At 38.7% G+C, this 111,468-nt stretch overlaps 4 protein-coding genes across 5 annotated transcripts; 3 read left to right on the top strand and 1 right to left on the bottom strand.

Moving 5' to 3' along the window:
* Positions 1 to 25,177: 25,177 nt before the first annotated feature.
* LOC137239449 (NHL repeat-containing protein 2) lies at positions 25,178 to 99,128 on the bottom strand. The gene is made up of 5 exons (XM_067764762.1): positions 98,554 to 99,128; positions 95,045 to 96,252; positions 90,509 to 91,669; positions 90,299 to 90,444; positions 25,178 to 25,329 (listed from the first exon to the last, which is right to left on the bottom strand). Exons 1-3 carry the CDS (start codon positions 98,735 to 98,737, stop codon positions 90,878 to 90,880), a joined length of 2,184 nt encoding a protein of 727 aa, XP_067620863.1. The 5' UTR covers positions 98,738 to 99,128; the 3' UTR covers positions 25,178 to 25,329; positions 90,299 to 90,444; positions 90,509 to 90,877.
* On the top strand, positions 40,524 to 67,260 carry Scp1 (Sarcoplasmic calcium-binding protein 1). Its single transcript, XM_067764755.1, has 6 exons — positions 40,524 to 40,633; positions 41,060 to 41,171; positions 60,555 to 60,715; positions 60,790 to 60,870; positions 63,056 to 63,208; positions 66,425 to 67,260. The coding sequence occupies exons 2-6, from the start codon at positions 41,120 to 41,122 to the stop codon at positions 66,539 to 66,541; spliced, it is 564 nt and encodes a 187-aa protein (XP_067620856.1). The 5' UTR covers positions 40,524 to 40,633; positions 41,060 to 41,119; the 3' UTR covers positions 66,542 to 67,260.
* On the top strand, positions 81,445 to 84,114 carry LOC137242036 (gamma-interferon-inducible lysosomal thiol reductase). Of its 2 annotated transcripts, XM_067769400.1 has the most exons (4): positions 81,445 to 81,486; positions 81,769 to 81,907; positions 81,967 to 82,314; positions 83,525 to 84,114. In XM_067769400.1, the coding sequence occupies exons 2-4, from the start codon at positions 81,806 to 81,808 to the stop codon at positions 83,768 to 83,770; spliced, it is 696 nt and encodes a 231-aa protein (XP_067625501.1). In that variant the 5' UTR covers positions 81,445 to 81,486; positions 81,769 to 81,805; the 3' UTR covers positions 83,771 to 84,114. The 2 variants fall into 2 exon arrangements, with proteins under 2 accessions (XP_067625501.1, XP_067625500.1); XM_067769399.1 differs by having other exon boundaries at positions 81,457 to 81,907.
* Positions 99,129 to 102,254: 3,126 nt separating the features above from the next.
* Positions 102,255 to 111,267, top strand: Mulk (acylglycerol kinase-like protein Mulk). Its single transcript, XM_067764752.1, has 3 exons — positions 102,255 to 102,413; positions 102,611 to 102,734; positions 110,172 to 111,267. Exons 1-3 carry the CDS (start codon positions 102,316 to 102,318, stop codon positions 111,228 to 111,230), a joined length of 1,281 nt encoding a protein of 426 aa, XP_067620853.1. The 5' UTR covers positions 102,255 to 102,315; the 3' UTR covers positions 111,231 to 111,267.
* Positions 111,268 to 111,468: the final 201 nt, after the last annotated feature.

Below are 111,468 nucleotides of genomic sequence, written 5' to 3'. Positions count from 1 at the left end.
GTCACGCCCCGTTTTTATACACAGTCGACCGTCTGTCCTTGCTCCTGGCCGCTAACACGATAACTTGAGCAAAAATCGATATATCTTTACTAAACTTAGTTCACGTACTTATCTGAACTCACTTTATCGAAATCCGATTATGACCACGCCTACTTTTTCGATATCGAAAATTTCGAAAAATTAAAAAAATTCCATAATTCTATACAAAATATTGGTTTATTGACGCAAAATATAACTTTAGAAAAAACTGTGTAAAATGGGTGTGACACCTGCTGCCATATTAAGTAGAAGAAAATGAAAAAGTTCTACAGGGCGAAATCAAGCCCTTGGAATCATGGAATACTGTTCGTGGTATCTATCTTCTATCTATATCTATATCTATAAATCTTATAAAATAAAGTCGCTAAATGCCATGTATGCACATAACTTCACACAGAATGCTCCGATTTTAAAACGGTTTTTTGCATTTGAAAGCTTAGCTACGTGAGATGGTACAGTTAATATAATTTGAAGATATATATTATAGGGGCGTGGCAAATTGCCAAAATGTAGTAAAAATCATAAAATTTTTGTTTACACAGCTATAACTCATAAACGGATGGATGGATTTAAAAAATTCTACTTTTCAATAAAACTTTGAAATATTTACCTTCGATCTGCATCAAAAAAAAATACTTGATTCCTTTCTTATATCAGCCAAATTGTTTAAACAAAAGTAACATTTTTATCAAAAAATGCATATGTGTGTTTGTTCGCTGTGAACTGCCCGCGCGAATTGCTTTTGAGTGAGGCTTGATGCGACACATACATACGTACATACATACATATATAGCATTCGCTGCGTTATTTAACTTCGGGCGTAGGTTTATAGGTATGTATGGATGCACAGTAGTACATAGTATAAAACTAAGTCGCTTTTTCTGTCTCTATGTCCCTTTGAATGCTTAAACCTTTAAAAATACGCAACGGATTTTGATGCGATTTTTTTTAATAGATAAAGAGTGATTGAAGAGGAAGTAACGGATGAACATATTTGGCTGAAAATTGTTGGAGGGGTAGCTTAGAACAAGGAGACACACATAGGATAATTTTTATCCCGTTCTGGCTAGGGTCTTGAGATCAAAACGCGGACCTGGGTAATGCTGGGATATGTTTGTACAATATGGTTATCAAATGGAAGCTGTTAATGAGTACTTTGATACGGGGTATTTTTCGTACCCGCGGGTAACTAGGGTCTCGATATATAAGCGAAAACGTGGACGCGGGTACCCCTAGAATGTGTTTATAGAATATGGATAACAAATGAAAGCTGTTGAGTGCTTTAGTATAGGGTAATTTGCATACCCCTGGGTGACTAGGGTCTCGAGATATAGCCCAAAACGTGGTCCGTGTACCCCTAGGCAGAGTTTATACAATATGGATATCAAATGATAGCTGTTGCTGAGAGCTTTAAAGTAATTTTCATTGTAATATTCGATTTAGTCGCATCAACCTGGCAATACTGATAAATATGCATGCGAAGCCGAAATAAAGATATGAATTAATAATACCCGCATACCTATTTACATACGTACTATTCGATTTGCGTGCAATTTGGTATATAAATTTGCATATATTAGTATTTACGATCCTTTTTTCCGGGAAGTAGACAAGATACGGACTGGGATTGAGACTCGGAGCGGGACTGGGGCTCGGAATGGGACTGGAACAAAATAGATACCACCCTCGTGGACTGGCAATAAATGATGAAGAAGAATGAGAAGAACTTGAGACAAGAGAAAAGACGAAGGAGAAGGAGACTGAGAAAGAGATAGTGTGAGAGGAAGATAGAGATAGATGAAGTGAAAAAGACGGAGGGAGGAGTGAATAAAAGGATTATGAAAAAGTGAAGAGCGGGGAGGGGAGAGTTAGACGGAAAAAGCTTATTAAAATTTATGCAGATAGACCAAATTTAGGGCAGAACAATGTCTGCCGGGTCTGCTTGTTACATATATAAATAAATTAGAGGTACCCGACAGATGATGTTCTGGGTCACCCTCTTAAAATACTCATGAACACCTTTCATTTGATACCCATATCGTACAAACACATCTAGAGTCACCCCTGGTCCACCTTTATGGCGATATCTCGAAAAGGCGTCCACCTATAGAACTACGGCACACTCCCTTCTAAAATACTCTTTAATACCTTCTATTTGATACCCATGTCATACAAACACATTCCAAGGTTACCCTAGGTTCATTTTCCTACGTGTTGATTTTCCCTTATTTTGTCTCCAAAGCTCTCAGGTGAGTATGTAATGTTCGGCTACACCCGAACTTATCCTTCCTTACTTGTTTTATTTCCGATGTTTTAGGAAAAAACTTCTATTACTTAACTGAAAGTATGCAAATCAAACTCGAAAACATTTCCGAAAAGTTCGAGTATGAAAATTTCGAATTTTTCATTGACTTCTCTGAATTGTTGTCTGTATGTAATTTTCAAGCCCAATGAGTTAAAGTCAAATAAAGTACAACTTATAGGTCTCTAGAAATACGCATTTAATTAGGTCGAACTGGCCGGTCAATAAAGACCTCACCTAGACTGAATGTGTCAATAGTGTTACCAGAGTTTGATGATGACCAAACAGAAAACACCAAATTAGGTACCAGAGCTTATGTTATAGAATAACTTCACCCTATTGGCAAATACTAGAAGTTTTCTAGGATCTAGCTTAATTGCTGCATCGAGAGATTTTAACTCTGCCGCCACTAGTAGCCGCATCCTTCAGATATATAGTCTGGCCTGAGAAAAATTTCTCCAATATTTATTTGCATTCCAGGACACATTTTGATGAATTACTGAGTGAGACTATAGCCTTAATCGCCGCCTGACTGTCTGTCCATATATATTGTAAAGAATTTTGGGAAATTCCGTTTATTTGAAACCTTCTAACGTTCGTATCGCTAAACTGTTGAATAAATCACTCCAATATTCAGTATTGCAACTGGTCTTTATTTAGATGACTGTGGGAGTAGTACTTCACAATTATACTTCACAACCAATATCGTGTTTAAATCAAAACTTATTAGTCATTCCTCAGCTTGCGTTGCTTTTATACTCTCTGTTGCCTCGTCAGCATATTTCTCCAAAGGTCTAGACGTTTCACCTTCTAGAATCTCCTGCTTGGTTACCAGCGATATACATGTATATTTGTAGTTTATGCGTTTCTCATAGTTGTTGTTGTTGTTGTAGCGATAAGGTTGCTCCCCGAAGGCTGTGGGGAGTGTTATCGATGTGATGGTCCTTTGCCGGATACAGATCCGGTACGCTCCGGTAACACAGCTCCATTAAGGTGCTAGCCCGACCATCACGGGAACGATTTAAAATAAAAATAAATGTAAGGCGCGATAACCTCCGAAGAGATCTAAGGCCGAGCTTCTCTTCCAATTTGCGTCGTGCTCCTCTTGATTTTCCCTACAAATTGGCCGGACGGGACCTACATGTTTTATGCCGACTCCGAACGGCATCTGCAAGGCAGATGAGTTTTCACTGAGAGCTTTTCATGGCAGAAATGCACCCGGAGCGCTTGCCAAACACTGCCGAGGGGCGACCCCGCTTAGAAAAATTTTCTTCTAATTGAAAAACCTTATTTCTAAAATTTTGATGTTGCTTTGCCCGGGGTGTGAACCTGGGGCATACGGTGTGGTAGGCGGAGCAGCTACCATCACACCACGGTGGCCGCCAACGATTTATATGGCCACATTAAACCTTCAGGCCATCCCTCCCTCCCCACCCCCAAGTTCCATGAGGAGCTTGGGGTCGCCAGAGCCTCGTCTGTTAGTGAAACGGGACCGCTCGAAGGTGAGGTTGACAATTGGGTTTGGAGAAGCTATATATTGCGCTGGCTACCTGAAAAGGTTGCGCTACATAACCCCTTGAATCTGGTATTTGAGTCGCCTCTTACGACAGGCATACCTACCGCGGGTATATTCTAACCCCCTAACCCGCTGGGGGTCATATGCGTGTGCATGTGTGAGTAACTACTTCGGCTGATGACTACATCTGTGTGTGTGAGATAGCTCTTCGTCGCCTTCTACATAAATGTTGCTAGCTTTAATGTGTACACGTACATAAGAGTGGCTGTTTCATGTTTTTGTTGTTGCGTGATTATTTATTAACAGCTTAGTGATGACAATATTCGTCGCAATATATTGACGCCATCGTAGCTTAAAAAAGCTTTCTCCAGGATTTCTGGTAATTCTTCACGGCTAAAATTTATGAATTCACTTAGTTCTGGATCGACACATTAAACACCCCTTCAATAAATTTGTAACCATCGGTATACTAGGTGTATAGTGCGTTCTGCAATTTTCACACCCATGCGCCAAACCTCAGGCTTAATTGTGGCCTCCAGATTTTTATCGAAGCTCAAGCACGGGACCATGTAGTCTGTGTGCTGTTCGTTAGATGGAGCTAACCTGCTATGGCCATGCAGCCTGCACTAAAGCTTCCCCGACGCCCGAAGCTTTGTTGCAGTCGCTATACTTTCGGCCATTGCGTCTGCAAGTACTTTTTTGTGTGACTGTCCATCAAACTAGGACCCCATAGTAAAGTATGGGATTGACAATTACCGTAAATACCCAATGAGAGAGTTTGGGCGATAGGCACCGCGTGCATTTAAGCATCCCCTTCTACGCATACAGTGCCATGGGGGCTATAATTCCTAGCTGTTTTATGCTGTATTTTTCTTGTAAGACAACCCGTCCAATCTTCGACTTAGTCCAATTAGGGAGGACCTTATATTTCCTAGTAAACAATACCAGATCGAAGGATCAATCGCTGGGTGCTGTCCATGCTTAGTTGAAGAAAAATCAGTCTTAAGGTTGGAGGGACAACAGAGTCAATTGTGACCACTAGGGCATGTCCCCAAGCGATGTACTCTCTCCTCTCTTGTGGAACCTAGCCATAGGTGCCCTCGTTTAGTTGCTGAAATCGAATGGATTTGACACTGACTTAGTAATCTGCATCATAGGGATGAACGAAGAAACAATATAAAACCGCATGCAACAAGCCCTGCGCATCGTAGGAAGGTGGTGTTATACCAAAGGATTGTGTATCTATCCTAGAAAATAAAAATACCTAGGGATTACACTGGCCAGAACGTTGAATGTTCATCTAGATGCTACCTTAAACAAATCCACAAGAGCTTTCTTCGCCTGCACTTGAATCTATGGCAAAGCGTGGGAACTATCTACCAAAATAGTATACTAGACGTTTAATTCTGTTGTGGAGCCAACAGTCACCTATGTTTCCTTAGTTTGCTGGCCGAAGATCACGCAAAGAACAACAATAACAAAACTAAGCAAACTGCATCTACTACTTTGTAATACCATAACCGGTGCGATGAGAACGTCCCCTGCTGATGCGCGTGGTGCCATAGTAGGAATACCTCCCTTCGCTATTCTAATAGAGAAATACTCGCTGCACAAAGACTTCAAAATAACTCTGAATTAAAAAGTGGAAACATGGGAGAGCATGTGAAAGTAATAAGAAAATCCCGTATTGCGACTACGTGATGCTCAAAATCTCACGGAATTTTGAGGTCTCCATAATGAACAGAACTCTTTGGAAACAAGGAATCTATGACCCTGACTCAGAGGTCTAGTTCATGGATGGATCAAAATTTGATTACGGAAAACGGGAAGAGCTGGCGTCTATAGGTCGAACTTCAAGAAATCGATACCAATAGGATGTTACACGGCTATTTTTCAGGCAGAAATCCATGCAACAGAAGTTTGCGGCAGAGAATGCCTACTATGTCCTCGTGGATTATTTTCATCATGTCAGACAGCTTTACGTGCGTCGCAGGTTTACAGAATGACTTTAAATCTAGTAGATCTGAGCAGCTGATCTGATCTTGAGCAGCATTCCTTGGTTCAAAGCCCTTCTGTGGACTCACAAAGGCACTCATTAGGAAAACCATAAGTAACTTGGAAAAAAGCAGTTCAGGCAACACAGGATTGAATTCCCAGGGCAAAAGCAGTCCAAATAGTTTATACTCCCAGCAACGACAGTATCAACGCAACTCTTTAATCTAAACAGAGAGAGCCTACGAAGTCTGTCGGGTACTATACGAGACACTGTAGTCTACGATATCGCCTATAAAATAAGCATTGCTACAACAACAACATATAGCCTAAGTAAGTTAAATCTATCCTATACACAAATCTGTCGCTTTTGTGAGCTGGAGGATGAAACGTCGGTTCACACACTCTATGAATACGTCGCTCTGGCAAGTCAGAGGCTCTTAATATTATCGTGATATGAAGTAAAAAGCCTGAAGTGGTACTTTAAAAACCTCTACATGCAGTAAAGGCTGAAAGGTCAAGCACAATAGACCTAAATAAATGTGTAGTACTTGCCGCAGCGCAAAAGTGAAAATCGGGAAAAATATAGCCCAACTTCGCTGTTTTACAGGGTGCCAACATTTTTATACTCAGCTGAGCAGAGCTCACAGAGTATATTAATTTTGTTCGCATAACGGTACCACGTAACGGCATAAATTAATCGAGATAGATATAGACTTCTATATATCAAAATGATCTGGGCGAAAAAAGAAATCCATTTAGCCAAGTCCGTCCGTCCGTCCGTCCGTCCGTTCGTCTGTCCGTAAACACGATAATTGAGTAAATTTTGAGGTATCTTAATGAAATTTCGTATGTAAATTCCTGGGCACTCGTCTCAGATCGCTTTTTAAAATTAACGAAATCACAATATAACCACTCCCACTTTTTCGATGTCGAAAATTTCGAAAAACCGAAAAAGTGCGATAATTCATTGGATAAGGCGATGAAACTTGGTAGGTGGGTTGACCTCATGACGCAAAATAGAAAATTAGTAAAATTGGGGGAGAAATGTCCCCTATTCCCAAACCCCCCCCCCCCCCCCCCCCCCCCCCACTATGGCCCACTCCCTTCTAAAATACTCTTTAATACCTTCCATTTGATACCCATGTCATACAAACACATTCCAGTGTTACCCTGGGTTCATTTTCCTACATGGTGATTTTCCCTTATTTTGTCTACACAGCTCTCAGTTGAGTATGTAATGTTCGGTTACACCCGAACTTAGCCTTCCTTACTTGTTAGTACTTGCCGCAGTGCAAAAGTGAAAATCAGGAAAAATATATATATATAATATATATATATACAGTTCAAACCAAGCGGCATATTTTCAACGTTTTTTTCTATATACTACATCGTGATACGCTCTAATGTACTCGATTTTGTATACCAAATAGACATTTTAACCCAAAGTGCTAACCAACATGTGTCAACAAAAGCATGTCCTATTAAATTAAAATTACATATATACATTAGTCTAGGTATATAATATACTTAGTATATATCTATGCATATGTATAAATGTGTTTAGGTTTGGCCTATGTATGCATTTGCAAGCGACAATAAAACACAACAATAACGAAATGCCACTTAATAAACTTTTAAAACATTTAGATTATTTGTTACTTATAAAAATGTTTGCGTTTATTTAGCTTACATATATACTATGTAAATACGTACCCAGCGAAAAAAAAATTGCCTTATATAAGGCTTATTTCATATGGTCAAGAGGCTTAAGGAATCAGGAATTAATTATATAAGGAATATTAAGTCCCGGTTTTTCATTACAAGTTCAAGTCAGTTTGTCAGTTAAACTACGCTTAACTTTATTCTCCAGTTTTAACTGAAGTTTAAGCTGAGTTTAGGCGGCCGATCTGGCAGGGTTAAATTAAAGTTAAACTATCTATCAGTTATTTGCGTTCGTTCGAAATGGCGTCGATATACCCAACAAGCATTTGGGCTTGAGTACCATTAGAGTTCATGTTGATAACTAGACATGCTTTTAAAATCTCAACAGTTGTTTCGAAACAGTGGCTCAACTCGAGAATCATAGCCAACTCAGCAAAAGAAGGAATTTTGTATAAAACAAAAAATGATATAAATTATGTTGAAAAAATGTAATAACCAACTTGTGGTTCCCTAACTGGACTCGAATGTAAGATTCCATACTACAGTATTTTCACGAAAATAAAATAAAATATTGATATTAGAGAAAAATTGCAAAGTTTACAAACGGTGATGGTTACTAGGACATGTTTCTGCATTTCACTTCTTTATCAGCTAGCTTATCGGGAGCGGAGTATTGAACTCGAATCTCCATGCCAGTGTAAAAGCAGATGCCTTTAACCACTCAGCCATATGAATAAATAAAATAAGGCTCCTTAGGTTGAATATATCAACCTTATTATAATTGATTTTGATTGCATTACACTTTCATTAGCATTACACTATATTTTATCCCGTAAAATCCCAGTAGATCTAGTCTCAAGTTGAATGGCTGATCTGTATGACATTGGAATCGGCCGACCATCTGAAGATGGTAAGAAAAGCGCAAGGTCACGAACAATAGTTAGGTGGGCGCTGGCCCTTCATGCTAGTTCTGAATATAGCGGACTGATACGAGCGGAAACACGGCGAACTAAACTACCACCTCACACAGATATTGAGCGGGCACGGCGGTTTCAAGGAATATCTTTATAAGCGTAGGATAGAGGGGGATCCCTTCTATCCACACTGTCCCACCGAATTGGAAAACGCAGAACACGTCCTGTTTCACTGCCCTCGTTTTCACGGCGAAAGACTCTCTGTACCAGAGTTTTGGGAGAGGCACCTTACATTAGGAATTTAGTTCACCGAATGTGCAGAAAAATAGTTTGTTGGACTGCTGTGAGCAATATGGCCTTTCTAGTTATGACGCAATTGATGCATGCTGAGAGGGAGCGCAGAGAAATGCGAATGCGAAGCAGTGGCGACTAAATCACCTTTTTTCAGCGTGACGTTATGCCTAACGGCGGACCCACGGGGGTGGACACATGAACAAGATTAGCCTGGTTGCATTGGGCCACGTGATGGCAGTGCGCTACCCCATCGTCCAATAAAAAAAGGCCCTATCCCCAACTCTGAAGTGTACATCAGTCACGAAAATGTTATCTTCAAAAACTCATTTGCCAGATTTCAATTGGATTCGGCAAATGTATGGCAAAGATAAAAATCTGAAATAGGGCTGCTCAGACAGCGAGAAATATAGCATTTACATCTTTTATGGCTACCTTAAATAAATAAATGTAAGGCGCGATAACTACCGAAGAAATTTTAAGCCTAGGTTCTTTAAAGCGACAATAAGTGTATATTCACTTATTAAAACAAGTTTTATCGGCGGTCAAAATTTTCAAATGCAAAGAAAGAAAACCCAGTTTTCTTAAAAATGTTACGAAAATTTATCGACCAGAGTTAAGTCTAACGAGCCGAACCCGTGCGCATCTTGCGCAACAAATATAAAAGTCTCTTATCAAATATCAACAGAAATCAGCTGTTCTATCAATTAATTAAAACTTACAGCTTGCGCGAATGTTAGCAAACGGTAATGCAGTGCAAATATTCACAATAGTGCCATAGTACAAATAGATTTGGTTGTGTGCTCACAATCGTTAATTTTTAACAAATTATTTTAATAAAATATAGCTAAACAAAAGCATTACGACCAAAAGTGCCCAAAGCTCGCTAATAGCCCGAATCTCCATCTTTACAAGCAAAACTTTATTTATAGATTTGGATTGCAAATAAGAGCGAAAAAGGGACCCGTACATAAAAACAGCAATTAGCAATAATATATATGATGATTATTATGGCGGCCACCGTTGAGTGGTGATAGCGTGCTCTGCTTACCACACTGAAGATCCTGGGTTCACGCTCCGGGCAAAGCAACACCAAAGTTTTAGAAACAAGTTTTTTCAATTAGAAGAAAGTTTTTCTAAACGTGGTCGCCCCTAGGCAGTGATTGGGCAAGCACTCCCGAGTGTATTTCTGCCATGCAAAGCTTCTCAGTGAAAACTCATCTGCCTTGCAGATGCCGCTTGGATTCGGCATAAAACATGTAGGTCCAGTCCCGCCGATTTGTAGGAAAAATTTAAAAGGAGTACGACATAAATTGGAAGAGAACCTTGGCCTAAAATCTCTTCGGAGGTTATCGCGCCTTACATTTATTTATTTTTTATAAGTTTGGATAACATTATTTATTTTTTATTTTTATATACCTTAGGGATAAGGTATATTTGTAGGGTAAATAAGCCTAAAATAAGGCGTTATTCTCAGGCCCGGGTTTCAGTGCGAATTTAAACTCTAGTTAAGGTTGAATAGAGCTTAATCCTGCTACTTCGGTCACTTAAGCTGAGATGAGCAGCAAAATTTTATGTTATCGAACCAAGTGGCAAAATTAAACTCTTAGTCAACTTTATCTGGTGTTTAAACTCGCAATGAAAAACCTGGCCTAAGTATATTTACTTTATTCTTAACTTTATATGTCAGGAGTGAAACCAATAGTATTCCTTATTGCTTACAACAGCTTATGCCAGTTTTTACTGGGTATACTTAGAAATGTTTATGAATGTGCTAAAATCTGTTGAAGTAATTTGAAATAAATACCTCGAATTTGAGCAAACCTAAATTTTTTGAATAGTAAAATAGGCAACATTCTTTGCTAACAAATTTTTTTAGTTATTTTTTTTTTTGTTTGTTTTTGTTTTCTTTTTGATTTCCACTAGCAGATAATGGAAAGATCCTGTTATAAGTATGTACATTAGGGTGTGTCGATTTGTATAGACTAAAGTTAACCGATATCGCGCCATCGATTTTTCGATAGGATTTGGTCTCAGGAAAAAAAGTTCCACTACGCATACCCAAAAAAATAATTTTCGAGCCTGCGAAATTTCATTTTTTTTACTTTTTTTCGACTTTGATTTTTAAGGTTTTTTTCATGACCTACTAAAAAAATATATTTTTTCTTTTTAAAAACTGTTATCGACAACGTTTTTAGCAGACATTTTTGGCTCGGACAGAGTATACATGAAAATTTTACAATCAAATTAAAATTTTTTTAGTAGGTCATGAAAAACCCCTTAAAAATCAAAGTCGAAAAAAAAATAAAAAAAAATTTTATTTCGCAGGATGGAAAATTATTTTGTATTATTATTATTTATCGAAAAATCGATGGCGCGATATCGGTTAACTTTCGTCCATACAAATCGACCCACCCTAATGTACATACATAAATCTGTAAGCATTTATATACATATGTTTGTATATAAGCGTACATATTACGCATGCTCGTATTCGCACATGGCCCTACTAGATTTTCTAATAAAACATATCAACAATGGACGCTGTCTCAAAATATCAGGTCGGTACCCTTGATGCCCTTTTTAAAAAAGTCTGTGAGATCTGTGCTGTGCATCTTGCAGCAACATAATTTGGTACAAAAAAGTTTCCCATTTGTTTAAAGGAAAAGTGAATTGGAGAAAAAATTTCGCTCTAAATTATTTATTATTTTCGTTTTTAACTAAAAAGGCTTTGGAATCTTAAAGTATAGCCCTCTGCGCTTTCATTGACATCTCAGGCGATTTCGATAATACGACACATCAAGCTATCGAACAAGCTATGATGGGCAATAATATAAGCCCAAAGATCATTCGCTGGGTGCTATCAATGCTAAGGAGAGAAAACTCAATATTGAACTGGGCGGGACAACTGAGTCAATTGTGGCCACTAGGGCGTGCCCTCAAGGGGTGTACGCTCTCCTTTTTATAGACCCTAGTCATAGAAAACCTCCTTCAGTAACCGAAATCCAATGGATTTGATACTGACTTAGTAATCTGCATCTCAGGGACGCACGAGGAAATAATATCCAATCGCATGCAACAAGCCCTGCGCGTCATGGGAAAATGGTGTGATACCAAATAATTGTCTAACAATTCTTACAAAACTGCTCTAGTGCTTTCTACACGGTAAAGAAAACTATCCTCGCGATAACCATCCCTTGGTAGCATTAAAACTCGCTTTATAATGGAAGAAAAATGCCTAGTGTTACACTGGACAGAACGCTTACGTAGAATGCTCATCTAGACGCTACCTTAAACAGTTACCGAAGACCACGCAAAGAAGAGCAATAACAAAATTCAACAACAGCAAACTTCATCTACTGGTATGAGCACAACGGGTGCAATGGTAACGTTACCTGCTGATGCACTTAATGCCTTAGTGGGGAAACCTCTCTTCGCTATTCTAATGGAGAAAGAAGCTACACGTGCTGCACTAAGACTTTAAAATACACCCGAGCTAAACAGCGGAAACATGACCGGGCATATGAAAGCTGCTGCAATGGCTGCTACGCTCAGTATCTCATGGAAATTTGAGGTGTACTATGTGGACAAAACTCTGAGGTGATACCTTCGTGATATAGAGTAAAACGCTTGAAGAGGTACTTAAATACATTGAAAGCCTTCACATACAGTTTCATCCACAATATATCTAAATAAAGGTAGCAATACATTGAGGCCTCATTACAATAATAGTAACTTTATTTCTGAAGAAGGTGTTTCACATTCTCGTCGTACTACATTACTCCGGAGTTTTTTTTTTCTTTTGCTCCGGCTCTGAATATGAACAGAGCAGAGTCGTAGCACAAAAATGTGATAGCATTTCTTATGCTCTGCCACCAGCTACGTGATGTTTTAGAGCGGTGCAAACAGCAGAATCAAAACTCTAAATAAAATGCTATTTGTATTGAAGCGGGAGCAAAAAAAAATAAATGTATGCTTTTTCCTCTGTTGGGCATTGTTATGAAGAGCTTTGTCCTTTCTCGCGCTACTACTTATCTACAACAATTTGCAATGCAACGTGTGAACAGAGGTTAGTGTACCGATGCAACAACAATAGCAGCAAGAACAAGGAGCTACAACAACAACTTAAACATCAACAAATAAAACCATGAGTATAAAAATAACAACATCACACCTCATATCAGCTCCAACAGCAATGCTTTACAGAGCAAATAGCATACATTTTTTTACCCAGCTATACTTGGATAACGGTTGGTTGTATAGTAGGGCGGGTCGATTTAAAAATCGCTCATTGCTCTGTGAAAATCGTATTCTAGGGATCAAAATAAGAAACTTTGCCGAAGGAACTACACCTCTAAAACGAATTCTAATGCCCCCCCCCCCCCCTTTGGGTTGAACTTTTGGGTAGGGGCAATTTCAATTTTACCTCCTGTGTCTTGTGGTGGCTTAAAAAAAACAACACAAGCAATTTTCCGATCTGCAATTGTGTCACAGTGATACCTTCATTTTTTAAAACGGTTGAATAAAAAACCCACACAACTATGTTTACGACATGCAAATGCATCACAATGATGCCTTGGTTTTAAAAGGGGGTTGTAAAAACGCTAATTTCTAATAATTTTTTTTAATTTCTTTTCTATTACTAAGTTATATTAATTTTTTCATTTACATATGTTCTGACTAAAAAAATTTCTAAAGAGAAAAATAAACTCCAAAAAGAAAAAACATAGGCATTTCAAAGCGGGATTTTTCAAAATTTGCCCCTAAGACCCAAAGGGGGACATCAGAATTCGTTTTAGAGGTATGGTTCCTTCGGCAAAGTTTCTTATTTTGATCCCTAGAATATGATTTTCACAGAGCAATGGGCGATTTTTTTTCCTCCCCATAAATCGACCCGGCCTATTGTACAGGTATAAAGGAATCGAGATAGATATAGACTTCCATATATCAAAATCATCAGTGTCGAAAAAAAATTTTATTGAGCTATGTCCGTCCGTCCGTCCGTCTGTCCGTTAACACGATAACTTGAGTAAATATTGAGATATCTTCACCAAATTTGGTTAACGAGCTTATCTGGACCCAGAATAGATTGGTATTGAAAATGTGCGAAATCGGATAATAACCACGCCCACTTTTTATATATATGACATTTTGGAAAACACAAAAAACTTGATTATTTAGTAAATAATACACCTAGAATGTTGAAATTTGACGTGTGGACTAATATTGAGACTCTTGATAAAAATTTGAAAAAAAATTTAAAAATGGGCGTGGCACCGCCCACTTGTGATAAAATAAATTTTACAAATATTATTAATCATAAATCAAAAATCGTTAAATCTATCGTAACAAAATTCGGCAGAGAGGTTGCCTTTACTATAAGGAATGCTATGAAGAAAAATTAACGAAATCGGTTAAGGGCCACGCCCACTTTAATATAAAAGATTTTTAAAGGGTCGCGGATGAATAAAATAAGCAATAAAAAAAATAAATAAATGTAAGGCGAATTTCGTCGTGGTTGCGGCAAGCGGGTTTTTTAAAAAATACCAAAGGCAACGGCTTAAATAAATAACAACCGAGAACTAGACTTTAACTCAAGAGACTTCAAAACCAAACTGAATTCTTTTCTTTATTCAAATTAAAAGAAAGCGTAAATGTACAATGGTTAAAATGCTTACTAGTAATTAGCCTGAATTGTTTGTTTAAAACAATGGTGAAAATGCTTACTACTAATTAACCGGAATTGTTTATTTAAATGTTGCAATGATTATAATTTTGAATTGGACCGGAAGTTACTTTTATTTATTTTGTTATGCTTAATATGAATTTGTCGATATCGTCTTGTGCTGAGTCTGCACTTACATAAGTTGACGATTTATTGGTAATTGGGGGGTTATTGGCATTATACATAACTACTCCCCCTTTTAGATTAGGATTCTCCTGAATCCTACTATTTAGTTTTAATATTACTCGTTTATGCTTAATCATTGAAATTACGAAAATTGATATTATTAAAGAAATTATTACTGCAATACATACATATGAAATTTTACTATGGTAATATAAATTTACAATACTACTCAAATTTGATTTATTTATTTTTATTACATCGCTTAGCTTAATTTTTTGTGTAAAGTTATGACTTTTTTCATATTGATAGTAAACAATTTTTTCTTCGAAGATTTCTTCTGAATTAGAGAAATAGTAGTCATTAATTTTAATTGAACAATTTCTGTATTGTATTAGATTATTTTTGTTAAGAATAACTTCATTTTTTGAGCATGTTTGATTAATTAACAAATTTTGTGCATTTTTAACAAGAATTGTATCTAAATCTATTTCTATTATTTCTAGCTCTTTATTTTTAGAGAATTGACAGTTTGAGGTTAATGTACAATGTGAGCTTGTTTTCATTTTTTTCAATTGTTTATTTTCTTCAAATTTAAAAATTTGATTATCGTATTTAAAAATTTTTTCAATTTCACTATCTATTTCGTTATAATCTTTGTTAGGTATTGGTATGAGATATCTAATTTTAACATTTACAAAAGTAATGGGAATTTTTATACTAAGAACTAAATATGTGTTATTGAAATATGCTGTTCCGGATTGTAAATATTTTAATTTATTGTAATCAATATCATATCTAACTATCTCATCACTTGTTAATATGCTGGGATGCATAATATTATATCTGGATGCTACTACGCTATCTAGTATTTGCTCGATTCTAGCCTTTAACAATTGTATCTTTGTTAATTGTTCTAAATATAAACTTCGCTCATATTCCTCATCCATAATTTTTTGTATGGTATTAAATTCTTTCTCTAATATTATCCTGTCGCTATTAATAACATTATTTAACTGTTCTAATGCTATTTCGAAATAATTATTTACTTCTACCTGTTTATTGATTTTTTCTCCTGTCTGTAAGAGATGGTTTTTTATGTCCTGTCTATCTTCATCATCCATGGTGCCGAATATCCATTTCGATAGGCTACCAACGCCATTAACTAGACCCCGTTTGTGTCTCATGACTTTTGGTCGAAGTGTTAATAGTTTATTTCTCGTATCTATTATTTCTAAATGAAGTAATTCCTTGTACTTTGCTTTCATTAGCACTACATTGTCCGTTATTTTGTCTAAAATGTCCTCTATTTTGCTAATGTTAATCATCTGAAGAATTATTTCTGTGTCCTTAACTATTTCTTGGTCTCTCATTTGTATATCTGTGAATCCTGTTTCGTCCCTTATTTGTGTTACAGTAATTTGTCCGTTAATTTGGCATGTCCATTGTATTATCAATAAAAGTATCAGCATTATCTGAAAATTTAAGCGGTCTTTTAATATTGCATGGGTGTATGCCTTCTAAGTTCTTCTTTCTATATTTTGGCTGCTCCTTATGCCTCACTGCCTTGTAATTCTTTATAAATCCTTCTTTCCTGTTTTCGGTATAAACCTCCCTTTTTTTATTTAGTTTTTCTATAACTCTTTTTTTATTTTGCTCCATATTTTCTTTAATTTTTATTTTACTAACTTTTCCACTTTGTACATCTATGGGCGTACTTTTAATAGTAGAGTGATACCTATTATTGTAACTTCTAACAGCTCTTTGCATTATTTGCTTGATTGGCACATTTTTATTTGAAGAATATATAACTCTAAAAATTTCCGCGATAGAGTTATGCATTCTTTCTATATCTGCATTACCTGTATGACTGTTTGGTTTGGTTAGATGAATTTGGACTCCTTCTTGGTCTAAAAATTCTTTAAGATGTGTTGTCCTGAATTCATTATCCGCAATTATTTTGTTTGGTTTTCCTATTTTCGAAAAATGGTTTTCTAATTGTTCGATTATCGATATGTGGTTTCTGTCATTCAGGGAATACGCTGCCCCAAATTTAGAGAACTTGTATATTACCGTTAAAAAATGAAACCTTTTCATAACGTATGTATCTATGTGTATTATTTCATTTATGTCCGATGGTGTCTCGGTGTAATGAAATTGGTTTTTAATAGGACACCGGTCATATTTTACTCCTTTACATAAATCGCATTGATTGATTACTATTTGCACTAATTCCATTAGCTTTGGGTAATAGATTTTAATTCTTATTTTATTGTATGTTTCCCCTATGCCCGAATGCATGCTTTCCCTTACATGGTAAAGAGAAATTTGTTTTATTGCCTCGACTTCGGTTTCTATGTCTTGTGCCCTTATTGTACATTTTGTAAATTTTAATTGCCTATTATTAGAAAACAATTCTCTCAACTTTTGTTGAACTATGTTATAACTTGAGTCTGATAGCTCTGAGTATATACCTACATTGCCTTTTGTAATGTATTTCCGGAATATTTCGCCCATTACATCAAAATCACTTTCTGCTATGAAAATTATTGTTTTCCCATGCAAAAATTTTGCTTCTTCAACTTTATTGTTAGTCAAAATTATTTGCATTTTATACTTATTTACAATTTCTTCCTTAATAAAGAAATGGTCCTGCAAATTTTCTTCTGCTGAGTGCATTGTTGCTAACGTTTCATTATCTTCTATGTTATTTGCTTCATAGTGGCTTGACTGTAAATCAAAATCCAATCCACTACTTTCGTTAACATCTTTATCTACTTTTTTCTCTTCCGCATCATCTGCACTATTTTCCAATCTACTCAGAAAATCTGCTACCTGGTTTTCCTTTCCTTTCAAATATTCTATATTGAAATCATATTCTCCTAGTTTGAGAAGCCATCTCTGATGTCTAGGTGACATGTCCTTACCTTTGTATTTGGTGTGAAGGAATTTAATTGGTTGGTGATCTGTAAAAATTTTAAACTTTTTTCCGTAGAGATAAGGTCTCAAATAATTTACGCTCCAGAGAATAGCTAAGAATTCTTTATCTGTAGCAGAATAATTTTTCTCATGGTTATTCAGTGTTCTAGATATGAAGCACACAGGGTGTCCTTCTTGTGATAGGACAGCACCAATTGCATAATTAGATGCGTCAGTTGTTAGTGTGAATGGCTTGTCAAAATTAGGATACCTTAAAACTGGATGCGTACTTATTAATGTTTTTAATTTTTCAAATGCTTCTACGTAGGTTGGATCCTTTAAGTTAATTTTAACATTCTTTTTTAAATATTTTGTTATAGGCTGAGCTATCTTCGCGTAGTCCTTTATGAACTTGCGGTAATAACCTGTAACGCCTAAAAAACTTTTTATTTGTTTTTCTGTTCTGGGCAATTTTAATGATTCTATCACTTTAATTTTATCGGGATTTGGTTTTAATCCTTCCTCTGTTAATATATGGCCCAAGAACTCTGTCTCCTTCTTCATAAAGTTACATTTATCGATTTGGATCTTCAAATTTGCTTTTTCTAACACTTTGAATATTTCTATTATTGTTTTTACGTGCTCTTGAAGGGATGTACTAAATATTAAAATATCGTCAAGATACACTACACATGTTTTATTAATAAAGTCCCGTAATGTTTCGTTCATTAACCGTTGAAATGTAGCCGGTGCATTTTTTAGTCCGAATGGCATTCTTATAAATTCGTATAAGCCATGAGGTGTGGCGAATGCCGTCTTTTCCCTATCCTGTTCTCTAATTAGAATCTGGTGATACCCTTTGGCTAGATCAAGTGTTGTAAAGTATTGAGCTTTTCCTAGCTTATCCAAAATAGAGTCTATATTTGGTAGGGGGTATTTATCGTCTATTGTCACCTCATTCAATTTTCTGTAGTCTATAACTATCCTGTATTTTCTTTCTCCAGAATTATCCTTTTTTTTTGGTACAACAATTAATGGGCTAGAATATCGTGAGCTACTTTTTCTTATAATTCCTTGTTCTTCCATTTCTTTTATTTGTTTTCTCACCTCTGCCTCATGTTGTGGGGGATATCGATATAATTTGCTGTTAATCTGTCCGTCTGTCGTCGTCCTAATTTCATGTACAACCTTCGTCGTGCTTGTTAGTTGGTCACCTTCTTTAAAAAATAAGTTTTTAAACCTTTTTATTATTTTTTCAACCTCCTCTCTTTCTTCCTTGTTTAAGTGGTCAAGTCTTATTCTGCTCCAGTCAAACTTGTTTGCTTCTAACGTATGAATTTCAAGATTTTTATATGGGTTACTTTCAAAATAAGTAGTTTTTTCATTAAGTGTTATACATCCATCCACTAAATTGATTGTTGTGTTAAAACAATTGAGTAGATCGATGCCTATTATAAAATTATATTTTCTGCCTTTTAATGGAGTTACTTTCCACTTAACTCTTGCATAATTCGGAAGATTAAATTCCGTTGGGGCTTCCGTCAATACTTCATATTTAATTATATCATTTTTAGTTATTGTACTAAATTCGATTGGATTCTTCAGCAAAATTTTTTTAAAGTCGTTTATATCACTATCGATTAAACTTACACTTGCTCCAGTATCAATCAGAGCAAAATATTTCTTGTTCCGCAATGTAAGCGTTATGGTGGGAAGACAGTCCGAGCTGGTCCCTCGAAAAAATTTTGCTCCTCTTCATCTGGATTTTCATTAAATTGGGTCCTATAATATTCACAATTATTTAATTCTTCTTTTCTTTCTTCTTGGTTTGCCCGAGTTTTTTCTAAATTATCAATCTCCATCGGTTCCGCTCGGTCTTGCCTAGGTTGATTACCGCGATTTTGACCGGAATTTGGCCTAGGGTTTCCTACCTTTGGGTACCTCTGAAGTTGATCTGAACTACTTCTGTAGTTATTATTTTGGTAATAATTTTGAGGACTCTGCCTCCTTTGTAATGACACATTTTCCCTATTTTGGTATGACCCTTGCTGATTTTGTCTTACTTGTGCTGAGTTTCCTTGATTATTTCTAAAATTACCAAAGCTTCTCTCGCCTTGGTCTGTGTTTTTATTTGGAACTTGTGGCGTTTGGTTATAGTTTTTCTTCGGCCACTCTCTATACCTTTCTTCTCTTCTATATATTTTTCTATATTCAGGTCGGATACACTTATCCTCGAATCTTCTTTGATTCATTATGGATATAATTTGGCCTAATTCCCTACATTCATATATTTTGTCTAGCAACGTGCCCTGTGTCATCTCCTTGGTTGTGTTTACTAGGAGACTATCTATGTTAGTGAGATCTATTCCCTGTCCTCCCCTATAGTATACTATAAGCTCATCGGCTTTATACTTAATATTTTGAATTTCAACAGCCAGTTCACTTACCGAGTTCACCTTAAGGGCTGTTATCCGTTTATATATCTCGTGAGGCTCCGTGTCGGGCTTGAATCTCATCTTTAACACTTCTTTTATCAGTTGCCAGTCGTCTGGGCGAGGGATATTTATTACTACGTTTTTCGCTTCGCCCTGTATGGTCCGGTAGAAGATCATCCTCGTCGCCTCTTTCTTCTCGTTTTCGTTGTCTATTGTTGATAGCAGGTATTCTATGCTCGAGAAGAAAGAGTTTACCGATACATCGCCTCGCCCGGTGAAAATTGGAATCTGGGCGATGTTCTTCGACACCCGGTCCGTCCTCGTATGGTCCGCTCTGTGTTGCAGCTCCAGGTATGCTGCCCTCAGCGCCTCCAACTGTTGTTCCCGTCTGGCCAGTTCCTCGACCAGATCTACTGGTGCCATTTGAGCCTGATTTTCCGTCATATTCCTTCGTTCGTCGTGTTCTCTTTGCCTTCCTGAAGCCAATTTGTTGCCGCTTTGCTGCTGATTTGTGGGTGGTGGCTATATGTATTATATGCACACTGCACTACCACTTTTTGTTTTATTTTACTATTTAGCTGTGGGTGGTGGCTATATTTACTTATATGCACACTACACTACCACTTTTTTTTTTTAGTTGTGTTCTTTTGTGGGTGGTCACTATACGACTGTATGTCACTGCACTGCCACTTTTTAATTGTTCGTATCACGATCCTTTTATATATATATAAAGGATTACCGACTGCGCCAATTTCGTCGTGGTTGCGGCAAGCGGGTTTTTTAAAAAATACCAAAGGCAACGGCTTAAATAAATAACAACCGAGAACTAGACTTTAACTCAAGAGACTTCAAAACCAAACTGAATTCTTTTCTTTATTCAAATTAAAAGAAAGCGTAAATGTACAATGGTTAAAATGCTTACTAGTAATTAGCCTGAATTGTTTGTTTAAAACAATGGTGAAAATGCTTACTACTAATTAACCGGAATTGTTTATTTAAATGTTGCAATGATTATAATTTTGAATTGGACCGGAAGTTACTTTTATTTATTTTGTTATGCTTAATATGAATTTGTCGATATCGTCTTGTGCTGAGTCTGCACTTACATAAGTTGACGATTTATTGGTAATTGGGGGGTTATTGGCATTATACATAACTGGCGCGATAACCTCCGAAGAGATCTAAGGCCGAGCTTCTCTTCCAATTTGCGTCGTGCTCCTCTTGATTTTCCCTACAAATTGGCCGGACGGGACCTACATGTTTTATGCCGACTCCGAACGGCATCTGCAAGGCAGATGAGTTTTCACTGAGAGCTTTTCATGGCAGAAATACACCCGGAGGGCTTGCCAAACACTGCCGAGGGGCGACCCCGCTTAGAAAAATTTTCTTCTAATTGAAAAACCTTATTTCTAAAATTTTGATGTTGCTTTGCCCGGGGTGCGAACCCAGGGCATACGGTGTGATAGGCGGAGCACGCTACCATCACACCACGGTGGCCGCCGTGCTATATCTTTGCAAAAAAGAGCTTTATATCAATGGTATTCCATCTCCCAAGTGGATTTATAACAAAAAATAGGAAAAACTTCAAATTTTAAAAAATGGGCGTGGCACCGCCCCTTTTATGACTAAGCAGTTTTCTATGTTTCGGGAGCCATAACTCGAAGAAAAATTTGTTCAGAATAGAACCATATGTATATGTATTATTGCGCAACCTTGTAACACTATTAAGCACAAAAAACAATAGCCTTTCAAGTGTACAGCTGGGTATGTAATGTTCGGTTTCACCCGAACTTAGACTTCCTTACTTGTTTTCTCTCGCTTCACTACAAATAGCATTCCGTTTGGAGTTTTTATTCTGCTGTTTGCACCTCTCTAAAAGATCACGTAGCTCGTAGCAGAGCAGAATAAATGCTTTCACTTTTTTATGCTACGGCTCTGCTCTATGCTCTGTTCTTGTTCAGAGCCGTAGGAGTAGCAGAGCATTTTCGTTACTACTGTTCTGCTCTGGAGTAGCAAATACGAACACTGCTTTATTATATTAAAAATAAATGAGCTGCATAGTCGGAAAGTTTCCAAAAAGTTTTTGAAATGTTTTTTTGTAAGATTTTTGATATATAGTACATTTTTTTAAATTTCGCAGTGTGCAATTTTTTTTTATAAAAGTTGGTATTGTTGTTGTTGTAGCAGTATTTCGCCCCATCCAATAGGTGTGACCGATCACAAATTGTCGTCAATATCCTCTAACGGGAGTCCAAGGAAACTTGCTGTTTCAACAGGGATGGACCATAGTGAGAGGGGTGTTAGAAGCGTTGGTTCCACAATACAGTTGAAGAGATGGTTAGGGTTATGTGGGGACACGTTACAAGCCGGACATATGTTTTGTATGTCGGGGTTGATTCTGGATAGGTAAGAGTCTAACCTGTTACAGTATCCAGATCGAAGTTGAGCTAGAATGACTCGCGTTTCTCTAGGGAGCGTCTTCTGGAAGTTTAGGGTATTGTTCTTTGAGTACAGGATTCAGCGGGCAGTTCCTGGCATAGAGGTCCGACGCCTGTTTGTGGAGTTCACCTGCTTGTATTTTTTTGGCTTCATACGGCTGTGCTCTCAGGTGCCGTATTTCCTCATAATGCTTACGGAGATGACTTATTAAGCCCCTGGGCGGTGTTGGCTCATCAATCAGATGTCTGTTGGGATGCCCAGGTTTCTGGGTATTCAACAGGAACTTGGTTAGCATTTCGTTTCTCTCCCTGATGGGGTAGATGGTATTCTGCGGGCATAAGAAGACAACCCGTGGCGCTTCTGAGAGCAGTATTTTGGCAAGCATGTAGCCTCTTCCAGTGATTAGTCTTTAGGCGTGGCAACCATATCGGGGACGCGCAGCACGCAATCGGCTGGCCAATTGCTTTATAAGTGGTAATGAGCGTTTCTTTATCTTTTCCCCAAGTACTGCCAGCAACAGATTTGAGAATTTTATTACGGCTCTGGATTTTCGGTACAAAAGCGGCTGCATGCTCACCAAAATGTAGATCCTGATAAAACGTCACACCCAAGAATTTGGGGTGTAGGACAGACGGTAGCGTAGTGCCATCGACGTGGATGTTCAAAATGGTCGACATTTGGGACGTCCATGTTGTAAATAAGGTCGCGGAGGATTTAGTCGGTGATAGTACCGGGTTCCGCGAGGCGAAAAAACTGGAGAGATCAGGGAGGTATCCGTTTATTCTGTTGCAAAGCTCATCGATCTGTTGGCTTGGGTCTGTGGCCATTATTGTGCAGTAATCGGCGTAGGAAACGATAGTAACTCTGGTGGTGAAGGTAGCTTTGATATGTAGAAGTTAAACAAAAGTGGGGATAGGACACCCCTTGTCTAATTCTTCTTGGTTTTGATGTTTCGTTTCTAAACTGCGCCGATGCCTGCCGACCACCCAGATAATTTGCGGACCACCTTTTAAGACATGGGGGAAAGGCAGACCCTTCCAGGTCTTGCAGTAACTAGCCATGTTTGACCGTATCAAAAGCTTTTGATAGGTCTAGCGCAACGAGTAATGTGTACTGTACGATGACTCGTTAAGCCCCTGGGCGGTGTTGGCTCATCAATCAGATGTCTGTTGGGATGCCCAGGTTTCTGGGTATTCAACAGGAACTTGGTTAGCATTTCATTTTTCTGCCTGATGGGGTAGATGGTGTTCTGGGGACATAAGAAGACAACCCGTGGCGCTTCTGAGGGCAGTACTTTGGCAGTCGTGCTCCTCTTGATTTTCCCTACAAATTGGCCGGACGGGACCTACATTATTTTATGCCGACTCCGAACGGCATCTGCAAGGAAGATGAGTTTTCACTGAGAGCTTTTCATGGCAGAAATACACCCGGAGCGCTTGCCAAACACTGCCGAGGGGCGACCGCGCTTAGAAAAATTTTCTTCTAATTGAAAAACTTTATTTCTAAAATTTTTGATGTTGCTTTGCCCGGGGTTTGAACCCAGGGCATCCGGTGTGGTAGGCGGAGCACGCTACCATCACACCACGGTGGCCGCCAATATTGTGCACTAATTGGCGTAGGAAACGATAGTAACTCCTTCTGGTGGCGAAGGTAGCTTTGATATGTAGAAGTTAAACAAAAGTGGGGATAGGACACCACCCTGTGGCACCCCTTGTTTAACTCTTCTTGGTTTTGATGTTTCGTTTCTAAATTGCACCGGTGCCTGCCGAACACCCAGATAATTTGCGAAACACCTTTTAAGACATGGGGGAAAGGCATACTCTTCCAGGTCTTGCAGTAACGTGCCATGGTTGACCGTATCAAAAGCTTTTGATAGGTCTAGCGCAACGAGTACTGTGTACTGTACGATGACTCGTTAAGCCCCTGCGCGGTGTTAGCTAGGTTTCTGCGTATTCAACAGGAACTTGGTTAGCATTTCATTTCTCTCCCTGATGGGGTAGATGGTGTTCTGGGGACATAAGAAGACATCCCGTGGCGCTTCTGAGGGCAGTATTTTGGCAGGCCTGTAGTTTCTTCCAGTGAGTAGTCTTTAGGCTTGGCGACCACATCGGGGACGCGTAGCATACAATCGGCTGGCCAATGGCTTTGTAAGTGGTAATGAGCGTTTCCTTATCTTTTCCCAAGTACTGCCAGCAAGAGATTTGAGGATTTTATTACTGCTCTGGATTTTCGGTACAATTGCGGCTGTATGCTCACCAAAATGTAGATCCTGATCAAACGTCACACCCAAGATTTTGGGGTGTGGGACAGTCGGTAGCGTAGTACCATCGACGTGGATGTTCAAAATGGTTGACATTTGGGACGTCCATGTTGTAAATAAGGTCGCCGATGATTTATTCGGTGATAATGTCAGGTTTCGGGAGGTGAAAAAACTGGAGAGATCAGGGAAGTAGTCGTTTATTTTGTTGCAAAGCTCATCGATCTGTGGGCCGGGCCTGTTTGTTTTTGTAATCCCATTTAACCCCAAAAACTTGGTATTCGAAGGGTTGCTGTCAAGCTCGCAGCTCCTTCAGTAGTACTGAAATGGTTTTGCTTAGACAATTATAATTATATATTTTTATGTATGTATGTATATGATATAGAGCGTTTGCATGCCAATTATTTAACCTTAAAACGCATTCTAGCATAGACATTAGTGCCCATAATTTTACGTAGTAATGGCCATATTTTAAACTGTAGGTGCTGCTGTTACATTTTTGACTAAAACAAATTACAAGTACACTTATCTTTTATAATTACATGATTTTTATTTTTAAATTAAGTGAATTAGCTGCTCAATCCGACTGCCCATCCAACCAGACGACTAAGGAAAAGCCTCGAGACAATTAAACGTTGGCCAAAACAAAAAGAAATGATGATGAAGAAGTGGAGGAGATCTTTTGATGTTGGCATTGTTACATGACTTCTTGCTACAATAAAAATACATACACTTTCATGTAGTATATCTCATAAATAATTTTATATCCTTATATTATTTACAAAGTACACACAATTCATATGAATAATTTGTATATTTTAACCGTACTACTAAGTTACAAATGTACTTTTATGTTCATACAGCTATAAACACATACATACATGCATAATATGTACATTAGACTGCATTGGTCCCGAAAAGAAATAATAAAGTTGCAAAAGTCCGCCCCTAAATTTGAAGTTTATGTTGAGAGAATCTCAGAAAAATTAAATGTTTTTTTTTTTAAGTGTAAATATCTTTCATAGTATGGGGGAATCCTGAATGTAAGCGTAAGATGTAAGTGTAGGCGTAGTCTTTGTAAAAGGTATGCAAAGGTATGCAGCAACTCTCGGCAAACATGTCACCTTTTTATAAATTAAAGTCCCTGAGCATATCCAAAATTTTTGTGCATGCAAATTCTCAAACAGCTGTATACACTGCTGTTTTGTTGGAAATAAAGAGCCAGAGCAAATATGAGCGAATTCGTGATTTTTATTACTTTTATTTAAGGATTTTGTTGGTTCTAACAGTTTCCTATATTAAGGGAGTTCAGGATTTTGTGCAAATGGTCTAGCATCTTTGCATTACGTAGCATATTTATTACATTACACTAACAAAATACACGGCTATGCATTTGCTACGTCATTGGAAAAACGCAACATCAAAAACCGTAAGTGTCGGGAAAAATTTTTCAATGAAAAAGGTTGCTCGCCATCAGCAGCTTATATTTGCTATTGCAACGTTTCCAACGTCAAATACAAAAAATTCCTGTACTCCCTTATTATTTGCTTAGATTTTAATGAAGTAATAAAGTGCAAACAAAGAAGGAAAAAAATTGTAAAAATAAAGTAAAAAAAAATGGAAGAAAATATAATTTAAAAAATCGTAGAGATTATAATTTAAAAATGAAATAAAATAAAAATAAAGTAAAACGACATAACCTAAAATAGAATAAAGTAAAATAAAATAAAAAATTTAACAAAATGAAGTTTAAATTAATTCAATAAAATAAATTAAAGCAGCTCTCTATGCAACAAAATAAGTTAAAAGAAATTTGGCCCAATTATACACTTCATAAAAATACACATCGGTGAGCAAAACAAAACCGAAGAAACGAAAAACAAATTAGTAACAATAAACATGAGGCAGTTTTATCAACACATAAGACTCAAATTCGACGAAGAGACGTGCTATATTATAAAACAACACAACAAAAGTTTAAAAACACTTTCGAAGCAAAAAGAGAGACTCAAGTTCTTACTACGATGTAAGGAGTATGGCATTGTGCCCCACCCCCACACCTACAGGGCAAGACGAGAAAGCTCAAACATTGCTTTAAGTTAGAAGAATATTTCCTTTCGAAAATCGTCAATTTAGAAATTAAAGAAGCAAATATAAGCATCAAAATTATTACAAATACTATAACACAGGCAGATAAAATATTACGTAATAGACTGGGAGAAGCAGATTTTGAAAAAATATTGAAAAATCATAATAAATTTTCCAAAACAATTGCCGCTAATACTCAAAAGACACATGAGAACAAGCTGAAAACGCAAGTTTGGAAAATATTAGTAAATTTGGCATCAGATACAATGAGGAGTGGTTCATAAATAAAACTAGCATCGATGTACCACAAGAGTCACGCTTGTTACTGTCTCTTGGAAACAAGTTTGCACTGCCCGTATCAAGGAAGACTTTTTCCCCGATACATATCGTTGCCGATTTAGAACAAGGTATACAAGAAATTGACGATGAAAGAGAAAAAGATATGGCTAGGAGTAATCTCGCTGCAAAAATTAACACATACCAAAACAAACTCAGAAACAGTGCAAAGCAAAAATTTTTACTAAAGATATACGCCGACACCCAAAAATTCATTAGCCAACACAAACATGACATAGTAGTAACAAAGGCAGACAAAGGCAACAAAACTGTATTAATGTATAAAAAAGACTATGAACAGAAAATGGGGCAATTGCTAAATGACAAGCGAACGTACAAAACTATAAGAAGTGATCCCACCCAAAAGTTACTGCGGAAAAATAATTTAATTATAAATGACCTGTTTAAACAGAAAAAAATCAGCGTAAAAGAGAAATACAAATTGACATCATCAGCCGCCAACGCACCGAGATTGTACGGACTTCCTAAGACACATAAACAAAACTTACCTCTTAGACCGATTTCCTCGTCCACGAACGTACCTTGTTTCAGTTTATCTAAATATATTGGAAATATTTTAAAAAATATAGTATCGGAAGATTACAACCTAAAAAGCTCTTTCCAACTTAGAAATCAAATAGAGAACATTCAAATTCTAGACGACGAAATGCTAATCTCTTTTGATGTTATATCCTTATTCACCAACATTCCAATACACCTAGCCATACGCACCATCATACAAAAATGGAATAAATTAGAAGAGCATACAAATATTGAAAGAAAGCAATTCCAGAAGATTCTTGAATTTTGTCTTCAGGACAACAACTATTTTACATACAATAAAACTTTTTACCATCAAATTTATGGTATGCCCATGGGTAACCCATTATCCCCAACGATAGCTGATATCGTACTTGACAAAATTTTGGACGACAGCTTAGCTGAATTGAAAGGCAAAAACATACATGTAAAATACATAAAAAAATATGTAGAAGACATATTTGCAATAGTAAAGATAAAGGACGTGGAAGACATATTGAATACTCTAAACACGCAGCATACCAAACTACAGTTTACGAAAGAAGAAGAGGACAATGGCAAGATTGCCTTCCTAGACGTAGAGATACATCGGAGAAATAGAAAGATTGCATTGAATTGGCATGCAAAAACTATTGCATCGGGTAGAATAATAAACTACCACTCAAACCATCCATGGAAACAAAAAACAAATACTGCAATTAGCCTAATTCGGAAAATGAAGATTCTAAGCGACAATGAATTTACAGCAGAAAATGATGAAAAAATAAGAAATATTCTTTTCAAAAATAGCTACCCGACTGCTCTCATAAAACGGTTCATGGAAACGACAGTAAATAATATTAAAAGTTCGAATAACAATGAAAATACACAGCAAGAGAATTCAACAACAAGAAAATATATTGGCGTTACATACGTACCAGGGTTGACAAACAATCACACACTAAAAAGAATTGTAGAAAAGGAAAACATAAGTTATGCTCTCAAACCACATAGCACGCTAAACAAAATATTTACGAAAACTAAAGATAGAATTCAAAAAGAAGATCAGAATAATGTGGTATATGAAATAAAGTGCAAAGGCAATTAAAATGATGAATGCAACAAGAGCTACGTTGGCACTACAAAAAGAGCGTTGGGTATAAGACTACATGAACATGAAATGGACGCCAAAAATAAAAAGGATACAACAGCACTTGCAAAACACCTGACAAGCACTAATCACACAGCTGATTTCACCAACGCTAAAATATTGGACATAGAGCGAAAAGAAAAACGACGACTAAGGAAACCTTACGTATACAACAACAGCTGAGAAACGTCATAAACTTCAAAGAAGATATAAACAACACAAATAGTGCATATACTGCGGTTATAAAATAAAATTAATAAACTTGACTCAAAATGGAAAAGACCTGTGATATATTTTTAAATTAATGTTTAATGTACTGGTGTTAGAAATGTTATATGTATTAATGTTTTTGTGATGTTAGAATAGCATGTACAAAGTAAGGAGAAACTTACGGATTTATCTATATATTTTTGCAAATACCATTACATGGTGTTGACTCAATGAAAAAATATTATATTGAGAGAAAATTATTAAGTGTGTTTATAACTAATTGCTATTTTCATGTTTATTGTTAATAAAAACAGAATACTCTGAGGATGGCACTGTCGCGTCGAAACGCGTAGGTATGAAAAAACAATAAATTTTGTTTTATTACCAAACAACGGCCGAAGCAGCTCTCTATGCAACAAAATTAAATTAAATTTAATCGATTTATGATCGATGAGTTATTCGTTTGTTTTAGAAAATTTTTGGATTTTTTATCGAAAAATTATCAATATGTTATAGATTTGTTATTGGATTGTCACTAATTTCTTGTCGGAGCGTTATTGAAAAGTTATCGATTTGTAATCAAAATATTATCGATTACTTATAGATTTGTTTTCGGATTGTTACTAATTTTTTATCGGCGTTTTATGGAAAAGTTATCGATTTCTTATCAAAGTTTTACCAGTTTATCAATTTCGTTATCAAAAAATTATCGATTTGTTATCGAAAGTTATCGATTTCTTATCGGAGTATTACCAGTTTGTTGTCGGATGTCATAGATTTGTTAATGACGAGTCATCGGCTTGTTATGATACAGATAACTATAAAACTTTAATATAAAATCGATGGAAAATGTGTAATCCTTCTATGACATGCGGATAAGAAACCAATAAGAATCCGATGACAATAACTAGCCGTTTACAAATCGATGAGTCGACACGATAGCTATTAATGTAAAGCAAAGTCGTTTTGACGGGGTGTCAAGCCGTGTACTAATATTTCCGAATGTCAAACTCGCCAGCCCTTAGCAAATATATCCAAATCGTTATTTCAGTATACCTTAATTAAGACCTTACTAGGCCCAGTCTTAATATGCTATCAAATATGAGCTTTCTTAATAATTAAGAATTGAGCTTTTTTCCTTTCTGAATGTGTATCCCTCGCCGCGTAGTTGCCTCCCTATCTTGGGTAGGTATTCCCTCGGTGCAGCCTCGATGTGGGTTGTGCATGCTTATATTACGGGCGGCATCTACTCGCCCCTTCACTGGGGGTTCACAGGGTGCATGAGGCCTTTTAAGCCAAACCCTCCTCGCCAGCCGCTCTTGGTCAGGGGCTGCTTATTTGAGTATTCGCAGCTAACCTAATAAGCCGTCCACTGTTTGCCGGTAGTGACCCCCTTGGCCTGAGCTCAGCCAGGGTCGGACCTCTAAAACTTTTTTTTGACTCAGTCTATTGTACACACGTACTCGTATGTATGACATGCACTCAGTTAACAGCAAAATCAAAAGTACTTATTATACTCAGCTCGGCATATAAAAATTCACTAAATATAAATATACTTAAAATAAAAAGGGATTTGTACATAAATATATATATGTATGCATATATTTTTATATACTTTCGAAATATGCATGTGTGTGTTATTAAGTGCATAATATGGCGCATACTTATAAAGGTTAGCATTGGTAAAGGCAGGGATGCACCTTAACGTTAAGCTAATCGTTTATCAAAAAATTTCCACCGTTTCCGTTGAAACACTTCGAAATATTATCGATAAAGAAATTATCAAGATAAATTGTATCTCGTTTTTAACCGAAACGAAAAGCTTTCGTTAACGTTAAAAACGTTAACAAAAACGTGATACTTTATGTTTGAATTGTGCTGGCAATGCTATAGCCATGGTGAAGCCATGGTGGTAACAACGAGCGCACATACACACACAAATTCCATATAATTTGTTTGTGTAATTCGTTGGTGGTAATGTCAAAAACACTCTGAGAAATGTTCGTACTGTCAAAATTCATGAGAAAAGTTGCAATCAGCTTGGCTAATGCTTTCACCTTTAATGACTCCGCCATCAATCAGCTTTGCCAGCATAGTTTGAAATTAATAATCAACATAAACGATTTGATTCCGTTTTGATACGGCAGAAAACGAAACGAAATCATTTCGTTAATTTCACGTTCTTAACGTTAATAAACGAAACGAAATGACCTTGTTTCGTTTATTAACGTTAATTATCGTAACGAAATGATATCGGTTCGTTGGTTAAGCATGCCTGGGTAAAGGTGACCAACAAGGCCTACAGTTTTTAGTTGAGCTCAATAATAAGTCAAACAAGGCTACAAGATTATGTACACGGAATGCCTTATTTTTTGGCTAAATGAGTTTCCTGCTTTCTGACAGAGCTGTCACTTTCAGAAAGCTGGCTCCAATATAAACTGTTTCTTCCCTTTGCATATTTAACTTAATATTAACCAGAGCAAGACAGAACTGATACTTTTCAGCAACAGAGCCAAGATATCTCAATTTCAACTACCTTCCTCGACATCGAAATAGACAGCTATCTAAACAGGAAAGTTGATATAGAAAAAAGCGTAGATACGGACCCTCCTGATTCGGGAAGAAATTAAGCCCAAGCCCGGTCCTAGGAGGGGGTGTTTCTTTAAAATAACCTACTTAAAACGGTCATACTGTTTTCAGTATGTCATATCGTTCGGGATGTTCAGGGCTAGATCCCAATATTCGTCAACTCCGAAACTTTGATAACACTTTTGTGGCTCCCGCAGTTCACGTTTTAGCGTCCCCCCGCCACCTTTTAGCTGCAGCGCTGCTCAGCAGTCCACATCAACTGCCCTCCAACTCACACGGCCGCTCCAACCCATCACCTGCGTAGCTTGAATAGAAACAATGCCGAGCACAAGCCCAAGCCCCCGTCTCGCCACTCGTTATCCGGAACATGCACTCGCGTAAGAGGGAGTTATCAACTCTTGGTCTCAACGTACTCCATATGCCAGCTAATGGCTTGATCATTGCCACCTAATTATTTCAAGAGCCCAAACTAACACCTAGATGGGAACTCCGAACTTGCAATGGCTACAAACATACATAGAAAATATCGCGTTAGGGGTAATGGTTGAGGCCTCGCTTTTATCACCCCTCATATCGTGCAATACAGTCTATTTCAACCAGGCATGCTTAACCAACGAACCGATATCATTTCGTTACGATAATCAACGTTAATAAACGAAACGAAATGACTTTGTTTCGTTTATTAACGTTAATTATCGTAACGAAATGATATCGGTTCGTTGGTTAAGCATGCCTGATTTCAACCCAACATCAGCCACACGGACAGAACTTTACAAAGTGAAGGCATAACTGTCCGGCAAACCAACCAACTTTCAGCTGCCCGCTTTGCACACAAGGAAGATATGTAAGAAAAAGCATCAGGTTTCTCAAACTGGAAAATATGTATATATCTCAATCAGAGGCGAAATATTAAGAGTCGTCAAAAATGAATAGAGAAAAAAGCTGAGGAGAAATGTATGAATGGGGAGTGCTTGAGCTACTAGCAAATAGGAATAAGGACCGAAAATCATACAAACAAATTCGACGAAAGGTTGAAAGGCCGTTGCGAACTCCTAAAAGAACGGAAACGGCGACCTGAAAACCGATTTCCGGAGAAAATACAGATTATAAATTTTACCCGATACCAAGAAGGACGTTCAGCATAAATTTTTTCCTCTCGGGGACTCCTGTTCACGAGTTTTTTGTAGCCCTGCTTATTACTCAAATCAAATTTTATTTGCAAAGTTAAGGACCCAACTTTCTATGAGTCATTGACTTAATCTTTCAACTCAGCAAAGCTTTTCTATGCCAAAGGTTTCTTGCCAGGCTATTGCTAAAAGACGACCACTCTCCTTAAGTAATACGTGGTTTTGGATTTGTTTGTTGTTTGTATGTATGTACATATATTAGGGTGGGTCAAATTTATTGTTGAAAAGGCACATCCAGTTTTTGAATCTATGGGTCATACTGAGTAATATTGCCCATGTGACCATAGGTCTGAAATGAATTTCGAGACTCCCTAATTTTGTTAGAAAATATTTTTTTTTTAGAAATTTTTATTATTCACCCCTATTCTGCATTTCGATTACGTTCCCGTTCTACGCTCCGCTTTAATCGAAGTTTGGTATTCTGCATTACGACGGAATCGTAAAGAGAAGAGGAAGAGCAAATGATTTTTCGAAATCAGCTGTTGGTACGGAATGTGTGAACATTGGAACAAAATAAATTAATGAAAATTTGTAAAAAACACTGAAAAACGTTTATATTTTATTATCCACGCCATTTTGTACAAAAAAAGCAATAGAATATATTGCCGCAGTGTTATATTTTTTTGAGTGAAGTGTTTTCATAATTATAAGTGTGTTTTTGTCGTTCTTTTGGCCAATTCCCTGCCGTGGCCACCAAGTTTTGTTAAAACGGATTCCTGCACGAATATAGTTGACATTTTCTGAATTTTAATGATGCTAATTTCATTGCACTGGCCTAAAATACTTTATAAAGGTTTATTATTCTTTCCGCAAGGATTGTTTACGTTTTCGCTTCACCTTCCTCTACGCCGGCAGCTTGCTTTGGCATATAATTGGACCCAACGAACAGACACAAATTATAGCTGTCTATTATAATGGAATCAATAGCCACGGCTTTATTTATGGAGTTGGAAAGTAACGCATACGAAAATTGCCAGGCGAGAATGGAAAGGCAAATATTACGAGATTTGTGTAATCCATTTGAGATGAGTGACGAATTGTAAGAAATTGAACTTAAAAGTGGTAAAGTTTAATGACTTATGTTCTTATTTAGGTTCAAAAAAACTTTCGACTTAACAAGGATGCTTTGAAGTATGTGTTAGATACTTTTGCGGGGCAAATACGTCCAAGGACTTCGACATCGACATGTTGTTTTTGACCTGGAAACATAAAAAACAATCATCATCAAGCCTTCTACGTTTCTTAACAAGTTTTACATACATTTTTGTTAAAATTCTGTTATAAATTAATAAAAAAATAAAAATAAAATATTTTTCCGCCAACTAATTTGCAACTTAGAAAAACGGAACTACGATCGAAATGCAGAATACAAAAAATCGAACGATTCGAAGTTGGATCGAAAGAGATTGGAACACAGAATACCAAAATTGCCAAATCGAAAAAATTCCAATCCAAGTCGAAATGCAGAATAGGGCTGATTATTTTTGTTAGAAAATATTTTGGGCTATTTAAAAATTGAATTTGCAATATGGAAAAGTAAAATATTCGTCGCTATAGGGCGCTTTCCTACTATTTTTCGAATCTTATCGCTTCTTTTTGGGGAAAATCGACGAATTTGTTGCAAAAGTCGACGAATATTTTACTTTTCCATATTGCAAATTCAATTTTTAATTAGCCCAAAAGATTTTCTAACAAAAATATAATGAAAATTTCTAAAAAAAAATATTTTCTAACAAAATTAGGGAGGCTCGAAATACATTTCAGACATGGTCCCATGGACAATATTACTCAGTATGACCCATAGATGCAGAAACTGGATGTGCGCCTGAAGTTTTTTCCACCCCATACAATTTGACCCGCACTAACTTATATGTATGTATATATATATATTTCTGCGCTTGTTTGTGTACCTACATTTGCCCAGACCAGCCCAGACCAGGTGCTTCCGTAGAGATATGCGAGCATTTGTTACTTTAATTTTGTTAATATGAATTTTCTTTTCTTTGATCGCTAGCGACTGCCAAAATAAACACTGCCGGCTTTAAAACAAATATATATCTACATAAGTTTATTTACTGTTAGACCGCGATCCACTTGGTTAATAAGTGGCTCTTATAAAGTAATCAAAATGAAAATTATTTACACAGTCTAATTAAAACATTCATTCTCAGAAAGCATGGACTTTTATCGTCATACAATTCTAGGACGCTGTATGTATGAATGTATGCTCAAACCATGGTATAAGAATATATACGGTAACTATGAGGCTATTATAACATAAAGGGAGGAAGGTCGTTTTGATGCTAATTTCGACAAATTCATGAAGCCAATCGACTTCGCCGAGACCCAAAAGATGGTAATCTATAGCAACGATCCCAAGTTATAAAACAGATGTCTGATCAGAGTAAAGAGGGTTCACAAATTCCTCAAATCACAAGCTGTCTAGTGAATACCCATATCAACTTAACTCACTTGAAGCAAATAATATTCCAGCAATATCTCCAGAAGAGGTTTTTACATATTTAACGTGTTTGAAGGAATCTTATAAATACAGTCTTGACCTAATTCGCAAATGTTTTCTCAAAAAATGCGCTGAAAACATTTATTAGCTCCTAACTGATTTATTCAACATGTCCCTAAAACATGGTATTTTTCCTGCTGCTTGGAAGCAATCTTTTCTAATCTACCTTCACAAAAACCGCAGTAGGTCATGTGTACAAAATTATCGAGGAATTGCAAAATTGTCTGCCATCCCAAATGTATTTGAAGCGGTTGTTACTAATCAGCTAACATTTTCCATTTCTACATTGATTGCAGACTCCCAACATGGATTCTGTAAAGGCAAATCTACCATTACCAACCTACTAGAAATCACAGCTCATGTTTCTAATGGATCTAGAGAAAATCTTCACACTGATGTTATTTACACTGATTTCAGTAAAGCATTTGACAAAGTTTCCCACTCCTTGCTTATCCACAAGCTGGATCGACTTCGCTTCCAACCTGGTCTCACCCAGTGGATATCTTCGTATCTCTGCGGAGAACGCAACAAGTAATTTTTAATAATACTCTTTCAGATGTCATCAATGTTCCCTCTGGCGTCCCACAAGGCAGTCATCTCGGTCGAATTCTGCTCTTGCTATTTATTAATGATATCTGTACCACAATAAAATATTCCAAAATTTTAATGTATGCTGATGATGTAAAACTTTTTAGGTCCTATGCGTCTATTGAAGAACGTACCTTGTTTCAGGCGGATTTAAACTGCTTAGTTGCTTGGTGCAACACGAATTCAATGCCGCTGAATACCAATAAATGTAAATTCATGTGCCTCTCTCGGAGATCTTTGCCAGCAGCCTCTTACGTAAAAGATAATTTTTGTCTTGTATCAGTAAATTGTTTTGTTGACTTGGGAGTCACGATGGATGCTAAACTTAGCTTCAGCCTTCATATTATGACTTCTGCCAATAAGGCTAGAGGTGGTCTATCATTCGCGAAGAGATGGTCTAAAGAATTTATTGACCCTTATGTAACCAAAGCCCTTTTTACCACATTAGTTGGACCGATACTGGAATACGGATCAATAGTCTGGAATCCGCGATATCAAGTTCACGCAGATAGGCTCGAGTCAATACAGAAGCAATTTTTACTTTTTTCTTTAAGGAATTTTCATTGGGTCTCTGCGTATAATCTTACGCCTTATACTAGTCGGTTAAAGCGTATCAATTTTCCAACTCTCGCTAGTCGTAGAGATATTCTAGGTGTATTATTTATGGCTAAACCACTGAATGGACTAATTTCAAGCCCCTTTCTTTTGAACGAAGTAAACTTCAATATCCCATCACGAGCGTCAAGACATTACAACCCTCTTCTTTTGAGGCAGTGCAGAACTAATTTCGAATTAAATGAACATTTCGGTGTTTGTGTCATGATTTTAACTCTCATTCGAATTCATTTGATATAACGGATTCCCTTTTTACTATAAAGAAAACTGTCCTATCCTATCTTAACTCGAAACAAAAATAAAAAAATAAATCTTTATATGCTAAAAGCGTTAACTTATTTAAAATTTCATATACATATGTATAATTTTCAGCTGTTATGTTCAGCTGATGATTTTTATTCTGTAGCTGAGCAGTTTTAGATCTCGACGCTTAACAAACCTCCGCCAATCAACAACTCGGCAAAAACAAAATCTGTGCGTCATGCGGAAGCGCCCCTCGTGTCGGTGCGGGCTTTGGAGGGTATTAATCCGTTGGGTTTATAATAAAAAAAAATAAAAGAAAGCAGTACCTTCTGAGATGCTATAGACGTAATCATCCCAGCAGGCTGCACATAAGACTGGCAGGTCGACAGACATTGCATCATATCAGCTGACCATAGAAATTCAAAGTGCGAACGAGTGCGGATAGCTGGTGCTATGCGCATTTTTGAACAAAGAGGAAGCTCTTGACAACACGACCCAGTGTGAATCGAGTGCTTGAGAGAAGAGAGGTACAACGGCCAAATCCAAACTATGAACGAGGATCGCCGGAACTTCAAATGGAGATGGCAGATGGAGGATATATCCACAAGGGTGCGTGCATTCACCACTGCTGTGAAGCCTGGTAGTAGATAGGCTCTCATAGAACGGAATGCGCTGCCAGGGGTATGCAGACAAGAGCACCCTTTACTGCAAACGGTATCGAGGCTGACAAGGGAATGGTAGATACATGTAGAGCTCAGCTCTAACAAAAGGGCCGTTTTTAGTTTTCATAGAAGAGGAACACTGGAAGGGATGAGGCCAATCGTATTAGATGGAGCACAGTTGGAGCATGTGAACGAGGTGAAGTACTAAGGAAGCACGTGCACACCATATCCAAGGCTACAATAGCAATAATGGTGTGATGTCGCATTGCAGGAAAATCATGGGGATGCAGCCCCAAGATCCTCAGATGGATCCAGAGTGTCGGTCAGCGCCGATAGGATTTGTTTGCATGACCCTACCAGCTTTGAACTAGTGTATGGTGCAGCTATCGCCTTAATATCTATAAGGTAACGTATATTCAGATAGGAAATATGTTTGCTCCTTAATAAAAATAATATTTCTCAAATATTCACCGCAGAAAAATTACAATGTAGAATGCTCCGCATGCTGTTGACCTATACCAGCGGAAAACAACAAAGTATTCGCGCTGATCGTTTCCGTTTCCCATTTAAGTAAAACCATAAAGTCTACCGCAGGCACACTCACACATGTAAGTAATTGCATGTATGTATGTACATATATGTATGTGCCATGATGAGGGTTATTGGGCGAATAATATAAGTACTCATAAAATATGAATTTTTGGCAGGTGGTTTTATGATTTTTTTTTTGTAATTTTTTAGGGCTCATGAATCCAATGCAAAACGCGTTGAATAAAAACGCGTAAATATGTATGCATCTGTGTATGTAAAGCATTCAGAACGAAGAAAAAATATACTACATAACAGCCAAAAGCCAACAGTCAACCTTCATAAATCAGTCTGTTACTTAACAGTGGGGGTAAACAAGAAATTGGGCAAATGTTAAATTGAACAAATGCATACATACATACATACAAGTACGTATGCATACAAATACCCAGGCGTATGTAGGCAACTACTTGTAGATCTATTTATCTCTGTAAAATAGTAGGGAAACATACGTAAAGAAAATCTATGCAAAATTTTATATAGTTTTGTTTATTTTTTCTTTGATTTTTGTTTCTGTTTTGTAAATATTAAATTTTTTTTTTAATTTTTATCTACTGGCCGGCTGGCCTACTGCAGTAGTACATACAAAATGTTTTGCTCAAGCAAACGAGCATCATACAACAACAACACAGCAACACACACGACCCTGAATCTGCGAATCAAGAGCTACATTTGCCACAATAGCTTGCCACGAACATCGATGTAGATTAGGGTGGAGCGACGCTTTAGCGACCCCAAGTTCCTCTTGGAACTAGGGGTGGGGAGGGCGGGATGGCTTAGAAGGTTTAATGTGGTCATATAAATCGTTCCCGAGATGGTCGGGCTAGTACTTTAATGGTGCTTTGATACCAGAACATACCAGATCTATATCCGGCAAAGGACCACCAACATCGATACATTTTGCGGGAAACCAAATTCAGACATAGTGGCATGTAGGCAGCTCCTTTTCGTGCTGTCGAAGGCGGCTTTAAAATCGACGAAGAGGTGATGTGTGTCAATTATTTTTTCGCGGGGTTATTCCAAGATTTGGCGCATTGTGAAAATCTGGTCGATGGTAGATTTACCAGGTCTGAAGCCGCACTGATAACGTCCAATCAGCCGATTCACGGTGGGCTTCAATCTTTCGCTCAATACACTTCAGATATTACGAAGGCTGATTCCGCGATAGCTGGTGCAGTTTGCAGTATTCCCCTTCTTGTGGACTGGACAAAGAACACTTAGATCCTCTCTCTCTCTGTCTCGCAGGGTATGTGAACCGGCGTTTCATGCTCCAGCTCACAAAAGCGGTAGATTTGTATATCCGACTTGGTGTGGAAGAGAAGCTCGGCCTAAATTCTCTTCGGAAGCTATGAGTTATGAGGTATGAGTTTTCAGTGAGAGCTTTTCATGGCACAAATACACTCGGAGCGCTTGCCAAACACTGGCGAGGGGCGACCCCGCTTAGAAAAATTTTCTTCTAATTGAAAAACCTTATTTCTAAAATTTTGATGTTGCTTTGCCCGGGGTGCGAACCCAGGGCATACGGTGTGGCAGGCGGAGCACGCTACCATCACACCACGGCGGCCGCCGCACTGGACCATAGAACACTACTAAAGCACCCTGCTTGGCTAGGTAGTATGCCTGTTCATTACTTTCATGTCCCTGATGCCCGCGAATCCATCCAAACAAAGCCTCGTTTTTGGCTCCCAGATCATTTAGGACTTCAATGCATTCATCCGCCAGTTTAGAATTAATTTTGTAAGATTGCAAGGCACATAAACTACCTGGCTATCTGACATAATAGCTGTGTTTTTTTTACATCTATAGACGTTTACGCTTAAACTTTATATAGACTGCTAAGCGTCAAACTTTAAATACTCCTCTGAAATTGCTGCGCATAAAATTAGTACTACTAAATTTCAATACGCATTATACTCAGATGTAACTGAAATATGTGTCTATGTATCACCTCAACAGATGGTGTGTGCCTATTATTCATCGCAACCCATTCAGCTATGTATATGTTATACACTATGGCCACCAGAGGTTTGTGTCTGCGCTTTTCGGTACAACATGTTGTATAGGTAGTTGCCGCTAGATGGGTCTCCTAAGCATTATCTAAGCGAGGATAAGCGTTTTTTTGTAAGCGCAAACGTAAACGTATACGCGAGTAAAAAAACACGGCTAATGAGGATACTCCTCGAGAAAAAGCTTCCCATTGGTATCGATTTCTTAAAGCTCCGTAAACCATACTTCTGTGTCATGGTCAGTATATAAATTCCCTATTTCCCAAAGAGTTAATATGAAGCCGACGAAGCTCTTTTCAAAAAGCTCGGAACTATTTGTTTTTAGTAAAGTTACCTCTGTTGTAGGTTAACTTCAAACCCTAGGCGAGATGTAACTTAAAAAAATTTGTTTCCAGACGTACACCTGTAGATTACACATCTAATTTCACGAGTACTTAGCATTTACGCTTTTTTTTTTTTTGTACTTCGATCCACCCTAATTTAGCGCCTCTATATTAAAATGTAACAATTGGCCTGTAATAGCCATAACATTTACCGAATGTTTACAAACATTTTGCGTGAATTTGTTTTTTCTATGCATTCCTCTAACAGCAAATGTTTTAATGTTGTATTTAAAATGTAGTACCTATCGAAAAACTATAATTGCGTTAATGCTTTGAAGCTCACTTGATAGTCACAATACATTCAGTCGATCAGAAGCGAAACGGCACTCAGGTAGAGCGCGAGATAAACTTAACATACGTGAATTAATTTGAATTACATATAAAAGATATACAAAATAAATTTTATTGTTGGAATTAGTTTAAGTATTTTAAAATGGAAAACAATTTTAATTGGAAAAAATATAATATATTACTTGAAAAAAAATATATTAAAAAAGTTTACTTGACAAAAAAATGCATTTTAAAAAATTATTTTGAACAAATTATATTTGAAAAAAAAAAAAACATTTATTTGAAAAAAAAATTACTTTTATTTAAGGAAAATTTACTTGAAAAGTTAATTTACTGGAAGTAAATTAAAAAATGTTTGTTTTGTGAAATACAGCTAAATATGAACAAAAAACTTATTTTGAAATTTTTGAGTTAAAAATCTTGAAGTGAATAGTAATTTTTAAACTTATTGCATTCATTCTTTTAGCTTGTGTGTGATTTGAAAACCCCCAGACAACGACAAAAACAACAAAAAAAAAAACATAAAATGGCATACTCCTGGGATAACCGTGTTGACTTTGTTGTACGATATATGTATGGTAAGTGTTTATATACAGACATAAAATGCATATTAAGGTGGAGCGAAGTTATAAAAATAAAAAAGTTTAGAAAAGACAAATTTGCTCACTGCCCTTAAAAAAACTGAAATTCTGGAAAAATTTACGAGAAAGGGGTTGCGGAAACGAAATTTAAATCAAACTATAAAAAGAAATTTTTTAAGTGTATAAAAAAAAACGAATGAAATAAAATAAATATTATAAAAGCTTTAAATACAATTTTTTAAAGAAAGAATTTTAACAAAGTTTTGTTATAAGTAAAAAATTTTGCTGCAGATATAGTTTTCTGTTAAAACAATTTTAAACATTATTTGAAAAAATGTGCATTGCTATAAATAAATAAGTTCCTGCGCTCGACGTCCCATTACAAACATATATACATACTAGGGCGGGTCGATTTAAAAATCGCTCATTGCTCTGTGAAAATCGTATTCTAGGGATCAAAATAAGAAACTTTGCCGAAGGAAACATACCTCTAAAATGAATTCTGATGTCCCCCCTTTGGGTCGAACTTTTGGGTAGGTGCAATTTCAATTCTACCTGCTGTGTCTTGTGGCGGCTTAAAAAAAAGCACAAGCAATTTTACGATCTGCAATTGTGTCACAGTGATACCTTCATTTTTTAAAACGGTTGAATAAAAAACCCACACAACTATGTTTACGACATGCAAATGCATCACAGTGATGCCTTGGTTTTAAAAGCGGGTTGTAAAAACGCTAATTTCTAATAATTTTTTTAAATTTCTTTTCTATTACTAAGTTAAATTCATTTTCTCATTTACATATGTTCTGACTAAATAAATTTCTAAAGAGAAAAATAAACTCCAAAAAGAAAAAACAAAGGCATTTCAAAGTGGGATTTTTCAAAATTTGCCCCTACGACCCAAAGGGAGGGGGGGGGGGCATCAGAATTCGTTTTAGAGGTATGGTTCCTTCGGAAAAGTTTCTTATTTTGATCCCTAGAATTTGATTTTCACAGATCAATGGGCGATTTTTTTGCCTCCCCACAAATCGACCCGGCCTAATACATACATATATATAAAATATGTATAATAAAAAAATAATAAAAAATATGTATAAAAAACTAATGAAATAAAATAAATATTCTAAAAGCTTAAAATAAAATTTTTTAAGATAGAATTTTAACAAATTTTTGTTAAAAGTTAAAATTTTTGCAACAGATATAGTTTTTTGTTAAAACAACATTTTTTGGGAAAAATGTGTACTGTTATAAATAAATAAGTTTCTGCGCTCGACGTCCCATTAAAAACATATATACATATATATAAAAAATGTATAATAAAAGATAATAATAAAAAGCATGTTTGTTAAAAGTTAAAAAACTTTTTTTTGTTTACACAATTTTAAACATCATTTGAAAAAAAAAATCTTTTATTTTCTAAAATTTTATTTTTTAACAGCTAAAAATTCCACATGCGATCGAAAAACAACTTAAAAAACTGAAATTCTGGAAAAATTTACGAGAAAGGGGTTGCGAAAACGAAATTTAAATCAAACAATAAAAATAAAAAATTTAAATGTATAACAAACTAAAGAAATAAAATAAATATTATAAAAGCTTAAAATAAAAAATTTTTAAGAAAGAATTTTAACTAATTTTTGTTAAAAGTTAAAATTTGTGCAGCAGATATAGTTTTTTGCTAAAACTATTTTAAACATTATTTGAAAAAATGTGTGTTGTTATGAATAAATAAGTTCCTACGCTCGACGTCCCATTACAAACATATATATATATATATATATAAATATATAAAATGTATAATAAAAAACTAATAAAAAATATTATTAAATTTTAAACATTATTTGAAAAAAAAAAAATTTATGTTCTAAACATTTTTTTTAAAGCTAAAAATTCCACAGGCAAGCTAAAAATAAATTCATGCGTTCGACTTCCTATTAAAAGCAGTGAAATTAGCTAATATGCTGAATTAGAAAACTTGGGACATCGTAGGCCTTAATAAATACATGCATGCACATAAATTCCAATACATTTGAAATATGTACAAATATAAATGCGTATGTGTTAGAATGGCGGGGAAGAAAATTTGGCTTGGGCGTGGAACTTACAAAGAATAGAAAAAATGTGAGCAAGAAGCAAAACTAAAAGGTTTTTTAATTTCAAAAGGAAATATACATATCATATATAATACAAATATAATTCAGAATTTTGTGCATTTGACGTTGGAAACGTTGCTATAGCAATTATAAGCTGCGGATCGTAAGCAACTTTAACTTAAGTCAAAAAAAGTCATTTAAAAATTTCCCAACAGTTCACGATGAGGTGCAGAAGGTCTTGCATTGTTGCATAGCAAATTTTCATCGCATAAATTCACAATACAGCAACAAAGTACATGCAAATGCACCTTTATTAAAATTATGCAGAATGCAATACTAAATATCATTTGCTTTTGGAATGCAATCCACAAAGCCCAATTTCGAACAGCTGATATTCCCTGCAAGAACAGTTTAGTTTAGATTATCAATAGTCTCAATTGGTAATTATATGCGTGTAGTCTTCTTACATTTTTTAGCATCGCGCACAAATTTCTTTCAGTTTATTCGCGATTCACGAGTTTTTGTAAAAAACAGTTTTCACTTAAGCATAACTTTGTCACCTCACATGCAATTAATTTTGAATTGCCTTTTTGTTGCCTAATTGCTCCGTCAACCTTTGTATATTTTTGCGAGCTCACAAAAATTTAAGTAATCGATAGAAATAAAACTTTCGTATACAAATTTGCTCTTAAGAGAGTTTCTCTTTTACAAATTATAAATCACTTTTTAAGCTGAGAAAAGTTTTTTTTCGCTCCGCCTTAATATTCGAACAAAATGCACAGTGAAATTGGTCGAAACGCTGAATTTGCAGTTTCGGGAAACCGAAGGTCCTAATATATGCATATGTATTTATGTATATGCAGACCCATACGCATACATATAAGTATCAACTACATGCATACTGCATATATACATACATAAAAGCGAACCAGCATAAATACATACGCTTACTAGGATGGGAGGGTTTTCGTAATGACCAATAATGAAGAAAAACAACAACAACAAAAAACCGGAAAATTTTGTCGAACGAAATAAAACTTTAAGCTTAATTATAGAATTTTTAATGACATTTTTGAGAAAATTGCTTGTTTTAAAAAGTGTTAGGCTAGGTTGAAGTGGCCGATAAATAAAGGCCTAACATAGACTGAATGTGTCCATGGTGCTACCAGAATTTGTATGACGACTAAACAGAAAACCCCCAATTGAGAACCGGAAATTATTTTCAACTCCGCCCTCTTTACAAATACAAGAAGTCTTCTAGGACCTAGTTTAATTGCTGCCTCGAGATCAAGCAACTCTGCCGCCTCTAGCAGCTGCAGCCTTGAGCTTACGAACGCAGGGCATGTACACAGAACGTGCTCCTGCAGCTCGCACTTCCTACACGTGCTGCTACTGACGAGGCCAAATTGAAAAACATGTGACACCAAAAGGGCGTTGTCCAGTTAGTGAGCCATTTGATTTCAACCAAGCGGATTGGGATACCTACGGTCTATTTATAGAGTGCAGAACCCTGCTTTACCAACTCATCTTCCTTCTCGTTACCTTCTACCCCTTTACGACCGGGAACCCAGCATAACTGTATGGTCCGATCTAAGCGAAGTCTCTTCAACGCTTATTTTCATTCTATGAAATTTCTTGATGAAGTACTGTGTGAGAGATTATTGCCCTCATAGTCTATCAATATATATGCATATTGACGCGACTGCAGTTTAAGCACGCTTGCTCCAGTTTTTCTTTTCTTTTTTCCCGGCTGTAATTTCCGCCTGAAAGACACTGCAGTGGTTTGGCAGCCTGTAGAATCTACTTATTTCTGAATCTACAAAGTAAACAGCAGACCCGAGACCTTTCGTTTATTTGAAACCATCGGCAGACGTGTTTTGCTATGGTCTGCCATTTCCGCACCCTTGCGCCGACCCTCCAGCTCTATTATGGCCCCAAGATCTCTTGCGAAGCTCACACACGGGACCATGTAGTCCGGATGGCCTATATTTAATGGACGTATACTGCTATGACCATACGGCCTGCACTCAAGCTTCCCCGACGCCTGTAGCCTTGTTGCAGTTGCTAGCGTTTTATTTTTGGCTATTAGATCTGCAGGCGGAATGTGTAGGGCTCCCGTTATGCTAATCATTGATACTCTCTCTCAAGTTTTTCCGTATTCGTACTCTTTTGGGTCCACTAAATTAGGACGCTATAGTAAAGTATGGGCTTGAAAATTGCTGTTAAAACCCAATGAAAGAGTTTGGGCAATAGGTCCCACCTATCATCCTCTTGCATACATGCAGTGCCACGGAGGCTTTCTGACAACTTATTTTCTAGCATACTTCCTATATATTTTGTGCTGTACTTTTCTCGTGGTGTTACCTTTCCAAGCTAAAGCTTAGGTCGATTAGCGACCTTATACTTTTTAGTAAATAATGCAAGATCGGTTTTTCCACGTTGGCGGTTAATCCGACTTCAATTGCATAGGCATGTACATTTCGAAACACCTCATCCATCAGAGAGTTGATTGTTGGTAGACATCTGCCGCTCATGATGACTGAAACGTCATCGACATACGCCGTGAGTTTGACTGGTGCTCTGTCGAACCGACTAAGCAATTGGTTTATGGACAGCGTCCAAAGCAATGATGTAGCACCCAACTCTACGGCGTTCCTTTGTTGACAGATCTTGTAGCCTTGCATAGACCTCATTGCGACGTGATCATTTTGCAGCTTAACACGGAGCCGATCCAATTTGTTAAGGCCGGACGTACTTCAGTCCAGTTGAGACTGTCGAGGATTGCTCGTTTCAAAACATTTTTGAAAGCGCCGACAATGTCCAGAAAAAGGCCTAGAGCATTTTCTTTCGCTTAAAAATCTCCTTTACCTGCTCTCTAAGAAGACTTTACTACTTGTATGCACTTGTCAGCGCCTTTGATACGAAGTTGTCGTACTTACCCCCAACTACTCTACGGTGGTAACCTCTTTAGGTCGCTATAGTCTTCCTGCTACATATTTCTAGAACTTGTACTAATCCGTTGCCCTAAGGTTTATAAAGGGTTTCCCTTTCTCTACCCTCTTTGGGGGATGCTGAGCTGATATATGCATGGTCTGAAAACGACGACTTGTCAAGGACCATCATGCTTAAAGCTCCATAGGTGCATTCGCTTTGTGTTGAAAACGGTGCATATTTATATGCGCATTGCACCATCCCTTGTTGTAATTTTTATACTCAGCTGAGCAGAGCTCACAGAGTATATTAATTTTGTTCGCATCACGGTACCCCGTAATGGCATAAACTAATCGAGATAGATATAGACTTCTATATATCAAAATGATCTGGGCGAAAAAAGAAATTAATTTAGCCATGTCCCTCCGTCTGTCCGTAAACACGATAACTTGAGTAAATTTTTAGGTATCTTAATGAAATTTGGTATGTAAGGGCACTCATCTCAGATCGCTATTTAAAATGAACGAAATCGGACTATAACCACGCCCACTTTATCGATTTCGAATTTCGAAAAACCGAAAAAGTTCGATAATTCATTACCAAATATGGATAAAGCGATGAAACTTGGTAGGTGGGTTGACCTTATGACGCAGAATAGAAAATTAGTAAAATTTTGGACAATGGGCGTGGCACCGCCCACTTTTAAAAGAAGGTAATTTAAAAGTTTTGCAAGCTGTAATTTGGCAGCTGAGTATGTAATGTTCGGTTACACCCGAACTTAGCCAACCTTACTTGTTTTAATTACTAACATTTTACTAAAATATTTTGCAAGGCATCTGTAGTACATCATTCCACTTAATTACCATTAAACTAGAACGTAATTATGTTTCGAAGATTGAATCGTTTTGCCAACACCTGTAAATGCACAATTACTTTTTACATTGAAACGAATTGGCAAAAAATTTATGTGGTGATATAAATATTGATTGGAAATTTATGTGTTTTCACTAAAATAAGCAAATTCCGTTGAAATAGAGAGGAAATGGTATTTTTCCATAAACTTTGTATATGTATACATAAATACTAGAGGTTTAGGCCGATCGGCGGCGGTGTGAGCGGCGCGCCGGCGTACGCCGGTATTCTTACTTTAAAAAGCTTGATTTTTCTATTTAAAAAAATAATATTTAGGAAAGGTTTTGTTCAGCTACAATTCCCGATGTGCGAACAGTAGCAATCCCGATCACCAGTCGCTACCACGCCTCCTGACCCTCACACCATATGGCAGCACAGAAGCTATAGGACTGCGACTTCGAACTCATATGTACCTTCGTCGATGTCACTTTCCTAGAAGCTCTAGGTGTAGCTCCGAACACTTTCTAACGGATGTTTTTGTCGCGCTATGCCTCCAAGCTACACCAGAGAAAGACCTTGAAACGTTAGGGAGTGACTATTCGGATGTCATTGCGTAACTCATGGGTGAAAATCGTATAATCCTCGGCGCATCTACATAATTAAAAATTTACAAGGACCCTGGATAAAATTTTTAAAATGTAGACCAAAGTTTAAAGACGTTTGCGTTCAAAACATTGATTTCAGCGATATTTTAGAATGAAAATCGATCGATTTTAAGTTGAAAGATGTTAACTGCTGTTTTCCGGCCTTATGATATAAGAGCTCATTATGGATGATCGCATAGCTTCAGTTTTCAGACCAGTTCGACTGTCCACTACGTTAGGGTAGTAGCACACACGGTCATTAGTTCGACTATCTTGGGAAAGCTTTTGCTTCGCCACTTTGAGTGTTCTTGCGAAGGACAGAGCCTCACTTGGTAAAGATATGTCAGGCACGTATTCACATTTGTAAAAGGAGCCGTAACGTGTAGGTGATATTTAAACTTGGTTGATGGACTATAATCAATGTGAGTCACTCCAAGAGACTGGTTGGGGATAGGGCCGCCAACTTTAGGAAATGTCAAACCGGGATACTTGGGTGTTGAAGGATGATGTGTGAAAATCAAAATTAACATTTCAGACGCTATTGTATAGTTTCGCAAATAAACAACAGATGTTTGAATGTAAGCCCATGTGATTTTTCAAAGCCTTATCATATATCCTCAACTTGAGTATGAGGTAAGAATAATTTCAAAGGAGTGTTTATGCCCCTAGAACCTACTAAAGGATTTTGCATCACTGATTTCGCTATTCTTTAAGCCAATGGCAATGTAATTTTTTTTTTAAATCGGCACTTTTTTGGGTAATTTGCTTTTTTTAACAACTTGAGTACAACTTGAGAACATGTTCGCTTTGGGTCATTTTATTTGAATTCATTGATCATTATTAATTTAAAAAAAAATGCAAAATGAGCATATAAATTTATTATAAAACTTTTCTTTTAGTGTTTCGTTTTAATAACTAGGTGAATTGGGTGATGCAAAGTCCGTGTTAAGCTGACATCGAAAGCGTCTGTTTTTTAAATAACTTTTGAACAGTTAGAAAGAGTTAAATTTCGCAATTAGTTTCTTATAACAGGCAGTGATGCGCATCCCCCAGCGGGTTAGAGGGTCAGAATATACCCGCGGTAGGTATGTCTGTCGTAAGAGGCGACTAAAATACCAGATTCAGGGAGTTGTGTAGCGCAACGCTTTCCGGTTGCCGGAACGTGCCGGATCTGCATCCGGCAAAGGACCATCAACATCGATAACACTCTTCAAGGCCTTCGGGGAGTGTCGCTACAACAACAACAACATGCGCATCCGTTGATACCGCGGCGGCGCACAGTGGACTGGATTTGGCTTTCAGTGGACTTAGGAAAATGATAGTTAATAACACAAAAACTTTGATGGGGATCGATTTTAAGTCTCATTACATGACGTTTTTATATATGAGTATTTTTTCATAAAGTCTTAAACAAAAAAGTTATAGCAAATAAAAAAAATGTATGTATGGGAAAAATCATATGTTTACCGTTAACTCATTTTACTCACATTTCCTCAAAACTTGATTAATTAATTTATATAGTTAGGTTTATATACTACGCAATGTACTCGGTTTCATGGTTCGAAAAGGTTCGCGTTTTTTTTTTTTTTTGTTTTATGATTTTTTTTTTTTTTTTTTTGATTTTAGTATTGCGAATCACTTTTTAATTTTGGATAGAACTTAAAAACACAAAAAATTTTTTTTTTGTGTTTGTGTTTTTTTTTTAATGTTAGTATTGAGAATTACTTTTTAATTCTGGGTAATATTAAAAAAAAAAAATATTTGATAATTCATAATATACATTTAATTTTTTTATATTGAAGTTATATTTAACAATCCAAAAAAGTTTCAAATCAAAAATTTAGCTATTCCAGCTTGTTCGGTAATTTTATGTTTTTTTTTTTTTTTTTGTTTTTATATGATGCTTACTATTCCAGCTTGTTCGCTAGTACCAAAAGAGTAATTAAAAGCAAAAATTATTCGATCGGTCAATAGTCCATGAAATCTTCAAATATATATGTATATAGGTATATGACCAAAAAAAAAAACTAAAAAAAAAAACTATTTTTATTATTTTAAGTAAATGTTGCGATGCATATGTAGTATTTATATTCGTACCCAATTAAAATTGAGAAACTAAAATATTTAGTTTTCTGTATCATAGTCGAGGTTTTGCGGTAGGAGTAGTAAAGATTTCAGCTCTTCGGACATTTCCTCATGCTTACTAGGTCATTTCGATCTCCTCGATGAAATAAATAGGTCAGAAGTAACTAACAAATTATTTAAAATGTCCTCATTTGTGGCTTTGCGGCTAATGTTTCTTGCATGGCCTCGACGATATTCTCTAAAATCTTTATTTCTGGATTCAGCGACTTCTTCCGACAACTTTCCAATAGAAATGGAACCAGAATCCTCTATTATTGAAGCTCCATGTACTAAAATTTTATGCACACTTTAAGGCATGTAATACCATTCATATAGTTCGACGTAAACTCCAATGGTTTCTCTGGCGTACATGTTGAACTTTTGTACATCTATTGGACACCCACATGAAAGTGCCCCTCATATTGTAGAGAATCTTTGAATGAGATTTTCACTAACACCAGTTATAGAGGCGGTAGTTTTAATGTCAGCGAAAAATCGTCTAGCGGTATTTCCATCATTCGTTGTACCGTGTCCTTGCTTTACCACGTCTAGCAATAAACCGGTCTGGTTTCTGAAAGAATTCTGTACTGCTCTCCGCTTTTCTTCCAATTTAGATTTATTATCTCCTTTCGCTATCCACGATTTAAATTCTAATCGGTAAGATATATGAAGAATACACTCCATAAACCGAATTCTCGCATGCAGAGTTGACATCCCATATTTGTAAATGTCAGTATCAACGTCTACGTTAAAAATTAAAGTGAGGTCATTCATCTCTTTTGGGGTAGGTTTACATAAGTCACAACGTTGCGTGGATGTTTCACTCAAAAGTGATGAAGCTTTTCCATCAATCATGGTTAGTACTAATGAGTGACTGACTTTAACTTTTTCACAGTTTGTTTCCGTTAAATTGTCGATTTCGAATTCAATCGCACTCATTTCTTGAGTGATAGTATATTTGTTTTCTTGCACAAATTTGAAAAAATTTCGTCGAGTTTTCGCGAATTTTGCACACATTTTTAAAATAAAATTCAAATCTTGTGGGTTAGACCTTGATACATATTTTTATTGAGAAATAGTAAAAATTATTTTAGTGAAACCAAAATTGCTGGGAATTGGAAAAAATATCCAGATGTACACATATGCTCGTTAGGGTATGTCGATATGAAACCCGGTTACTAAAAGTGTCATAACTTTTTTAAATTAGGTTTTACGAAAAAATGTTATATAACAATAAATTATGTAAAAAGATCACATAATACGAAAATGTACATTTAAAGTCCTAAGTCCCAACTTTTCAATTTCGGTCCACTGTGCGGCGTTTGTCGGCGGCGTATATCTCTAATACATACCTACAAATATTTATACCCCATGCATCTTATGCGAGCGTGAATGCAACGAGAAAGATCATTAAATGGCTCTTACTCAAAAGTTTAGTTACTCGAATATTTATTTTCATTTATAGCTGAATTTCCTGAGTCCACGCGCGAAAATAAAGCCAACAAGTCGATCACGAATTGATCTTTCTTACGAAGCTGTGGCTTCAAACTGCTTCGGCTACAACAGCCGTGATTGGAATACTGTCACTACCTCCGTTGCGGCTCACTTTACTGTTGGAAGCTATTATAAAGGTCAAAGCCGCTAAATCATTTCGCCCTGGATCGAAGCACGTTTTGTACTGAGATTTCAGCAACTGTTTTTGTTAAAAAAAAACAGGCAAAACGTTCCCGCTGCTGGAGCCTGGGAAACTCTCCACTACAAAGCAGCCATTCTCTGCTCCCTTTTCGCAAAGCAACTATAGCCGTATTTATGGACGGCTACATATTGTAACGAATTTTGGGAAATTTTGCTTATTTGAAACCTTCTGCTAACGTTCGAATCGCTAAACTGTTGAATAAATCACTCCAATATTTCGTATTGCAAACTGGGCTTTATTTAGATTACTTTGGGAGTAGTAATTCACAATTAAACTTCACAACCAATAGCGCGCTTGAATCAAAACTGATTACTGATTCCTCAGCTTGCGCTGCTTCTATACTCTTTGCCACCTTCTAGAATCTCCTGCTTGGTACATGTATATTTGTAGTTTATGCGTTTCTCATAGTCATATGCATGTGTTAGCAACTACTTCGGCTGATGGCCACATGCGTGTGTGTGAGAGATCTTTTCGTTGCCTTGTACATAAGTGTTGCTAGCTTTAATGTGTACATGGATATACGACTGGCTGCTTTATGTTTTTATTGTTGCGTGATGACTTACTAACAGCCTAGTGATGTCCACATTCGCCATAATATCAACATGGATTTCGCAAAAATGATAGCATCACCATCGTGCCAAACTACATAAATCAGACAAAAACAAAAAAAAAACCCACCCAGCGAAGGCTTTTAATACATACTACTTCACGCTTTTTCTCAGATCTCTCAATGGCGCTGAATAGGTTGGCAGTGAACTACCTGTGCAGACGACAGGGATCAGTAGAGCTCAGCAGAGAACCAACAAAGTCAATGAGAACAATAAGCAATTGATTTTTATTGCTGTTGCCGTCCAACAAGGCACGCCAGTGGCTTCTTCGTTGATTGAACTGGCGCCAATTGGTCACGCCAAGGGAATATAAATCGATTTCCAGCTGGTGCTTCCAGCGGTGTGGGGCCGCACTCTTCCTCTGCTTCCATTTCTATAAGCATAACAAGACCTAGCCAGCGTATTTGCTGCATTTTAATTCGCTGGACTATGTTGGTGGCTGCATAAAGCTCGTACAGCTCATCACAAATCTTTCTAAGAACTTTTCTCTCGAACGATTATTGACATCTGGAGCATGATCTTCGTTTGCCGCGAGAGGATTTTGCTTTTCAATTACCTACTTAATCCAAAGTACCATTTTTGCGCAAGAGTTCCAGTTTGAATCGAGCTCCTTTAAATGTTTCCTAAAAATTGGCGCGACGGATCCTGCATGTTTTACGCCGACTCCGAACGGCATCAGTAAGACAGTTGAGTTTTCACTGAGAAGCTTTTCATGGCGGGAATACACTCGGAATGCTTGCCAAGTCACTTCCGAGGGGCGACTCCGACAAGAACTTTTTTTCTGATTGAAAAAACTTGTTTCTATATTTTTGATGTTGCTTTGTCCGGGGCTTGAACCCACGATCTGCGGCGGAGAACGCTACCACTACACCACGGCGGCCGCCTTAGTACTTTACTATTTTCAAATTATAGCTGCCAACAGTGGTTGCCAAGGCACAAATGCGCTCTTTGCTTGATGACAGCAAGTACTTCGCCGTCATTCATCATCAAACCCACCTTTTACGGTTATTTTTCCAGTTTGGAGTAAGCAGAGCTAACGGCAATCAATGTCGTCAGCATTATCCAGTAATTGCACGCTTTTATAGTATTGTAAAGAATTTAGGGAAATTCCGCTTATATATATTTGTAGTTTATAGCCATATGCGTGGGTATGTGCGAGTAACTACTTTGGCTCATGACTACATCTGTGTGCGTGAGTTAGCTCTTCGTCGCCTTCTATATAAGTGTTGCTAGCTTTAATGTGTACACGTACATAAGAGTGGCTGGTTCATGTTTTTGTTGTTGCGTGATTATTTACTAACAGCTTAGTGATGCTAATATTCGTCACAGTATATTGTTCTAGATCGGTTAAGTTATGCAGCTTGTGATATTTTCTCCAGCATCAAATTGAAGAAATCGCACGATAGGCTGAAACCGCATTTAGTTTCGAACGGCTCGGATAGGTCCTTGCCAATTCTGATTGAGCTCGTGGTGTTGCGCAACATCATTTTGCACAGCCGTATAAGTTTTGCGGGGGAAACAAATTAAGACAAAGCGGTTTACATGCAGCTTCTTTTCATACTGCCGAAGGCGGCTTTAAAATCGACGAAGAGGTGATGTGTGTCAATCATTCTTTCCTGTTTTTTTTTCGAAATTTGGCGCATTGTGAAAATGTGGTCGATGGTAGATTTACCAGTTCTGAGGGCGCACTGATAAGGTCCAATCAGCCGATTGACAGTGAACTTCAATCTTTCGCACAATACGCTTGACAGGGCCTTGTATGCGATTAGACCCAGTTCCTTGTTGTTGACTGGGCTTGAATCACTTATTCAATTATCCTCTTGAACAAACCTATCCAATCCCACTTTCGCTTTGACGCCTTACGTCCCATCAGCTTGATTCCAGAACCTACCGTTCAATGACCCCGATAACAGTTGATGTATTGATGCGTCGATTGCTCAGGGTTAAATTGTTAAACAGTAACAAAAAGCACATCGTCGCTGCGCTAACTATATAGAGACCACATTTCTGCATATGCAGTTTTTTAATATCTCTTTTGGTTTAGAAGTGATCGAAAACAGCTATGTGCTCACAGTACTAGAAGTACTCAGAAAAATGTTATGTACTTACTCATTACCTTATAATTTTTTTTTAATAGCTGGTCCCGTAGTCTCAGCGCCTCAGCGCCTTCCCCCCCCCCCCCCCCTCCCTTCCATCTAGCTACTCCGCGCCATAACAAGTAACCACTGCTGCTCCGGCCCCATGGCGCCACCAGCTCATATGGTCGCTCCTACTCATAACTACAATCTCCGTAGTAGAGTAGGTAGCAATGCCGAGCGTCAGCCCCCGTCTTCTTCTCCCCATCTTTCCTGCACTAGCACTCGAGTAGGTCAGAGAAATAGATTCTTAGGTCCCTACCACCTTTTGCACCGTTTGCCAGCACAGAATATATATGTTTGCAACATCTGCCCAATGCAGCTCCTGCCTTTCCTAGGTGTTCTGGTATCAGCGACGGCAACCCCCCGACGGGTTTCATTGCGCCATACTGCCAGGCCGCAACCCCAACTGCACCGGGTACCCAAATGCTTACCCAGGGACGTCTAGTCCCGGGGCCACAACAGCAATTGCGTCCTGGCCTCCCTCAACTCAGACATAGTCACCTATAACTTACCCCCAGAGTGACGACGTCTCCACCGTTGCACTTCAGAATTCTGCAGTTAAACTGTTATGGGTTAACTGGAAAAATCACGAAGATAGTTGATTTCATTAAGTGGCATAACATCCGCATTGCAGCGATCCAAGAGACCAATCACACAGCAAGATCTGCTCTGCAGACCTTCTCTGGGCATAACGTCCACAGAAAATATAGCGAGAGCGGAAATGCAGGCGGTCTCGCGTTTATCACCCACCACACAGTGCAATATAATCTATTTGATCACTACATCGGCATTACGCTACCGACTGTCTTACACCCCAAAATCTTGGGATTGTGCCGAAAATCCAGAGCCGTAATAAAATCCTCAAATCTCTTTCCGGCAGCACTTGGGATAAAGACAAAGAAACGCTCATTACTACTTACAAAGCAATTGGCCGGCCGGTTGCATGCTACGCGTCCCCGATATGGTAGCCAAGCCTAAAGGTTACTCACTGGAAAAAAATACATGCCTGCCAAAATACTGCCCTCAGAACAGCTATAGGCTGTTTTCTTACGTCCCCAGAACACCACGCACACAATGAGGCGAGAGTATTCCCCACTAGGGAGAGAAATAAAATGCTAAACAAACAGTTTCTGTTGAATACCCAGAAACCTGGGCATCCCAACAGACATCTGATTGATGAAGCTACACCTCCCAGGGGCTTAAGGGGTAATCTCCGTAAGCATTATGAGGAACAACGGCAAAAATTGCATACATTTCCCTACCGCCAAAAGCAAATTTGAATAATGTTTGAAAGCAGCTAATGTGCTATAAAACGGCGCAAATATTTATCACGCCGTAATGGGTTAAAAAACATGATTTTTTCCTTCACACATCAATAACGTACTTTCCATAACATATTTTAAAAATACATTTGCAAAATTTTGCAAATGGAAACCAGAAATAAGTTTTTTTCATCTCCTGAAAAGTTACTAAAAACACATAATGTTTTTGTGAGCGCAGCGACGATATTAACTTCACTTCACTTAGATACTAACAAACACATACAGCTTTCGTGTGAGTTTATTTGCGAATGTTTAATGTGTAACGAAATCTCATTTGACCCTGTAGGCGCACACACATCAACTTAAGAAAATCGCAGCGCTTGACTAAGATTTTTTATGCACCGGGAAATTGTTGTGCACATATGTATGTACATTAGGGCGGGTCGATTTAAAAATTGCCCATTGCTCTGTGAAAATCGTATTCTAGGGATCAAAATAAGAAACTTTGCCGAAGGAACCATACCTCTAAAACGAATTCTGATGTCCCCCCTTTGGGTCGAACTTTTGGGTAGGGGCAATTTCAATTCTACCTGCTGTGTCTTGTGGTGGCTTAAAAAAAAACAACACAAGGAATTTTACGATCTGCAATTGTGTCACAGTGATACCTTCATTTTTTAAAATGGTTGAATAAAAAACCCACACAACTATGTTTAGGACATGCAAATGCATCACAGTGATGCCTTGGTTCAATCAAAATTCGTTTTAGAGGTATGGTTCCTTCGGCAAAGTTTCTTATTTTGATCCCTAGAATATGATTTTCACAGAGCAATGGGCGATTTTTTTCCTCCCCACAAATCGACCCGGCCTAATGTACATACATATATAAATATATGTACAGTATTTAAAACTAATTAAATAAAAAGTAATAGAGCATATAAATTTCTGAGCGCCCAGACGGACAGCTTTTCTGTACGGTTCGTTCTACAAATACACTTTTGGCGGGCGAAAGCTCTCACACATCTTATTAGTACACATTTAGTATATGACTAAGTATGTAGATCTGCAGTATAGTTGCAGTTACAAATAGACGATCGAAATAATGCTGACTTCGACTTTGGAAAAGTCTTTCGCCGATGTTATGGCACGTAATGATTTCGTGGAAAGATTGTTATTAAGTTGTTAAGCCTCGATACTAGACTTTTTGTAGCAACGATGATATTATCGCCTCCTCTTGGGGGACCACCCACTGAACCCCATCGCGTTTTTCCACACCAGAAAACGCAGCTGACAATACATCAAGTATGTAAGCGCGCCACGTGAGCTCTTTTGGCTTTATTGAGCTAAGCACCTCTTTCCTTTGACGCTGCTCAAATTTTCCATCATGCCAATTAGAGATATACGCCGCCGCCGCCGCCGATTAGGGTCGTTTTTCGCACGCCGCCGCCGAATGTCAAAAATATCGGCGCGGTACTATATTTTCTACTCGTTTAAGACTGTTTAGGCCATTTATTGTTCAAATCGAAAATTGGTCGGATATGGTCGAAAGTGGTATCAACGGATGCGCATCACTGTCAGTTATAAGAAACTAATTGCGAAATTTAACTCTTTCTAACTGTTCAAAAGTTATTTAAAAAAACAGGTGTTTTCGATGTCAGCTTAACACGGACTTTGCATCACCCGATTCACCTAGTTATTAAAACGAAACACTAAAAGAAAAGTTTTATAATAAATTTATATGCTCATTTTGCATATTTTTTCCAAAAAATAATGAACAATGAATTCAAATAAAATTACCCAAGGCGTTTCAAATTGTTTTCAAGTTGTTAAAAAAAGCAAAAAAGTGCCGATTTTTTTTTAATTTTATACTGCGATTGGCTGAAAGAATAAAAGAAATCAGTGATGCAAAATCCTTTAGTAGGTTATAGAAGCATAAACACTCCTTTGAAATGTTTTTTACCTCATACTTAAGTTGAGAATATAAGTACGTATGAGAAGGGTTTGAAATATCACTTTGGCTTACATTCAAACATCTGCTGTTTATTTGCGAAACTATACAATAGCGTCTGAAATGTTAATTTTAATTTTAACACTTCATCCTTCAACACCCAAGTCTCCCGGTTTGTCATAAAGTTGGCGGCCCTATTCAAAACTATTGCCTTGGAGTTAATCACATTGATTCTAGCCTATCAACCAAGTTTAAATATCACCTACACCTTACGGCTCCTTTTACAAATGTGAATACGTAGGCACATATCTTTAGCAAGTGAGGTTCTGTCCTTCGCAAGAAAACTCAAAGTGGCGAAGCAAAAGCTTTCCCAAGACAGTCGTAAAAATTACCGTGTGTGCTACTACCCTAACGAAGTGGACAGTCGAACTAGTCTGAAAACTGAAGGTACGCGGTCATCAATAATGAGCTCTTATATCATTAGGCCGGAAAACAGCAGTAAACATCTTTCAACTTAAAATCGGTCGACTTTCATTCTAAAATATTGTTACGAACATTAGCAACACTAAGGGGTACTGCCATCTCCAAGCCGATGCTAAGCAGCGCCTTGTATGCACATCCATAAATCAATCATTGTGTATCTACATAAACGAATCAATCATTATGTCTACACATATGTACGTATACGCAGCTGAGAAGCAACGCACAACCACATGCATATATCTGAGATACTCCCGAAAGTATGCAATAAGAGAAGCTATAAAATAGTGCAATTGTAGTTACACCTGAGAGCTTTGATAGCTGATGGCCAACTAGTAGATTCTGGAAATGGAAGCGCCTAGAAGATGCGAAGGAGGAAATCAAAGAGTATAAAAGGCAGCGACAGATAGAGGCGCTAGAGTCAGTTTCAATTAAGCACGCTATCTGTCCGGCAATAGTAGAGTTATTTATTGTGAAGTACTTTACTAAAGGCCATTTTGCATTATTAAATATTGGAGTTATTTATTCAACAGTTTAGTGATTCGAACTAAGCAGAAGGTTGCAAATAAGAGGATTTGCAAGTAAATTCGTTACAATATCGTTTTGATTTAACGAAGACTATTGAAATCAATGATGTGAACACAAACGTCTACAAACTCTGGTCTACATTTTAAAAATTTTAACCAGGGTCCTTGTAAAATTTTAATTATGTAGATGCGCCGAGGATTATACGATTTTCACCCATTACGCAATGACGGCATCGTTGGCCGAACTCCCTAACGTTTGAATTTGTTTCTCTGGTGTAGCTCGGCAAAAGCATCCGTTGGAAAGTCTTCGGAGCTACACCTAGAGCTTCTAGGAAAATGACGTCGACGAAGGTATGAGTTCGAAGTCGCAGTCCTATAGCTTCTGTGCTGGCATATGGTGTGAGGGTCAGAAGTCCTGGTAGCGACTGGTGGTCGGGATTGCTACTGTTCGCACATCGGGAATTGTAGCTCTTAAAAACAGCCGAAAAAACTGGAGGCGCCCTGTGCCACGAGAGTCATGAGTATTATTAGACCATTAATAGCAACCGTAAGTCAACTTTGTGCGTGGCCGCCAAGGAGCCACAAATGATTTAAAGAATTTGTGTTCGCGACGATTATTAGGAGTTAACCCTAGGTGAAACTACGCTTTGCACGGGATATGCAGATAAAAGTGTGGCCATTTTATGTATCTCTATTTCTTTGTTTGAACAGTCTGCGAGATCTTGAGGCAAAAACCTCGGATCTTTCCGAAATGGCCAACACGTTGATTTCCTTAAATACATACAAACAAACCCTTTCATAAATACTATTTTTTTAAATCGAAAATTCAAGCTTTTCAAAGTAAGAACACCGGCGTACGCCGGCGCGCCGCACACGCCGCCGCCGCCACCGCCGATTAAGTGATCGGCGTAAACCTCTAATGCCAATTCTGTGGAGTTACGGCAGTAGTCGTGCTCATTTAGAAATTGGGTTAAGTAGAAGGCGACCTCACCATGTGATACCAAATCGACGATTAATAAACTGGTTCATTTTCTCGCAGCACTACTGCTCCATTGCTGTTGCTAGCGTTGCAAAGATTCTAGTCCCACAATTCTAGTTGCGAAGATATTCAATTTATTTTCTTTCCACGGCGAGGTGTATCGCTAGAGTCCACGCAAGGAAGAGAACGGCATCTGCGGAACTGTGCGATAAGGCTATAGAAACCGAATGCAAGCAACTTTCTTATACAAGCGGTCTATGCTTAATATTAGTTGGGACAGATATCCTATGTTATGTTACCCTTTGAAAGTATTCCGAGAATGTAAGTTATCTAACGCGGCTCAATCTAGGGTATTTCTTGTTTATATTTTTGTTGGTCCCCAACCATCAATTCGACGCTTGGCAAGAATCACGATCTCCTTTTTAGCTGTTGCAAGCTGCAGACCGTGATCCAGTATGAGCAATAAAACTATCGACCTTGCTTGGTGGTACGCCGCCTCGGCTTGCTTTTCTTCAAGTATTTGTAACATCATCTATGGCGTCTATTGTAAAGTAGCATATTCGAAAGCCATGCTGTCGATTGGACAGATTCCGTCCATGCTCAATAGCTAATATCCATCTTTAGTTTGAGGAGGCTTTTCATAATTTTCTCAGCCGTGTCGAGCATGCATTGTGGCCGGAAAGACGACACTGGCATTGCATTTCGGTATTACCACGAGGTCTACTTTGCGGGGAGGGTCTATATCTCCAGCCATTTTTTGTAGATGTACAGAAACTCTTGGGAACTGCTAAGTGCAAACAGTTTAATCGCCTATTCGGGTACCCCATCAGGTCCTGGTGTCTTTCCCGCTGGGCGGTATTAAGCTATCTTTCACGCTCCAAGAGAGCGGATTCCATATTTCGCACCTTGTGCTCATACATCGCAGAATTCGCCTTCAACGATCACGTTCGACTTCTACACAAATATAATGACTTACGAAAATTGTACTAGATCTCTATTCAGACTGAAACTTTATACGAAGAAAATAACAACAAAAAGTCCAAATTTAACAAAAGATTCTTTTTTTTACTTGTCTTATCAAAACTTATCTTTTTTTCAACTTAGATATCGACAACAATGGATATCTGGATTCAAATGACTTTCAGTGCATGGCACTTCGCGCATGCGTTGTGGAGGGCAAAGGCGACTGCAGTCGCATTGCAGAATATCAAAAAGTAATGAAGAACTTGTGGGATGAGATCTCGGAAATCGCTGATGACGACAAAGTAAGTGAACAACAAAAACAAGTATTTCCTAGTGTTATTATTATATACATAAATTTTGTTTTGTGTCTCATTAGGATGGTAAAATTTCAAATGGAGAATTCAAAGACGCCGTACGAAAAACTTGCGTGGGCAAGAAATACGAAGAATTCCCCAAGGTAAGTATTTTTTTATGAAATGTATATACATCAGCGAATTTCGGAATGTCTACATATGTGGTCGGCTGAAAGACTTTTGGATATCATATCTTCCATTAAAAACTACCCTTTACGAGTTACAAATGGTATATACAGGCACCAAAGCAGAATGCCCTTATGAGACTTAACTAACTTTGAACTTTAAGAACTAAAAGCGAAGCTTGATCTTCTATTGCATTAAATAAAAATACTTGTAAATTGATATTTCCAGAGCAAATAGCATATGGACTTTTTATAGAACTTTTGTAATTTTAACAAGAAGTTCTTTCTTTCATAAGTACTAGTATGCATGTCCCAATGGCTTTTTCAGAAGACGCAGCAGAACAATCTTGCCAGTTTCACCCTGGTTTCCCCACTGGCAATTCGTCCCATTTTTCTATTTTTTCTAAACTTGTGAAATTTTGGTAGCATCACTGCGGATAAGACATTTCACTATGCGGAATTGAAAGGTCTTTGATATGGATATGCGAAGAAGTGTGCACTAAGATTGTGCAAACAGCAGTGAACAGTGTGGTAGGTTAGGTTAGGTTAAAAGGACCCACCCAAGAAGACTGCTTCCCAGCCCAACACTTAGGCCACCAATGGGCCCATTGTGATGCCCTAGAAACGGTTTTATCAACCCTTCCTCTAACAGCGGTTCAAACTACTTTGTGGAATCAATAAATTTAACTAACGCCCTAATATCGAGCCTGGAGACCTCCGCGACCTCCTTTTGCTCAATGCCGGACAGTGGCATAGCAGGTGCTGCACGCTTTCCTCCTCCTCAATACATCTGCAGCTGCGGCAATAATCGTGCGATACGACGCCCATCCTAGCGGCGTGAGTACCTATCAAGCAGTGACCGGTAAGAACCCTTATCAGGGTCGAAAGTCCTGATTCATTCAGGGTGAAGAGAATGTTAGTGCGACCTTTATCATAGGATGGCCACATCAACTTTGGTGTCTCGCATGTAGGAAGCGCTGACCAGAGCATATTCGCCCTACCTATAGTGTTCGTGCCCACACGGAACTTAAAAGAGGCCATTGGTATACCTACCGAGTCATTTTCAGGAAGGATGTGGGCGGCCGTACCTCTCCCGGCCAGCTCGTCAGCTACACAGTTGCCTTCAATACCCCTGTGACCAGGTACCCATACAAGGCTAATCCTGAATTACTGGGCCATCTCATTAAGAGATCTGCGGCATTCAGTGATCGACTTTGTGTGTTCGACACATGATTTCAAGGCCCCGTCTTTAGGCACAAGTGCCAGCTGATTTACAGCACCGCGTATTGCTAAGACTTCCGCTTGATAGACGCTACAATGGTCAGGAAGCCGGAAGGAGATATCCAATCAGGTGAAAAGATACCACCCCCCACCTTCCCGTCGAGCTTGGAACCATCAGTAAATATATTGATCACATCACGAACAGCATGCTACATGCTCGCCCATTCTTGCCGTGTGGGAATGCACACTGTGTAATACTTAGTGAAAATGTTGCAGGGAGTGTGATATGTCGGGCGAATACCTGGGCATGGGTTAACCTAAGCAAAGTGTTTTAAGAAAAGCGGATTGCGACCTTCATTCGAGTTACGCCATGACATAGCATAGGGAGCTAGTAGGTTAAAACTCTGCACAAATGTATCAAATGAATGATTTGCGTGCAGAAGAGATGTCCAGAGCAAAAGCGACGCTTTGAAAGCTTCTTAGGAGGCAAGTAGGCCTCGTCGCAAATGAGCAAAGGTAATTGACCGAGTTTCGAAGCTGAAAAGGAGCATCAGCAACTAAGACTTCCGCTGACGCCTTGCAATACTATTTAGAACGGGTAGGAGTCGCTCAAAATAAGCAAGTGCTGTGTAAGACTACGTGTGCTTCTAGCCTCGCGTAAAGCTGCACGGTAATAGGTTAAAGAAACTTTTCCATAATTTTCTGCTAAGTTGCCAATTTTTGGAAAAACGCTTTAAATTTAAGTTCTTGTTAAGTTTCCAAAAATTTGTAGTATTAAGATTTAGTTCGCTTTAACGAGCAGTGTTTCGACCCTTAGTAGGATAATGTTCTGGGTCTAAGTAAGGCTCACTTGCGTAAAAGCCGTAAATTTAAAGATCTAACTGAATCTATAACCTACAAATTTTTACATAATTACATTTCCTTTTTTCTTTCTTTAATCAAGGCAATGAAGGCATTTATTGAAGCTAATTTCAAAATTCTAGACATTGACAGCGACGGTGTTGTGGGGATTAATGAATTTCGCTACAACTGCATTACCAGAATACCCACCGACGATATTGCACCAATCGATAAGGCATTCGAGTCTCTATTAAATGTAAGTATATCAACCATATCCGATTAGCACTGCCATGCGGTTTATTTCACCGAAACCGTTCGGTGACATGTCAAATAAATATCCGGTTATTGTTAACAGGAAAATGAGAAACGGGACTTTATGGGGTGTTGACAATTTTATTAGCAATTTCAGTTGTACGACAAAATTTATTACAAAAAATTGATTCACACGTTTACATTGATCGATTTTGTTGAGAATTATTTAAATGTATGAAATGTCAGTGAATCATTTATCTATAAAGCTGCAGACATTGGTGCTTTATCGGTAACCGTATCGCTAACCTTATAAAGCTGGAGACATTGGTGCTTTATCGGTAACCGTATCGGTAACCTTTAACAGCTGATTCGACCAACCTTATGAGAATCAATGCAATCGATTATTGGTGCCGCTAAGGTCGTAACCGTATCGTATCCAACCAATTGGGTTTTGGTTTACCGTCGTAACGATAAACAGCTGATTACGTTAGGGATACGGATACAGCGATACGACATACGGCACCAATGACTCCGGCTTAACAGCTGATTCGACCAACCTTATGCGAATCAATGCAATCGATTATTGGTGCCGCAAAGTCGTAACCGTATCGTAGCCAACCAATTGGTTTTTGGTTTACCGTCGTAACGATAAACAGCTGATTACGTTAGGGATACGACTACAGCGATACGACAAACGGCACCAACGACTGCAGCTTAAGTTATCGCAGCTTTCGTTTTCTCACTGCTAACCGAAGCTTAGCGTCTCAGTTAAGTGCAAGAAAAAAGTGTAAACAAAAGTCAGCTGATTAGCTAGTTCTCGTGTATTCGCAATAGATTTTGCCGATTTATTCTACAAAATCTTTACAACTATCGATTTAACCGGGGGTTGGTAACCCTGTGTTGGTGAACACGAAAATGTTAAATGAAGCTATCCTCCAGGTAAAATCTAACTTAACTGGAGATGGTAACAAAAAGCAAAGACAAAACTTCAATTTGAGTTGAATTGAAATAAAAAGAAAAATTAGTGCAAACATTTTTCTAAGCACAACAATTTATGCAAATAATTTAATTTGTTTCACAAAAGTCGCCGCAAATGAATAAACTATTTTTTATATTTGCCCAAATTTAAACAAACGCAGCGTGGCACAAATCAAAAAGTTTTCGTTGGCCGTTACCAACTTTATTGCATGCAATTATTGCAATCCCGTTAAAGTCATTGGCGCATAATCATGGTCAAAATAAAATAGGTTTTAAATTTAGTTCCAGCTTTTTGACATAATTTTCTATGAGCTATCTGTCAAAAAAGCTGAAACTAAATTTAAAACCTATTTTATTTTGACTATGATTATGTGCCATTCAGTTTTCAGAAGTTGATTGGAAAATCAATCAATGTAATACTATGTACAAACACATACCAAAGTGGCAATTTATACCATTTGGGCAATTTATTACGCAATTTATAATATAAGTGTTTTTTTTTTATTTTTAGTTGTAATAATAAATTGCCAATTTAAAAAAAATTGCGTAATAAATTGTTTCAAACTGCAAATGCAACCTTGTAAAATGTGTTTATTGAGTAGATTTAAGCGTCAGTTACGCATGGCTCACCTATATGGTTGGCTCTTCCCATCAGCTGATTTGATTATTTTCATTTCACTGGAATAGGGATTGTCAAAAGAAGATGGTAAACTCAAAATGAAACCAAAACAATGAACACATTTTCTTACAACACACAAAAATTTCAAAGTTTTATGCATGGTTCAATTATGTACAGGTTGGCTCATCTCATCAGCTGATCTTATTTATGTCATTGCATGGTCGAAGAGATTGTCAAAAGGAGATGGCAAACTCAAAATGAAACCAACACATTGGCAACATTTTACTTACACATGCAAAAACTGCTAAGTTTTATGTTTCCATTCCATACCATTCGCACCAACACTAATGCACAGATTTTGACAATTTGAACAGACATATTTTGTTGCTTTACAGATGAGCCAACCTGTATATAGTTGAACCATGCTTTTATGTATGCATTCCATTCCATTCGCCTAATACCAACACGCACATTTTGACAGTCTGAACAAAAGTATGTTGTTGCAGTAAAGATGAGCCAACCAGCTATCAAATTACTATTGTGTAAGCTAAATTGAGTTGTATGAACACCACACAATTTAAATCGAAATTGCCTCAATTTATTATTTTTCTGATTGAACATATTATAAACGGCTATTAAGTTTATGAAATAAACGATGTGTTCAGAAAGTTATCGCTAAACGATTCATCAACAATTGTGTTTGGTGTAAGTGCCGAATCGGTAAAAGGTTTATAGATCCTGTACCAAAATGGCTATAAAGGTAAACTTTGACTGAACGATAGAAATTGTGGACACTTGTCGCAATAATTGCCAACGTTCTTTAACCCATGAGGCTAGGTGAAAAATTTGACAGCATATAAGTTGTGCTTATTCGAAATTCGCAGAAGCATAAATATTTAAAGGTTTGCAATCAGCAAAAAAAAGTGATTTATCGGGATATGGATCAGTGTCCATTGGAACGCGGGGTATGTCAACTTTGCCAGGGTCTTTAACGGGCCAATTAATGGTGACTTATCCATAACGAAATAAAACAGCTGATTGAACCAACCTTATGGAAATCAATGTAAACAATTAATGGTGCCATACCATAACGCTAACGCCATAGCCATACCATAGCCAACCAGTTGGTTTTAGGTTTTTCGCCATATCCATAACCCAAAAATATTTGAGTTGGTGAATTTATTAACTTTTTGTATATTTCATTTATTGTTTTGGATACGTTTCGACTAAGAGACCTATTGTTTGTGGAATATATTTGTAATTTTTTGCGTTTTCCTCATTTTTATGAAAATGTCATCTGTTTAAGGTTATGGCACCATTAATCAATCACAATGGAGATAGTTATGGATATGGGAATGGTTACGACTATGGCGTTAGGGATACGGAAGTATAACTGGCTCTTTAAGCTTGTTAATGTTAGGTTTAAGTTAAGAAAAAAGTTGTTCCTTTGCTATCATGCTCTCAATTACACCATGAGTTCGCGAATAGAGAATTCACCATGCCGTTTTATTTGAGAAAATTTTCTTGCCACATTTTGAGTTCTCTAGTCATGAGCTATAGCCCACTGGTATGCGATGCTGATTCTTAACTTTTCTATAATTTCTATTCCATATTAAAATACAGGACGAAGACAAGAAGCGTGGTGGTCTCACATTGGATCGCTACAAGGAACTGTATGCCCAATTCTTGGGCAACACTGCCGATAACCATCCAGCTGTCAACTTGTTCGGGCCTTTATAAACAAATAACTCAATAAATAAATTAATTATAATATATATATAATTTTTTTTTTGATTGTCTTCGCTGTTGTTCAACTATTGTCATTTAAGTGTCATTCATAATAATAATAAACAAATCACTTTTAAATTGTATAACTAAAAATAATTAATTAACTATGGCAAAAACAAAAAATGAATTTACGTTATTTATCCACGCACACAAAAAAGTATGTAGAATCATTAAAACAAAAATACAATACATAATATATGTATACATAGATAAATGTTAATGGAAAGCATATAAAGAAAAACATACTTTATTGCTCTCCCATAAAAAAAATAAAATCTTGACATATGTCTCTCTCTCTTAATCTTAATAATAAAAAACACAATAATAATGAAATAAAATATTTAAGGACTTTCTATATACAAAATAAAAAAAAAATATCTGTAAAAAAGAAAGCATATTTAACGCTAAAAATATACACGTAAATGATATATAATATACGTACATATATATATTTTAACATTATTAGCACTCATTACTATATACATATATTTTACATAAAAGCTGATTAAATGTTTGTATCAATAACGGCACACACTTCGAAAGCAAGTGTATATAAACAAAAAAAAAAAAAACAAATACAACTACCAATTTTAAGTACGCACTTTTAACAAATTATGATGTTCCTTTATTTTATACACTATAAAATATAAATATCTTCGGACCTAAGCGTATGTGTTTGTTTTCTGTTTTTACTTGACAATACTGTGGCGAATATTAGAATCACTATGATGTTAGTAAATAATCACAACAACAACAAAAAAGCAAGACGCCACACTTATGTACATGTACACATTAAAGCAAGCAGCTAAGAGCAGAAGTTGTTACTCACACGCACACACATATATAGCTAAATAACCAAGTATGAGATACAACTGTTCCAGAAGACATGTTCGTGAAAAGTTTAGACCTTAGGATAAGTATGCGAACGAGGCAACAGAGAGTATAAAAGCAGCGGCAGCTGAGGAATAACGAGTCAGTTTGATTTAAACACGCTATTAGTGAAGTATAATTGTGAATTACTAGTAGCAGAAGGTGCATAATTATCAGGAACTCACCAAAACTCGTAACAGTACATATACATATGTATGTACATATATATTGTCAGTAAATTTTTTTTATGTATAGAATACTCGGTAGACTTTGCCCGAAAAGGTTTGACAACATCTAAAAAAGTGACCCTTGCTTCTGTTCTTCACTTTCTATCCCATTATTTTCTACTTTACATTCCATTTTATCCCTATTCTTTTGCATCCTTTATACCGTTTATCATCCTCCCACTCCTGAACGCATTCCCACTTTGGGTCCCAGTCCCACTCTGCCCCCGTTCCCACTTCGATTCTTACTACCCCTCTAACTTCCACTCGCAATATTCCTCCCTGCGATGTATCTACTATACCAGTAAACAAAGGTATTTGTCATATTCCCTTTTCTCCCCCTCCTTGTTGTTGTTGTTGTTGTTGTTGTAGCGATTAGGACACTCCCCGAAGGCCTTGGGGATTATTATCGAGTTGATGGTCCTTTGCCGGATGCAGATCCGGTACGTTCCGGTACCAAGCCCGACCATATCGGGAACGATTTGTTATGACCACATGCGACCTTCTAGGCCATCCCGCCCCCTAGATCCATGAGGAGTTTGGGCTCGTCAGAGCCTCGGAAGTACACTTGTACCAAATTTCAAGGATATCGCACCATAACTTACTATTTTCAGAATATTCGGAAAGAAAAGTTTCTCGAATAATGAGATACTCACGAAAGTACCCATATACTAAATTTCAAGCAAATTGCACCATTCACTATTTTTACTTAGATTCGGTCGACCCCGGTCGATTTCCAGGAATGAACAACTTCCCAAATAGTATCTTTGTCTATAGGTACCCCTGCGCCGAATTTCAAGCGAATCGCACCAATAATTAAATTTTTTGGAATAGGTCGGTCCCTAGTCCGCTTCCCGGACCAAATTATGAACATAAATCATCCCCAATTTCTCTTAAATACACACACAAAATTTTATCAAAATCGGTCTTGTAGTTTAGGAGGAGTTCAGTCACAAACACACGCACAGAAGGAAAATATATGTATAAGCAAGCTGCCACTCCTGTGTACGTAAACAAACCAATCATCATTTACTCGCATACATACAAGGCAACGGAGAGATACGCACAAACACATGTAATCATCAGCCGAAGTAGTACTCACATATACACACGCATATGGCCATGCGAGAGACTATAAACTACAAATATGCATGTACATATATGGCTGGTAACCAAGCATGAAATTCGCGAAGTTACTACACCTTAGGAGAAATGGGTGGACGAGGCAACAGAGAGTATAATAGCAGCGAAAGCTGAGTAGTCAGTAATCAGTTTGATTTAAGCACGCTATCAGTTGCGAAGTGAAGTTTAATTGCGAAGTACTCTCAAAGTAGTCTAATAAAGACCATTCTGTAATACAGAATATTGGAGTGTTTTATTCAGCAGTTTAGCGACACGAACGTAAGCGGAAGGTTGCAAATAAGCGGAATTTCCCTAAATTCGTCACAGTATATTAAGATATGTTAGGACAAATTTCCCCTCACTACAGCAGGAACGTTGACGTTGGTGTGAGGGCTTAGCCAATCTCCATTGCACCGACTATGGGGCTGAGCAGTTTATAGGCCTGCATCTACGCCGTTTCACTTCATAGGATGACGGCGAATGACGGTGACCAAGAACTGCCAACCTCCTAATACGGGGTGTTATGTGGACCGTGGCTATAGGATGATATGCAGCCAGGGGATATTTTCAGCTGTATTTTAATGCTGCCTTCGCGATGCCGGGCAGCCAATGACAATTCACTGCTAAAGACGTTGCTACGAGCAATCCTCAATTTTGCATCCGCATCGCGGTGCCCCGAGAGGTAAAAGATCGGCTAAGCCCGACAAGCCTGTTTTTTAAGAAGCAGAAGGGGAAAGGCAAAGGCCCTAGTCCCAGAAACACGAGGAAAGCTAGCAAAGCAGAGCGAAGAGGGAAGACGAAGTACTGAAAAGCCATGTACCTCAAAAGCTGCAATGCAGAAAGAGGAGGGCAATAATGGCATAAAAAGTAAAAATCGCAAAGGTTAATAAGTTAATGGGAGGTAACAATCTGACTCCAGCTTACTCGGTGATACAAAATAGAGACTCCGGTTTTCACCTAAAAGAATATGAAGGTAGTTGATACATAATAAACCACTATCACCGTTCGAAACAGCTGGACGGCTCGATGGGGTTAAACTGATGACCTGCACCAATTACGCGACTTTATAGGGGAGTTGACCTTCAAAGATAAGAAGGTACAAGGTTGAGAATGGTGAATAGGGCACAGATATCCACTATACCAAAGGCCAAGGTTTGGATATGACGTGTGGTGAAGTCTGAGGATACGCTAAACATGCTGCAGCGTAAAAATCTGAATATACCAACACGGGATTGGAATGCCCTTCATGTATCTCGAGCCACGGAAGGTGGCCAACACTACATCTGCCAAATTTATGAGGAATCGGAGGATGTGTTGCACTAACAGCTAGGATGAATGTCCTTGGACGCTGACAATATTTATTTGCGCAAAGACGCTGTCTACATGGCTACGTTAAAAGCGAACGCAGCAGGAAGTGTGTGGAAGCTACCACGAGTTGAAAACGAAAGCGAAACGCCTTTTCAGGAAGAAAAAAAAAAAGGCAGAAGGCAAGAGTGCGAGGAGCTTAAGCTTCTAGCCAGCAGGAAAAACGCTGGCAAGTTTTTGAAAAAAGAAGTGTGCGACAGACCAAACGTTTTAAAGTCCGGGGCAAACTCCTGTAAGAAAGAAAACGGCAACCTTGTGACCGATGTCCAGAGAGCACTTAGATTATGGAAGGAACACTTTTATGCCGTCCCAAATAGAGGCAGCGATGTACCGCACAGGGATGATGATGGAATTAATGTGCCCCACCCGATTATACGAAGTCAGAATAGCAATAACCAGATAAAAACAAGGCCGCGTGCGATGATGGATTGCCGGCGGAGCGGCGGTGAGGAAATGGTAAGACGCATGTATCAGCTTCTTTGCAAAATGTGGTCGGACGGGTACATGCCTGGCGATTGGAATCTAAGTGTTCTTTATCCAGTCCTCAAGAAGGCGGATGCTGCAAACTGCGCTAACTATCGGGGAATCAGCCTTCTTAGTATCGCATACAAGGTTCTGTGAAGCGGATTGTCCGACTGAAGCCCACCGTGAGTCCGGTGATTTGACCTTTTCAGTGCGGCTTCAGACCTGGTAAATCTACCATCGACCAGATTTTTACTATGCGTCAAATCTTGGAAAACAACCGTGAAAAAAGAATTGACACACATCACCTTGTCGTCGGTTTTAAAGCCGCCTTCGACAGCGCGAAAAGGAGCTGCCTATATGTTGCTTTGTCTGAAATTGATTTCACCGCAAAACTGATACGGCTGTGCAACTTGACATTGAGAAACACCGCCTGCTCAGACAGAATTGCGAAGGATCTTTCCGAGCCGGTCGAAACTAAACGAGGCCTTAACTAAGTAAGTAGCTGGACTAAGCCCAATCTAGGAGGGATAGCCCTACAAGAAAAGTACAGCAAAATTTATCTAGCAACTATACTAGTTAGTAAGTTGTGCTCCGTGGCACTGTATGCAAGCAAGACGATGCTAGGATGTTCGTGGGGCCTATCGCTCAAACTCTCTCATTAACTATATGGTCCAAATTTTGTGGACAGCTACATAAAAAAGTACGTATATCAAAGAGCTTGAAAGCTTCAAAAGAAGACAGGACTTGCTATGATCCATCAAGCAGGAAAGGCATAGACAGAAGACGAAGAAAGTTGCTCATGTCTCTAAAGAGACAAGACTTAAGGCTCCCGATGGACTAACCGGACACTGCCTTCTGGCTTTACGTGCTTATAAGTTAGACCTTGTCAGTAACAGCGGATGTAAAGTGTGAGCTGCAGGAGAAAATTCTTTGTTGTTGTATTAACGATAAAGACACTCCCCGTAGGCATTGGGGAGTGTTATCGATGTTGATGGTCCTTTGCCGGATATAGATACGGTACGTTCCGGTAAAAAAGCAACGTTAAGGCACTAGCCCGACCATCTCGGGAACGATTTATATGACCACATTAAACCTTCCAGGCCATTCCGCCAGTGCCTCGGCTGTTGATGAAACATAACTCGCCACGGGTAGGTGAGGTTGACAATTGGGTTCGAGAAGCTATATGTTGCGCTGACAACCCCTTGAGAGGGTTGCACTACTTGACCCCTTGAATCAATTTGGTATTTTAATCGCCTCTTACGACAAGCATACCTACCGCGGGTATATTCTAAACCCACTAACCTGCTGGGGGGAAAATTCTTTGTTCGTGGCCTACGCTCGCGAGGTCAAGGCTCCAGCTACTAGGGACGGCAGATCTCGTGGCAGCAATGAAGCACATTCAGTCTATGTGGAGTCTTTATTGACCGGTCAGTTCAACCTAACCTAAGTTTTATAAAATGTCTTCTGAGATGCATGCTGCTACTATAAATTTAGGCTTGCAAGCTGTTCTTGAGCATTTCTTGGAGCTATGAAACAAAAACAAAAAATTCAAATTTGACTTACAGGGTGAAAAAAAAATTGTTGGGTATTTTTGTTAGAGTACGAATTATGATATACTTTGTAGCAAACACTTTGTTATATATTATCAGTATTACATTGTATTTTGCGTATGTTTCTCAACTACGAGTTGAACATATTTTATTGATTACTCAATAAAATATACTTTCTAACAGGTTATGGGCCTGCTGAATTGAGTTTTTCTGAAAAAATATTTTTTTTTCCTTTTTGATTCTTTAAACTGGCGAGCTCCGGCAATTGGCCTCAGATTGAAAAACTGAGGGGACGCGATAATTATGTGCAATGGGCGTTTGCAATGCGCACAATTTTAGAGATGGACGAGCTTTGGGAAATCGTTGGAGTCAGTAAGAATTTTGAGGAACTCTCCGAAACTGAACGCAAGGCGAGCGTGCGAGCCGAGGGAAATTGTCCTGGCTCTTGGCGGAGACAATTTTGTGCATATTGAGAATACGAAAACGGCGATTGAAACTTGGTGCAAGCTACAATCAATATTTGAAGACAACGGTCTTTCAAGGAGATGCAGTTTACTAGCGCAGCTTACAAGTTTTAAATTAGTCGACTGCAGCAATGTTGCTGAATATGTGAATGGCATAGTTTAAACGGCGAATAAGCTGAACGCTATCAATTTTAAAGTTTCTGAAGAATGGGTGGGCTCATTGCTTCTTGCTGGACTACCTGACGAATATAGGCCGATGATTTTGGGTTTGCAAAGCTGTGGAATAGCGATAACTGGAGACTTTGTAAAGACGAAGCCTCTGCAAGATGTTCGTGCAACGGATGGTGTATCAGCATTTTTCACCAAAAATCAAAAATCTAAGAAGGTAAGATGCTACAACTGCAATGGAATTGGACATATTGCAAAGAATTGCCCTAAAAAAATCAAAAAATATCGGTAAGGAAAAGAAAAATATGAATGACCATTCCGCTTTTGTTTCTGGTTTTGTTGAGGAGAATAGCTGGTACATTGATAGTGGTGCTTCTGCTCATATGACTAGACGATCTGACTGGTTAAATAATTATACAACCGATATTTGTAAAGAGGAAATAAAGCTGGCAAATAACAAAATGACTAAAGCTACTGACCAAGGTTGTATGCGGCTTAACACGTCAAGCAAGGGTTTCGAAGCGTTTGTTGATATCGGAAAAGTTCTACATGTTCTAGAACTTGCAACTAATCTACTTTCAGGCAGCGAGATGGTTTTTAAGGGAAACAAACTGGTTTTTGATGACAATGGCTGTACAATTTTAAATAAAAAAGGAAAAGTTGTAGGCGTAGCTGAAAAGGTAAATGGTATGTATAAGCTTCAATGTACAACATGGCGCATGAATAACGCAATGACAAATACGGCCTCGTATGAATTATGGCATAAGCGCCTTGGACATCTAAATTCGAACGCAATCGGTTTATTAAAAAACGGCATGGTACATGGCGTTGATTTCACATCAGAAAAAACTCTTGGTGTGTATATTCCGTGTGCGAAGGCGAACCAGCGAAGAAGTGTTTTTCCGATAGAAGGTCATCGGACAAAGGAAAAGTTAGCATTGGTATATAGCGATTTATGTGGTCCAATGGAAATAGCATCATTCAGTGGGAGCTAATATTTTGTTACGCTTGTTGATGATTTCACGAGGAAGGTTTTCGTTAGATTCATCAAATCCAAATCAGATGTGACACAAGTTTTCAAGGAGCTCAAGATGTTAACTCAAAACCAAACAGGGTGCAGAATTAAAATTATCAGAACTGATAATGGTAAGGAGTATTTGAACAACCAACTGAGCGCAGAATTAAAGAGAGCATGTATTCAACCTCAAACTACCGTTGCATACAACCCAGAGCAAAATGGGGTTGCAGATGACATGAATCGTATGCTGGTGGAATTTTGGCACAAGGGAATTTTCCGAAGCAATTTTGGGGTGAGGCTGTCAACACTGCTGCGTATTTGGTTAACAGATTTCCACATTCTATTCTGGCGTGTACCCCAGAAAAACTATGGCAAGGTAAGAAACCTGACTTATCAAATTTGAAAGTTTTCGGCTGTCTTGCTCTTGTTCATATTCCTAAACAGAAACGCCAGAAGTGGGACTATAGGATAAGATAGGTTAGGTGGTAGCTGCCCTGATAAGGATAGCTCACTTGGACAACACGAAGGTCCGTTGTGGTACCACATACACCAAAAATAACGGTGACCTAGATCCAGCTACTTAGAGAATCGCTGGGTAGCAACGATAAAGCTCCGAATGATACCGATCTCAACTTTGGATATATCCTCGGGAGATCCAAGTGAGTCGCGACCGAAGTACTTTCGCCTAATTCTGGCAAAAGCTGGACAATCAAGCATAAAGTGATTTGGTGATTCCACCTCATCATCCTCCATACAGCTGCAGCAGGATGGAGTTTCCAGTATATTGAGACGTACCGCATGGATACCCATGGGACAGTGCCCTGTCAAAACCCCAATGACCATTGATAGGTGAGCCTTAGTGAACCCAATTATTTCAGCAGACCTCCTGCCATCCACTTTCGGCCAGAAAGATCTTGCTACCCTGCAAGACGTGGTATCCGCCCAACGTTTGCTGAGCTGATTCGAGGCCCAGCTATGGAGGAGCAATCCACAGGTGGCCAGCGGGATCCCGAAGTCCCTACAGCCATCTTCATCCGGTTCAGTTGTACCGATGCGGGCTAAGAGATCCGCTTGACAATTACCCGGGATATCACTATGGCCCGGGACCCAGATAATCTTAATTGTAAAATAATTCGATGCAATCGCAAGCGAGGTCAGGCACTCCCAGACCACCCTCGATCGCACTGTAGTTGAGCTCAAGGCCTTGATAGCCGATTGGCTATCAGAGTAGATGTTAAATTCCCTAACCGTGGTAGCACTGGATAGCATTCCATCCACCGCATCCTTAATCGCAGCAATTTCCGCTTGGAATACACTGCAGTGATCAGCCAACTTAAACTTGCGGCTTAAATTTAGCTCTTGACAAAAGACCCCCCCACCAACCTTTCCATCCAGCTTTGACCCATCCGTGAACAAGTTAACCGGTCCCATGCCCCAGATAATTCCTCTTCCCCAATCCTCTCTCTCTGGAATAACTGGGGTGAAGGTTGTATAGGGAGCTGTTATCGGCATACAGTAGTCCGTTCTGTCCGGGATGAAGTCGAAACTGGTAAGAAGGCTAGAGTGTCCGCGGTCAGAAAGTCTATATCCCATATCACGAAGCCTGACCAACGACCTTGCCGCGGCCGCCTTTCCCGCAATATCTACTGGGTATATGTTCAGCATGACGTTCAGTGCCAAGGTAGGCGTTGTTCTGAGAGCGCCACTGATACCGATCAGCGCCGTCCGTTGCACTGACACTAACATTTTGGAGGTGCTCGCCGTGTCCAGTGCTTTCCACCAGACCAGCACCCCATATAGCAGAATCGGTTTGACCACCATCTCATAAAGCCAGTGTACTATTCTTGGCGAGAGTCCCCATCTCTTTCCGATAGCTCCTCTGCAGCAGTACAAGGCAATGGCGGCCTTCCTGGCCCGATCTTCCACATTGGGTCTCCAGGACAGTTTCTTGTCCAAAATAATCCCCAAATATTTAACCCTATCAGAAAGTACCAACGGTACCCCTCCAATCGAGGGAGTTCTGAAATCGGGCACCTTATATCTTCTTGTGAAAAGGACCAATTCCGTTTTTCCCGGGTTGACCGCCAATCCACATGATTCAGCCCACCTAGCCACAGTATCCAGGTAGCCCTGAAGAACATCGCGCAGGGCGCCCAGAAATTTGCCTCTGACTAGGATAGCGAGGTCATCTGCATAGGCAACCACCCGACAACCATTGGCTTCCAGCTCCACAAGAAGCTCGTTGACTACCACAACCCAGAGGAGAGGAGATAGGACACCCCCCTGTGGCGTGCCCCTGCACACCTTCCTCTTAATTATGGCCCCTCCCCACTCCGCTGCGACAATTCTGCCGCATAGAAGTTTGCTAATAAATTCAACCAGAGCCGCCTCGACTCCTAAACCCACCAGAGCTCTTTCGATTGACCCCGGTAAGACATTGTTAAAAGCTCCCTCGATGTCTAGAAAGGCACCCAGAGCATACTCTTTGTGTTCTAGGGACCCCTCTATTTGCTTTACAATGTTACAAGTGGGACTATAAGCCAGAAGAACAAATTTTTATTGGCTATGCAGAAGACTCTAAAGGATATAGAGTAATGAATCCAATTACAAAGAAAGTGGATGTCAGCCGAGATGTAATTTTTGATGAAGAAACTTTGAAGGAACAGTTGAAACCGAAATGAATTGTGAACAACCTTATGCTGAAGAATCTTTTTCATCTGCCTTCGGTGATGATAATGAAGTGGGGGATGAGCTGGTGAGCATCAACGTCGAGGAGAACGATAATGAAGTGGTGGATGAGCAGCTAAGAAATCAGACAGAAAGACTTAGTCCAAATAAGCAAATTCAACTTCGACGTTCAGACAGATTGAGACAAAAGCAGAACTCTGTCTGTTTAGTTGGTACTAATGGTGGGCACGATGATCCATTGACAACTGAAGAAACTTTTACATGTCCTGAGAAAGAGTTTCGGCTGTAAGCAATGCAGATATTCTGACAAAAGCTCTATTCAAAGAAAAGCATATTTATCCTTGCAAAAACATGGGTTTAGAAATATTATAATTCGAGTCGGGGTGTTAGAGTACAAATTATGATATACTTTGTAGCAAACACTTTGTTATATATTATCAGTATTACATTGTATTTTGTGTATGTTTCTCAACTATGAGTTGAACATATTTTATTGATTACTCAATAAACTATACTTTTCATATTGTGGCGAATTTTAGCATCACTAAGCTGTTAGTAAATAAAGGCACAACAACAACAGAACAAGCAAGTTGTCACTACATGAACACATGAATTTAATCCATTTACACACGTACATAAAAGGCGACGAAGAATCACTCACGCACACACTTGTGTTCATCAGGCGAAGTTGGTTCTCACATATGCACATGCATATATGTCGCTCAATTACCAAGCAGGAGATACATCAGTTCTAGAGGGCGAAACGTCTAGACTTTAGTAGAAATATGCGAATGAAACAACGGAGAGTATAAAAGCAGCGCAAGCTGAGTAGTCAATTATCAGTTTGATTTAAACACGCAATTAGTTGTGAAGTACAAGTACTCTCAAGGTAGTCTAATAAAGACCATTTTGCATTACTGGATATTGGAGTTATTTATTTGACAATTTAGCGATTCGAACGTTAGCAGAAGGTTTCATAAGCGGAATTTCACTAAACTCGTTACAATATGATCTGGAAACCGTGCTTTAATCATAATTCTACTAGCTACGCAAAGAAAAAAGCTAGAGCTAGCAGAAAAACAGTGAACACGGCGACACCAGGCTTTTTTTTTACACGCCTATACGTTTACGTTTGCGCGTAAAAAATAACGCTTATCCTCGCTTAGATAATGCTTATGAGACCCATCTAGCGGCAGTGGTTAAATAACTAGCTACAGCACAGGGTGTGCCGAACTTATACTTTCTTAACCCTGAAGAGCCCATTACTCATACTTAGCGTAGACTTGATTTGACTTGAGAACTATCACTTACAGTTCTGTTAAATGAACATTGCATGTTACTGATTACTCAAAACTTAGCAACACTTAACTTGACTTAGAAGTCTGTTGAATTTTGATTTTGTATGTAAGTTCTAAGTGACGTTTACATTTTGAGATGCCATTTGTTTGTTCCCATTTCATTTTGACATTTTGTCATACAAATTGGCATTTATTTTTATTTTATTTATTAATTTTTCACTCATAAATTAATTGCAGTACTCAAAATTAACTTTGTTTTAAAACGCCACTTTTTAGGAAATATTTCAAAATAAAATGACAGCTGGAAAACAGCTGATTATAGTGCCAGATTGTATGCGCTAAGTGGAGTATAATCGTGGCTAAGTTGCCAAGTTTACGCCAAGTCAAGTCAAGTCTATACTAAGTATGAGTAATGGGCCCTTAACGCAATAGTCGTAACCATACCCTTATCCATAACCATCTCCAATGTGATCGATTAATGATGCCTTAACCTAAAAATCGTGAATATCATAAAAATTAAGAAAACGCAAAAAATTACAAACATATTTCGCAAAAAATAAGTTTCTTAGTCATAACGTATCCAAAACAATGAATATAATCTACAAAAAGTTATTAAATTCACCAACTCAAATATTTTTAGGTTATTGATATGGCGAGAAACCAAAAACCAATTGCTTGGCTATGGTATGGTTATGGCGTTAGCGTTATGTTATGGCACCATTTATCGATTACATTGATTTCCATAAGGTAGGTTCGATCAGCTGTTTTATCTGGTTATGGTTTTATGGTTCTAAGTCACCATTAATTGGCCCTTTAACCACGCTATTGTATTTTGCCGGTTATGCACGGGTTTAAAGCGGGGTCATTGGTGCCGTTTGTCGTATCGCTGTAGTCGTATCCCTAACGTAACCCTATACGATACATTGTGATCGATTAATGGTGCCTTAACCTAAAAATCGTGAAAATTTCATAAATATGAAGAAAACGCCAAAATTACAAACATATTCCACAAAAAATAAGTCTCTTAGTCATAACGTATCCAAAAAAAATGAATAAAATCTACAAGTTATACGGCCCATACATGGTGCAAATGAAAATTTTGACATACACGGCACAAAAACTGCGCAATATTCATTTTTAAAGTAGCGCAACAAATGAAACATGTGTTTTAATTGTGTAAAAAAGGCACTAATTGCATAAAAAAACCACTCTTTATTTTCCACAGTGCTGGTAATTCACGGTATAAGTCGAAAAAATCGCACAAGAAGATTTTATTTTCTATTGTATTTATAATATATATATTTTAATTGCAAAACCAGCTCAACTCATTGCATCACTGCGCAATATTCATTTTTCAACTAGCGCAGCAAATGAAACATGTGTTTTAATTCTATAAAAAAGGCACTAACTGTATAAAAAGTCACTATTTATTTTCCACAGTGCTGGTAATTCACGGTATAAGTCGAAAAACTCGCACCAGAGGCGTTTATTTTCCATTGTACTTATAAAATATATATTTTAATTGAAAGATCAGCTCAACTCATTGCAGCACTGCGCAATATTCATTTTTCAACTAGCGCAACCATGGTACATTGTACCATGAGCGCAACAAATGAAACATGTGTTCTAATTGTATAAAAAATTATTTTTTATTATTAAATTTGTGTGAATTCCTGTTACAAGCTAGAGATGGTCCTTACGCCTTCGATATTAACATTTTTTAACAATAATTACTGATGTTATATTATCAGGAACCACAGGTAAACTGTGTAAGATTCACCATACACGAAGAAAAAAGCATGTGCAATATTTGCAGACATGTGTAAATATTAAAATCGTTTTGATTTTAGCGCAGTTCTCTGCGCAAATAGCGCAACCAGTGCACACACCGGTCAAATCCTTGTGCAAATTGGTAATTGGCACAAGGATAGTTGAGCCGTGTAATTGGCGTATTATTAAATTCACCAACTCAAATATTTTTAGGTTATGGATATGGCGAAAAACCAAAAACCAATTGGTGGGCTACGATACGACCTTAGCATTACGATATGGCACCAATAATCGATTACATTGATTCCCATAAGGTTGATCAAATCAGCCGTTATAAGGTTACCGATACGGTTATCGATAACGCACCGATGTGCGCAGCTTTAGGGGTTTTAACGAATTACAATTTAGTGGCAGCACCACCAGTTGCGATTTCTGCTGTGCAGGTCATAGTGTACAAGTACAAGTGTATTGACTTCTTTCTGACAGGCACTCGCTTAAGTGGGCATAACGGGAAAATCTGGGTTGCCATTGTTTCGGTTGAAAGAGGTCAATTAGGGTTCTGTGCAGAGACGTAAAAGATTGATGCAGGGTTTATGTAGTCACAAAAGTGTTGCTCCTGTTCCACATGGCGAATTAGAGCAATGGACAATGTGAGCATACAAGAATTATGTATTTGTAAGAAATTAATACAAAGTACATATGGGGTATTCCATCCCATTTCGACCAATTTTGAACCCGACCCCTTTAGAATTGGCTGAAAGTTTTTCTTCTTTTTCTAGCTTACGAAAGACGTTGTTCAGAAGTTTTTCAAATTTTTTCAACCAACTCAAAAAAAGATGAATTTAAAAAAAAAAACCGTTTTTGTTTTCAAAATGCTATAACTTTTTCAAAAATTTACCGTTTGGGATCTTTTTTTTTTGTTAATTTTTTTTTCAATGTACTTTTCGGAAAAAATACAAAAAAATTTTTAAAGTTGTTTTTTTTTGTAATTTTTCAGTTTTTCGAGATTTTACGAATTTCGCCATTTTTTTTTTTTTTCTCATAAAAATCTTCAATTCTGCAATCATCCCCACTAATCCCGGAGTGGGCTAAGCGATGTCCAACTCAAAATAAGTTATGAATTTTAAAAAAAAACAGTGTTTTTTTCAAAATGCTATAACTTTTTCAAAAATTGACCGTTTGTGATCTTTTTTTTTTTTAAATTTGTTTTTAAATGTACTTTTCGGAAAAAGTACAAAAAAATGTTTAAAGTTTTTTTTTGTAGTTTTTCAGTTTCAGCACTTTGAAAACAAAAACGGTGTTTTTTTTTTAAATTCATAACTTTTTTTGAGTTGAGTAATGCACTGCAATGAACTAGTCAAAAACCAATAGCCGGCAATCGCGGGCGCGCTTCTTTTGGTTATCTTTGCACACCGATCGTGTACATACATATATTTAGTTTGAATATATGTATGTATATTGAAACTAATTTCATTTAGTATTAAATGTTTGTAAAAAGTGAATTGTGTAAAATCATTAATAACTAAAGAAAATTTTAAAAACTGAAACTATAACGTCTTGCAAAAACTAAACAATCATCTTTTTATTTGTGCAAAAATTAGTGCAGTGCAGCGAAGAGAGGCCAATTATTCAGGAACAGTAATACGATTATACATATGTACTTATTTTTTTCGTCTGTACGTGTAAACATACTTTAAAATGCAAAATTGATAACTATTAATATACTACCTTTCTTACTAGTCTACTACCATTCTTACCATCATGGGGAAAAGTTATTCCCCCTTTTCCTTCCTACAGAAATGCAACCCGGAGTGATTTTAGAATTTGGGAGTGTCAAAGCTCTGCTGTCAGTTGGAGAACAAACCTCTAGTAATGGAATCATGACTATGGTGCAGGTGATTGTCAAATTTGTTTAAAACTTTGTATCAATAAGCAAATATTTTGCTTTTACATATGTACGACATTAACGATATAAAAAAACAAAAGTAATAGATATAAATGCAGCAAATTGCATGCATGCACATAAGCGTGAAATTTTAAAGAGAAGAAAACACAAAATTCTAGTCTATTTGCCGCAATATTGCTTTCATGGCGATATGCGATGTTTTTCATTGCACATAAATAATAAAGTCAATTAAAATTAATATCACATGAATATATATTAATAATTTAACTAGGCAGCCTACAAGAACAAAAGTACACAATTGAAACGCAATGGTTACGGTAGCACGCAAACGTATAATAATTTTAGTTATTATTTCTGTTTTAATCTATTTGATAATACGTTTCCTGTACTTCCAAAATGCCATATTGACTGTAAGTACCTGTTGTTAATTGAGAATGAGTGTATTTCCTAACAGACTTATGTACTTTAGCTGCCACAATCAGAATACAAACGTTTACCTGGTATTCCGGTATTAGTGACCGTCTTTTATGAAGCTCTATGTGGTGATTCCAAACATTTTATAATTAAGCAATTGCTACCGGCGTTTAAAAAAGCTGCACCACTAATGGATATACAAATGGTGCCATATGGTAAAGCACAAACGTTCACTAATCCAGATGGTACATATCGTTTTGATTGTCAACATGGTAATGTCGAATGTGAAGGCAATATGTATCACGGTTGTGCAATCGAAGCAATTGAGGACGCACAGGAACGTTTGAATGTGATAGCATGTATGATACGAGATAACCGAAATCCTAAGGAAGCAATGCATAAGGTATGATTTTTGAAATTGTTGCTTTTTAGTACACACCAAACAAACAAATTATCGGTAATTCTTTACTTTATCTCACAACTGCTAAAACTCGTGCAGATATCGGGAGATGTGTCAAAAGACGCGTTTTGATCCCAGGACCACGAATCCGAATGCGGAAATTCCAAAGATATTTCCAAAAAACCGCAAAATGGCCCCGCAGCGCTCCGAAACCATAGTATATTTTCGCAGAACAACTTTCTGCATTGGCGGCCTTCGCGCGCGCTTATAAAAAATTACCCTGTGTGGGTCCAACACCGGTTTGGAGACCAAATATATATCCGCGCAAAACACTTTTACCCACAGTTTTTCTTGTGGGTACGACAAAATCATCAAAATTACAACACCACATGAAAATTTTTAATTTTGTTTCCAAATATCTCCGAAAAAAAATAAAATTTCCAATTTCCGCTTTCGGATCCTGGGTCCAAAGCGGGTCTTTTGACACCTCTCCCGATATTTTTGGACGAGTTTTAGCAGTTGTGAGCTAAAGTAAAGAATTACCAAATTATCTTTTTAATTTTAATGTGGAACCACCAAATATGAATGAATGCCTAGTTGCGTATGGAACGTTTGGCAGGTCTCTAGAGGCGTTTGAAAAAAAATGTTGAAGACTCCTAATGGAACTAATAGACCCGGCATAAGTTATTTTATCCTATGTTGTCGTTGTTGTTGTTGTAGCGATAAGGTTGCTCCCCGAAGGCTTTGGGGAGTGTTATCGATGTGATGGTCCTTTGCCGGGTACGATAAACTCCGGTACCATAGCACCATTAAGGTGCTAGCCCGACCATCTCGGGAACGATTTATGTGGCCACATTAAACCTTCAGGCCATTCCCTCCCTCCCTATCCCCAAGTTCCATGAGGATCTTGGGGTCGCCAGAGCCTCGTCTGTTAGTGAAACAGGATTCGCCGCGGATAGGTGTGGTTGACAATTGGGTTTGGAGAAGCTATATATTACGCTGGCAACCTGAAAGGTTGCGCTACACAGCCCCTTGGATCTGGTATTTTAGTCGTCTCTTACGACAGGCATACCTACCGCGGGTATATTCTGATCCCCTAACCCGCTGGGGTATATTTTATCCTATAAATTGCTTCTGTGCAATAAAGAGTTTCAAAATATTTGAAATAAATCTACTAAATGTAATTTATCAGTCATTTTTCTTTTATTTACAGTGTGCACGCCAGTATGGCATTGAAAATACTGATCTTATACAAAAATGCTTCAATAGTGACCACGGTGCAGAATTGTTAAAGCTTAATGGTGATGCTACAACTGCATTACGGCCACCAGTTACGTTTATACCGACTATAACTTTAGATGGCAATCAGAATCGACAACCAGCTATTTTAAAAGATTTATTAGGGGAGGTATGCAAAATATTCGGCGACACGGAGAAAGCAAAGGAATATTGTGACTGATAGCGGATGTAAGAAAAAACCTAAACGAACAAATTAATTGGCCACGCTACAAATATGAGTATTTCCATTACTTACTATACTAAGTATTGCGTTTAAAATGATTTTTACACATTTTTTTCTAAATCACTTTTACTACTACTTAAGTCTTCTTCGAAACCAATGTAAACACAAGCATCATTAGTATAGTGCGGAGTTTAAATTTAGTTGGAGCTTTTTTTGAAATCCATTAAAATATTAAACTTTTTCGTACTATACTTGCGATGTGTATAGATATTCTTATATTTACTATATGCGTTTACTGATCAAATATACAAACATGCAAATATTTTGCTTTTAGCCCAACATGCACTAAGTTTTATATGTTAATCTTTATACACGTACTAGCAAAATTACAAACGTTGCCCTGTATAGTTGCTGCATCACCGGCCCCACAGTGGACGCCTTTCACTCAGCTAGGGGACTTAGAATATGCAGACGATGTCTGTCTGCTAAGTCACAGAAGTACTGACCTTCAACACAATTTAGAAGCTGTCAAGACATGTGCAAAGGAGGCCGGACTAAGCATCAATACAGCGAAAACGAAAGTCATAAGATGCGGCTATAGTATTTCATAGTTGTTGTTGTTGTAGCGATAAGGTTGCTCCCCGAAGGCTTTGGAGTGTTATCGATGTGATGGTCCTTTGCCGGATACAGATTCGGTATGCTCCGGTACCACAGCACCATTAAGGTGCTAGCCCGACCATCTCGGGAACGATTTATGTGGCCACATTAAACCTTCAGGCCATCCCCTCCCTCCCCATGAGGAGCTTAGGGTCGCCTGAGCCTCGTCTGTTAGTGAAACAGGATTCGCCACGGATAGGTGAGGTTGACAATTGGGTCTGGAGAAGCTATATATTGCGCTGGCAACCTGAAGGGTTGCGCTACACAGCTCCTTAAATCTGGTATTTTAGTCGCCTCTTACGACAGGCATACCTACCGCGGGTATATTCTGACCCCCTAACACGCTAGGGTATAGTATTTCATCAAGGCCATTAATGCTTACGGTTGACGAAAATGAAATCGAGGGAGTCGAGTTCGTTGTGTATCTTGGTAGTATTGTCTCAAATAAAAGCGGTGCAGATGAGGACGTTCAGTCTCGCATAAACAAAGCAAGAATGGCTTTTGGGCAACTGACAAACGAGTGGAGGTCCACCCCAATATCTTTAAAAACGAAGCTTCGACTGTTTAATTCGAATGTTAAATCAGTATTGTTTTATGCTTGCGATACATGAAAAAGCTCAACTTTAATTCAGAAACGTCTACAAGTTTTTATTAATAAATGTCTGCACCGCATCCTGAAAATTCGATAGCCGGAAAGAATTTCAAATGACAACTTATGGTCTAGAAAAATCAACCTAAGGCTGCCACAGAAATAACCAAGCGTAAATTTTCGTGGATTGGTCACACTCTCAGAAGACCTCCAGTAAATATAGCCAGACAAGCATTACGATGGAATCCACAAGGAAGCCGACGACGTGGTGCACCTCCGAAAACCGCACCTAACAGAATACGATTTAAGTCGGTGGTCGAGGCCCTATGCTCCAATTGGAGTTGAGGAGGATGATGAGCCTCTAAATGTTTTTTTTTATTTCTATATAAATCGTAATTACGACTATGCCATCAGCAGCGCAAGCTAACGCTCCTATTCCCTTTTTGTAAGCTGTAACTCTTTTTGAATTCTGATATTTTCAACAGTGTAGGAATTTGAACTAAAGATGGACATTTAAAGGGTATTCGTCCAGAAAATTAAATTTCCTATTTTTTTTTAATTTTTGTTGTTTTTTTTTTTTTATAGATACTTTATTCCGGACAAATAAAAAAACCAACACAGTTGTAACAAAGTAATCGTAACGTTAAAATGTAACGATATCATCCCGAACTCATGATTAGTTGCAAGCTAATATATTTGATATTCGCAATTAGGATCTTTATACTTTGACGCTACTCAACAACTCAACGCCAGTGATTAAAAATTCCATATTACTCTGGAGCTTAGTGCAGAGCCATAGCATAAGAAAGTGAAAGCATTTCTTATGCTCTGCTACGAGCTACGTAGGTCGTGTTTTAGAGCGGGGCAAATGTCGGAATAAAAACTCAAAATAAAGTGATATTTGTAGTGGAGCGATCGCCACCTCTGATCCCACATTGTATTCGAAGTTTTTGCAGATAAGTGGTAGCACGAGAAAAGACAAAGTTCTGTATTTAAATGCTATACATTTTTTATGCTATGGCTCACCTATTTAATGCTGCTACTGCTACTCTGGAGGTGCAAATGCCTTCCCAAGGCAGTCGGTTCTATGTACCGGAGCGACTCGGGATTTTTCCCGACCAAAGACTGTCATTTCAGTGTGACCCCATTTAATTTGTTTCGTCCCTCCCACAAATTGTCATCCTCCCAGCAGCTCCTTGCAGCAGGACTGCTACATATTCTCTTACTCCGGGAAGGTATCGAACCCAATCCGGGTCCGTCTCCTGACCCCGGTCCTGAGAAATGGTTTTGCTGCATTTGCCAGAAAAGAATCTTTTTAGGACGGTCATACTCTGTTCAGGGTGTCTCGTGCAAGGGATGGTTGCATCGGACAGGTTGTTCTGGGCTTGATCCCAAAACCCGACGTCCACGTAACTTTTATAAATCTTTTGTGGCTCCTTGCTGCTCACGCCCAAGGGCGTCCCGTAGTCTACGCCTAAGAGTATCCCCACTACCTTCCAGCAGCTTCGCTGCTCAGCAAGCCACAACAAGTACCCGCTGCTGCTCGCGCCCCACGGCGCCAACAACTCAAACAGCTGATACCACTCATAACTACTACCTTCGTAGTAGAGCTGGTAGCAATGCTGAGCATCAACCCCTGCCCCGTCTTCTTCTCACCCCCTCTTTTCTGGCAGCAATCGTGCAGGTCAGGGAAACAGACTCTTAGTCCCTGCCTCCGTTTGCACCGTCTGCCAGCACAGAATATATAGGTTTGCGACATCCGCTCAATGCAGCTCCTGCCTTGGGTGGTGCCACTTTCCTAGATGTTCTGGTCTCCGCGACGGCAACCCCTCGACGGGTTTCATCGCGCCATGTTGCCAGGTCGCAAACCCAAATCATCCTGGTACCCCAATGCTTGCCCAAGGGCGCCCAGTCCCAAGGCCACAACAGCAATTGCGTCCTGGCCTTCCACAACCTAGGCGTAGTCACCCCTCACTTACCCCTAGAGTGGCGGCGTCACCCCTCATGCACTTCAGAATTCTGCAGTTCAACTGTAATGGACTAACTGGGAAGATTACGGATATAGTCGATTTCATGAAGCGGCACAACATCCGCATTGCTGCGATTCAAGAGACTAAACTCACAGCAAGATCTGCATTGCAGACCTGCTCTGGTTATAATGTCCACAGGAAAGACCGCGAGAGCGGAAATGGAGGCGGCCTCGCGTTTATTATACACCACTCTGTGCAATATCATATATTTGATCCTGGCATCGACCGTAGGGACAATGTCTTAGAACGTCAAGGCCTATCTGTCCGGTCAGGCGATGCAAATCTAGAAATCATCAACATCTACATCCCTCCTGTCACCTGTTGCCCTAGTGGATACCGCCCTAATATCGAGGCCTTACTCACTGGCAACAATCGCATTATCTTAGGCGATTTCAATGCCCATCACGACCTATGGCATTCAAACTTGCGGGCGGACAGTAGGGGTGAGATATTGGCGGATCAAATAGACGAAACGACGTTCTGCACAATAAACGGAGACGCCCCCACACGTATGGTAGGAAGCTGTCATAGCTCGCCAGATATCTCAATCGAGAGCGCAGAACTCGTAAACTGCGTCAACTGGCAGCCGATGGTAACATTGGCATCCGACCACCTGCCCATACTTATTTCGTTCGAGCGTACCGCCGACTTCATCGTCACCGAAAAACGCACTTTCATAAACTTCAAAAAAGGAAAGTGGGAATATAAATCTGCAACAGACAGCAGCTTTGCTGCCCTCCCTATCCCGACTGATGCCCGCCAAGGGGAGCGTGCCTTCCGTAAGGTCATTGAATCCGCCTCGGCACATTTCATTCCCGCCGGGAGGATTCCCGAAATCCGGCCCCACTTCCCGGCGGAGGCCGCGAGCTTAGCGAGGGAACGCGACCTTATAAGACAGCTTGATCCAGGCGACCCCCAAATAAGGGATATAAACCAACGCATCAGATTGCTTGTGGACGAACACAAGCGGGCGAAATGGGAAGAGCACCTAAGAGGTTGTAACCTCTACCGGTGTAGGTAAACTTTGGTCCACCGTAAAGTCCCTATCGAATCCGACTAAGCACAAAGACAAAGTTTCCATCGCCTTTGGCGATAAGGTGCTGTCGGATGCGAAAAAATGCGCGAGCGCCTTCTGCCGACAATATATAATGCATCCTACGGTCGACAAAGATAGACGGAGAGCCAATAGACACGCACATAAACACCGTCACCGCTAGAGAGGTTGAGGACGCCATTGGTCGCGCTAAACCATCCAAAGCAGTGGGCCCAGACGGCATAGCTATGCCGATGCTTAAAAACCTAGGGAAAGAGGGTTTCAAATATTTAGCGCATGTCTTCAACCTGTCTCTTTCCACCTTTGTCATACCCGAGAAATGGAAAATGGCCAAGGTGGTCCCGCTACTAAAGCCTGGGAAACCAGCTAACGTAGGTGAGTCATATCGTCCGATATCTCTCCTATCGCCAGTGGCAAAGACGCTTGAAGCCATTTTGCTCCCTTATTTCCAAGCACATTTGCAGCTAGCCCCTCATCAGCATGGCTTCAGAAAACTCCGTAGCACTACCTCCGCGCTAAATGTCATTAGCACCCAGATAAATTGCGGTTTGAATCAATATCCCCACCATAGAACAGTACTCGTAGCGTTAGACCTATCAAAAGCTTTTGATACGGTCAACCATGGCTCGTTACTGCAAGACCTGGAAGGGTCTACCCTTCCCCCATGTCTTAAAAGGTGGACCGCAAATTATCTGGGTGGTCGGCAGGCATCGGTGCAATTCAGAAACGAAACATCAAAACAAAGGAGAATTAAACAAGGGGTGCCACAGGGTGGTGTCCTATCCCCGCTTTTGTTTAATTTCTACATATCTAAGATACCTTCACCACCGGAAGGAGTGACAATCGTTTCCTACGCCGATGACTGCACAATAATGGCCACAGGCCCAGGCCCAAAGATCGATGAGCTACGCAATAAAATAAACGGCTATCTCCCTGATCTCTCCAGTTTTTTCGCCTCGCGAAACCTGTCATTGTCACCGACTAAATCTTCCGCGACCTTATTTACAACATGGACGCCCCAAATGTCGACCATATTGAACATCCACGTCGATGGCACTACGCTACCGACTGTCCTACACCCCAAAATCTTGGGTGTGACGTTTGATCAGGATCTACATTTTGGTGCGCACGCAACCGCAATTGTTCCAAGAATTCAGAGCCGTAATAAAATCCTCAAATCCCTTGCTGGCAGTACCTGGGGAAAAGATAAACAAACGCTCTTGACCACATACAAAGCAATTAGCCAGCCGATTACGTGCTACGCGTCACCCATATGGTCGCCAAGCCTAAAAACCACCCACTGGAAGAAACTACAGGCCTGCCAAAATACTGCTCTCAGAATCGCCACGGGCTGTCTTCTTATGTCCCCAGAACACCATCTGCATAATGAGGCGAGAATACTCCCCATCAGGGAGAGAAATGAGATGCTGACCAAACAGTTTCTGTTGAATACCCAGAAACCTGGGCATCCCAACAGACATCTGATTGACGAACCAGCACCGCCTAGGGGCCTAAGGAGTCATCTCCGTAAGCATTTTGAGGAAATACGGCACCTGAGAACCCAGCCGTATGAAGCGGAAAAACACAAGCAGGTCCTTGGTGAACTCCATAGACAGGCGTCGGACCTTTATGTCGGGAATTGCCCGGTGAATCCAGTACTTGAAGAAAAATATCCAGAACTCGCAGAAGAGGAACGCATACTCCCCAGGGAAACGCGTGTCACTCTTGCTCAACTTCGTTCTGGATACTGTAACAGGTTAAACTCTTACCTATCCAGAATCAACCCCGACATACAAAATGTATGCCCCGCTTGCAATGTGTCCCCACATGACCCTAACCATCTCTTCAATTGTAATGTGGAACCAACGCCTCTAACACCCCTTTCCTTATGGTCCACCCCTGTTGAAACGGCAAGTTTCCTTGGACTCCCGTTAGAGGATATTGATGACAATTTGTGATCGGTCGCGGCTATTAGGTGGAGCGAGCATTGCTACAACAACAACAACAACAGGTGCAAATGCAAACTGCTTATCATATTTACTTATATACCACTTCGAACAGATGTCTGTAAAAGTAGTTGTGACAGAATCTATAGCCAATGTTATGGCAAAAGATTTACCCCAAATTGAATTACTAAGCTTAGGTTATTTTCTAGCATACATACATGTCAAAATATTATAAAAATATATTCTTACCGATTGCGATGGTTCCATGGCTTCCCCCAAGTGAATGATGCTTATAAGCGTTCCAGTGTAAATACTCTTAGATCAAACTAGTCTGATATTGCGAATGTGTGAAAACAACAACGATTGTTGCATCGAGAACGATAATCTCTCTCCGGCTGTGTGCAATAGAAGTGAATTAATAGGTATCAATTTTAACTACCGTATATGTTTAGTTTTTACCTTTTTTTATGAGAATATACGGTGTAAAAATATGTCGTCCACCCATTCAAGTACAAAGCCAACGCTCTGAGCTTGAGCGGAAAGAAATCAAAACAAATTCACAAAGTTGCTAGCCTTTACCTTAGCGGCATTCTTTAGCCTGCTTGTTTCATAACATTGCAACGATATCGTCACATTAGCAGCTCTATTGAGTTCTTTGTTTATAATAAGTATTTTAAAAATATTTGGCTTCCTTGTAAGTTTTAACATTTTATACTTATTGCGGGATTTTATGTATTAAAAATAACAATTCCATATACACCTAAACGGATATATATGTATGTATATAAAAATATATGTAAATTAATGTACATAACCACATTATCATGATTATTTGAAGGCTATCTCATTTTGCGTAACAAGTATATTTATATTCTCATCGAGTACACCATCTTTGCCAGTTGGTGGCGGCTTTGAAGTGGTATTATCTTTTAGCACCAACGCAAAACGTTTCATAAGGCAACTTTTAGTGTCACATAAACTTAAAGCAATTTCTATTTTCAACTCCTCTTCTGGTGAAAGTTTTGAAGCATCACGCATAAGGTCCAAGCTTATTGCGCCATCGATAACTTTGCCTGAAGTCTCCGTTGCTTGCAATGCTGGTGTTACACTCTTCAATGTCCAACGTTGCGGTGCACCATCAGTAAATTTTAAATTACTATCCAATTTTAAATTCACTCGCAATTTCAATTGTGCGCAAGCACGTAACGGCAGACGTTTCAGTAATAGTAAGCTGTTACTTAGAGCTGAATCTGTTTCTGTAGTAGCAGCAGATGTAGCTGAAACTGTATTGAAGTTGAGCATAAAATTTTTTGCTACAAGCGTTTTCATATCTACTAAACGTATACGATGATTATTGGTGTCTGAAATGTATAACATTTCACCGCTGACATCAAAACATAAACCGGCTGGTTCGTTAAGTTGCAGTGGTGCGCCTGTTGTAGCATCTTTAATGGTAACAGTTTCTATGCTATTGGCAACGGTGTCAATTACTTTGATTTTATGATTATATGTGTCAGAGACATAAATTTTATCTGTGGAACTATTGTATGTGACCGCAAGCGGATGTTGTAATTTGGCGTTGTACTGTTTGCCGTCTACATCACCGAAGGCGAAAAGATTCTGGAAAGACATCACATACAATTTTTTTATGAAATGTACCAGCCTGGTACAACGTTCAGAGTGTGCAAACAATTCAAACTTCTAAACGTTTCTGTAGGGTTTATTTCTGTACTACACCTTTTCAAGTTTATAATGAGAAAATATAAGTTTATATTGAGAAATGTAACTTTATATTGAGAAAATACGAATTGATAATGAGAAACAGAACTTCATATTGAGATTATATTAGTTGATAATTAGAAATAAAAGTTCATATTGAGAGAATTCAAATTGATATTGAGAAACAAAATTTCATATCGAGAATATATAAGTTGATAATGAGAAATATAAATTAATATTAAGAAAATACGAATTGATAATGAGGAGTGTAACTACATATTGAGAATATATAAATTATTAATGAGAAAACATAAATTGGTAGTGAGAACATACATGTGTACAAAATTTTAATTGTGATGTGCCATAAGTAATCTAGTCTGCGAGCTAGGATTACAGCTAGGACTGCAGTGAGTCCGGAAAATATGTTCTGGAATGCAAAGAGTCATTGGAAAAACTTCCCTTAGGTAGGACCATGCATCTTCACTGGGTTCCCGGTCATAAAGGGATAGAAGGTAACGAAAAGGCCGATGAGTCGGGAAAGGAGGGTGCAATACTCGCTGAGTCGGCGATAGCCTTCCTAATCCGTTTGGGAGAAATCAAAAGGAACCAAGAATTGCATATGATCCGTCAAGCAGGAAAAGCGTGTACAAAAGCGCGGGGCTGCAATATTTTTAAGATCATGTGGCTCATATCTCTAAATAGAGAAGACTTAAGGCTCACTGACTGGACACTGCCTTCTGCCGTAACATGCTTACATGTTAGGCCTCGTCAGTAACTACAAGTGTAGGAAGTATGAGCTGCGGGAAAAAACGGTTGAGCACGTTCTGTGTTGTTCATGTCCTGCGCTCGGCAGGCCAAGGCTCTAGCTATTAGGGGCGGCAGATTTGCCAGATCTCGAGGCAGCAATTAACCTGGGTCCTAGAGAACTGCTTTGTAGTATTTGCCAAGAGGACGGAGTTATTCACATATGTCCTGTCACCTGATTGGGGTTTTTCCGTTTGGTCGTCAAACAAATTCTGGTAACACTATGGACACATTCAGTTTATGTGAGGTCTTTATTGATCGGCCAGTTCAACCTAACCTAACCCAACCTCATTATTAATTTATATATTCTCAATATGAAGTTACATTTCTCATTATCAATTTTCATTTTCACAATATCAACTTATATTTCTCATTATCAATTTATAAATTCTCATTATGAATTACATTTCTCAATCAATCTGTATTTTCTCAATACCAAATTATATTTCTCATAATGCGTTTATATAAACTCAATATAATCTTACAGTTTCTCATTATAAACTTGAAAAGGTGTAGTTTGTTGCGTTTTGAGGCAATAATTATAGATCTATTTGGTACTGAAATGGATCAGTAAAGATTAATTTTAAGTGCCAAAATTCTGCTATAAACAATAGTGAAAGTTAATAAAAAATCATCGAAGCCCAAAAATAGCCTAGAAGCAATAACGAATGAATGTAGCATAGTTCCAAAATTTAGTCGGATTTTGTTCCCCACTGAATCAGATTTATCATGCAATGAATGCGAAATTATCCCTCTGTTATTTCAAATTAGTCATTTAACCCTGCAACGCAGAAGACCCGCTAGAGTTCTGAAATCATGACCATGTTAAAAAATCTGCCATTGACCAAATGCACCAAAAAGCTTTAGATATAGCCTGTAAATGAAATCAAAATTACTTCGAAACAAAATCGAAATGTTTCAGAAAATGTTACCCAAATGTTTCGAAAATAGTGTGGAAACAAAATGGGTACGATTCCGATAATCGTACTTAAATAGTTTAGTTGGCTCCGAAAATTTATCATAAATATAAGCCTCCACAAAATTTATTGCATTTTGTCTCGAATTGAATCAGATTTTTGAGAAGAGCTTTCATTATAGATCCGAAATCATACTGGTTATATTCTGAATCTATCACTGAACATGGTTACAAAATTTATTGGTTTTTTGTCCTTATTGAATCAATTTTTCCCGAAGAGTTCTCATTTGATCCGAAATTATCCCGAATCTACTATGGGCTCTGGAAATGATCCAAAATTAGTTAGAGCTAGTCCAGAACCCAGTCAAGTACCAGTGTCCAGAGACCAGTGTCTTAACAAATTCGAAATATTTTTGAATATTTTGCCAAAACGTTTCACTACAGTTTAGTCTCTTGAATCGCAGCAATGCGGATGTTGTGCCGCTTCATGAAATCGACTATCTCCGTAATCTTTCCAGTTAGTCCAATACAGTTGAACTGCAGAATTCTGAAGTGCATGAGGGGTGACGCCGCCACTCTAGGGGTAAGTGACGGGTGACTACGCCTAGGTTGTGGAAGGCCAGGACGCAATTGCTGTTGTTGACGGATGATTTGGGTTTGCGACCTGGCAACATGGCGCGATGAAACCCGTCGAGGGGTTGCCGTCGCGGAGACCAGAACATCTAGGAAAGTGGCACCACCCAAGGCAGGAGCTGCATTGAGCGGATGTCGCAAACCTATATATTCTGTGCTGGCAGACGGTGCAAACGGAGGCAGGGACTAAGAGTCTGTTTCCCTGACCTGCACGATTGCTGCCAGAAAAGAGGGGGGGAGAAGAAGACGGGGGCAGGGGCTGATGCTCAGCATTGCTACCAGCTCTACTACGAAGGTAGTAGTTATGAGTGGTATCAGCTGTTTGAGTTGTTGGCGCCGTGGGGCGCGAGCAGCAGCGGGTACTTGTTGTGGCTTGCTGAGCAGCGAAGCTGCTGGAAGGTAGTGGGGATACGCTTAGGCGTAGACTACGGGACGCCCTTGGGCGTGAGCAGCAAGGAGTCACAAAAGATTTATAAAAGTTACGTGGACGTCGGGTTTTGGGATCAAGCCCAGAACAACCTGTCCGATGCAATCATCCCTTGCACGAGACACACTGAACAGAGTATGACCGTCCTAAAAAGATTCTTTTCTGGCAAATGCAGCAAAACCATTTCTCAGGACCGGGGTCAGGAGACGGACCCGGATTGGGTTCGATACCTTCCCGGAGTAAGAGAATATGTAGCAGTCCTGCTGCAAGGAGCTGCTGGGAGGATGACAATTTGTGGGAGGGACGAAACAAATTAAATGGGGTCACACTGAAATGACAGTCCTTGGTCGGGAAAAATCCCGAGTCGCTCCGGTACATAGAACCGACTGCCTTGGGAAGCGTGGTTTAGTTAGTGCTTTCCTATGGTACGATTGAAATGTTTGCCAAAATTTTCATTCCTTTGTTAAATCTGATTAGAGCCTTATTTCATACTCACCAATGGATTTCGGTCACCGCCTACAACTGGCATTACTTTGCCATCCACCATCGAAACTTTGCGTATACTCGAACTCTCACTATCAGATATGAAGAGAAAATTTTTAGTCAATGCCAAACCAGATGGCTGTGCAAACGCAGCATTTTGTGGATACGAATTATTACGATTCTCCTCCATACCATTACCGCAAATGGCAACACAAGTACGTGGATCTAATTGACGATATTTCCACCAAATTATTCCCTCTGGAAAGTAACCCCAAATTTGATGTGTTCCAGCCATGGATACCAAAATTATAGCTTTTTCTGGCACAATACGTTCATCGACATGAAACGACATATCCATATCGCGCGTTCTAAAAGCAGCGATATCCCAAGGCGATGAAATGCTTTGCAAAGGACCCTGTCTACCACCCACACGATCATGTCCCTGTTGGCCTGTGCCAGCTAATGTTTCAACTTGTCTTGTGCTCAATGTTATTTGGCGTATAGCATGATTTTCAGTATCGGCCACAATTAGTACATCATCATCAAGAAAATCAAGTCCTTGTGGTGAATTGAAACGTGCCGTCTCAAAGTTGCCATCAACAAAACCGCAACTAGTACCACCAATTCGTTGACGTACAACACCTTCACTATCAAATATCAATATGCGATGATTTCCAGCATCAGCAACAGCAAATTGTCCGCCTTCGTTACGAGCAATTTTTGCTGGAAAATGTAAATTGGATGCCGGTAATGCATCTGTTGTTAATTTTAATGGCAGTGAGAAATCATTAATTTCTTCCTTTGCTTTGTAATGGCGCAATGCATGCTCGGTGAAAATTTGTAAAAAGGCGCCATGTCCCTCACCCATCAGCAGCAATATTGGCGCACCGGAAGGACTTAATACCAATAGTGATGGCCAACAACGTATGCCTACAGCACGCCAAAGTGTCATATGTGCATCATTAACAATTGGATGTGTAATGTTGTAGCGTTGTGCAGCTGATAGTATATTTGCGCCATCTTTTTCATTTTCAAATTTAGGACTATGCACGCCCACTACAACAAGGCCACTTTCGGGTGGATAGAGTTCTTCGAGTGCATGCAGATCCGGTAATATATGCATGCAATTGATGCAACAGTAGGTGAAGAAGTCAAGTACGACCAGTTTACCACGTAGTGATTTCAAAGTTAGCGGTTTACTCACATTGAACCAATCGAGATCTAAATGGGTGAATGATTGAATTTGTCTTGGATTTAGCGATTGTATGTGAATTTGTTGCCTTGAAACACTTATTTTAGTTAGAAATATTTATTTTAATCACGAACCATAACATAAAACAGAAAAGCAATAACTATGAAACATTTTATTTTTTTCTTTTTAGAGCAGGACACGATCTCCTTTCCTTCTCTTTAACACCCATAATCGGTTACTTTCCCGCAAGAAAGCCAAATGAAGCTCGACCTACACAAGCTGACGTTAGTTATTATAGAAAAACGTTTATTTAAATATGCGGTGTCTGTTTCTGAATAGGTGCCTTTTCGTTTCTTCAATCATTGTGTTGTTGTTTTTGTTGCAACCGCAAAAACACTCCTAGAAGATTCGGATTGTTGTTGTTGTAGCGATAAGGTTACTCCCCGAAGGCTTAGGGGAGCATTATCAATGTGATCCGCTACGCTCCGGTAACACAGCACCATTAAGCCCGACCTTCTTGGGAACGATTTATAAAAAAAAAAAAAAAAGTAAGGCGCGATAACTTCCGAAGAGATTTTAGGCCGAGCTTCTCTTCCAATTTGCATCGTGCTCCTCTTGATTTTGCCTACAAATTGGCCGGACGGGACCTACATGTTTTATGCCGACTCTGAACGGCATCTGCAAAGCAGATGAGTTTTCACTGAGAGCTTTTCATGGCAGAAATACACTCGGAGCGCTTGCCAAACACTGCCGAGGGGCGACCCCGCTTAGAAAAATTGTCTTCTAATTGAAAAACCTTATTTCTAAAATTTTGACGTTGCTTTGCCCGGGGTGTGAACCCAGGGCATACGGTGTGGTAGGCGGAGCACGCTATTACACCACGGTGGCCGCGGAACGATTTATACGGCAACATTAAACCTTCAGGCCATCCCTCCCTCCCCAACCTCAAGTTCCATGAGGAGCTTAGGGTCGCCAGAGCCGCGTCTGTTTGTGATACAGGATTCGCCACGGATAGGTGAGGTTGACAATTGGGTTTAGAGAAGTTATATATTGCACTGGCAACCTGAAAAGGTTGCGCTACACAACCCCTTCGGGTGATACGGGCGGATGAGAGTCCGGCACACTCCAGCACTTGCACTTTCAGGAACAAGCCCGACAATAATTGAAGCGATCTTTTATCCCACAACCCTCCGTAGATTTTAGTTGCTTTTTACGACAGGCATGCCCACCATTGAAGTTATTTAAGCCCCTTAACCTGTTGGGGGCTTCGAGAATTCCCTCTTGCTTTAGCTGATAAGACTCAGGCGGCCTATGTAACTCCATTGTCACCTGCCTAAATTTTTATAAAAACTTGTTATTACTGTAGCGATAAAAACACTCTTTGTATACGGCCCAAAGGTTTTTTTAGCATAAGTGAAATTAGATCCGGGTTTCAAATCCTGACCACGCTACGAATCTTTTTGTTTTTTTGAAGGAACGGGAGGGTTTCTAGACCAAGGATGCTTATCAAAAGAAATGATTTCGTTCCGTTTCGCAGCATAAGGAAGCCGCTTTGTTAACGTTATGAGCGTTATAAAACGGTCTAAGGGCGAGGGTTAATTTCACTCACACACAACCGAAATCGTGCTATGGCTTTGATACCACGCTTCGTGTTAAAGCTTAATATTTCAACATTAACCATATCATTGATAGCTGCTTTCACAACATTCGCAACGGAAACGATTGAAATTTCTTGATTAACGTGAAGCTTAATCTTACGATGCATCCCTGCTCTGGACTAATATATCTATAAAGTCTACGAGCAATGACGATCAAATGCTGAAATCTAATATGCAGTTCCATAGTTTGGTGTTACAAAGCTTATCATAGCCTAATCTGAGGAGCGCGTATAAGTGTACAAGGCAAAGTATCGAAGGTCCGGTTTTTCAGTGCGAGTTAAACCTCCAGTTATAGTTGACTAGAGTTTAACCTTGCAACTACGGTCAAAAAAATACTATGGATCCCACTCCCGCCTTCGAAGTGTTCCCGGGTAACTTTTCAGTTTTTCATGAATATATTTTTACGGACACAAAATTTATTTTCCGCCTTCGGATTGTTAATACTGAGGTCAAGACGCGTCGTTTGACGACTCTCCCAATCTTTTGGACGCGATCGACCCCTCTTCTAAATTTTTACCGTTTTATCTTATACTGTTACATACCCGGTTCTCATCATCCAGACCCTTTATTTGTTCCGAAACTTTTTATAAATCTCTAACAATTAATAAAGCATGTGTAAAATATGCCTTTATATACAAATTCATATAAAAAATCATGCAGTATATAACGTACCTGCTGGAAATTCGATTTTCATTTTTTTCACCGGCGCGAGCGCTTCATCAGCATCCCAACGCGTGAGAAAATCCGCAATTACTTTTCCTTTCTCTGCACTATCCTTGGCGCGTCGAAAACGCGCTTGCAACTCTTCCGTAGTGTATGCCAGTATATCTATGGGGTCTAATGGTTCGGCATCCATTATTTGTCGCGTCAACTGCTTATTAAATATTCCAAGAAAATTTATGCAGTTGCGTAAAACTTTTCTAAATGGAGCAGCAATTTGGGTTTTTTAATATAATAGTTAAAATCATTGTAAATTTTACCAAGTAGCGCAACTAACAGCTGATCGGTGAAAATTCGCACATTCACACGCACAGCTCTCGACGCAGTTTCAAAAAAAAAACTTTAGATTATTTAATTCAAATTTTAAAGTGAGATAATCCTTACAAATTTATGTATACAGAATACATATGGCGTGTTTGTTGTTATTAAAACAATAGTTTTATTTATATTAAAGCTTTTATCATGTTTTTTTTTTTAACTTTGAAAAAACTCCGAACACCATTCCTTCATTATATGACATTCGAATGCCTAGTCCACTGGCTTCCACCCTATTCGCAATATGACCTCTACTTAAGCTGCTAAACTATATAGTAAACAATGGTTAAAATTACTATGCAAAGAAAGGCGATAAACGAATGAGAAATTACAGCTGATTTTGGTGATTTTAGGTAGAATGCCAGATCTAGTAAATTTACGGCCAAACGAAAACCTCTTTGGTGGGATTTCAAATTAGTATGGTGAGAAATTATGAATGCTGATATGGGTGATCGACAATATATTTTCACCCATATTTTCACCTAAAGGGCTAATTAAACCTCCTTAACCCTAACGCAATAGTCGTAACCATACCCATACCAATAACTATCTCCAATGGAGAGATTAATGGTGCTTAACCTAAAAATCGTGAAAATTTCATAAAAATTAAGAAAACGCAAAACATTACAAACATATTCCACAAAAAATTAGTCTCTTAGTCATAACGTATCCAAAACAATGAATAAAATGTACAAAAAGTTATTAATTTCACCAACTGAAATATTTTTAGGTTATGGATATGGTGAGAAACCAAAAACCAATTGGTTGGCTATGGTATGGTTATGGCGTTAGCGTTATGGTATGGCACCATTAAGCTGGAGACATTGGTGCTTTATCGGTAACCGTATCGGTAACCTTTTAACTGCTGATTCGACCAACCTTATGAGAATCAATGCAATCGATTATTGGTGCCGCTAAGGTCGTAACCGTATCGTAGACAACCAATTGGGTTTTGGTTTACCGTCGTAACGATAAACAGCTGATTACGTTAGGGATACGGATACAGCGATACGACATACGGCAACAATGACTCCAGCTTTAATGGATTACATTGATTTCCATAAGCTAGGTTCGATCAGCTGTTTTTTGTGGTTATGGTTTTACGGTTATAAGTCACCATTATTGGCCCTTTAAACACGCGTTGCCACTTAAAGGCTCGTCACATAGATTTTTGATGCAGCATCGTGCACTGACAGCTAAGTAGATTGAACGGAGAATGTCAAATATCGCACCACCAGAACCATCTAACATGAAAAAGTAGCTAATATGCAACTTTGGTTGCTAGCAAAGCGTAAGAAGAAGAATTTGACAGGTTTTTTGGCTCGATGATAATTTTCTCACATTTTTCAAAATTAGAAACTGACCCGTATTACGTTTTCTCACATTTTTCACAATTAAAAACTGTGCACGTTTTACCAAAAAGGGGATAAATATATAAGAGGTACCAATCTGGTTAAGTATATTTATATATATATATGTATATGTATTTATATTTTTATCCTTTTTCGTAAAAGATAATACGGGACCAGCAAATCAACATGTGAATAGGAGATAAAATATGTTAACAAGTATTTTTTTATAAAGCGAGAATGTTTATAATATTGCTTCAGGAGATTTTTTCATGTGAATGGGCAAACCGAAATAGGTTTCAACTGCTTATTCTTTTATTATTATAATTGCAACATCTTCCGCGATTGTGGCGCTTCTGCATGAAACGCATAAAGGCCCATTTTTCTTTAAGAAAATGTGCTATGATGCGTACATTATGAACTAATATTAAATCAGCACCCTGTGTCTCACATCGATTTGATGTTTCAGGTTTCAGCCAAATCATTGTAAATTTTACCAAGTAGCGCAACTAACAGCTGATCGGTGAAAATTCGCACATTCACACGCACAGTTCTCGACTCAATTTCAAAAACAAACTTTAGATTATTTAACTCAATTTTTAAAGTGAGATAATCCTTACGAATTTATGAATATAGAATATATGAGACGTTTTTGTTGTTATTAAAACAATAGTTTTATTTATATTAAAGCTTTTAACATTTTTTTTAACATTGAAAAAAATCCGAACACCATTACTTCATTATATGACATTCGACTGCCTAGTCCACTGCCTTCCACTCTATTCGCAACATAACCTCTACCATTGTAAATTTTACCAAGTAGCGCAACTAACAGCTGATCGGTGAAAATTCGCACATTCACACGAACAGTTCTCGACTCAGTTTCAAAACAAAACTTTAGATTATTTAACTCAAATTTTAAAGTGAGATAATCTTTACGAGTTTATGTACATAGAATATATAAGGCGTTTTTGTTGTTATTAAAACAGTAGTTTTATTTTTATTAAAGCTTTTATCAATTTTTTTTTTAATTTTGAAAAAACTCCGAAAACCATTCCTTCATTTTATGACATTCGACTGCCTAGTCCACTGCCTTCCACTCTATTCGCAACATAACCTCTGTTTAAGTTGCCAAACTATATAGTAAACAATGACCTCTACTTAAGCTGCCAAACTATATAGTAAACAATGAGCCAAATTTTTATCATTTCGTGAAGCATAGATGAATGGATTTGCAACTCTTTGTTTCGAGAGAGCGCTGTCAAAATGCACATTTTTTATAACATTTGTCAGAGATGCCACTCCAAACAAAAATTAATAGATCTGATTATGGGGATTTTTGACATACATTTCGGCGATTATAGTTTCAATCATTTAAAAAAATAATAGTCGTAAAATATTCATTTCTTTAAACTCATTTTACAATAATACTACTAGTTGGAGTCAAATATAAACAAATCTAAGTAAAATTTACATTTTGATTAAAGTAATTAGTCAAATATTGTAACGCATTTAACTCACAGTGAAAACCATATATTCTTTTGAAATTTCAGTAAATCCAACCTATGATGTAATAGTTAACATCATTCAATGGTAGGGCCTATCCTACATGTCTGACGTTCCAGGTTCTGTGATCAAAATGGACTGGTTGCATCGGGACTTCATATTTGCAAAACCTGTTTTAGCGATAACTTTTGATCGGGAAATAATATTTACCCTCCGCCTTCGAACTAATATTATTTACACTAAAACAAGTATTTTTATCCTTTTTCCCATAATTTTTGAACGCTATTCTACAGTTGTAGGTCAAACTAAAGTTTACCAAAATTTTTGGCACGTTTTTCGTTTTGGCTGGCACATTTTTTGCTCTGGCACCCGCTTCAGCTGGCGCGAGGGATTTATCTGTGATTGTTGCCAGCATCAACTAGAAGATAAATCCCTCGTGAGAGCGAAAATATGAGAGCGTAAACAAAAGATTCGTATCAATCTAATCTATGTCGTGAAGTGTTATTGTGCGAATTTATTTAACTGTGTTATAAATAAAAGTAAAATGGTTGGCTGTACTACATTACGGAATCATTGGAAAAAATCGTTTTTTGCTGCTGGCGTTGTTGCCTATGGTCTTTACTATGCAAAAACAAGTTATGAGTAAGTACCAATTCATTATTTTGTCTTCTTAAATAATGGAGCCATCGCCAGAGGCTATCCAGCTTTGCCGCCATAAACTTAGCATTGCGAAAATTTTTAAACAATTTTAATTTGTCCATTGGCAAGTCATTTTTAGTTAAAGTGTAGTGTTAAGCGAATTTAAGCATTGAAATAAATTTTTATTTAAAAAAATATAGCATAAACCAGCATATGAAAAATATATGCGCAGATACCGTAGCCAAAGGGAAAGTTTGTGAGAAACCGAAACACGTTGTGGTGGTACTAAATCCCGCGGCAAACAAAAGGAAAGCAGAGAGAATGGTAAATTGGATATTTTAGAGCTGGGATTTCTTATTTTATCACGAGTTCATAGCTCTCTGCCACTACTACATCATCTTCCAAGTACACAAATATTTTGTATTCCCATAGATTGAGATGAGGCCTATTCCTAGTTCTATTTAAATCTGCTGCAACATCAGCCTGGTCAAATTCAGAAATTCAAATTGGAATTTGTTTGCTGCCGGCATAGAATGTGATAAAATAAGAAATTTTGGCCCTTCAATTGATTTGTATATAAATTAATATCCATTTTTATACTCAGTTGAGCAGAGCTCACAGAGTATATTAAGTTTGATTGGATAACGGTTGGTTGTACATATATAAAGGAATCGAGATAGATATAGACTTCCATATATCAAAATAATCAGGATCGAAAAAAATTTGATTGAGCCATGTCCGTCCGTCCGTCCGTCCGTTAACACGATAACTTGAGTAAATTTTGAGGTATCTTGATGAAATTTGGTATGTAGGTTCCTGAGCACTCATCTCAGATCGCTATTTAAAATGAACGATATCGGACTATAACCACGCCCACTTTTTCGATATCGAAAATTTCGAAAAACCGAAAAAGTGCGATAATTCATTACGAAAGACAGATAAAGCGACGAAACTTGGAGATGAGTTGAACTTATGACGCAGAATAGAAAACTAGTAAAATTTTGGACAATGGGCGTGGCACCGCCTACTTTTAAAAGAAGGTAATTTAGAAGTTTTGCAAGCTGTAATTTGTCAGTCGTTGAAGATATCATGATGAAATTTGACAGGGACGTTACTCCTATTACTATATGTACGCCTAATAAAAATTAGCAAAATCGGAGAAGGACCACGCCCACTTTTAAAAAAAAATTTGTTTAAAGTAAAATTTTAACAAAAAATTTAATATCTTCACAGTATATAAGTAAATTATGTCAACATTCAACTCCAGTAATGACATGGTGCAACAAAAGAAAATTTCAAAATGGGCGCGGCTCCGCCCTTTTTCATTTAATTTGTCTAGGATACTTTTAACGCCATAAGTCGAACAAAAATTAACCAATCCTTTTGAAATTTGGTAGGGGCATAGCTTTTATGATGTTAACTGTTTTCTGTGAAAACGGGCGAAATCGGTTGATGCCACGCCCAGTTTTTATACACAGTCGTTCGTCTGTCCTTCCGCATGGCCGTTAACACGACAACTTGAGCAAAAATCGACATATCTTTAATGAACTTAGTTCACGTACTTACTTGAACTCACTTTATCTTGGTATGAAAAATGAACGAAATCCGACAATGACCACACCCACTTTTTCGATATCGAAAATTACGAAAAATTAAAAAAATGCCATAATTCTATACCAAATACGAAAAAAGGGATGAAACATGGTGAGGTAATTGGATTGGTTTATTGACGCGAAATATAACTTTAGAAAAAACTTTATAAAATGGTTGTGACACCTACCATATTAAGTAGAAGAAAATGAAAAGTTCTGCAGGACGAAATAAAAAACCCTTAAAATCGTAGCAGGTATTACATATATAAATAAATTAGCGGTATCCAACAGATGGTATTCTGGGTCACCCTGGTCCACATTTTGGTCGATATCTGGAAAACGCCTTCACATATACAACTACCACCACTCCCTTTTAAAACTCTCATTAATACCTTTAATTTGATACCCATATCGTACAAACACATTCTAGAGTCACCCCTGGTCCACCTTTATGGCGATATCTCGAAAAGGCGAACACCTATAGAACGAAGGCCCACTCCCTTTTAAAAATACTCATTAACACCTTTCATTTGATACCCATATCGTACAAACAAAGTCTAGAGTCACCCCTGGTCCACCTTCATGGCGATATCTCGAAAAGGCGAACACCTATTGAACGAAGGCCCACTCCCTTTTAAAAATACTCATTAACACCTTTCTTTTGATACCCATATTGTACAAGCAAATTCTAGGGTCACCCCTGCTCCACCTTTATGGCGATATCTCGAAACGGCGTCCACCTATGGAAGGATTACTCCCTTTTAAAATACTCATTAACACCTTTATTTTGGTACCCATATTGTACAAACAAATTCTAGGGTCACCCCTGGTCCACCTTTATGGCGATATCTCGAAAATGCGACCACCTATACAACAACCACCACTCCCTTTTAAAACCCTAATTAATACCTTTAATTTGATACCCATATCATACAAACACATTCTAGAGTCACCCCTGGTCCACCTTTATGGCGATATTTCGAACGGCGTCCACCTATAGAACTAAGGCCCACTCCCTTTTAAAATACTCATTAACACCTTTCGTTTGATGCCCATATTGTACAAACAAATTCTAGGGTCACCCCTGGTCCACCTTTATGGCGATATCTCGAAACGGCGTCCACCTATGGAACTAAGGATTTCTCCCTTTTAAAATACTCATTAACACCTTTCTTTTGATACCCATATTGTACAAACAAATTCTATGGTCACCCCTGGTGCACCTTTATGGCGATATCTCGAAACGGCGTCCACTTTTGGAACTAAGGATTACTCCCTTTTAAAATACTCATTAACACCTTTCTTTTGATACCCATATTGTACAAACAAATTCTAGGGTCACCCCTGGTCCACCTTTATGGCGATATCTCGAAACGGCGTCCACTTTTGGAACTAAGGATTACTCTCTTTTAAAATACTCATTAACACCTTTCTTTTGATACCCATATTGTACAAACAAATTCTAGGGTCACCCCTGGTCCACCTTTATGGCGATATCTCGAAACGGCGTCCACCTATGGAACTAAGGATTACTCCCTTTTAAAATACTCATTAACACCTTTCTTTTGATAACCATATTGTACAAACAAATTCTAGGGTCACCCCTGGTCCACCTTTATGGCGATATCTCGAAAAGGCGACCACCTATACAACAACCACCACTCCCTTTTAAAACCCTCATTAATACCTTTAATTTGATACCCATATCGTACAAACACATTCTAGAGTCACCCCTGGTCCACCTTTATGGCGATATTTCGAAACGGCGTCCACCTATAGAACTAAGGCCCACTCCCTTTTAAAATACTCATTAACACCATTCGTTTGATACCCATATTGTACAAACAAATTCTAGAGTCAACCCTGATCCACCTTTATGGCGATATCCATAAATGGCGTCCACCTATAGAACTATGGCCCACTCCCTCATAAAATACTCTTTAATGTCTTTCATTTGATACACATGTCATACAAACACATTCCACGGTTTCCCTCGGTTCATTTTCCTACATGGTTATTTTCCCTTATGTTGTCACCATAGCTGTTGTTGTTGTTGTTGTAGCAATGCTCGCCCCACCTAATAGCCGCGACCGATCACAAATTGTCATCAATATCCTCTAACGGGAGTCCAAGGAAACTTGCCGTTTCAACAGGGGTGGACCATAAGGAAAGGGGTGTTAGAGGCGTTGGTTCCACATTACAATTAAGGAGATGGTTGGTGTCATGTGGGGACACATTGCAAGCAGGGCATACATTTTGTATGTCGGGGTTGATTCTGGATAGGTAAGAGTTTAACCTGTTACAGTATCCAGAACGAAGTTGAGCAAGAGTGACACGCGTTTCCCTGGGGAGTATGCGTTCCTCTTCTGCGAGTTCTGGATATTTTTCTTCAAGTACTGGATTCACCGGGCAATTCCCGACATAAAGGTCCGACGCCTGTCTATGGAGTTCACCAAGGACCTGCTTGTGTTTTTCCGCTTCATACGGCTGGGTTCTCAGGTGCCGTATTTGCTCAAAATGCTTACGGAGATTACTCCTTAGGCGGTGCTGGTTCGTCAATCAGATGTCTGTTGGGATGCCCAGGTTTCTGGGTATTCAACAGAAACTGTTTGGTCAGCATCTCATTTCTCTCCCTGATGGGGAGTATTCTCGCCTCATTATGCAGATGGTGTTCTGGGGACATAAGAAGACAGCCCGTGGCGATTCTGAGAGCAGTATTTTGGCAGGCCTGTAGTTTCTTCCAGTGGGTGGTTTTTAGGCTTGGCGACCATATGGGTGACGCGTAGCACGTAATCGGCTGGCTAATTGCTTTGTATGTGGTCAAGAGCGTTTCTTTATCTTTTCCCCAGGTACTGCCAGCAAGGGATTTGAGGATTTTATTACGGCTCTGAATTCTTGGAACAATTGCGGTTGCGTGCGCACCAAAATGTAGATCCTGATCAAACGTCACACCCAAGATTTTGGGGTGTAGGACAGTCGGTAGCGTAGTGCCATCGACGTGGATGTTCAATATGGTCGACATTTGGAGCGTCCATGTTGTAAATAAGGTCGCGGAAGATTTAGTCGGTGACAATGACAGGTTTCGCGAGGCGAAAAAACTGGAGAGATCAGGGAGATAGCCGTTTATTTTATTGCATAGCTCATCGATCTTTGGGCCTGGGCCTGTGGCCATTATTGTGCAGTCATCGGCGTAGGAAACGATTGTCACTCCTTCCGGTGGTGAAGGTATCTTAGATATGTAGAAATTAAACAAAAGCGGGGATAGGACACCACCCTGTGGCACCCCTTGTTTAATTCTCCTTTGTTTTGATGTTTCGTTTCTGAATTGCACCGATGCCTGCCGACCACCCAGATAATTTGCGGTCCACCTTTTAAGACATGGGGGAAGGGTAGACCCTTCCAGGTCTTCCAGTAACGAGCCATGGTTGATCGTATCAAAAGCTTTTGATAGGTCTAACGCTACGAGTACTGTTCTATGGTGGGGATATTGATTCAAACCGCAATTTATCTGGGTGCTAATGACATTTAGCGCGGAGGTAGTGCTATGGAGTTTTCTGAAGCCATGCTGATGAGGGGCTAGCTGCAAATGTGCTTGGAAATGAGGGAGCAAAATGGCTTCAAGCGTCTTTGCCACTGGCGATAGGAGAGATATCGGACGATATGACTCACCTACGTTAGCTGGTTTCCCAGGCTTTAGTAGCGGGACCACCTTGGCCATTTTCCATTTCTCGGGTATGACAAAGGTGGAAAGAGACAGGTTGAAGATATGCGCTAAATATTTGAAACCCTCTTTCCCTAGGTTTTTAAGCATCGGCATGGCTATGCCGTCTGGGCCCACTGCTTTGGATGGTTTAGCGCGACCAATGGCGTCCTCAACCTCTCTAGCGGTGATGGTAATTGGTGACGCGCTGAGTTTGTGTTTATGTGCACGTCTATTGGCTCTCCGTCTATCTTTGTCGACCGTAGGATGCATTATATATTGTCGGCAGAAAGCGCTCGCGCATTTTTTCGCATCCGACAGCACCTTATCGCCAAAGGCGATGGAAACTTTGCCTTTGTGCTTAGTCGGATTCGATAGGGCCTTTACGGTGGACCAAAGTTTACCTACACCGGTAGAGAGGTTACAACCTCTTAGGTGCTCTTCCCATTTCGCCCGCTTGTGTTCGTCCACAAGCAATCTGATGCGTTGGTTTATATCCCTTATTTGGGGGTCGCCTGGATCAAGCTGTCTTATAAGGTCGCGTTCCCTCGCTAAGCTCGCGGCCTCCGCCGGGAAGTGGGGCCGGATTTCGGGAATTCTCCCGGCGGGAATGAAATGTGCCGAGGCGGATTCAATGACCTTACGGAAGGCACGCTCCCCTTGGCGGGCATCAGTGGGGATAGGGAGGGCAGCAAAGCTGCTGTCTGTTGCAGATTTATATTCTTCCCACTTTCCTTTTTTGAAGTTTATGAAAGTGCGTTTTTCGGTGACGATGAAGTCGGCGGTACGCTCGAACGAAATAAGTATGGGCAGGTGGTCGGATGCCAATGTTACCATCGGCTGCCAGTTGACGCAGTTTACGAGTTCTGCGCTCACGATTGAGATAGCTGGCGAGCTATGACTGCTTCCTACCATACGTGTGGGGGCGTCTCCGTTAATTGTGCAGAACGTCGTTTCGTCTATTTGATCCGCCAACATCTCACCCCTACTGTCCGCCCGCAAGTTTGAATGCCATAGGTCGTGATGGGCATTGAAATCGCCTAAGATAATGCGATTGTTGCCAGTGAGTAAGGCCTCGATATTAGGGCGGTATCCACTGGGGCAACAGGTGACAGGAGGGATGTAGATGTTGATGATTTCTAGATTTGCATCGCCTGACCGGACAGATAGGCCTTGACGTTCTAAGACATTGTCACTGCGGTCGATGCCAGGATCAAATATATGATATTGCACAGAGTGGTGTTTAATAAACGCGAGGCCGCCTCCATTTCCGCTCTCGCGGTCTTTCCTGTGGACATTATAACCAGAGCAGGTCTGCAATGCAGATCTTGCTGTGAGTTTAGTCTCTTGAATCGCAGCAATGCGGATGTTGTGCCGCTTCATGAAATCGACTATATCCGTAATCTTCCCAGTTAGTTCATTACAGTTGAACTGCAGAATTCTGAAGTGCATGAGGGGTGACGCCGCCACTCTAGGGGTAAGTGAGGGGTGACTACGCCTAGGTTGTGGAAGGCCAGGACGCAATTGCTGTTGTGGCCTTGGGACTGGGCGCCCTTGGGCAAGCATTGGGGTACCCGGATGATTTGGGTTTGCGACCTGGCAACATGGCGCGATGAAACCCGTCGAGGGGTTGCCGTCGCGGAGACCAGAACATCTAGGAAAGTGGCACCACCCAAGGCAGGAGCTGCATTGAGCGGATGTCGCAAACCTATATATTCTGTGCTGGCAGACGGTGCAAACGGAGGCAGGGACTAAGAGTCTGTTTCCCTGACCTGCACGATTGCTGCCAGAAAAGAGGGGAGGAGAAGAAGACGGGGGCAGGGGCTGATGCTCAGCATTGCTACCAGCTCTACTACGAAGGTAGTAGTTATGAGTGGTATCAGCTGTTTGAGTTGTTGGCGCCGTGGGGCGCGAGCAGCAGCGGGTACTTGTTGTGGCTTGCTGAGCAGCGAAGCTGCTGGAAGGTAGTGCGGATACGCTTAGGCGTAGACTACGGGACGCCCTTGGGCGTGAGCAGCAAGGAGCCACAAAAGATTTATAAAAGTTACGTGGACGTCGGGTTTTGGGATCAAGCCCAGAACAACCTGTCCGATGCAACCATCCCTTGCACGAGACACACTGAACAGAGTATGACCGTCCTAAAAAGCTTCTTTTCTGGCAAATGCAGCAAAACCATTTCTCAGGACCGGGGTGAGGAGACGGACCCGGATTGGGTTCGATACCTTCCCGGAGTAAGAGAATATGTAGCAGTCCTGCTGCAAGGATCTACTGGGAGGATGACAATTTGTGGGAGGGACGAAACAAATTAAATGGGGTCACACTGAAATGACAGTCCTTGGTCGGGAAAAATCCCGAGTCGCTCCGGTACATAGAACCGACTGCCTTGGGAAGCGGTCACCATAGCTCTCAACTGAGTATGTAATGTTCGGTTACACCCGAACTTAACCTTCCTTACTTGTTATTTTTCAGTTTAAAGATTACTGCGAACCAATTCTGCATCTATCTGGATACAAAGTTGATATTATTAAAACCACCGAAGAAGGCCATATAAAAACATGGTTGATTAATATGACAGTACGTCCACATGCCATTGTTGTTGCCGGTGGTGATGGTACAGCATCAGAAGTTGTAACCGCCTTATTGCGACGCAAAGATGGCAAATGCCCTATTGTTTTACTACCACTTGGTAAAAAAAGTACAACAGCACTCAAATATCTCTCCATGAAACCTGAAAATAAACTTGAACGTGTAAAGTCACTAACTGCTGCATTACAACCTTTATTGGAAGAAAAAATAAAAAATGAAAGTGTTATGAAAGTAGACTTCATCAATGATGAACAAACAAACAAGGTGCTTGCATCAAAAGTAGTCAGCTCCACTTCCTCCTCCACCCCTATATATGGTTTAAATGCTTTCTCTTGGGGACTGCTAAGAGATCTTGAAAGCATCACTGATAAATATTGGTACTTTGGACCGCTGCGTCAATATGCTGCTACTTTATTAAATGCATTTTCAAACCAGAAACTTAATTGGCAACTATCAACTGATTTCGTATACACACCACCTTGTGCCGGTTGTAGTAATTGTATACCTAGCGAGAAAAAATCTTATTTTAAGAAATTCTTAACCAGAATGTATACAGTACGTGATGGCACAAACACTGTCAATACAAACGCATACAAAATAAATACGGATTGTAATACACAAATTAAAGGACATACAAAAGCAAATCAATTAAATATCACTTGTAAAAAAAATAGTGATTCACATTTGAGTGAACTTGAGACGAAAGTGATTGATACGCTAACGCCGGGTATAGAATTTGTTAAAAAAGTGCCGCAAGTAATTAAAAATGACCTGGAGGCTAATAGTACGTTGAAAAGCCGCACTATACGGCTATTACCTAAACAAGAGCAACATGTCACAACAACTAAGGAAGCACATTACTCAATAGATGGTGAAGTATATGACGTTAAACCTTTAAGTATTGAAGTTATACCAAATGCTATACAAGTTTTTTGCAATTAAAAAGCATTGCTTCAACTAAATATGTTATTCAAAACTATGTTTACTTGTTTTATTAAGCTAAGCGTGGTGTGGTGGTAGCGTGCTCCGCCTACCACACCGGATGCCCTGGGTTCAAACCCCGGGCAAAGCAACATCAAAAATTTTAGAAATAAGTTTTTTCAATTAGAAGAAAATTTTTCTAAGCGGGGTCGCCCCTCGACAGTGTTTGGCAAGCGCTCCGGGTGTATTTCTGCCATTT

Source organism: Eurosta solidaginis, chromosome 2 (assembly GCF_040869045.1).
Source record: "Eurosta solidaginis isolate ZX-2024a chromosome 2, ASM4086904v1, whole genome shotgun sequence".
Taxonomy (NCBI): domain Eukaryota; kingdom Metazoa; phylum Arthropoda; class Insecta; order Diptera; family Tephritidae; genus Eurosta; species Eurosta solidaginis.
The sequence above is the reverse complement of the archived record's forward strand: the minus strand, read 5'-3'. Positions and strand labels throughout refer to the sequence as shown.

Bases quoted from the DNA above. Each gene is read 5' to 3' on its own strand.
- LOC137242036 (XM_067769400.1), top strand. From the start codon at position 81,806: ATGGTTACGGTAGCACGCAAACGTATAATAATTTTAGTTATTATTTCT. The intron at 81,908-81,966 runs GTAAGTACCTGT...TATGTACTTTAG, and splicing joins TCCAAAATGCCATATTGACT to CTGCCACAATCAGAATACAA. The intron at 82,315-83,524 runs GTATGATTTTTG...TTTTATTTACAG, and splicing joins CTAAGGAAGCAATGCATAAG to TGTGCACGCCAGTATGGCAT.
- Mulk (XM_067764752.1), top strand. From the start codon at position 102,316: ATGGTTGGCTGTACTACATTACGGAATCATTGGAAAAAATCGTTTTTT. The intron at 102,414-102,610 runs GTAAGTACCAAT...AAAAAAATATAG, and splicing joins TATGCAAAAACAAGTTATGA to CATAAACCAGCATATGAAAA. The intron at 102,735-110,171 runs GTAAATTGGATA...GTTATTTTTCAG, and splicing joins AAAGGAAAGCAGAGAGAATG to TTTAAAGATTACTGCGAACC.
- LOC137239449 (XM_067764762.1), bottom strand. From the start codon at position 98,737: ATGGATGCCGAACCATTAGACCCCATAGATATACTGGCATACACTACG. The intron at 96,253-98,553 runs GTACGTTATATA...TCACCCATTTAG, and splicing joins GAAAATCGAATTTCCAGCAG to ATCTCGATTGGTTCAATGTG. The intron at 91,670-95,044 runs GTGAGTATGAAA...ATGTCTTTCCAG, and splicing joins GCGGTGACCGAAATCCATTG to AATCTTTTCGCCTTCGGTGA.
- Scp1 (XM_067764755.1), top strand. From the start codon at position 41,120: ATGGCATACTCCTGGGATAACCGTGTTGACTTTGTTGTACGATATATG. The intron at 60,716-60,789 runs GTAAGTGAACAA...GTGTCTCATTAG, and splicing joins AAATCGCTGATGACGACAAA to GATGGTAAAATTTCAAATGG. The intron at 63,209-66,424 runs GTAAGTATATCA...ATTAAAATACAG, and splicing joins CATTCGAGTCTCTATTAAAT to GACGAAGACAAGAAGCGTGG.